General features: G+C 43.8%; 2 protein-coding genes across 2 annotated transcripts; one reads left to right on the forward strand and one right to left on the reverse strand.

Moving 5' to 3' along the window:
• The first annotated feature begins 232 nt into the window (after positions 1–232).
• On the forward strand, positions 233–39149 carry CCN4 (cellular communication network factor 4). The gene is made up of 5 exons (XM_074573676.1): positions 233–522; positions 32029–32308; positions 36080–36337; positions 38072–38265; positions 38768–39149. The coding sequence occupies exons 1-5, from the start codon at positions 475–477 to the stop codon at positions 39065–39067; spliced, it is 1080 nt and encodes a 359-aa protein (XP_074429777.1). The 5' UTR covers positions 233–474; the 3' UTR covers positions 39068–39149.
• A 9804-nt stretch (positions 39150–48953) lies between these two features.
• Positions 48954–91905, reverse strand: NDRG1 (N-myc downstream regulated 1). Its single transcript, XM_074577879.1, has 16 exons — positions 91814–91905; positions 75715–75793; positions 73101–73136; positions 65586–65691; positions 63778–63898; positions 61725–61787; positions 59975–60035; positions 59433–59519; positions 57821–57877; positions 56808–56911; positions 56362–56418; positions 55374–55425; positions 54569–54616; positions 52986–53021; positions 51546–51597; positions 48954–50818 (listed from the first exon to the last, which is right to left on the reverse strand). Exons 2-16 carry the CDS (start codon positions 75775–75777, stop codon positions 50553–50555), a joined length of 1209 nt encoding a protein of 402 aa, XP_074433980.1. The 5' UTR covers positions 75778–75793; positions 91814–91905; the 3' UTR covers positions 48954–50552.
• Between the last annotated feature and the right edge of the window lie 52274 nt (positions 91906–144179).

Consider the following 144179-nt stretch of genomic DNA (forward strand, 5'->3'; position numbering starts at 1 on the left):
CTTTGTGTACGTCAGGTCATTAATCATAATCAGTAAAACCCGATCAAAGGTTTCTTGGCGTACTAGCTAAGTTGTGAGAGTCTGGATGCCATGAGCAACATGAGGGGTGAGCCCTGAGCATTTCGGTGCAGTGCTAATATTGCAGCGCGATGGACCACGGCGCTGCAGCTTTCCCTTTAAGAGCCCTTTGGCTAACGGCGATACAGTAAAATGCAGGAGGTGGGACAACACCACACACAAAAATGAAGAAGTGAAGGCAGGAAAAGTTTCTCCAAAGGAAAAATGCAGGGCTTGTCCTTCACCCTGACGTCAGATCTGTCTTTAATAAAATCCCCAAAGAGCCAAGAGAAAAAGGCAGAGTGCCTAGGCTAGGTTGCCAGTTCAGGATTGCTCTGCATTCCCCAAAGTGGTGTTTTTGTTCAAAACGGCTCTAAATCTGGGTTCAATCAATGTATTTAATCCCGGCTTCCAGGGATGAGGTGGCTTTTGCCCTGGATTCTAGCAACAAGCAGCATTTTGCAGGTGAGTTTGGAAACTGTGGGAGAGACTCCTCTTCTGCAAACACACTTGGGTTTAATGGACGGTGGGCTGGGAGAGCCGAGTGCGGTGCGTGTGGGAAGGTGGGCACTGCTGAGCTGTGGGGAGGTGGGAGATGTGAGAGCGGGGAGTTAAAGGTGAGCTGTGGAGGAAAGGAAAGGAAAGGAAAGGAAAGGAAAGGAAAGGAAAGGAAAGGAAAGGAAAGGAAAGGAAAGGAAAGGAAAGGAAAGGAAAGGAAAGGAAAGGAAAGGAAAGGAAAGGAAAGGAAAGGAAAGGAAAGGAAAGGAAAGGAAAGGATGCAGAAGTGTATCTGAGTCGAGTCCATCTCTGCTCAGAATCCAGGTGGATCTGCACAGAAAACCGTAGTGTGGGGTTTGGGTGTTTTCTTTTCTTTTCTTTTCTTTTCTTTTCTTTTCTTTTCTTTTCTTTTCTTTTCTTTTCTTTTCTTTTCTTTTCTTTTCTTTTCTTTTCTTTTCTTTTCTTTTCTTTTCTTTTCTTTTCTTTTCTTTTCTTTTCTTTTCTTTTTTCTTTTCTTTTCTTTTCCTTTCTTTTCTTTTTTCCTTTTATTGCAACTATTTATATGGTAGAGCACAAGAAGGAGGAAAAGATGACCCATTCCTGCCCGAGGCAGCCGGGGTGAGACTGTTGGGGGAGCGGGTTGGAAGGGAATGGTCAGGTCTCAGACGGACGGCGGTGCCCGGGGGCGGGGGGCCGGGACAGAAGCGGGGCCGGGGCCGGGGCCGGTGCGGGGCCGGCTCCGTGCCGCAGGAGGGACCGGGAGCGGGAGCGGCGCCGGGAGCGGGGCGGGCGGTGCCGGCGGGCGCTCCCCGCAGGTGAGCCGCGCCGCTGCCGCCGAGGAGGAGGAGGAGAAGGGTTTCGTTTCCCCCTTTCCCGAACTCTGTAGCTGCCCGGTCCACGCAAGCAGCAGCTGCTCTCCTTCCCCTCCTCTTTGGAGAAACCTGTCTGGGAAAGCCGCTCAGTCCAGAAGGTGCGGATTGCTTTTCCTTCCCCGGTGCTGCTTGCGGCTAGGGTAAAACCCCCGGGGGAGGGAGCCGGTTGTTGGGAGCTGTTGTGTTTAGGAAGGTGACCATCCCGGCAGGGGGACGGTGCGTGCGGGGAGTGCCTGTCCCCAGCGGGAGAGCGACTGAGCGCTATCCCTCCTCCTCCTCCCCCATCCCCGAGGCAATGCTGGACTCGGGGAGCCCTGGGGACCCCAAAAGACAGATGCAAGGGACTGGCTTGGGCTGTCCGGCTTAAAGCTGGGACATTCCCAGAGCCAGCCACGTGTGAAGCTGTGTCTGAGCATCTCTTCTGCTCGGAGGGGGGTAACATCAACTGCTTTGCACAGGGGGGGATTTTGCTTTGCAGAGCTGCTGGCATCAGGGGTTGGCTTGTGTGTAGCGAGATAAAGTGGGGCTTTAAAGCAAGAAAGTAGCACCCGTGGTGTGGTACGCCAGATGCACCTGTGTGAAAGCAGATGGCAAAGCGATAAGTCCTGCGTGAACGTGGAGATGGGCTGATAATGGTGCCTCTTCTAGGAAAAAAAAAAAGACACAAAACAAAACACAAAACTAACAACAAACAAACAAAATGCACCTCTCGGCTGCTCTGAGGTGCGTTGATTCTTACCTCGGTTGATTTGTTTGAGCAAAAGTCACACAGAGGGAGCACCCCCCCAAACAGTGTTACTAGAGGAGATCTGTGTGAGCCTTGTAAATTTTCAAGTGGTTGTCCTGGGTGCCCTTGATATCAAAGATGTTTGAAAAAAAAGCTGCTATAGCTTGAAAGTATGTGTGAGTGCATGTAGACACACATGCCTGCTGTGGGGGTGAGTGAGTGCAATCCAAATATTGCTGGCAGCATGTTTGGTCTAAAGAGTTTCTAAAAAAGGGTTTGAAATAGTCTCAAAAATAGCCTGAAAAGAGTCCTTGGTCTCAATTGTTCCAGTTCAAGCTCTCCATTGAAGGGAGAAGGTGAAGCTGTGTCTCTCTGGAGCATTCCAGGGGCACTGTCACCTCCTGAGCACACCTGCGGAGTTGGACCTTAGAAGGTTGTGCTTAGAAACCATTGAGTAGGGGCGATTTCTCCCCAGTTGTGAACTGGCTTTCTGTGGGTCTTCTTCACACCTGAACTGGGATGTGATGGGGGGTTGGTAGGCTGATGAAAGGCAGCTTTCTGTCTGGCGCACATGGGGGAGTGGCGAAACGGATGAAAAGAGTGAATAGCATGCAGTGGTCAGAGGTGCTGGGGAGAGCAACTGGGAGGCAGAAGTAGTCTATGTAATGCTTAAAGGACTTTTGGGAGAAGACCAGACTTAGTTTGGTCTGCTTAAGGGGACGATGTCTGAAGGAGCAAGAGATATTCCCATTGGTGTGGGATATTGTGAATATTTAGCTCTTGTCACCAGCTCACGAGAGGTATCTTAGCTAAGTCAGGCGGGTCATAACAGATGAGTGCTGATAAAGCTATGACACTGCCCCACCTCATTGTCTCTTGTGTCACATCTTTGGTGGCATCACCACAACAGTAATAAAGGTCTTTCCAACACTGCAGAGGCACCCGTGGAGCGGCAGCACCAGGCAGGTCACTGTGCACAGGCAAAGCCCTGTAGTCTCCCTGGGGACTTGTCACTCTTCGCATATATGAAGAAATATGAACAGAAAAAGATGCTCCACTGGGAAAGAGGAGGGTTGACTATCTGTAACATAACTGGAATATATATACTTGTTCCAGGGAGGAAAGCAGAGGAGTTAATATGGGAAGGTCAGGCAGGTCTCAAAGGGTAATTCAGAAGGCAGGAATCAGGTTCTGCGGGAGCATCCCCTGTCCCCCAGTACTGTGTTAAGCTACAGGCAGTTACAGAGCTCTTAGAACAGTCTTATCAACAAGGTTTTGTATTGGGGCATAACTGCACGGGAGATGGGTTTGCAAAGAGAAAAATAGCTGAGCATAGTTGGAATTTCAGGCTTAAATTTTCAAACATTTCTTAAAATTTTGGTTTTTTCATAGATATAAGGGCAGAGACCATGGGAGCCCAAGTACCATCAACTAGGCTGAGATTCCTCAGTGCCTGAGTCATTTCTGCAGCAGGGACTTTAGGGCTGGATGCGTTGGCCCCTTTCAGTGCTGCACATTGAGGAATCAGAGCCAGGACCTCTAGCCTCTAGTCCTGATGATTCAACAGATATGAAACCCCTTGTTCAAATGGGACAAAATGTCCCAAACCAGGGTGATGACAAGAAAAGAAATTCTGCACTTTGTAGAAAATTAGTAAAGGAGATTATATAGGATGAAGAACAACATTGGAGGTTTCTAAAACATTTGAAGTGGAGGAATGGGTGGAGTGTGGATGAGGCAAATGCAAACCTGCAGACTTTTCCTTTGATGGTGCTTGTAAGCAAGACATCAAAAAGCAAATAGCATCAGCTGGTAGGCAGGTATTGACACTTTTATTTGATGTGATGGCAGTCACAGCACACAAACACCAGGCTTTTGGCTTTAGTGGGAGGGAGGAAGCAGAGAGATGTTTGAAGACAGTTTTATATAGTCACCATCTCCTTTATTAGAGTCGATTTCACTAGATAGTCACTGATAATGACTCAAGTTCAGGGCTGCCTCAGGCTGTGTGCAAAGTGGTTTGAGAACCATAATGTGCAGTTTTTCCTTCTCCTTTTTATAAGATTTTTTTGGCACCGATGTGAGGCCAAGAATTTCATTTGTAAAACATTTGGATTTGGTGGCAGGAAAAAAATATTACATTTCTTTGGGCTCTTGCAGGCGAAACCACATTCTGACCAAACTTGAACCGAAAAAAAAAAAAAAGAGAGAGAAAAAAAAGGCTATGGATTGATTTATTCATTTATCTATTTGCTTTGCTAGCAGCTCATATATAATCTAATTCTAAAGGTTCCAGACACCTTTATTCTTGCCTGCAAAAACCCTGTGGCTCTCCAGGGGAGGTGAGCTGAGGTTTGTCTATTGTAACAGAAGGCTACAGGCTTGCAACGTGGGTAAACGTCTAGATGTGGCACTTCAGGGCATGCTCTGAAGGGCAGAGATTGTAAGTTTTTTGGTTGGACTCGATGATCTTAAGGGTCCTTTCCAACCATGAAGATTCTGTGATTCTGTGATTCTGTAATGATGCTTAGATAATCTTAGGCAGCAAAGCTGATGTGTCTTGTCCCTCTAAATTTCTCACCATTCGCTGTTACTTAACAGCATCTGGTTATCAGAGACAGGGTCAATACGTTTGTCTTTAGAAGGGCTCATATCCCACACTTCTATAAATCACAGAATCACACAGAATGGTAGGGGTTGGAAGGGACCCATGGAGATCCTCTAGTCCAACCCCCCTGCCAGAGCAGGGTCACCTGCAGCAGGTTGCACAGGAATGCGTCCAGGTGGATTTTGAATGTCTCCAGAGTTGGAGACTCCACCACCTCTCTGGGCAGCCTGTTCCAGTGCTCTGCCACCCTCAAAGGAAAGAAGTTCCTCCTCATGTTTAGGTGGAACTTCCTATGTTCAAGTAGATGATGGTAGAAGTCAATTAAAACTACTCTGGTTATAGCAGCTGAAGATTCAGCTATGCAGATGGGCATCTTGTGGCTTGAAGCTGGTTGACATCATCCCTGCAGGTATGGCTGCATCATACGTGAGACTTTCCCAAAGATGATGTTTTATTTGGCAGTGCCCCCCTCACAAATCCACTTGCAGGATGAAATCACAGCCAAGGCAACACACTGAATGGTGCTTCAGGCGGACCAGAGTTTCAGACCCAAGCCTATTTCTGACGGAGTGAAGATGCCCACTAATTAGACACATGCACCCTTTGATAGCTGTCAGCTGCCAGTGTGCAACAGTCTCTTTGCCAGCATTAACCAGGACAGAGCCGGGGACAGGACTTGTCTTCCTCACCCCCCTCACAGTTGTGGCACTGCCTGTTTGTGTCGGCTTGGGCAGGTCCTGTCCCCGTTTCACACTGCAACAGTCCTGCCAGTGGGAATTCTCCAAGGACAGGTATTAGTTAAAAATGGTAGCTGTGAGTTCTAGCAAAAGCCTAAGATTTACATGGTTATGCTGAGCATCTGTCCTTTGAAAGAGTTGTGCATGTTTAGCTTCTCCCACCTTCCCCAGGTGCTAGTAAAAGGCACTGGCCAAAAATTTCAGAAGTCCTCTATACCCACGGGAGACACTTATTTCTTCCGAAGCTCTGGGCTCCCACGTTAGGATGTTAAGCGTTCCTTTAGCATCTTGCCAGTGCTCAGCTTACTGAGAACTACTCTTTTTGGACGGCCTCGGTGTCCCAGCGGGGTCTTGAGCATTCCTGTCTGGACAGGCCTGGCTCTCATGCACGAGTGGAAAAGAAGCTGTTCTAAAGAAAAAGAAATAGTATCATGTATGTGAACATTGGCAGCTGTGGCCTGGCAAAAGCTGAACGCCCACAGCTTCAGCTGAAGACACATTTGGGTATCAAGCCTGACAATGTCTCATGTTGTGGACCAGAAAGCAGGGTAAGATTTCCTCGCTCTTTCAGATTTAAGTTTGTCACCAGGAGGTGCAGGTAGGTGCCCGGGATTAAGATGTTCCCCCTGATTCCCTCTTTACTTTCTTATAATATAGCTCAACCATCCTCATTCTTAGGGTGCTTATGTTAAAAGTAGAATGTGCTGTTTCTATTAAATAGAAACTTTGACTGACAGCTGTCAGCGTGGCAGTGATGGGCCCAAACAAAGTCTACCCATTTGTTTTCTTTCTGTGTTCTGGTGTCCACAAAGAATTCAGACCCACTTTCTTGGAATGGGTTTATAGCACCCAATTTCCCCCTCACTCCCTCTTCCAAGTTTTGTCCCACCCAGGGTTTGCTGTGTCCTCCGGATGAGTTACCTTCAGCCCCCTCCCATTGCTGCAGCTTGGCAGGGGCACCACAGGGCTTTATTTTTACAGATGTGTCCTGGGTCAACAGACTCTGACTCTGCTGTTTTAGCAGCTCTGTGCGGATGTTCTCCAGTGCTGCTCTGGGTTTCCTAGCTGTGGGTGAAGATCACTGGTTTTCCTGCACCCTGCTGGTCTCCCAGCTCTGGGAGGTACCCCCACTGGTGCCTCTGTTATTTGTCACACCCATACTGAAACCTTATGTGTTTCCCTCTTGGCTGCTGCTTATTCTGGCATCCTGGGTGAAACTTCCGGAGTCTTCTTAATCCCTTGCGCCTTCTAATAGACTGCTGCTGGATTTTGACTTGTAATCCTTACATCTGGGCTAGGTGTGGGAAACTAGGGGGGAGAAAGGGCTTTTTTACCTCTGTGGGTGCCAACAGCTGGGTCTGCCTCTACAAGTAATTCTTCTTGTGGATGGGGAAGGAAAGGAGAGCCTTTAGGCTGAAACAGCTGTGGAAGAAGATAACACTTAAGCTAAGATTTGATGCACAACTTGAATAATGAATTTCTAATACTTGGGTTGGTAATGCATTCCAGGACTGTGTGGTCATCTGTGTGTTCCTCTTCTCTTTCTCAATAGCTCCCACATTGTTCTTAGTTGTTTTATTAGGCTGGGTCTGTCATTCTACTTAACCTATAAAGCAAATGAGAGATGAGCAAGTTGGAAGGCCAAGTTTCATGAACTCCAGGATGGCGTGTAATGAGCCCAAAAGGAAACCTGAGAGGTATTTGCAGAAATAATTCTGGGCTCATGCACCATCCATGGAGGGTTGTGAGTCACCTGGATCCTGATGTTGCTGGACATGTGTGCAGTTAGGTCTTTGCAGTCACAAAGCAACTCCAGCCCTTCAAAAAGACCTTTTCCTAAGAGCTTGCTTTGCAGATTCAGAAGGATTTATAAGAAAAAATGTCTTGTGCTTGGTGACAGGGCAGCATAGCCCCCATTCAGCTTTTTTATGGTAAGGGTGGTGAAACACTGGCCCAGGTTGCCCAGAGAGGTGGTAGGTTCCCTATCCCTGGAAACACTCAAGGTCAGGTTGGATGGAGTTCTGATCCTGATCTAGGTGAAGATGTCCCTGATCATTGCAGAGAGGTTGGACTAGATGGACTTTAAAGAGCCCTTCAAACCCAACCTAGTCTATGATTCTATGATTCTATAGCAAGACCACTTGGTCCAGCATTTCATTGGCACTCAGAAGAACAGCACGCACAATGCCTGTAATGCTTTGGCTGCTTTTATATCTTTTACTTAGAGCTGAAACAAAGTCCTGCCTAGCTTAAGGTAAACCTGACGTTTCCCTTCCTAGCATTGTGAAATCATCTCCAGTGAAAGGCTTCCAGGTGGATATGAAGCATTGGTTGTATTGTTACCTCTCTAGCATTCAACTGTCTAGCTGGACTGAATAGCTACCTTAGATGTAGAAACATTATGTGTAGTATCTGTATATAAGGGAAAGAGCACAGTAAAGTCAGTAGTAGTAAGCAACTTAGTAATTCTGTGCAATACCTAGCACAAAACTTGCTACCTGCCACCAGGAATAGTGCAACCCACACAGGCTGAACAGCTTTGAACAAAATTGCTTTGGATGACTCAGGGAGTTATTTTTTATATTTTTATTTTTATTTTTTTTGTATTAGAAGGTAGACATTTTTTAGCTGCGTATGAACAGATGCACTTTTCCCTTTCTAGAATTTATGAGTGCAACTCAGACTTTAATTTCTGAGGGATTTAAAAGTTTTGATTCCTTTCCATGCTCTACCAGCTTTCCAGACTACCATTCTGCTTTCTTTTTTGGTGTTTTCTTACTGAAGATTTTTGGGTAACAAGAGAGAGCAAGATGAGTGGGGGATTGTTTCTTTCTCCTGCTGAAGTTTCCTCATCTCCATATGCATATGCTTGGCCTGTGAAAGAAAGATTATTGAGAAAAAAAGGAAGCGTGGCTTTGTCGAAACACAGTTTGATGTCTGTTGGGGGCAACACTAATCACCTGACTCTGGTGAACTTGTCTTGCTCCATGAAGGGGACAACCTTCCTGCGCTGGGCAGACAACTAATGTGCCAGGGCTCTGCAGAGAGACTGGTAACTCCCCCAGAAAGCGACATCACTATCTTAAAGCATCTCTCGATTGTGCCCTAAATGCTTGTGTTGTCACTGCCATGCCTGATAAACAGTGTCCTTGGCATTCTCATATTCGTGGTGCAAGACGTCACTCTGCATCTGTGTTTTTTGGACTTGTGGATCCTCCTTTCTAGTTCTTGAAGTTCACCAAGACATTCCTGGGTGTGTGTGTATGATGACCAAGCAGGCTACAGCTCACATTTACGATCACCAGAGCTTATATCTGCTCTGACAAAGGGAACTTTCTGTGTCAGGACTGATAAGAAGGCAGAGACATCAAAATCCATATGGGGAGAATTAAGCGCTCCTCCAAATGCCTGGCACATGTACTTGTCTGCCTGCAGGCTACCAATTCCCTGGGTTTAGAGTAACAGCTGGGTCATTTTAGCTGTTTAGCAAGGAAGGACCAAACCACAAAAACTGCAGCCAGTGCTGAGAATCTGCAAGTGGATTACACTATGAAACTCTTCAGTTGCATTTTTATGAGGGAAAAAAAAAAGGGTGGAAAATTAATTAGGAAAATATCCAGGTTCCATTAACCACTTTGGCCATTCAGCAGGTGATTTGTTTATAAGCACTGCCGGCAACGTTTCCTGCTGGATCTTGTTCTTGGAGGCCTAGGTCATACTCACAGCATCTGTGTGTGGGCTGATATACATTGATGTAAGAGGATGAGGGCAAATTCAGCTGGCTGCTTTCTCTTTTTTTCTTCCACGTTTGACCCTAGGTATTGCAGTTATTGTAGTTGAATATATAATGACATCCCTGCTATTTAACACAGCAGTTCATTTACGGACATCATTCACCATTAATTTTCACTGCTTTACTAGAGTGCCAACTACACATTTTTAAAATTACATTTAATCAGACGTTTCTGTCAGGCACAGCTCTCCGTGAGCCTGGCAAAGGGGTCAGAGAAGCTGCAAGCTGACGTCTCTATGAGGTAGTGGGTTTCTGGAGGTCACTTGACTTATTTTTCCAGATTTTGCATCAAAACCCGTACTAAGCTTCCTCGGTGCACTGGGGTTCCCCAAAGAGGTGTCGTGATCGTGGTCATGCTGGCTGGTGAATTCCTCGCCCTCCCAAGCAGCCGAGGTGTGGGTGGGCTCCTGAGTTTGTGGTGGAACAACGCATTACGTGCCTGGTTTCAGCCTCAGATATGATGCTTCTCTTTCTTTTAGATTATATGCTTAATTCTATGTGATATATATATATATATAAATAATACACATATGCAGATACACCCCCCCCATTTTTATGGCTTGTGTCAGTTTTTCCATACATATCATATAGGCAGTCTGTTTGCACTCAAGGAGATCTTTGTACCATATTTTTGACTGTTTCCCTCCCCACATCCCAGAAATATTCAAATGCTTTCTGGAGTATCATCTGGGAGGCTGGATAATTTGATCAGAGGAAGAAATTGATATTATGGCAGCAAAGTTGAGATCCCTTTAAAACCTTTACATCCTTGATAATTGTACCATTTTATAGAGGAATAATTAAAGAATTGCATTTGTCTCATTCCGGTGGGTCTATGTGACCGTAAAGGTGTTGATCCTAGTTTTATTGTTCACCCTGTAACATACAGGGGAAGCTTTCTTAGAAAAACTGCCTCTACAGCGGGAGCTATGCGGAGATAAATATTTTGGCTTAACACCTCCCTCCCCGTACGCTTCCCAAATGTGGTTTTCCTGGCAGAAATCGTGTCTGTGGAGCAGCCTTGGCCCAGGGGGATGCTCGGAAGCAGCAGGGTGCTGTGCAGGGCTGCTGGGGAGCACCACAGCTTTGTCATTTGTGCACCAACACTGCCCTCGCGTGTCGGGGATTTGGGAGCCCAACCCTGTGCTCTGCGCACAAGCTCCCATGCCTGCTTGGCTTGCTGTGGGCTGCAGGCAGCCAACGCCAGTTATTCAGAGACAAGCAAAAATGTCAGCACCCATATAATTAGAAATTCATCTTCCTCCTCCTGGAGACTAAACACATGGCTGATGTCCTCCTCTATGTCTGGAAGCAGCAGTGTTAACTGTTGAAGGGCTGAGATGGTGGCACTTTCCAGTTTGGGGTTGGGTAGGACAGGGAAGTGGTAGCATTTGCATGGTGTGTTTTTTGGGAGGCATGGGGGTGCTGACAGGCATGAAGGCTAAGCAAATTTCTCCTTGTTACCTGTCAAAGCGCTTCAGTGCCAGGGTGCAGGACTCCCCATGTCACGTTGTGGTGGAGCTGCAGCAACACCCTGGCCTGAGCAGGGGGATTTGGTTTTGGTTTTGTGGTGTTTGTCTGGGTTTTTTTGGTTTTTTTTTTATTTTTTTATTTTATCACAGAATCATATAATGGTAGGGTTGGAAGGGACCTCTGGAGATCATCTAGTCCAACCCCCCTGCCAAAACAGGTTCACCTAGAGCAGGTTGCACAGGAACACGTCCAGGTGGGTTTTGAATGTCTCCAGAGTTGGAGACTCCACCACCTCTCTGGGCAGCCTGTTCCAGTTCTCTGCCACTCTCAAAGTAAAGTTTTTTCTCATATTTAGATGGAATTTCCTATGTTCCAGTTTGTGACCATTGCCCCTTGTCCTGTCATTGAGCACCACTGAAAAGAGTCTGGCCCCATTTCATGGTGTCAGGAGATCTCTGGATCAGAAAGGGGAATTTTGTCACCTGGTTAATTTAGACCTGGGCTCCAGGAGGTATCAATAGCTGCATGCAGGCAAGAGTGTATCAGTATGAAGGACCCATTGCATCACTTTGCACAGATACATCAAGTTATAAACTGCTGATCACCAACGATCTGCTGGATTTGAAAGTGTTGGAAAGGTGAGAGTGTCTTGTCTTTTTGCAGACATCAGGTGCATGTGATGATTGAAAGATAAAACACTAAGAAATTGACTTCGCTGAACTGACAGCATCCGAGAGTCAGCTCAGTGGAACGATTTCTTTTTTTGCATCCAGTAAGAACTAAACAACTTAGTTTATTAGCTGTGTGTAGGAGGAGGGATCATGGTATGGTTACAGAGTAGGAACAAGAAATCTAACTGCTATTTTTGGCTCTGCCACAGACATCCTGTCTGCCTTTGGGACATTCACTTCATCTCTTGGGCCCCAGATTAAAACAGGGTTATTCAGTAATTTCTTCCTTATGAAAGGTGCTGCTTTCCACCATGAGCAGTCCCTCCTAGAAGCAGACGGTGACATGCTCTGCTTGTTCATGCAAATCCTGTGTGTGCATTCCCATCTGGAGAGCTGATACCTCCAAGTATATCAGCCTTCACATTTAATGCTTGCACCAGTTATTCTATGTTCATTCTCCAGAATCTTTTTTACCAAAGCACTGAATTTCAGTTCTGTTTCCACTGACTTCAAGTGCAGGAGGATTCATTCTCCAGCACAATACATGATTTTCCTATACTAATAACTTCACTCCTTTTCTTTTTTCTTCATGAATTTGTGCCAGGAGGTATTCTAGTTTCCCCCCTTGTAGTTTCCGCTGCATTTAATTTGAAAGCAATGGGTTTGTCCCCAAAGCCTTGTAAAAGCCAAGGGTGAATCTCATGGCTTCTCTCTTTTTTCTTCCTTCCCCATTTGCAATGTGTCAGTTTTTGTTGGGGGTGGGGGGTGGGAGGCACAGATGCTTTTTGCAGCTTTCTGTTGTGTATTAAAACAGGATCTAAGCTTCAAGTGTGTCTGGAATAGTGTTTGTCGTGCAAAGCCCAGGCTGGATTGAGAGCTGGCTCTGACCTCCTCTGAGTCCCCTCCTTCCTATCACCTGAGTTTGCTCTTTTTGCTCTGTCTGGGACAGCTCTTCAGGAACATCCTGTTCCCCTTGTTGAGGGACTCATTACCACCCCTTCTCCTTTTTCATAGCACATGGGACAAGATGCTGTCTGTGGCCATGACTCTGCTGACTGCTGCCCTGCAGCAGTTCTTGCAAAAAAAGCAAGAAACCTTAGAAAAGTTGTTTGGATCATCCCATCTCTAAGCCTCACATGAGACACTTACATAGGTGGTGTTTTCTCCAAGCTCTCCTTGGTTGTCTCTCCCTGCAATCCTGCTGGCTCTTCATCCTTGGTGCTCTATTCAGCTACTGCTATGGGCAGCCAAAACTCTGTGTTGTTATCCTACCCTATCTACTCCACTCTGATGAGACCCCACCTAGAGTACTGCATCCAGCTTTCGAGTCCTCGGCACAAGAAGGACATGGACCTGTTGGAATAGGTCCAGAGGAGGGCCACAAAGATGCTCAGAGGGCTGGAGCACCTCTCCTATTAGTACAGGCTGAGAGAGTTGGGGTTGTTCAGCCTGGAGAAGAGAAAGCTCCACGCAGAACTTATAGCAGCGTTCCAGCATCTGAAGGGGGCCTACAAGTCAGCTGGAGAGGGACTTTTTACAAGGGCATGTAGTGATAGGACAAGAGGAAATGGCTTCAAACTGGAAGAGGGTAGATTTAGATTGCAGAGTACTGACCTAGGTGTCCATGCACTCACAGCCTCAGGTGGCCTCCCTTTGTTATGGGGCTCCAGAGCAGGAGAGAGGCAAATGCCTGCTTCAAAACTGTCTTGCAATGCAATGACCCTCAGCTTACACAAGGGCTTAACCAACTTTATCCAAGTCTTCCAAGCCAAATATTCTGGGCCAAGCCCTGCTGATTTTCAGGAAGGAAAAGAATTATGCTCCTAACCATGAGCTAGCAGCCAAAAGAAGGATCCTTCCCATGCCAGGCCCGTAGCATTTTAGATGTGGCACTCCATGGAAATCCAGACCAACACAGATAAGATGTACAGAAGTTGTCAGTGGCAAGGTAAGGAAACTTGACAACTGTGAGAGAACATCAAGTTGAATATTTTGAATCTGAATTCTAGGTTTTCTTTAAAGAACACTATCAAGTAGCCAAACTATTAAAAAGAAACTTCTCTTAAATTCAGAACTGCAGAGATCTCAGAGATCTGTGGATGGGAACTTCCTCATGGACCCCTGTTCAGTGACCCCTGTTCAGTGCTGAAGAAGCATGTTTTGGAGCAAAACCATTATTTTATTCCCTTCCCACTGATGTCAAATAAATTTATATGAGGTGTTTGAATAGCAGTCATTCCGAATGATCTTAATATTATGAAATTATGAGTTGCCCTGGTTTTTCAGCCTCTGCCTGTGGAAAGCCCCACTGCTTTTTTGTACCTTTTAATCTCATAATTTTTTGTGGTCATCTTATTTCCTTTTAATGCTATTAAAGTTTGTGATGTACACTCCCTACAGTTTTCCCTCATTTTTTGCCAAACTGCTATCTATATGGACTAGCTGATGCTGCTAAGATCTACTGCATGAAATAATAGATCAAAGTTTACCCTGAACTGGGCAATCACCTGAAAAAAAAAAACAGGATATGGATCTAAATCACTCTTAAAGATGAAAAATAAGACAAAAATGTAGTAGAATGAGTGTAAAACCCAGGCACCCTCTTCTGAAAAGCCACTAAAAAAGCAGGTGGTATCTATTCCCTTCTGGTTTGGAGAGTTAATGGTTGTGGGCTGTGTGAGTATGGGGTGTGAGACCCCGATCCCCAAGGGTCAGCCCGAAACTCCCCTCAACCACAGAGCAGTTCGTAGCAGGCTTGGAATTATTAGTTGTTGGCTAATAAAATGAGTGTATTTGAAAAAAAAAACAAAACCAAAAACAAAACCAGAAAAAACCACAGAAAACCATTTTGTTCCTTCTCATTTTGTATCAGTCTTTTTGTAATAGGTTTGCTTGCTTGCGTGTTTGTATTTTGTTTTTCACAATAAAAGAGGCCGAGTAGGAAGGGTACCCCAAACGCCATGCAAATAACAACACTCGGGTTTTTTGCTTGTGTTCTAATAAACCCAAATGCACCTCCTGCCTTTTTCTAGTGTTCTAATGAACTAGAGGGGTTTCGGACAATGAACATAGTCGCAGGTTTGCACAGTGTACCAACAGTTTCTGTAACAGGACCGGAAGGTAGTGGGGGGGAGCCCCTGTGTGTTACAATTAAAATGCTGAATTCAACTGTTTTCTTGGAAAGGTAATAGGAGCTCTCTGTAGGGTCAGGGTCAGGAATCCAAGACCAGATCCACATTGGTGTTCTAATATCTCTTTATTTTTTTCTACTTTGTGTCTGAACCCAAATTTAAACCAGTGAGACTTGGACCCTCCTCTGAGGCTGCGAGCTTGGCTGAAGAAATGCAGAAATAGGAAATCGAAATTATAACTTCTTTGGGTTCTTCAGCCAAGGAGAGTAGTGGAGAGTGGAGAAAAGTGGCCTGGAGACCAGGAGAAATGTAGGGGTGTGTGCTGAGAGATGGACAGTCATGGGAGGTTTGGTCCACAGCGATTTGGCTGCTTCTGGCTCAGCTCGAGCTTAGGGCCTGGCAATCATCCTCAAGCCAGTAAATTCCCATTGTGTCAGAGTTCCTTGAACCTTGAATAGGCTTTATTTCTTCCTGGTGGCCTGGAAAGTGGATGCTATTGCTGATAAGTGCCGTCTGGCTGCCAGCACACTGGAGCCTGCTCTCTCCCCTCTCTGTACTTCGTTGCTGTAGAACTTGCACAGTTGAAGTCATTCTTTTTTTGTGTTAAATCTCAACTAGTAATCTCCTTGGTAGATATGAGAAAGAAAAGGACAAGCTAAAAAATGCACTTCTGACTCCAGATTCCACTTTCCTGTTGATACAGCTGTGTGTTTCCTACTCGATGGCTCAGTAAACAGACAGTTTAACTCTTCAAATCTTGCAGTTGTGTTGCTTCAGCGTCACCAGTTTTTCTCCTTAATGAAAATTTCCCCTCTTGTCTCTGTCCAGAGCTGCCTTTTTGTTTTGTTTTTTTTTTTTTCTTCTTTTTCTTTTGCGCATCCCCACACATTTCACATCCTGTTGTGGTTTAACACTTTATTCAGAAAGAACAGGATTTCCTCTCGCTTTTGGTGAAAACACTTCCCTCCTTTGCAACTCCCACTTTCTGGTGTTGTGTTCATGAAGGTGAAAGTAATTAAACCTTCTAAGTTTAATTCACAGCAATTAAAATTCAATCAATAAATTCCCTGACAAGGGCATCATGAGAAGACTGATGTACTGATCCCTGTAAACAGAATTTTTGTCGCTTGAGATGAGAAAGGGTATACTGGACTTCAGCTTTGGATAAATTACATGTCAAGGGTATTTCAGCCCTTCATGCCAAAACAAAATCTTCTTCACATCTGTGTCTGTTTTCATTCTGGTGTTGTATGGCTATTTGATTGATGGCATCGGTGATATCACACCTGCTGGTGGTGACCTGGCCGTGCCTGGCTGTGACATCCTAAGCGAAACCTCCGTGCTGGTGGTGTGGTGTTGCAAGTATATCTAGGCTGAGGAAAATGCTGTCTGTAAGACAATCATTCCTCTTATGTGAACAAAATGAAGAAAACTTGTCTTTTTGCTCAAGTAGATGGGTTGAAGGTGCTCAGCTGTGGTGTCCCCCTGCATTCGAAGTCCTCCAGACACATCTGAATGCCATAGTCAGGAAAATTCATATGCTACAAGCTGAATATTGATTTTTCTGTGGGTGAGTGGATAGAAATTTCTTCTTCCCAGGCACATCACCAGCATAGCCACAGGCCTACAGACCTTTTAGCAGCTCTGGCTTTCCTCCTCTCCCTATCTGTACTGATATTTTCATACAGGAACTCTCTTGGGATCATCTCCTTTGGTGGCAGCCGCATGTTCCTCCATGGGCTGGGCAGCTCTAAACCTTCAGTGTTTGTCCATTATAGCAAAAGAATTGTTACCACCCCTGTTCTGCAGACACGGAGAGGCTAAAAGCTGAGTTCAAATAACAAAGTCATGCCCTAGTCCTTCAACCTAGGGTTTACCTTCTCTACCTTTAGCAGCCCTAAATTTAGGCATTTTATCCAGAGTAGTTATTAAGTCCCTTGTGTGACTCCTCTGCTGTCAGCAGAGAGGGACCCGGGGTTCACACCCAGCAGCTGCAAACGCAGCAAATTGCACGGAGAAGCTGAGGAAAGTGGGACCTAAAACCATAAGAATTATGCTTAATCTCACCAGTGCAAAAGATCCCACTGAACTAACGAGCGTCTTGCAAGTGTGGTAGCTGCTTATAACCAAATCTGCATTCTTCTCCAACACTGGACAGTGAGCCGGTGATTTGCTCAGGGACGTTTTTGGAGTCATTTTGCATACGCACTGGGTTGTCAGTAGTTTTTATTTGTTGACTAGCACTAAATTAACTTGATTGTGTAAATCAGCTGGCTTTCATTAACATAAATATTCTTTTAAGGTATTCATATTTCAGTCACGCTGTTCTGGTCACCATTTATCCTTTGCAGTGACAATGACAAGCGAACAAGATGCACCCATGTGCAATAACCATGTGGCTACGTGGTCTAGCTTAGAAAGGAGCTTCACTTGGAAGTTTGAATGGCTGTTCGAAGCAAGCTGATTACATTGGCTCCTTTTAGTAGTCTTATTTGGAACTATGTCTCATTGCATTGGCACCTCCAGGTCCCAATCAAAACTGATTCCCTCCCACTCTCCTCTCCAGCTATGTTCCTACATAAATAAAACTGAATATGTCCTGTGAGAGGGACTTTTTTTCTTTCTTGCCTTTTCTGGGGGAAAGCTGCCCAGCTATCCTCTCAGTCATGTAAGAACTGAGTAGCTTCTACATTCACTGAGAAGAAAAAAGTTCTTTTTGTGCCTATAATGGGATGAATTGACCCTCAAATGGCTGTATACTCCAAAACTTTGCCCTCCTGGTGGATTTGTCTTTGAAAGCAGCATTTTTTTTTTCTTTCTTAAGAAGGAAATGCAGATTGGTTTCTTTGTTTATTGGTTGAGCCTGTAGCTCAGGTGAAGTTAATGACAGCATTCAAAAAATTAATAATAGTAATATAAACACACTTCACGTTTTTCCCTAATGGTAAAACTTTATCTTATTAGATGCCCTCTTTGGAACTGCTTTATTATTTTTTCATTTGACTGAAAGCAGTGATGGCTTTGATTTCTAACGTGGTCCCCAGATAGGTTAGAGTCTCTTATGAAGAACTCATTTATCTCAGATTGGTGCCAGCTTTAAGGGATTATTTTCATACTAGGTGGCATTCAGTTCGTGGACTTCTGATGTCCTTTTCATCTCCCTTAGCCTCAGGTACTGTATGGCATTGCACACCTGACTACTGCTGAGACTGAGCTGAGCATTTGGGTGAGAATATGACTAGATCTCAGTTTCCCAGATGTCAAAGAAAGAGTCGATAGGCTATAAACTATTTGGGAAGGCTTGTCTCTTGTAACGGATCACAAAACTTCAGCACAGCAGAGTCCTGGATCTGGTACATCCGATGAGGAGTACACTGAGTGTACTTAATTTGCAGTCTCCTCCTTTCTGCTTAGAAAACCTGTAGTCCAATCTACTTCAGGGTCTCGACTATCATCTAGAAAAGTTAACAAATTCCAGATTTGTTTGATGGTTTCTTCCACCCTCATAGCTTTAGATCTCATGATCTCCAATATTATCTGTGTGAAGGGTCTTCATATACATGTTTTGGCAAGTAATGTCTCTGTTCCACATGTTGAGCTAGCAAATTCCGTCAGTTAGGCTGGACTTGTTCCAGGGGTTTGGGGCAGATAAACTCAGCAAAGCTTGGGAAAAGGAAGCCTCTAGCTAATCAACACACTCCTGCTAAATGATCTCACCATAAATTTGGCAAGGTCGTTTGTGCTGATCTCGCTTTAATTTCCAATATGAGCTTACAGCAATTCATCATTTCTCTAGCTTATGGGCCACCGCTTTTCTGGCTTGCACTCTACCAGGTGTGCATGGGTGCAGACCCACTTCCAGCCATGTTCTGTACATCTGAACTCATTCAGAGCTTGCAGATACATTTCTATTGAATTTACTGGTTTTATTTAGAAGTCTTTAGCCTTTTTTTTGTGTGTGTTTTCTTGGTATGAAGATTTTTGCTCTTTGAGTCAGAAGAAAAAATGCCCAGAAGTGTGTGCTTAGCGTTCTGCTGCTTGCTTCTCTTTTTAGACATCAGATAACACTGTTGCAAAGGACTTTAGATTTCCTTTTTGAGATTCTTTTCAGCACATCCTAAAACACAGTGACAAAAGTCTAATTAAATCTTTTGGGGAGGATTTTGAGAGACTGTTGTTTGACATCGGTACCTTGTGATATGGTTAAAAACTTGATATCAGCTTTAGGAAGAAAACAGATTAGGAAGATAATGTGTCCCCAGGGAATTCAATACTTCAGTTCCTTGAAGAAGCTATTTAAAGCAGCATCTGCTCCATGCTGGGTATTGTTTTATACTTTCCTTCAGATCCCTGAACCTGAAGTGCATTATTTGGATACGTGTCTATTTGTGTGAATCCGTTAGCACTCAGAGAAATGTAACAGGAATATTTTCTATGAAAAGAAATAGACAAACGGGATTTAGATATAATAGTGAAGACAGACAACTTGACTGTTGAAAGTAGCATAGGCCACAGCACCGTCCCCGTCCCACTGCTGATGTGATGAGATGCCAGTAGAGTTTGATGGGGAGGAAGTGGAAGGTGACCAGTTCCCTTTTCCTGTTTATGACAACATGGGCACGCTGGTTATTTGATGTTCATTGTTCCCCGCCCCCCCCTCCACCCTTAACCATTTCATATGACTTTAACTTGCACGGAGTTTTGTGGTTTGTCTCTTGACTATGTGAGTCTCTTTTGCCTCGGAACCCTCAGTGTGGTAACAACACTCATTCACTTCCCATATATCTTAGCCACCCTGTGGTCCTGTTTTTAGAGATTTACAGATCATAAAATCATAAAATCATACAATAGTTTGGGTTGGAAGGGACTTTTAAAGGTCATCTAGTCCAATCTCCCCTGCAACGAGCAAGGACATCTTCACCTAGATCAGGATCAGAGCTCCATCCAACCTGACCTTGAATGTTTCCAGGGATAGGGAACCTACCACCTCTCTGGGCAACCTGGGCCAGTGTTTCACCACCCTTAGCATAAAAAATTTCATCCTTATATCTAGCCTAAATCTTCTCTCTTTTAGTTTAAAGCCATTACCCCTCATCCTATCGCAACAGGCCCAGATAAAAAGTTTGTTGTCATCTTTCTTATAAGCCACCTTTAAGCACTGAAAGGCTGCTATAAGGTCTCCCCAGAGCCTTCTCTTCTCCAGGCTGAACAACCCCAACTCTCTCAGCCTGTCCTCACAGCAGAGGTGCTCCAGCCCTCGGATCATCTTTGTGGCCTCTTCTGGACCCACTCCAACAGGTCCATGTCCTCCTTTGCTGAGGGCTCCAGAGCCGGACGCAGTACCTCAGATTCCTGGCACTTGTTCAGAACATGAGTCCAACCTCTTGCTGTCTGGATGTATCCCATCATCTTCAACTCCTGTTTCCCTTCCTTAATTTAAATACTACTATTCCTAGCTCAGCAAGCTTTTAACACCATAAATACTTCCTTTACCCCCTTGAGTTTTCTGCTGTCAGACTTTGCACACTGCACGGTTGCTGATAAGGAGGGATGCAGCTCTTCCCATCTCTTCAGTCTTCCCTCTATCTGCCCAAATTAGTGTAATCAAACACACCCACCTAATAACTCCCAGATTTTTTCAAAACAGTCTTATTTTTACATACAGAGATTAAGGTTCCTTTATACTGCTGTAGCCTTATGAAAGAAAACTAAGCTCTTTGCATTTGCCATAACATTATCAGTAACTCCATGTCAGCTGTACCAGTCACAGGAACTTGTTTTCCACTGTCTGGTACATTGTGTGCTCATTTCTACCTTTATGTAGTGAGCACCTATGATTTAGTGGACTCTTGCACAGATGCTTCTGGGTATGGAAAATTCAGTGCAATAAGTATTGGTCCGTGATCTGTGGAAGTTTATCTCTTTATTCTCAGAGTATCTCATGATGCGTGATATCAGGTGAATTTTTTACAATAGAGATGTGAAAGTATCACAAAGCCTCCGAGTACAGTGATTTTATTATATGTGTTGAAGAAAGGTCAGTGGGGTTTCTGGAGGCTGTGAGGGAGGTTCTGCATCTCTCACTTAATCTCTAGTTCCTATTCTCCCTGGTTTGAATGGGACTTGATCTTGGTCAAGGGAGTTTTTATCCAGTGGTGAATGCTGCAACTTCTTCTTCTTCCCATTTTCCTCGTAACACTTTCTCCCCTTTTGGACCAAAAGATCTTCTCTAATATCCTCTCATCATTTGTGAACTCTATATACTGCAGCTCTGCTTTGGCACTTGGGTGGGAACAGGAATAAGTGTTGCAGTCCAGGAGAAAGAAAGAAGGGGTCATATTTGGTTGCATCCTCACTGCTGAAGCAGAGAAGCTGTCTCCATGCTCTCAGGCTATCTCTGTAGTGGGAAGAGAAAGAGCAGATGGAGCCAGAAGCATGGTAGAGCTAAGCTGGGCCATGCAGAGTGGTGGAGACCAAGGCACAAGACTTGCCCGTGAAAGCACAACACAGCAATCACATGGATGGGGTTTAGCATTGCTGGCACTTAGAACTGCAGTATTACCATTATTGTTTTCCACTGCTCAGTGTAAGATCCAGTCTGCTGATACCCCTCTTCCACCCTGGGTTGCAGTGGTTTCCTGATTTGGTTTTCTAGAAACAGACACTAGTCAGACTCTGGTTCAGCATTTGGATTCCATGATTTCTGTGGAGAAAAGCCACTTTCCTCACAGAAGTATGGCCAGACTATACCCAGATCAGATAACGAAGCTGTGGCAGATATTGATGAGGATGCCGTTGCTTCAAATGTAAAAGTGCTGCTTTACTGATCTCTCTGCGTACACAGAGATAACTCATTTCAGATGCTACAAGAGACTTTTGCCATGATTTTGCCTGCCAAAGGGTAAGATAACCCATATCATTTCAAGCTGGGTCCTAATGTTCGGCAATCATACTGAATTAGCTGCAGGTCCTCCTAGAGTGTACAAAGGTCCATCATCTTCTGTTATTCCTAAGGATATTGCTGACCTATAGGTCTTCCATCTGTAATCTCTGTATAACAGAACACATCAAATACTATAAGCTACAATTTCCAAAATATGCCATGCTTGGAGCAAAAATGTCCTTTCATGATGGGACACTGCCTGGAATTGCTGCTGTTTATTTAGGCAAGTTGTAGGCTCCATCTGTTTTTTACTTAACCACCGGGGTGTAGCAATGCCCTCTTACTGCTCATCTTTCATTGAGAGTCTTGAGGTGGCTTTGATAAAATGGTACAACACTATATTAAATGGCAGTTATGGGTTTTTTTTGATGAATCCACACATGCCATGTGTTCCGAAGGGGCCATTAAAGAAGCAGTAGCAGCAGCTTCTCTTTCCTTCTATTATCTTGAAACCTTCCAGCTACAAAACCAGGCTTCTGGTATGTTTCCTGTTATCACATAAAACTACAATTAGCTGCCAAATAGCATTCCGGCTGTGCTTATGATATGAGAGGGAATGGACCTGCAAAATAGAATTCTTTTGACATTATTAAATGCACCATTTAACAAAAAGATCAGCTTTTATTTCTCTGTGCTACAACCAGACTTTAGGTGGCACAGCACAAGACTGAATTGATGAAGGTCTTCTTGGTTGTTTGGGTTTATGGGTGTATTCCACACGTGGTTTTGGCAAGGTATGCGTTCACAGGCTGCAAGAAACGCTGGTTGTCAGTGCCCTCTGGAGGTCTTTAATCTAACAGTTGAGGAAGGAGAATGCAAAACCTTGGTGGGTGACCTGTCCCAGTGCTGCACCGCTCTCCTAGTGAAGAAGTTGCCTACCAGGTGTTCAGACTAAACCTCCCCTACTACATTTTGTAGCTGTTGTCCATTAGTCTACCCTCTGCTACCACTGAGAGGAGTGGACTGATACCAGATCAGCTGTTAGCCTCTTTGCAAGATTACCCAAGCCCAACTTCCATAGCATCTTGTCCGGGATCATGATCTTTAGGTCTCTGACCATCTAGGTTGCCCTTCTCTGGACTGATGATTCTTTGATATTCCTTTTAAAGTGAGGGCTCAAAACTATAGTCCAGGCACTGAATTAATCTATTAAGATCCCACCAAGACCAGATTCTTTCCTATATTTTGACTAAACAAACTATTAAACAGAGGCAAAATGAGAGCAAGTAACTAGCCCATAGTATGTATTTCAAGAAGGAAGACACTTTGACAGTTGGAAAATAAAGTGGTCAACTTGGAAAGCAGAGGAAATAGCTAGGGGGAGATAGCTAGGAAATATCTATTGGAATAGGTAGGGGGAAATAGCCGCATGCGCTGCGTCTTTTCCGTACAGCCGTACGGCTCATGGCGCCCCCAGTGCCGTACAGTGGCAACTTAACATGGCTGGAAAATTGCTGTTTAAAGGAAATAGGGATGCATAACTTCATCAGTTCATCAGCCACTCTAGGGAAGTACAGATAATGGGGGTTAGAACTAGATCATAGAATCATAGAATCATAGGGTTGGAAGGAACCCCTGGAGATCACCTAGTCCAACAGCCCTGCCAGAGCAGGGTCACCTACAGCAGGTTGCACAGGAATGCATCCAGGTGGGTTTTGAATATCTCCAGAGATGGAGACTCCACCACCTCTCTGGACAGCCTGTTCCAGTGCTCTGCCACCCTCAAAGGAAAGAAGTTCCTCCTCATGTTTAGGTGGAACTTCCTAGGCTCAAGTTTGTGCCCATTACCTCTTGTCCTGTCCCTGGGCAACACTGAAAAGAGCCTGGCCCCATCCTCCTGACACCCACCCTTTAAGTATTTATAAGCATTGATAAGATCCCCCCTCAAGCATCTTTTTTCCAGACTGAAGAGACCCAAGTCCCTCAGCCTTTCTTCATAAGAGAGGTGTTCCAGTCCCCTAATCGTCTTGGTAGTCCTTTGCTGCACCCTTTCCAGCAGTTCCCTGTCCTTCTTGAACCAGGGAGCCCAGAACTGGACACAGCACTCCAGGTGCGGCCTCACCAAGGCAGAGTAGAGGGGGAGGATGACCTCCCTCAACCTGCTGGCCACACTCTTCTTGATGCACCCCAGGCCTTTTTGACCACAAGGGCACATTGTTGGTTCATGGTCATCCTGCTGTCCACCAGGACTCCCAGGTCTCTTTCAGCTGAGCTGCTCTCCAGCAGGTCAGCCCCCAACCTGTACTGGTGCATGGGGTTATTCCTCCCCAGGTGCAGCACCCTCCACTTGCCCTTATTGAATTTCATAAGGTTTCTCTCTGCCCAACTCTCCAGCCTGTCCAGGTCTCTCTGGATGGCAGCACAGCCTTCCGGTGTGTCAGCCACCCCCCCCAGCTTTGTGTCATCAGCGAACTTGCTGAGGGTGCACTCTGTCCCCTCATCCAGGTCATTGATGAATATATTGAAGAGGGCTGGACCCAGTACTGACCCCTGGGGAACACCACTCATCACTGACCTCCAACTAGACTCTGTGCCCCTAATCACTACCCTCTGAACTCTGTCTTTCAACCAGTTATCTATCCACCCCACTGTCCATTCATCAAGCCTACTCTTCCTGAACTTCCCTATAAGGATGCTGTGGGAGACTGTGTCGAACGCCTTGCTTAAGTCAAAGATAATCTTTAAGGTCCCTTCTAACATGAACCATTCTATGATTCTATGATTCTATAATAGGTCAAGCAAACTGTTTCCGATTTGAGAATTTAAATAACAAATACATTTTTAAATGAAGAGGTTTTTTAAGTCAAAATATTCTGCATTGGAACAGAAACAGAAAATCGTTGATACTTGAAAATGCAGATTTCTGTTTTGAAAAACAAAATAACTTTTAAAAATGCCACAAAACCTGTGCTATTCTTGTCATGGGAAACAAACAAAAAAAAAAAGTGGAGCTTCTTAATTTTACTTTATTTTATTGCTCAGCTTGGGACAGAACGTCCCAGGAGAGTAAGAAGACAGAAGACATCTTCCCTTTGATTTCAAAGCCATGACTGAAACACGGGAGATAAGCAAATGCAAAACACAGCTAATTGCAAAGTAAAACCTCTGCCAAACCAGTCTGCTCTTGTCTGGGAGCTGGAACTGCGATACTGCTTTTGTTACCCAGCTCGTGGCTCAAACGTCAGCATCTCGTTCTGGACGGTTTTAGAATGGTTTGTTACTCCTTGTAACCATGGATAGTCCAAATGCTCATTTGTTCTACTCTCCATTTGCCTAAAATTGAAGTCTGTTAACTTGTTCTTTCTGGAGACTTTTCTCCCTTACTCCTCCAGATGTTCCCTGTTGCTTTTCAAACCCTAGTTTAAGCTAGTTTCGCTGGATGAGCTCATTAGCTGCCCAAACTGAATGTGTGCAGCACAAGAGACTGCAATGCTCTTAGAGCACAGAAACTATGCTGTTTAATATCCCAATTAGTGGATTCTGTGGTGGCAGTGTCAATTTGTTAATGATGTCCAAACATTTTTATATCAGCCTATTCTAAGCGAGTGCTGCTCTTACTGGGATAATACTTATGAAACATCAGGTTGTTTTCTAACACTCTGAGCACTCAGTGGAAAAATGTGAAGAAAATGTGAGGCCACCCTGAGTTTGCCAGTATAAGCAATATTTTGGCAAAGGCGTGCATGTATGTAATCTTCACTCTGTAATTGTCTAAACTGAGTTAGAAAAGACTCTTCCAAATATCTGCCTACATTCTTCCCACAGATATATTTCCCAAAATAATATTATGGGAAGTTGATTGTTTATCATTCACAGATCCACATAAATATTAATGGTTAACTCACTGTGGATATTTTATTTTCTTAGGCTGTTTAATGTTATGCTTCATGCAGAACGTTCCTTTCTGCTCGGTCTACAGCGCACAGTCAGAATAAATCCAGCTGGCACCTGACATCTATGAAACTGTCTTATATTTTCTGGGTTCAGAGTCCATTATTTTACAATATGTTCTGGAGATTTCATGTCTGGGATCAATTTTAATGAGGTATCTAGAAGCTTAAGCATGCTCTGGGGAAGCTAGGTCCTGAATAATCATATTTTCCTCTTACCTTTACGTGTCCTGTGGAATCTGATTTATAACTCTGTCCTGATGCTAGCTCACTTGTCACTAGTATTGCCTTCTGATAGTTTATGAGCATTCACGGGGACTTCCTCAAGAGTATAACAGTAAGGAAGTCCTGATGGTACTGTGATTACTGCTGATCTTGCTGTAAGAACTGTCTCTTTGTTGACCCGTCTGGTTTGGGTGTAATAATAATGCAAATATTCAGCAATATTCAGCTCAGAAGTTCCAACTGAGCAAGATCAAGAAATAAACTCCTACCCTGAGGGCCTGGTTTAAGCCCACTGATGTAAGCCAGGTCCTGGTATTCACTGCTAATGTGCCCATCTCTCTGACAGGCACTATGAGTTGTTGACCTCTGTCTGTTCTGGGATGAAACTAAGCAATATCTGTGCTTTCCCAGAGATGCAACTGAGGGATGGAAGAGTAAGTGGCTTTATTTAATAGATTATTTATATTTCATTTTGTCTTTTCGCTTTTACTTCTTTATTGAGCTCCAGCCACTTTGCTCCCCTGGGAACGGTGCTATGTCAGGTTATTATTAGGATGTTTGCAACTCTGTGAATCTGGATGTGAGTCTCCTGGGGTGCTTCTAAAAATTCTTTTAGTTTGTGAGAACATTTAAGGCAGTATCTGATGTTGGAGTTGGCTCTACAGGCGTTTCTGCTTGTGCTGTCTAAAGAGTTCAGCCAGTAGGTGGAACCAGGAGAAAGCAGATGTGTCGTCTGGCAGCCGGACAGGACAAACGCACAACCCATTCCTGGGAGATGCATCCTTAAGTGTCCACCTAAAGTTGGGGTTTTAACTTCATTGTTTAGGACAATCAAACTGCAAAACCCAAAGTTATTTTTAAACTGTAATGCTGTCAGTCCTTGGTGCATGAATTCCCACTGGTAAGGATGTTTGGGTCAGTCTGCAAATCAGATGATTTGATCACATAACAGTGAGGAGGTCATTTTAATAAACATTTCCTCACTGATAATCTGGATCACGTCACATCCCTCCATCGATGACATCTGGCATTTGCTCAGAAGGGCGGTATCAGAAATGTAAGCTAAAAATATTCCTTTAATATATTCTACTGGAGGAAATTAAAAGTCCACCCAACGGCATGTGCCCTGCAAAACACAGCTTGTGTCCTTTTAGAGCAAATTGCCCCCAAGAAGGAAACAGCAGGAGGTGATAAGGTACTATGGTCTGAGCAGACCTCTGCCTGCCAACTTCTCATAACCCCTTCCCCAGCTCTGCCAATAGCCAGAGGAATCGAATTTAGAAGTCGCTATCCTTTCTGAACTTTTTCCTATTAATAAAGTGGAGGGGAAGAACATGGATAACTTCTCCCTACCTTCACCCAGCTCATTGTGATGAGAAAAACACCTGAAATAAAAAAGGTTATAAGAGTAAGATCTTGCAGCACTGAAACAGTGAAATAAATACACATGAATGTATTTTTAACCCCCTGTAAAAACTGGAAGCAAAGAAATATATTGCAATGCACCTAAGGCTTTGCTGGTTGAAAGCGAAGCTGGAGGTTTCCTCATGCATTATGTAAAAGTGCCGCTATATATCTGCCTGCCTTGCAGTCTGGACTGTATACACTCATTTCAACACTGTAGTTTGGTCTTTCCAGTTTTCAAAACTAAAACAAACTTACAACTACAGTATTTTCCAACAAATAGAAAATATATTTTGCCAGTAGGTAGAACATGCTGCTAAAATGCTGCTATCCATTTCACATCTTTGAGACTTGGATAGTAAAACTCACGGCTATTAAAAATACTGAGTTTGTGGCCATGGCAAGCAGTGAGTCATTTTTTATTTTCTCCTTCTCTCGTCTTGAATGTGAACACGGAAATTATCTGGAAATTGTTGCTAGTGAAATATTATTCTCTGCAGATGCAAAAAGAAAGTAATTTTGGAGCTTGCCAAGCGTAAATCAGGAACGACTTTAATAGAGAGTTATCAGCCATGGCATGGTGAGAGAGGCTTCATCTTGATTTAATGAGAATGGGCTTGTACCTCCAAAGCAGCAAAATTAGAGCTCATGAATAACTTGTAGTGGAATATTTTCTCCTTAGCATCCAAGATAACAAATCTACAGACCCCAAGATTGAACAGTAATTATACAAAACAAGTTAATTACCAGTACTTGGAAAAAATAATTTCCTAGCAGGTGCATTCTTTTATCTTTCTGACATTTTGAAACAAACTTGTCAAATCCCCAGCACTGTGCTTTTTGGAGTTAAGTTTCTCTTCACTCTCATTTTGGATTTCTTACAAAACCATTGATCTCCTATACATTATATTGACCCTAAAGACATGGTTGCTAAGGGGGTCTGTTTGTTTATTTGTTTGGTTTGGTTTTTTCTAGTTAAGGATGGCCACTGATGAAGAACATTACAGTGTGATTTCCCGTTGATAGCACCTGTGGAAAGAGTTGGTTTTATTGTGGTACTTATAAAGTGTTATTCATGATGTCTTAACCATCATACCTATTAATAAGAAAGTGTCCATATCCCAGAATGTTGTGGGACATTGAAGGGCTGAATGTCTTTTCGAAAGAGATTTAGGTATTCCAGTGATGACAGCTGACCATGGAAAAGGAAAAGCCAAGAATTTTATAAATCTGTAGAATTGCTCCTCTCATAGTGAAGCTTTGAGGGACTTCGGAAGGGAAAGGAGGGGGGACTGGAAGCTATATAGGTCGTGCACTTGTTCTAGTGCCCAGTGGACGACAGTTTCCACTTGAAAGAAGAAAATTTTTTATGACAAGGCTGGGGAAACACTGGCAGAGGATGCCCAGAGAGGTGGTAGATGCCTCATCTCTGGAAATATTCAAGGTCAGGTTGGATGGGGCTCTAAGCAACCTGATCTAAGTGAAGATGTCCCTGCTTATTGCAGGGAGGTTGGACGAGATGGGCTTTAAAGAGTCCTTCCAACCCAAACTAGTCTATGATTCTATGATTCCAAAGGCTGGGTTTTGGTTGGGTGTTGATGGAGCCTAGGACATAATGCTGCTTTCGTCTCTCCATACCTTCTCTATTTGTAAAATACGGGAGTCATAATATTTTGATGCCTGCGCACACTGATCATTTGAAGATGGTCATCTAGCCCATACTAAATGTCCTTCCTATGGCTTACTTGGCCATATCACCGGACATTTCATCCGGCACATCCAAGAACTGCAACAGCTACAGTCACTATAAGGACACTGCAAAAGCTTCCTTGGTCAGCTCAGTCTTTAGACCTAGAGGAAAGGCTGTTAAATAATTTGCTCTGAATTCGTCTCTACCACGAGCCACCGAATGGCTTCCAGCTACCCAGTCCTTTACAAGAATTCAGCCTCAGTCCTTCACATATTAACTGAAAACAGGACTAACAGGGCTTATTGGTTCCTCTTTGCTACGTGTGTTGATCCACATACACCTTCATACCTACACAGGGTAGAAGCTGTTTGCTTGCTCGTGTTGACAATAGAAACAAGGGACTGTGAAGGGATTTACTTACAGGGTTGGGCCATGGCAATGGGCTCTTTAAATAGCAGTGTGACTTTTGTCTGTGTATCTGGATTTGATTATTGAGCAATTTTTTTAATGATCAGCAACAAAGTAAATAGGTTTATTGCACTTGAAGAGGCCTCTCTTCTCAAGTGACAGGTTATTGCACCTACTCAAATTATTGTGAGTGGAATGAAAAATACTACTATTAAAAGGCCAGGGCTTTTCATTGATCTGAATGTTCCTCTTTTAACAACTTTGGCAGCATCAAGGAGCCTTAAAGTGGGAGCAAATTATATTGGCATGTTTTAGTTTAAACATGAGTTTAAATGTGATTTTAAGCCAACTTTAAGGCCAACTGTTTGTAAAGGGGGCCTTAATGGAATTGGGAATTATGCCCAGAGCAAACACATTTCCTATTTGGCAGTGATTAGCAGTGTGTTAACAATTTAGTGTTCTAAATACAGGGTAACTAATTGCTAAGATACTTAAATACACCTTCAGATACAGCAATAGCGGGTTTAGAAATGTATTTTAGTAAGATTTGAGTAAGGAAGCTGTAGAAGATAGTACCAGGGCTTTGCAGAGGTATCCTGATGGATAGTTTATGGGCTGTGGGTTTGCAATTCTTGGGGATGCTTTTCCCCACAAAGCCTTGGGTTGGGGCATATTCTTCATGGAGACATGGTGGAAAGCCTTTTGTTTGAGGCATCTGAAACTGTAAAGAGGACAAAAGACTAAATAATACATAATACAGTACAAAGTATCCAGGAATGGATTGGATGGCCTTAGTAATTTCTGGACCTTGACTTTCTTTGTCTGAACTTTGCAGGGTTACACAGTTATTCTTTGCAGCCTTCACATCTTGTCACCAGAAAGGGCTTCTGGACCACATGTGCCCGAGCAGGGCACATACAGATAGCTGTTGATAGCCTGTAAATAACCCCATTTGTTTCTGTGCCTGAGCTACTGTGTCCTGCTTGACCCCCATGTGCAGCTCAGCTTTTCTGTGCAGTGAACCTCGTAGAAAAAGCACATCTTTGCTTTGTCACTGGGCTGATTTGCACCCTTCCTGCACCACGAGCATGGCTGGAGCTGTTAAATGTCATCCAGCGCTTGCTCAGCACGGACTGGAGAGTGCAGAAGGCAATGAACCTCTGCCTTCTGTGGGTTTTGCTATGAGCTAAGGTACCCCAGCACTCCATTATCTCAGTAATAGTGACCTGGGTATGTCTACTGGAGTACCATCACTGTGTTACATGAAATCCTTCTTCTCCCTTGATTTACCTTGGTCAGATTTTTTATCTGATTATGAGATTTTGAATTATCTTGCAGGATGGTAGTGGGTTGTTTGGTTTTTTTTTTCTTATTTCCCAAGGAAATGGAGATCAGGAAATGGAAACTTGGCAGTATCCTCCCCGTAAAAGTTTTTCTTCCTTGCTCACCATGCTGGCAAATATTTGTGCTCAGCTATTGGGAGAAACATTAACATTAGGAAGCTTCATTTACACTCATCCAACTACACTCATCCAACTTATAGGTCCCACAGTGACTCCATGTAAAACAAAAGCATGTGCCAAAAAGCGTAGGTGGAAAATCACTGCAGAAATATCCTAGTTTGACTGTGTGGGCCAGGGTAACATCATGGGAACTACAGTGTGAGACCTGGAGAGCCCATCACAGACAGATCTAAGAACCTCATGACTTCTTCAGGATTCACAGAGAACATTTCTGCTGAATATGGCAGTCTGGACACTGTGAAGGATAGATAAGGGTGTTTTTCAGAGTGCTTAGAGGAAATGCATGACTTCTGTATTTTGATTTTTTTTTATTATTTCTATTTTATTTTTTTTAATGTTATAGCCGTAGTGTAGTTTCATTGCTTAGGACTGGGACTCTGTCAGAGAGCTGAACTGTGTGTTTGTTGTGCTATAAGGGTAGAGCAAGTAAAATGTTTTTCAGGCAGAGGTGAGTGAACTTGTGCATCAAGACATTCACAGACAGTTAGGCAGATTTTGGTGTCAGATGTTACCGTTTCCTGTCTCTAACCTCACCTCTATTCAGGTCAAAGGGCTGGGACATTATAAAGTGGCAGTTGTTGTGATATTAGCGGAATTGCAAGGGATGAAATCACCAAGACATCCCCAGGAGGTCCGTGATGGAGTGCTAGGCCTGTGGGTTTCAGATCATCCTCACAACACAGAGATTCGCGACTGGGTGTCTGTGGGGGTGGTGGGCTCACAGGCCTGCTGGCAGTCCCCTCCTAGATTTATGGGACCCCGTGTTTTGGTTGCAAGACCCACACAAATGTGGATAAACCTGAGGATGACGAGGCCAAACAGGGCCACGCGTGCTTTCACACTGCAACATGATGACCTATATCTTGGTTGGTGACCTGAAGGGCAGCTGGTGCTGCCTGAGGAAGCCTCTGAGTAGCCAAGAGGCCCTACAGCCATCTCTTAGTGAACAGGCACAACAGCTATGGGGTGGCACAATCCTCTGCCAGAATCAAGTACCACAGGGTGACACAGACTGGAGACATGTCACATCTTCTTCTCATGAATCAGAGGGGTCTTGATGTATGTGCCATTGTTCCTCCACTGGGAGAGACTTCTGTTTAGAGAGGAGAGGTCTGGAAAAGGCTGAGTACCAACAGGCTGGGGCTATGAGGCTTGGGTGTTAGTCCAAGCTGCAGACCGTTTGCTCTCAGCTGGATATTTGAAGGGGTTTACAAGGGAGCAGTGACTGCCCCCTTTCCATGGCTCTCTGACATTTATTCTTTGGTTTCCTGTCAGTCTCTTTAGATCTGAGGGGATTTTTATTGAGGACTAATCACCACAGGTTTCTCAGCCCACTTTGCTCTGGAACGCTCTCCAAGCTCTGTTTCTCTGTTTTTAGGCCATCGCCCAGACCTCCACCACCATGACCCCCACCGTCCCTGCCGTGACAGAAGCCTACACGCGGACTCAGTACTGTAAGTGGCCATGCGAGTGTCCGAAGTCCCCACCTCGGTGCTCGGTAGGCATCAGCCTGGTCACAGACGGCTGCGACTGCTGCAAGATGTGTGCCAAACAGCGTGGAGAAAGTTGCACTGAGGCCGACACCTGTGATTTCCACAGGGGCTTGTACTGTGACTACAGTGGAGACAGACCTAGGTACGAAATAGGAGTATGTGCACGTAAGTGATGTACATATATTTTTGACTTAGATATACACTGGCAGCTCCCCTCGGTCTGAGCAGTGGCTGAGATTTATCTCATTAGATACTTGACTGTACACTCATCAGCTCCTCCGTCCATCCTCTTCCATTTCCTTATTGCTGTCTTCATTCTCAGGGCAGTTGGCTGGATGAGAAATGACATCTGAATTCTTGCTCTTTGAGTTGGCTGCAGCCAAGAGCAAGGAACAACCAGCATTTGAGGGTCTTCAGATTTGCAAGCAGATGATTCTGTATTTCCCCTAACAGGAGGAGGTGCTGTAGTGGTTTGGGAATGAAGAAAGGATATGCAGCTGGATTTAAAGACAAGCAATATGGGTGTCTACATGAAAACCATGACATTAAGGAGATGCTTTTGGCTTATTTCCACTAGCGGATCCCTAGGAATGATAGCACGTGGTATCCTGTCAAGGGGTCAAGGTCAGGGATGAGTCATCTCCTAGCAAAGTTTCTCAGTGACAAATTGAGGTCTGAGCCATAATTTTACAACAGTTTCAGTGACATTAGCTGCCATGAAGCAGAAGGATTTCTTCCTGCCTGTCATAACAAACTCTTGGTGGGATAATTCATGTGACTGGAATGTCTTCATTCAAGAAGAAGAGGACATAGAAATGAGGTAGTGTTTTGTGTGTCAAGGATATATTCACTTGTTCTGAGATCCAGAACATGAGGGGAGTCTGATCTGCTCATATATGTCATAAATAGTTGAAAATCATTACTCTAGGAATGATTAAAAGAGAAAGGATCATGAGTACAACCACATAGATAGCTGATCAGAAAAGATGCTGACTGTTGAGCAAGTTATTAGGACACGTTGGTTATGGCTTCAGATTCATAAACAGGGAAAAGCCATTTAGAGAGACAGTCTTCTAGGCTGGAACATAACCGCAAATGATGTACTATTAGAAAATGTAAAGCTGGAAGGCAACCTGGAGGACACCTGATTGCGAGATGAATAGGTAGAATAACCGATCCACAGGGAAGAGAAAAGATTGCAAACAGTGTGATTCAGTAAACTTAGAATATCAGCAGAAGCTTCACAAGGGACAAGTGTGAGGAGTAGAGAGGTTCAGGGTAGCTGGCAGTTTCTCACAGAAATGTTACTAGGGGCTGTTCCTCAGCGGTAGAGGGACGGGAAGTGTAGTAAAAAAAGAACTTGGCTTTGCATTAGCTCAGCCACAAAGAACAAGCATGTAGAAAGTGCAATCTAACCAGATTTTTGTAGGATATGGGCAAAATAACAGCAAGCGAAGGTATGTGCAAGGAGACGTAAAAACTGTGATTGTCAAGATTAGAAAGGATCCACGGGTAAGAAATGAGGCTATGAGATCATTCAAATGTGTTGTCTGGAGTGTGTGTGGAGCATTCATGGGAGGTCTGTAAGAACAGGTTAGACAAACATCTGTCAAGAATGACATCGTTACAGCTGGCCCTGCACTGGGAGATGAAAACAAGCTGGACGTTTTCTTAAAGCTACCTCAGCCTTCCTAGACCTCTTTAAAGACCTTCATGTTGCTACATGTTTATTTATTTAAATGCTTGCTTTCTTAGTTCGATTGTTGGTTTGTTTGTTTGTTTGTTTTTGTAGACCTCCCATACATCACAGGCATTCAGTATGCCCATGGCAACAGCACTGTGATGTGGGACTGATCCCAGCTTCCCCGGTCAGGTCTGGAAGGATTCCCAACCCAATGCACTTTTACATCCCTATTGTGATGACAATATATCCCCTATTCTGTGACATTTATGGTTGTATGGTAAGGGGCATTGTGGCCCTGAGGGACAGGAGAAGTAGATCTTTCCATGGTTAGGAAATGAAGCGGCTTGTCTCTGGCTGCCATAGAATCTGCGGTCTTCCTCTTGCTTTCAGCATCCAAGTAAAGGCACACAACAGCTTCTGCTGACATCTTCTTTCTCATGCACTGGGTGATATATAGACTGCATCACTCCACTCTGAGTACACCAGCTAGTGCCCTGACCACAAGAGCAAGACTCCTGTGCTGGGTGTTGGGGACTAACTGCTGTGAGGAATTTGCTTTGCAACTGGATGCCAAAAGCTATGTCTAGAGAGTGCAGTGCAGGCAGGACTACAGAAACAATATAATCTGTGGAAAATAAAGATCCTGAAAGAGTTAGGAACTGGTGTTGGTAAAGGGAAGGGGGTGAAACTGTGGGAAATTCCGGCTGTATCTAGACTGGCATGCTGAAGTGTGTCCCAGGACACCTGGATGTCACATAGGAGCCCGCTGGGAGTCACTACAGCTCTCACGTTGTTGTTGGCTGCAGAGACAGCAGGGTGCTGACCACAGGCCCAGGGGGGAGGCAGGTGTGCATGTGGGGCCAGGAACTGTGAACTGCTCCCAAATTGCCTGATTTAGACACAGATTCAGCATGGTTCTGCATGAAGGCATTCAACAGCCCCTTTGTCTATGTTTGGGGGTGTCCTCATGATGAACCTCTTGATGTATGAGACCTGCAGGAGGCTGAGTTAACACAGCCCAGGAGGAATATGCTGGTAGCAAAACACCAGGAAATACAGCATTTTCTTGGACCGTCATAATCCATGTACAGACCTAGAAGTTTAACCGAATTCTCAGCTCTGGCTCCAGCACTGAGTAACGTCTCTTCAATGCAAAGGCTGAAGCCATTTATCAAAATTGGAGACAAGCATGAACTGGAGATCTGGATCTGGGCTTCAAATTCCAACAAGTCTCATTTCTGTGAAGAAGAAGGGATTTGAGTTTGGTGTTTTCATTCAGCCCATTCTCAAAATAGGAAGCCTTTGCAATATTTTAATCCAGCATCTCAACGCGTGTTGGCCCTGACGCAGCCACATTGCAGCTCCATTTCCGACCAGACTTAAAAGTGGCGCAAACTGATGGCTGCGTGTGCACTGCCTCCGTGTGACCAAATGAGAAACTGAAGCTTGGAGTTTCCGTTAGAAGATTTCTGCCACTGATTCCAAATAATTGTCCATAACTCCGAAACAACAAAGTTGCTACCTTATGGGACTTGTGTCTGATTTCCTGAATCAATGTGATTCTTGTTCACAGCCAATCAAAAAGCTTGATTTATTTTTTTTTTTGTGATTTTGTTTAAAAATATACATCAAATACTAATTTTCATGGCTTTATAATGTGTTCCTTCGTTTTCCAAGAAAACTATTCAGGGATAAACTGGGTGGGATCTAGTTGCCTAAATATAGGAATCCAGTGCCATTTTAGGTGCTCCTTTGCTAGTTTTGTCTATCTTCCCGCTTCTGCTTCAGGAAGGTACAGATGTTGTGCTGAGCTGCGACATAATTGCAGCTCCACATATTCCTCTCACATTCCTGAAAACCTCAAATTTCACTCAGTATCTCTTTCAATTGCTTGTATTTCTGCTACTGCAAATAACTTTTACCAGCATGCCATGAAATGATTTTTTAAGTGAGCATTTGTGGATAAAACTTGTTTTATTTTCTAACTTCTTTTTTTTTTTCCATAAAGCATTGAAATTTTTTATTTTTTTTTTTTTTTTTTTGCTGTGATTCAGAATGAAAGCAGTTTCCTAGATGGCATGACCACATTTGGCTCAGCATCACGCTGAGCACATCGCCCCACAGCACTGCTGTGTCTCCACATTGGCTCCATTAGCGCGGGGAACAGCTTGGTAAAGAAACACATCAGCACCCTTTGTTGCCAATAGTATTTTAACAGTGCCCTGTGTGTTTTTCTTTTTCTTTCCTTTCAGAGATTGTCGGTGTAGGATGTGTCCTCAACGGAGTCAGGTATAACAATGGGGACACGTTTCAGCCCAACTGCAAATACAACTGCACGTGCATCAACGGGGCTGTGGGCTGTATTCCCATGTGCACAAACTCACGCCCTCCCCTCGTCTGGTGCCCAAACCCAAAGCTGATTAAGATGGCAGGGAAGTGCTGCGAGCAGTGGATTTGTGATGACTCCAAGAAAATCAGGAAGACATCTCCACGCCACATCTCCTCTGCAGGTATGGTGGGAGTGAGGTGGACCTCTCCTTTGCCATCGGGCATCTGAAGTGAGAGTCTCTACAACCAAAGTACCAGCTTGTACTGCCAGACCTGGCAGGCGCCTAGTCTTTGTGGGAACAAGGCACAGAGACTCCCGTACAGCATGTAGTGAAGGACAGGACATGCAAACGCCAGTGGCGTGCTTGAAGTCCCCAGCAGCAACATGAGATTCATCAAACACGCCTCTGTGACAAAGCCCCCTTTGAAGAACACATCCGCTGGCACTTTGAAGATGTCACAAGTCCTTTTTACTTAGCCTTTTTTTTTTTTTTATTTTTCAGTCTGGGCCCTCTGGAAAACAGAATGGGCTCAGTTTAATTTTTTCCTGGATTATACTGCTTTAGTAGTATGATTTTAAAGCCCCTGTATCTTAGTAGTCCCAAACTTACAAAACATCTTGAAAACAGTTGTGATGGTGGAAGTTTCACTGCCAATTTGCCTAAATTGTCTTTGTGTTAGTATAGCTTTTCAGTGATTCCGGACTGATTACATTATTGAACTACCTGTCTTATGTATCACATAAGGAATCTTCTTTCGTCACACTTGCATTCATGGTGGGGATCGTATAACATGGTCCCAAATGTTTAAGATGGGCTCACCTTGCCATATGTCTTAATTTTATCCTCATCACACCCTGTGTTTCAATGTAGTGACATTAGCCCCATTAGCCCCATTTTACAGACTGTCTCACAAAAGCAGAGCTGCAGGAGACAGAGGAAGCTGCTTGTCAATCAGGATTTTGGTTCCTTGATGGTAAGGTTTTTTCCCAGTCGTTGGTCTGCATTTTTGTCGCACAAAACAAAGCCTCAGTCTCCATTTTGTAGGTTAAACCCACCAGACTTCAGGGCTCACTTCTGGTAGCTTTGAACTGTGAGGTAGGTCCAAACTCAAAACATCTCCTGATGAAATTGGCCTTCGGTCTTCATGGCCTGTGTCCCAAAATGGGCATAACACAGCTTTCCTTGCCTGACTTTTCCTCTTATAAGGAGAAGTCTTGTAGAAGTGAGACTAGAATTTATTATATTTAATAATTAATGTAATAATAAATAGGATAGTGAGCAAGCTCAACGCAGCAGAGGTTTGACTGTGGGCTGTACTGTGAGTTGCAGACCAGTGGGGACTTTGGCCGAGGCTGTGAAGGAACCTGAACTGGGGTTGTCGGCTGCTTTCAAAACAGAGCCCACCCTTTCTTCAAGTGGCTGCTGAGCTCCCCGAGAGCTATTCAAGCTGCTCTTCCTCCCACTGAAAGGCTGTGGCTGCTTCCCAAGCCCCTCGGCCATCCAGCAAAGACTGTCAGCCACTTTCTGCTACAGAGAATCAATTGAATGGGCTCAGAAATAAACCTTCACGGTGAGATCAGATTCTCATCCCTTTTCTGCACTGGTTGGCGCAGGCCTCTGTAATTAAGTGTTTGTATTGTGGCAGCACCTGGGGGTCCCAGACAAGGACCCCCTTGTGCGATGCTGCACAAGAAACAAGCCCTGGCCCCGAGCGCTCACAGCACTGGAGGGTCTGACACAAGTAGGTCAGTGGCAAAGGGGGTGGGATGAGGCAGTTCACAGGAATGCTGAGCCACTTCGCTGTGATTTAATTATTTGGGTTAGTGGCCTGAATGCGTAATGAGCTGGGGAGAGGGCGTTTAATATGGAAAGCTGCCCTGGCTGAATAATGTGGGGTTAATCTGGTCTCTGCAGCGTACGAGGGAGAGGACGAAGCCTGGCAGAAGAACTGCATCGTTCACACCTCACCCTGGAGTCCCTGCTCAAAGACCTGCGGGCTGGGCATCTCCACCAGGATATCCAATGACAACGACCAGTGCCGGCTCCTGAAGGAAAGCCGCCTGTGCAACATGCGACCCTGCGAGGTGGATATAACCAAGCACATTAAGGTGGGGACTCAGTTTCTCAATGCACCCCTTGAGCTTTGCCTGGACACGGGGTCAGCCTTTGCTCGTCAGCATTCAGTCCTCTGAGGGCTGCACTTCCACATGGATTTACTGTGCTGCAGAGAGGTCCAAAACGTGTCCTCCCTGTACTACCACACACTGATATGAAAACCTTCCCCTGAGAGCTGTAATTCCAGCCAAAAGGTCCTTGCAAGGAAAGGCAAGCCAAGCCCACGGCACTCACTGTTAGTTTGGACAGACCTATGACTCAGCTAGTGGAAAAGCAATGCTTCACTGCTGATCAAGGCTATGAACTGTGTTTTGCAAGTATCCTGCTTGCAGCTTCTGGGTGCATATGTCTAAATGTGTAAAACTGCCACACCCTCTAGATCAGGGCTGTAAAATGCTTCAAAACCCTTTAAATATTGGGAAGGTGCTTTGCGTGTCCTACCTGTGTCAGCAATGAATATTAACCTGTCTCTTTTTCTGTTCCTCTCTGATCTAGCCTGGGAAGAAGTGCTTGGCTGTCTACAGGGCCAATGAACCAACGAACTACACCATCTCAGGATGTGTGAGCAAAAGTCCATACAGACCCAAATATTGCGGCGTCTGCACAGACAACAGGTGCTGCACACCCTACAAGTCCAAGACTATTGAAGTGAGGTTTCAGTGCCCAGATGGAACTGAGTTTTCCTGGAAAATCCTGTGGATCAATGCTTGTTTTTGCAACCTGAACTGCAAGAACCCAAATGACATCTTTGCCGACTTGGCGCATTACCACGATTACTCTGAAATCGCTAATTGAATTGGCTGAATGCTGGAATTGACCCATTGCTCTGATTTTACAGAGGTTTTAAAATAAAAGGAGAATCTTTCATCCACTGCCAATGTACAATTTGTTTTTTTCCTGAGTTAGGATGTCAAATCTCCTTGTTTTGCCACACTGTTTTCAGAGAGGCCTTGAACAAGCAGGGTTTTCAACTCAGATCTCTATCCATTAATGGCAGCCAGAAATTCCTCTATGCACAGATTCCAGACATAAATGACAGTCCTGTTGGGACTGCCATTTATTAGGCCAGCAGTTTAATTGCCCAAAGGACAGAACAGTACACTAATATGACAGCAAAAATATGGCTGTCAGTAGCTTAAACATGAGCCTCAGACATCATTACTGTCATTTCTTGAATAACGTGGTCTAAGCTGGAACATGAGCATTGGCGTATATGTTTTATTTTCAACATCAGACTTCAGTCTTTGATGCTGGTGACCCTCAAGACTAGACTCTGGTCTCTGTCACACTGAGATCTGTCCTAGAAATTCTCCCTCTGTCATTGTCAGTCAGATCCCACTCCATGGTGAAGTTCATGGGAAGAACCTAGGGTTTCTCCTTAAATCTCTGTGCAAGGAGTCTCTGTTTCACCTCACTAGGATGGGACAAAGATCCTCTGTGTCCTGCTCTCCTTGGGCTCACCCTGATCTCTTGCACCAGGGATATTTTTACAGTTTCTTTACCAGCTCTGATCTTCATCAGCCTGAATGCTCTGAATCCAAAATGACCACCCCAGAGCTCGTATTTTCAAAATAGATCTTCTTGCTCATGCGTTACATACTGCTTGTAGGTTAGCTCTGCAGACCTGAAGAAAGCGAGATGAAGGACAAGACCTCATAGGCCCGTTTATTCACATAGAAACGGTGTGGTCTGTGCTTGGGAACCAGCAGCTCCTCCTCCCTGTGGTGTTACCAGCACACAGGTCCTGCTTCCCACTGCCACCTTGCCAGTGACACATACCTTCCTTTTGCATGGCTGGGGTGGAGGAAAGGAGACACATGCTAATAGAGAAAGGAGATGTATGTTAGGCTTACTATTAGCTCTGTGGATGAGTGGGTGCAAAATGGGAGGACAACCCTTGGCATAGCTTCTGGTGCATCAGTTGCAACTGGGCTGCTGCTTAGGGTAAACATCAATGTAAACATTTTCTGCAGAAGTGGTTTCACATGTAAATGTCAGCTAAGAGAAGAAAAAAACCCTGCCATTACCTTTCCAACCAATAAATTTCTTATCGCTGAAGCATACTGGAGCCAGTTTTTCTTCAGTGAGTTGTTGGTACCATGGTATGTTTGCTGGTGCTTCACTTGGGAGAGCTGAGCAGTAGAAATGTGTTTCTGTATGGGGAACTGTAGTCTCTGCTTGCAAAATCCCTGGTGGCATAGCAGATCTGCTGAGTGACACAAGGACCGCAGACTGGATCAGCATGGGACTGAAATTCAGATGATGTAACTGTTTTAAATCAGTCACTTATTTTGCTTTAGTTCCAGTTGGCAAGTTGTCTGTCTTCATCTTGATAACCCAGAGGAAGCTAGATTAGTTCCCAGGAGACATAAATCTTTCTGGCTATGATAAATTAAAGCTTCTTGTGAGCAGGCTGAAAATAATGCAATCCCTATGTAAAAACATCTATGAGAAATGCTGTATATTTGAAAGACCATTAACTTCAGTAACATCTTTGTATACAAGTTTTTCACCTATACATTTTTGATAGAGCAAGGTCATTCCTTAATTCAAAGCTTTTACTATTTCTTTTTCGAAGCTTCCCTGAAATCCCCAGGGGCAGAAAAGAAGGGTGATCCCTGTCTGCATGTTCCAGTGTGGGTGCAACGCACCTCTCCTGTTTGTTCCTCTGGTGATGAGGGACCTGAGGACACTGGCGCTTTGCAAGATTCAGCCTCACGACTGTCTTTGGCCTGGATGATGTGACAGGAGAGGTCACATCTGACCTGTGCACCTCCACCCAAATGAGAGCTCAGCACTTCACTAAACTCCTTCACTTGGTAAAAAGAGGTCCAAGGGAACATATGAAGAAGTTGACCATGTTTTCCAAAAAGGAAGGTGGTTTATATTGAGGTGCTTGGTAGGGAATCCGTCGTAGGATCTCTTTCTTTATATGATCCCTTAAGCATGTCTTGGAATCCTGTGTTCGGGTTCTGGCCCATCTTAAAACACCATATATATGTGTGTGTGTATATATGTACTGTATATGCATATATACAAATATACACATACATACATGCATATATGTATATGTATGTATATGCACATATAAAATACTATATGCATGCATTTATAAAATGTTGTATATAATATTATATATAAAACCATATATGAACAGGTCCATAATATATATGTGTATATTTACATGTACATACTCCTACAGTGCAGTGTGTGGGTCATAAAATATAGTGTGTATATAGTGTGTGTTTATATGTATAGTCAATTTTTCACTGTCTTACATGTACACATAAGGCCACAAGAAAACAGGATCAGAAGACATACCCAAAAATTGTGGCACTTAATAGGCTTGCTTTGCTTTGCAATTAGCTAACGTTGTAACCACTGTAATCAAAAGCTGCCGTGGCTGAAACACAGTTTTCATTGCGAGATGAAAGAAGCTATTGTAAGCTAATGCATGACCACAGCTCCAGTGCGTGTCGATTTTTAGTGAGGTGAATGCCTGGAAACCACAGATCCCGCCCAACGCACCCAAGATGTTTCTGTTTCTAGCCTGGTTTCCTAAGGGACCAAGTCACACACAATTGTGCCGTCCATTTGTCTGTCTGTCTGTCAGTGCCTTTGCAGGAAATGTCAAAGTAGGCAGAAGAGTAAAGATCTCAGAAACATTGCAAGTCCTGAAATAAAAAATGAAATAAAATAGCAGGAGAGGGGAGAGGCCCACCACATTGATCCTACCAAGCCCATGCACATCTGCCAGGCAGCCAACGCATCTGCAGCATGACCCAACCACAACAGTAACATTAAGGGAGTTTGAACAGATGCACCAGTTGGAAACAAGCAGCCACAGAGGAGGGAGATCTGAAGGCATCACGGATGGGGAATAATTGTGGTTACACTGTTGTAAAGGAGTTTCTGGGGACTCTGGACACAAATCTATAGGATACAAAGACTTATTAGCTCTACTCCTTGTACAACTGCTTGTCTGTCTGGTGACACTGAAAGGGAAAGAGCAACGCTTGTAGCCAGTGGACTTGACTTGCAGTTTGTGGTGCATTAGAGATCCTTTGTTTTAACGGATGTTTACAAGAAGATTAGCCGTAAGACCAAGGCAATAGATTAGCCTTTAGGTTTGGTTCGCTGGCTCCCTGTGTGCTTGGGCAAATCATGTATCTTTGCAAAAGTACTTTTATGCTTACTGTTTAAATACATTAAGGAGCTAGATCTTCAAAGGCTTTCGTGGATACAGCCCTTTGCTTCGCTTTTCCTCAATTCTTTGGAGCAAAAACAACAAAGCCCTACTGTTCATTGACTCTGTTGAGAGTGAAAACTCCTCCAGCAGGAACTGATGCTCACTGTACGTTTGTATAGTGCCCTGTACAATGGGCCCAGGTCTCTGCTGGGACCTGAAAGTGGTACCATCATCCAAGAAACCAACAATAATACCATTGAGGAGATACCAGGCTCCGAGCTGGTGCTAGAACCCTCTGATGCAACAGTCCAGGGAAATGCTTGAGAAAGGATTGGAGGGACAATTTTGCAATCCAGGCTAAGCCGAGAGAGTTTGACACACGTCCTGCTCATGCCAATTATCTTGTTGGTTTTGCAGGCTGGAACAAGGATTGCAAATGGGATTTTGAGGGTAGGCTCATGCTGATATGAACGGCAAGACTCCAGCTAGCTCCAGTGACCATATCCCTTTGCCTTCTGTAGGGGCTTTACCAGAGGTCAGTAGAGTGGCTAAAGCTGCCCTGTTTGGGAGCCCCAGAAAGCAGGATAGCCACCCACTGCAGGATGAAAAGAAGCAGGAATGTGACTTATAAAGATGCCTTTACATTCAGCATGCATGCAAGTGGAAACAGGGTGTAGTGCCATTGCTTTATTTTTGACGTGCTCACTAGGATTGTGCTGTGTATGCGTAATATTCCAGGAAGACCACAATATTCAGACACACTGTGTCATCTTGGAAATTAAACCCAGAGATTTCTTTTTTCTCCTAGTTTTTTGAAGGAATTTTAAGACAAGCAGTTTATTAAACCGATGGAGACAGAGTGCTCTCATTAACCACAGGGACATATCCATGCACATACCTTTTCAAACTGTGACTTTCCAATTTAAGCAGCTCTATAGAGTTATTTCTGTAAGCTTCATATGCTGAAATATATGAAAAATTAATGGGAAAACCAGATTGGTTTGGCAGTGTCAGTCTGAGTCATAGCAACTATGTTACACGTATTACTTGTTCGTACAGCATCATGGTGAGGTTTTATAGGTGGCATGCTGCTGCTACGCTTTGAAGATATTAAATAACCTCATAAGTGGTAAATGATTAATGAATCTGTGACTGACACCTCATTTAGAAACTTAGGCAAGCAAAAGAAGGTGAAATATGTTTGCCACTGACATTTCTTTTCCTTTTCCAATCTCCTCGCCTGGCCAATGTCCAAGTATGTGTTTGAAATGTGTGACAAAGCCCTGAACTGAAGGACACATGAAAATAAAAATAAAGAGCCAGCAATGTGGTAAAAAAGGATGCTATGGGAGCATTTCCTTAAGTGTGAATATTTTGGCAGCTTTGGAAATTCATGTGTTCCCCAACTCACATGTCCTTGTTTGCTGGTCTGTTTCTGGCTCTAGGGTTTGATTATTTTTTTTCCCCAGCACTCTTACTGGACTTGGGAATAGCCTGTTTAGAAGCCTTTGAGCAAAGTGGAGTGTGTTACTCAACCTGCATAAGCATGTCTTTATCAGCTCCCTTGAGAGGTTGCAGAGTAACCTGTTTGCAGCAGCCACAGAGACAGAAATTGTTCAAACAAGGTTATTAAAGACATGGAGAAAAACATTTAAATTAAAGAATAATTATTCCATATCCCTGCATTTACAGATCCTCACAGCTAACCCCAGTAAGGATTCTACCATTTAATTATAGGAAAAAATACAACACAGAGTTTTCCCCCAAATCAAGTTTTCCTTCCAGTCTGGAGTAGGTTACCTGCCTCAGTAGGAATTTAAACACTTAGAGTGGCCTCCTGTCCTGCTCAGGGGTGGGTCTGTGCTGGGCTTGCTTATGGCTACCAGGAAAGCACCCTCTTCCCAGCCTTTTCCTTCAGTGTGGGTTTTTCTTTTGCTGGGAAGGGAAGTCCTCTGCATTTTTAAGCACATTCCAGCAGCTGTGTCCTCTGGCGATAGCTTCAGCAAGGGTAGCACGTTTTCTTGCTGCCTCTACAGGCACCAAAAGTCCCATTTGGCCTCTGTGTCTTCTACTTGCACATGTGGGCTTGCACATAAAGGGCTTCCTGGCAGCTCTCTCAGCCACCACATTTGGACTAGTCTGGGAAACCCACCATCTCCTAAATACTTTGCACTTTCCAAATGAAGTGCTGGCCCTGTGGCAACTGTGCCAGGCTCTGCCCCTGTGAGATCTACCCTGCATGAGCAGCATGGAAGGACTCACCATGGAAGGATCAAAGTTCAACATTGGCAGCTGGCGATAAAGAACTGATTTTCTTTGATTTGGTCACTGGTTATTATTAAAACACAGTGCAATCAATCAATAAATAACAATTTCCTAGCTAGGGAGATGCAAGTGTAGGCCTGAGGTAAGGCAAAGGGGTCAGACTGCATGCATCCCACCAGTGTGTGAGGGGCTGGGGGGCACCTTTTTGTGGGGCAGGCTCGCCAAGCCCTACGAGCAAGTTGGCCGTGCCCCACAGCAGTGATGGGTCCACCACATGGGGCAAAATCACAGCCTGGCAACCAGACCTTCTCTGCCCATCTTGCTGGGAGCAGGGTGCTGACCTTCATGGGGACCTGCACACACACAGAGAATCATAGAATGGTTTGTATTGGAAGGGACCTTAAAGGTCATCTTGTTCCAACCGCCCTGCCATGGGGGTTTCAGGGACACCTCCCACTAGACCAGGTTGCTCAAAGCCCCATCCAACCTGGCCTTGAACACCTCCAGGGATGGAGCATCCACAACTTCTCTGGGAAACATATTCCAGTGCCTCACTACCCTCAGAGTGAAAAATTTCTTCCAAATATCTAATCCAAATCTACTGTCTTTCAGTTTGAAGCCATTACCCCTTGTCCTATCACTACATGCCCTTGTAAAACATCCCTCTCCATCTTTCTTGTAGGCCCCCTTCAGATACTGGAAAGCTGCTATAAGGTCTTCCTGGAGCCTTCTCTTCTCCAGGCTCCACAACCCCAACTCTCTCAGCCTGGATTCATAGCAGAGGTGCTCCACCCTTCTCATCATCTTTGTGGCCCTCCTCTAGACCAGCTCCAACAGGTCCATGCCCTTCTTATGTTGGTGGCCCCAGAGCTTGTACACATGCACACACGCACAGAGCCAAGAGCTACAAAGTCCAGGTCATCTGAGTGCCACTGCTCATGTAGGCTTCGCCTGGAGCCGCCCTAGCCCTTCCTGAGTGCAGCCACCCTGCAAACAGACCTTCCCTCCCCCAGTCCCCTTCCCGCACTGACCCTGACCTGAATACCATAATCCACTTCAGCCATAAGCAATTGCAGAGAGTGGCGGGTCACACAAGGATATTTTTTCTGCTGCGGGTCACAGCTCAGTGTGGTGGTGCTGCTTGGGAAGGAAAAGCTGCCTGCTATCCCCTTTCCCAACCCCTGGGCTCTTCTAGAGATGCACACTCATGTCTACATCCAGTGCCTGGGGTATATCCCACAGCCACCAGTGCCAAAAACATGCAAGATGGGGGGCTGTCTCTTTAATTACATCCAAATAACAACTCTTCTCCAGCCCCAGGAGGTGCTGGGTGAGAAAACGATCCCCACGCTGAGTTGCAGGGAACAGACATTGAACTGTTTGGCGGTTGTAATCAGAAGCCTTTTTTTTTTCTTTCTTTCCTTTTTTTTCCCCCAAGCACTGGTCAGCAGCTGTGTTGTTTATAAAATGAATAGAGCCCTTAATGAAGCAATAGATAGAAACAGTGAGAGGCTGTGTCTGTCTGTTACAAAGGGCTGAGGGGGAAGGGTTGATCTCCTAAAATACCCTGACATCCTTTCTCTCAGTTATTTAAACATTAGGCGTAGCGGTGATCAGCTATCAACATAAAGCCTATATTTGGCTCAGTGGAAACACTAAATCCACACATCAAAACAGCTGTTCGTATACACAGACCGGGAGAGTCTTTGAGTTACAGTGAATGTGAAATGGTGCAAAATGGTGCAAAAAAAAGCAGACAGCATGTGGGAAGGGGGAGGACCAAGTTGCAAGCAGCACTTGGGAGACACTGCTCAATGTGTTGTGTTGGTAGAAACAACAGACGGCGTTACCGGCACATTGAGGATTGCAACAAATACTCTGCCCAAGATGCAAAAACAGACAGGAAGAGGATTCTAGCACTGGAGAGAAAAAATAAGCAGCTTTGCTATAAACTGTTTTCTCTCCAGCTCAGTCCATCTCTTGCAACACATGACATTAATCATAAACCCCCAAAACACATCTAGGCTAAAGTTTCCAGCTGTTTAGTCTCTAGAGACTTCTAAAGAGGGAAGCAGCATCCTTCAGCACAACAGTCCTGCTGCGACGGCATGATATTGGCACATCCTCTCCCATTCCTCCTCTGCAAGGACAGGGAGGGGAAAGCCATCTTGAAGTTTAGCCAGATTTTGTACAGTAGATGTTGAGGCGCAGGCTGAGGTGGGAAAGACTCAGATTTCAGCAACGACATCCTTTCTGCTAGCGGTTTTGAAAAGCACCGCTACAGCGAAGGTTTGGTATTGAGATATGTTAGTGCAATCAGGAAGTTTCTTGGTCCCTGAGAGCCCGTTCTCTCCTCTTCCACTTTTTATAACCCCAAAATCACTGTGAGGAGTGAACTGTTTCCTTTCTGGAAACCTCCTGTTACCCAATCGCAGTCTCCTCTATGCCACAGGACGTCCTTTTTCCATGGTGGCCATTCATCCTTTGAGAAAAAGGTGAAACCCCAGCTCATATTTTCTGGTTTAATGACACTACAGTATCCAGGCTAACTCTGTCTTTAAGAATAATGCAGAACTCAGCATTTGCAACCTCTAGGAAGGTTTTTTTTATAAAAATTTCTAATAAATCTGCAAGCCACTTGCAACTGTTCAGTTACAGAACAAGTTTAAGGTGCCAGGAGACCAGCACTTCAAGAAAAGAGGTGTCATAACTCCTTGTAAAAGGTAAGACACCACTCTGCTGTGCTGTCCTCCAGCTTTTCTGTACAGGTACACGCTGTTCCTTGCCAAATGAATACTTTTTGTTGCAAAGCTGACATTTATAGTGGTCCTAGCAACTCCTCGCTGCTCCAAAGTGCTCGCAGATGCCTTTGTGCTGCAAGGAGGCTTGGATGCGTTCCTCCCCGTTAAACAAAAATAAACTGCCTGGGCTTGACAGGCACACCATGGTGTCCTTGTGGAAGGAATGATTAGCCATTCCCAGAAAAGCTCAGCGAAGAACCTAACTTTGCCCTTCTTTTGTAAGATGAGTTGGCACAGGTTCGTCCCGTTTTCACTGGTGCTGGCACAGGCAGGGGTTGACCAAATCAAGCTTTTTACTGGTATCAGTCCAATCACAACTGCTGAATCATCACATCTAGCAAAGCCTTGGCTCAGACATGCCAAATATTTGCTTTTGCCTCTTCCTATCACAGGATTTTTTGAGATACGTGAGAAAGGAGCAGCTCAAAATAGTTTCAGCACAGCCACACACCCACCTGTCCCTGAAAACCCCAGCACGGTAGATCAGTCACTAGGTAAGAGCACCACCTCCTCCCGAAGGTCCCAAGGCAGAAAGCACAGCAAAACCATTTTGGTGACCAGGCTCTGTTATTTTCTACCGACTCCCCATGCTGAACACACAAAGGGAGCCTCCAAACCCACAGAGGGATGCTTCCCCGGGAAGGGCAGGTATTGCTCAAGTTACAAAAAGCTGCAATTTTTTAACAGGAAACCACCGAGACAAATAGAAGCTTAATGTGAAAAAGGACAACTGTACTTCTGCTTTAAGGACAGCAACAAAACAATGTTTTAATTCTTTCCTGAACCTTTACATTCCCGTCTGTCTTGTATTTGGGGAGTCTTTTCAAAACTTATTTGTGAAAGGTTAAGCTTTACTCTACTTTTCTGAAGTTAGAGTCTTGCAAGAGGTCCAAAAAGAACAGCTTTTAGAAACTCAGAGTGGCATCTGCAATTTCAGTCAAGAGGCCCAAATTCCTCCAAACATCAGTGGGAACATGTCACACATTAGTGGATTTACAGATCAGATTGAGAATAGAAAGGATGCAATGAGCATGGCACCAACTCCAGTGAGGAAGTCAGTAGACAGATCCCAGATCTATGCATTACACGGTACTCGATCTCTGGAGAAAAAGAAAACTTCAAACAGCAAATGAACATTACTCCATACCAAGCCCTCAATTTTGTTATGCATTTGTTAGGGCCAAATTATCCTTTAGTACTTTGAATAGCCAGTCACACCTAGTACTGTAGTGTGTTGTGTTTTCTCAGTATAAATAGTAGGCTGGAGTGGGAAAAAAAAAAAAAAAAAAGCTCTGAGCACAAAAGTAGGGAAGGGCAGAGATATGCGCAAAAGAAAAAAGATTTCATTCATACAAAGGGGTGTCAAGAACACACCCCCACTGAGAAAGACTATTGTACTCCTGGTAAAACATTAAGACACCAGACATTGCAAAGTTACAAATTTATTTGTTTTGAAATAAATACAAATACTTCATTAAGAAACTTTTCTTGATAGACTTTACACAATAGCTTTATTCTTTCTGGAAATTGTCTTTTCTTCCCACAAACTGTTACAGATATTCTACACAAGAGCTGAAGTTAGTCAATATAAAGTAATCTAGACCGTGTTCTTCTGAACAAGCAATCCCAAAGTATTAACATTTGCTATTTAACTGCTCGGCATTTGAGTTTTCTTGTTTGTGTGAGGACTGCAATGCAGCAGGTACGCACTGGAGCTTGGGAAATCCTGTCCCACTACCTATGCAAGGACAACCTTCAGAACACCCGACTGCGAGAATCTGACCGTCAAAAAGGTATCAACCCACTAACATCAATGAAAGTAACCCGTAGTGTCAGGAAGCTACGTGAAGATGCAGAACCAGCAGACCATTACATTTATGCAGCCATTGAACACTGTATTTCACAGATACAGTGCTGCCGCACCACCACTTTGTGGAATACGCTTCTCAGCACCAGTGAGATCTCATCAGAGTTTCAAATCTAGTAATTAGTGGCAGTTCAATGTACAGTATCTAATTACATGCCATCCCACAGTTATTCATCTCTCCTGACAAAGAACAGCTGGATCTGGCTTCGCTTACAGAATTCCAAATTTATCACAATTGTGCTGGACACAAAAACTTGAGCTGCAAAGATAAGAAGCTGTCTGAAGGAAAAATCAAGCTGTTGCTGCTTCGCTGGCATGTACAGCTACCCTACTTGTTACAACTACACCAACTTTTGCAGTATGGTAAACCCTTTAGCCCAAGACCCCAAAGAGGAAATGCTACCTTGCTTATTAAATTTAAATCCTGTCCTCATTTGACTAAGCGGGTTTTAGGGTCTAGGAGGGAGGGGAGGGGAAGGAAAGGAAGACTGGAACTAAATCTCAAAAAAGTGAAATAGAAAAGCTTAAAGATTTAGTTCATCTCAAAGTCACATTAAAATCGCCTATTTTAGTAGTATATTATTGTACATAGGAAAACAGGCTTGAATACTAATGAATTAGAAGGCCTATAAATGCACGATACATTAACTTCTCTATCATTTGAAGTCAAGCTATATACAATGAATTCAACTCCAGCTTCAACATGAGGCCATAACACATTTGTTTTGTTTCCTTCTTTAAAAGCCAACTATAATAGTGATTTTTTTTCTCCCCCTCTTTGAAACTCATCTCAAATTGTGCCAGTATACTGAAAGAGAATAAGAGATACAGGGGCATGTAACAGCTTTGATTTTAAAGGAGGATCTTAAGCAAGTCTGGTTTGATTCTGAAGTGTTTACAACCACATCAGCTTTTGGCAAGTATCCTTTAGAATTTGGCATCCATTGAAGGAGGGCACAATAGCAGCAACTGTCTGAGTTACAAGAATAACGACAGAGCAAATGAGATGCTTCTTTTCTTTGGTCCCTGTCAGACCCTGGTGAACAGAGTTCATCCTAGAGAATAGCTTGAGATTAATACCAGTTATGTTTTTTGTGATACACAGGGGGCATCCATTACTTTTTCACACTGTGACCAGTTTAAACCTCCCACGGCCATCTAACAGGACACTTCCATGGACTTAGGGCTTGATTGTTCAGCATTGCTTGCCGAGTTCGGCGTCAGCTCAATGCGTGTGTCTGTGTGGGAGCGGTTCCTGGCACCGTCCCCGGTGTGGGATCGGCTCCTTGTTCCCTCTCCGGTGTGAGACCGGCTCCTCGTGCCTTCCCCGGTGTGAGACCGGCTCCTCTGTCCTTCCAAAGAGGTTACGCTGGAGCCAGAAGCGGTGCGGGACCTCATCAGCCTGGTCATGCTAGCAGAGGGGACTGGAAGAAGAGTCGTTCATTAACTCCTTGCTTCGTTGGCTTGGAAGACAGCCCTTGCCTTCCTCTCCAGCCCTCACCACCCCCGGAGAAGCCTTCAGGGTTGAATATATACTTTTCGTGGTAGCTTCAAGTGTAGAAGAGTACCACTGCTCCAGGAATACAGTTAAGGAGCCCAAAATTGGTGGCCGGGGTTGGGGGATTCAAGACAGAGCTTTATGGCACATTGCTGTGGCTGCAACAAACCAGAGGAAAACTAAAGAGACTCATCAGATCTCCCATTACTTTCGGATGTTTAACCTTTGCGGCCAGCCCAGGCTAGCAATGCATCCACACAACAGCAGTTGTCAGAAGCGCATACAGGAAGGACAAAAAACTACAAATTAAAGAAGTCTCTGAACTACAACTTAAATGTCATGCGCAGCATATGAATCATCTCCTGTGATGCAATTAGGGGACACCATTACAAACATCCACCTTAAAAATATCAAGATAGTAAAGCAGGTATTTGTGGGTATAAGCTGTCTACAAAGCTGTCTAGTATTTTATAACATAATTTGGTCTGAAAACCCTTCACTCAGACACCACAGGTTGTTTTTTTTTTTCCCCTTAAAAATGCATATCCAACAGGGAAAAGATCACACATCTGGGATCATAAGACTCTCTTGGTGCTTTGATGCCCAACAAACTTTGGTAGCCAGGTGACCCATTCCATAGAACTGATACTTACTGTATCCCATTCCCTGAACAAAGTATTTGAAAGCTTCTGCGAGCTTGGCAGGCTGCAAAAGAAAGAGAGTATTATTATATGCAGTGCCCAGTGAGATAGTTGCATTACAATGTTATAGATGCCATAGATGCCCTCTTGTAACAGGGACATCTTAAATATTTTCTGGGTTCTACTGAGTGTCTGAAAATTTCATTAACACGAGAGGATTCCACCATTCCCCTCCCCAGTCTGCTCCCCTGCGCCGTTATTTTTGAGTCTGCTCCCCTGCCCCATTATTTTACCAAACGGATAGATGCATTTGAGAATGAGATTTCCAGACTAAAATTGATCTAAGCCTAGACAAAACTTTTCGTGCAGTTACTGAGGCAGGTGAGCCCATGTAAAACTACTGGCCTCACTAAATACACGAGGCAGTTCATACAGGGTCAGTAACTGAGCAATTCCTAATCAGCAGAGAACAAATCTAGCTAGTCAGAGCTGAAAGTGATGTTTATAAGGCAAAAAATCTCAGCAGGAATACACACAAGCACAACTGCCTGCGACTGACATTCTTGCAATGAAACACTCAGTATTTCTCTCAGCTGCCGACACAGTGGCCAAATAAGCCTCACAATCTCAATTACTGCACATGCCAATATTGCCTATATTTTTTCTATAATTCTACCTGAATCAGTGCAAAGAATGGACTCCGTATAACAGAAGCAATGCACATACTCCTGTGTGGCTTTAAAAAAGCCTTTTCCCCCCTCCCCACCGTTAGAGCACCCACACTGCCTGTACAGGGACTTCTCAGCTGCAGGTAATTACAAATCAATTTTTTTCCTTAAGTTTATGAACACATTATATTGCTTAGAAATATGTTTAGAAAACATCGCGTTCTACAGTTGACTTACAGGTCAGCTCTTTAAGTGAAGCAACACTAGAGCATAGGTAAAGTTTAACTTTCCCAGCCTGCTTTTATTAGCAGCCTTGGAATTTATGCCTAAATACATTTCTGAAACTCCAGTCCATTCTCAGTCAAGCCGAGTCAGTGTATGCAAGAACACAGCGTTGTTATTTCCTGCCTCCCACTTTCCTGATCTATACTATAAATAGCCCCAATAAATATGTTTTTAAAACACTAGTGCTCAAGCCCTAATCCGTGTTAGCTTAGTAGATAGGCATAAAATAATACCTCCGCATTCCCACCTCAGACCTTGACTCGCTTAAGACTTAATTAGTGGAAATAATATCCCCGCCCAATCTTAATTTTGCACTTCATTGGTCTTTCAAGAAAAAAGAAAGCTCAGATGACCGATTGACATCATTATTCATGAAATCATAACCATCCTTTTGGCTGACATTTGGGAACAGCAAGTACCCTACAGGAAAACACCCATTTATTGCCGTCTGACACGCTGCAGAACAGGATTAGTAGGATTTCTGTCAGCCAAATCCTACCTGGGAAACTTGAGGGAGCCCACCGCAGTCAGCCATCTGAAACGGGGATGAGAACACCCAGTTAGCGTCACGCCAGAGGAACTCATTTATGCTCAGGATATATTAAAATGACCTTTTTAGCTATCTGGCAGAAAAACATTTCCTTTTGTTGTGCGAGTAACATACGTGGAGATGAAGGCACCAAAGCAAGCAGATAAACGTTTATAAAAGCTACGACTGCACCCCAGAAAACCTCAAAGTGTCTTGACCCTGAGGCAAAGCATCAGCTGGAGCCACAAATAAATGTTTTTTGCTAGGCAGTGATTACCAGTTTCTTAGAAACTAGCCTATTAGTCCTGGTTACAAGCTCAGCTCTGAATTACTTGGTACTGACCTGAATGACAAACAGGGGAGAGAGAACAAACACCTAAGCCTCAGCGGTGAGAGGGAAAAACGATTTGCTGAGATTGCGGATGGCAAGCATCAGCCTGACTCGCCAAGGGAAGCAGGGAAAGCCAAATTACAAAAGCTATCTTGAGTGCATGCAATATTTTTGGAGCACTTCATTTTTCCTGCCACTCCACCCCTCAAAGCCAACCCAACAAAAACAGTCCTGTTCCAAGGAACACCACAAGCTGAAAACAGTTGAGTTGTGAATTACAGGAAACCCCGAATCCTATCTAGGATTACTTAGCAGCAAAACAGCCCTGCAGCAGGGTCTGGCATCAGGCGTATCCCTGGCCTGAGCAAAGGCTGGCCACTGATAGAGGATTTGAGATAGTGTCAGATTTTTTCTTAGGGTGAGCCTGCCCTCTCCATGCGGTAGGTCAGCAGTGTAACTCCTCAACATCAGGAGGAAAAAGCATTTAAAAATAATTGTATATTACCATTTTCACTGATCGGCTCAATAAAGAGAGATACAGTAAAAGTTCTCAGCAGAAACATGAACGAACTTGTTTCACTGTTTGCATGCTATTACACTCGTTGCATTTTAGTTCACCAGTAATGAGCTGAAGATTGCACCCATGCTCTGAATGCCAAGTATCCACCACAGCCTTTGCACAATGTTTTGCTGTTTGGAAGTATATTTTATCAAGTTTTTGGAAAATAAGAGAGTCCTGGATCGTGTCCACATAAAAGGCAGGATGACAAACCCACGGCTGATAGATCGGACGTCTGTTCATCTGACCCTACTGCTGAGGGACAGGCGAGCCGCGGAACAGTACGGGCTGGTTTGCACTTCCACTCTGCCGATGGCTTTTTTTCAAACCTTTCAAAATACCTCAAGATCAACTTTGCCAGCTCTAGTCAAATTCATTATGGGTATGTGAAATACTGAGCCTTTCAAGTCTCACCCTTAGTATTTTAAAATGGAGGAACTGAGAAATTCCCTGTTGTTAACCTTGACAAGAAGCCCCTAGTCTCATTTATCCCACTAAGATACTCTTACCCTGAAGGAACTGCCTTTCCACATCAGAACTGGATTCTCACTGCGTTATCTGTACTGCAGCACATCACTCTGGTTCTGCTTTTTTTTAGTTAATCTAACTGATTTTAAATGAGGGGAATGTTTATTTTCAAAAAAACCCATCTTACGTTATTACCTTCAGAAGTGTGGTCCTTGTTGGGTCCAGCTTTGAGTTGCATTCAACCTGTATTAAAGAACAGCAGCATAAGGCATTATACACAAGATTTTAATTATGAACTGCTGGATGAAAACAGATTAAGTATCTTGTTTTCTGCCTTAATCCAGACTAAATTGGGTATTTTAGGTTCTGTATAAAGACTCTATGTATACATATATATATCTCTTTGAACTCAAGTAGGTCAGTTCACATTTCTGACTGTATTCTTTTCCACGTACATGAGAATTTCAGATTTTTTTTATCTGTTTCTGGGACTCCAGTGGCAACAAGTGTTGTTTATCTTGCGATGTGGGGTCATCTGGTAGCGTCCCAAGTGGTGAGGAGCCATATGGCCACCGGCCAGCAGGCTGGGCATGCCCGTTAAGGCACAACATTTGAAGTCACCCAGTCATCTGGGGCGCGTTATAATGGTCAAAAAGAAGCTCTTCGCTTCCATAGTGACCCAGGGCAGAGCTCCAACACCACAGAACAAGCTAAAATACCAGCCGCAGATTCCTCTCTAAAGGAAAATATTTGCGGTTCACTGGAACTGCTGTGGCGATTGTTCCTAAGGCAGTAGCTATTAAATAATGGTGCACAGAAAGAGGGGACAAACAGCGAGGAACTAATGGCAGCTCTCCCGCGGTCTGGAAGAGGAGAGCCAGCTGGGCTGGATCGATGGCCAGCGAAGTTGCTGCCCGGGCGTGAGCTCTGCCGGCCTCGAGCAGCTTCTTGGCTCGCCTGCCCGTCAGCACGGGGGCAAAGCACGGCTCAATATACGCACCACGGCATCCACCGCCGGGGAACTGTCACCAACCACCAGGAGGACGGGGCATCTGCAGGGAAGCACACAAAAGCAATATTATCCCTGTGATCCGTCCCGGACTTGCCCTAAGCTGCATTTTGTTTTGCCAGAAGGATGAGACAGTTAAGTGTGTGAAAATGATTTGTTTTGTATTCCAGACACATTAAATACATATCAAATCCACTGTATTAACTGCAGATCTACCAACATGCTCTGACACCTTGCCTGAAAACCCGTCTTTTTCCCCACCTTGTAGCAATCATCCATTCCGAGTGCTCTTATTCCTTGTTTTATAAGAAATTGCATGCAGGCACCATCACCAAAGTCTCACCCCCACCCCTCTGCCCCCTGAGCTCCAACTTTTGGACGTCTTATCCAATTTCAACCAGACTGGCAAAAGAGCAGAGTCTCAAAGTCTCCTGTGTGTAAACATCAGAAGCTGAGCAGAGAAGGACTTGACAACTGTTTCGTTGCACAAGTTGTGGCATAAGTGAAAAGCCCTTAGCAGAAGATCTGACAGATAGTCATTCTCATACCCGCTCTGTCTTCCGGAAGGTTTGGTTTTGTGGGGTTTTTTTTAATCAGTTTTGTTTATGCTATCTTGGTTGCATAGGCATGGCCTAAGTGCATTCAGAGCTGCAGTTTCCATTAACTAGGACGTATTTCCAGGTGAAGGTACATCTACTTTTCAAGTAATTACTCTGTAAGACCAAGTTTACAGATACACAGTGACAGGAACTACTTAGCTTTCCATTTCAGCTAATACAACTCTAAAGTTTGAAGAGGGGAAGTCTTTCTAATGGTGGCCCCTGACTTGCAGTAACGTCTTACCTCCTACATGAAGTTACAAGGTCTTTTTCTAGCACATAAGCGCATTCAGCTACAGCTCTGCAATGCACCCACCCACAGGTCCCACCTCTTTGCTCACATCATTTACAGGTGAACTGGTGGGAAATAAAATACTTACTGAAGGGTGACAACATTTATTCCAGGAACAGGGCGCTCAATCTCTAGGTCTCGTCGACTGAAAAAAAATGGAGATGACAAAGGCTCTTGATACACTGAAATTTTACAGATACTTTGATATTCTTCTAGTTTAGAAAAAGCACAAGCACTCACATATGTTAATTTAATCTGATACATATTGTAGCCTCCACAACTGATGGAGAACCACTCTTAAGTGACTTAAGTATCAAAGTTTTAGTTCAGTCCCATTGCACCGTCTTTTCTCCCCACAAGTGCACAAGGTCCTTCTCCCATAAGAAAAACCACCTGTGATCCCTAAAGGCCCTGTCAAGCAGAACTTTATCCTGGGAGAACACAAGTAACTCCATCACACAAGTAATACTGGCTCTAAGAGCTGGACAGCCTCTTAAAACAGTTTCCAGTTAGAAATCAGGTAAATGTATTTACCTGTTGTAAGAGTTGACAAAGAGATGAAGGTTGGTTTGATTCATATCATTAATAATATGCTGACGGTAAGTATGGATCAGGTCATGGTTGCTGTGAATCTCTTCCTACAGTGGAGACAGAATCGTTCAGAATAGGGGCTATTTTCTGAAAGGATCTGAAGACATGGCACAGCAGTCGTGTATCAGACTCATCTCTACACAGCAGGAGTGCACCTTTAGGGAAGGGACAACTTCTAGCACCCAGTGGCGTCACCCAGAATTAACTTGTGGCTACTGATGGCAGTACCACATTTTTTGCTTTAAAACTTTGGTATGTTGTAATGTCAAGATCTCGTGATTGCAAAACATGTAGTTGTAGTGCAGATGGTTACAGTCAGACAAGTGTGAGGTTTTAAAACATAAAAAGATTCAGGGTGAGAAGCTCAATAAATGTTTCCAGGGTAAAGCAGATGTTGAAAGCTTACAAACATATGTAATGTGCAACTCAATTTCACAATAGTAAATAACTAAGCTCCAAGGACTTCAATTGCTAACATTTTCAAACAGTTTGGTTCTAAAGTCTTTATAGATTAGTTCCTGGCTCTGCTGGAATGGAGTTTTCCATTGCATTTACTAACAGTTTCAAGCACAGCAAAGTAGCCTCAGAAAACAGTACAGCACTGTATAGGTTTGCACTGACGAGCACCATTAGTGCTTTCCCAGAATTACAACTACATTATGGTATAAAAAAATCTGTGGGGTATTCCTGCTCGGAACATGACGCTCTACAAGTGTTGGCTGTCTAAACAGGGAGCTTCCCATACTACAGTTGTCATGACTGAGATGCACTCGAGTTGTTGGGACACAGCAAGCCCCATGGCAGCACACCACCTCCACAATACTGGGAACACAAGTATGAATCCTGTCTCACAGTTTAACTTTGTTGTTGAAGTGAAAGCTTCTCCCTTCCTCCCAGCCCCAGGAGATAAATACAGATTACTGAATACATCAGAGGAATCTTTTGAACATCCTTACCTTTCCAAAAAGATGTGAAATGACCATGTCTGGTAAAGCATTTGTCCAACCTGAAATCTGAAGAGCAAGATTATCTAAATACCTCATATTAAAACAAACCTTGAACAACTGAAACCTTTCAATTACCCATAAGTAGACCAATGGATGTTTCTCTGCTGTCCTTGTACGCACAATATCCTAGACTGGTATTTTTTCCTCCCAGTCCAACTATAACACCATTAAGTGTAATCCGAGTCGTTCTCATAGGATGTCTTTACTAATACAGCTATACAGGGAACACACTACAGGTGGCATAAGTACACATGGCATCACTCCCTGCAAGAATGCCAAGCAAACCAGGCAGATGGGTGTCATTTAACCTCACTGCCCTATCTCCTCCCTAACGACCCACACTGACCATACTTTGCACCTGGCACCTAAAGCTCATGTCCCAGAGCATGTGCCCTTGCTTTGGAAGGACAGAAGGATACAGGGCACCCACTGTACTCCTACGGTCAGCAATACTTTAGAGAGTACACCACAGATATGGAAGAATTTAATTTCAGTGAGACACTGGGTGAAATAATCAAAATGGGTAAACTGGTACATCTCAATGTAAAGCAGTTGCTAAGTATACTTCCAGATCAAACTTAAACTGGTATGAAAAATTATTTTTAAAAAAATGAGTAACTAAGCCTTGAAAGAATGTTATATCCCTGCTCTGGAAAGTTTTTCCTAGTATTATAAGGTTGTCATTACATTTAATATCACCCTAGACACTTACAACAGATTGATTCTATGTGTGGATAAAGGATGACACACTGATTTTTGTACTTCTTGGAGTGTTTATAACAACTACCATTCACTTAAACATGACCCTGAATGATACAAAGTGCCTTCCATCAGTTTACCGTGAAAAATGTTTTAACAGGCTAAATCTGAGTGACATGTAATGTAACATTTACACTTATTTATAAGTACTGGTTCCAGCAAGATTTTTGAAACTAGTTCTCAGTGCCTGACTTCCCACATTGCAATCTTTCTTAGAGATACAAAAGAATACAGTTAACAGAAGGTTCTTTGTACGTGACCATTTTCACTTTAAAGTCTGGTTGTATGGACAATCTGTCCACAGTTGCTGTAGCTAATGCCCTTTTCTGAGTCTTTTTGGCATCAGGACTCAGCTAGATGATTGAAACCTGGAAGATATTGTTCTGAACATTTTTCCGTGCTCTTGTTCATATTTTGGACTGCGCTGGTAAACAAAGCTATGGACAAGAAAGAACTGAATGTTACATTCCTTCAAGTAAACTTCAAGCATAAAGTTGTTTCCAAAACTACCCTATGTTCAGTTTAAACCATGTTTTCTCCAGCAGCAACCAGCTCTTTGGTCCATTATGTCAGTTGTCCATACTCAGTAGCTCCATTATACCATGGGTTTCTGTTTCCTCAAAGTACTTATTTTTATCACTAGCCCTGCAGGAGGTATGTTTGCAAGTGGAAGAATAAACCCCAAAGGAATTAGTCCGGGATGTTCAATGTCTGCAGCCATGCCTTACACACAAGTTTGCCCAGCTCCTCATGTTCGACAGGCTCACGGTATGATTTATTTTTCTAACTTAAAAATGTTTACCTTAGTTGCTGCCCAGTCCATCCAACCTTCAGCACAAGGGTTTACATTAATAAGAACTAATCCTTCCACCATCTCTGCATGGTTTAACTGCAACAGAAAAGATTTAAGATTCATCACATATCCTTTGCAACTTGACAGTCAGCATAAAATTGAAATTAGCAAATTATCTCCTGGGGAGGAAGGCGGTAGATCTAGTTTTATATTGCAGAAAAGAAGCGTATGTATGGAAAAAAAATTTTCATTAAAGCAATTCAACTGAGCAGCTGGAGAACATTAAGATTTAACTTCTCCACCCTCAGTTTAAATAGAGAACTCCCATTAAAAAAAACTTCTGCAAATTAACCGGGTAGAGCCCAGGCCTTAAAATGGAAAATCTAGGTCTTCTGGATGAGCTATCCCGCGGATTCTGGTATTTCGCTTAAAAGCCTGACTGCTTACTTAAATGGGCACAGCAGAGCAGGAATTCTCTGCGCATGCCACGGGAGCGATAACGCGTCAGGGAAATCAGGTCTGAGGCTTTAGGGAAGCTCCACAAAACTTACAGCGAATCTGGTTAAGATGTAGGCACCGGCTCCAGTTCCCATTCCTATAACGGTCTTCAGCCTGCACAGCAATAAAACGGAAGAGACAAATGAGTAAGACAGCACTGAAAATAAATAACCCCTCAGCAGCAGCCTTCCTCTTTCATGCGCCGGTGTGTATCTACAGAAGGGTGGGTGGCAGCTCGGGCAAACCCTGGACTCTCAGCAATGCCACCAGCCCCAGTGAGGAGCCTGATGTAGCAGCTGGTTTGGTTTTGGCAGATTTGCAGGACACTGGTCCTCACGCATCGCAGGGCAGCAGCAGTTCTCACTTATCTTTAAGCAAATACACTGAGTGACCATAGCATTGTTCTGATCCTGGAAGGAAATGCTTAGTCTCTGCCAGAAAAACTTATAAGATATAGTCCTGAAATCTGCAGCCTAAATACAAAGCTGCCCCCTCCCGAGGCTCCCCTGCCCTCCCCAGTACAGCTATCCAACTGGGACGCTGATTCCTCTCTAACAGGGGGCTGGCAGGGAAACCTCTCGTGCTATCCAGCCATTGGGGTGAATAAGTTTAAACTTCATAACCAAACAGGGCAGAGACAAACCAAATATTTGCATTAACTGAAATTGGTGTTAAAGCATCTCCTTCAAGGTCTTAGAAAATACAGGGAAGGGAAGAGTAGACAAAACCACTCAGAAAAACAGGTTATACAATGCTTTTAGGAAAATTCTTGAGGATAGTTTTCATTCTTATTAGCAATATTAAATCAAGGCTTTGTAAGCATCCTCCAGTTTAATTGATTTTCAAGGTACTGACATCACTTTAGCATTTTTTTTCAGTGCAAGAGCAGAACTGACAACCTGTGCCTTATGTTTGGCATTTAAAAAAACACATCTCTTAAGAAGGCAGTGAGGTAAACTGGTCCAAGGTACTGTAATAGTTGGTTACAACTGAACAATGTCTAAATTGGGGTGCTGGTCTGAGAGCAAACCCCCCGCCAACAGTCCAGCCTGTCTGTTCTCCAAGGCTGCCGAACCCTGAATGCCAGATTTTCTCTGCTTGGTCTGAAAACCCCTCGGAGGTGCCTTCCCGCACTCTTCATTGCGTATCAGGAGCACCAGCTCTGCCAAGAAGGTACCTTTCTCAGCCACAGCTCCTGCCAAAGCTAAGCTTTAAGGGAGGACACACACCTAAACTTGTTGCGGGTAAACAACAGAGGAACACTGCCACCAGGTCCTTCAACATCAGCAACCTGGCATCTGCACTTGGTAGTAGAAGAGGCTTAAGGAGGTTGGACTGGCCCCCTAAGACACTCAAGCCACAGAAATAAAACAGTGTCTTCAGATGGGACCGTGTTGTTTTTTTTTTTCTGCTAACCACACAGGAAAACGTGGGTTGTTACAGTGGGAAGAACAGATTGTCTGTGCCCTGCCCCTGTGAGGGCGACGCATAGAAAATACTGGAGGAAGCCCCTAAATTAGGCACATGGGATTTCACTCAAAAGTTGCTTCCTGTTTAAAAATAAACAGGCATTTCAAAAAAGGTCAAAAAAATAAGATCTTTCAGAAACAAAGGCAAAAGTGATCCATCTATAACAGAGGAATTAGAAAAACCAACCACAACTGTAATTCTAGGAAACAAAATGCCAGACAGCCAGACCGAAGCTTCATGGGCAGCACAGGTGAATACCTGCTCTGCCCTGCTCTTTTGGTGTGCCATGTAGAGATAAGAACAAGGAAAATAAGCAAATTATTCTACACTCACCCAAACTGTTTCAGTATTCCGGGAAGCATTTCGGCCAGCTGATCCATGGAGGGATACACATACCTACAACAAATATGTGTTTGCGGAGTTACTACACCACTTTCAGTAGAGTAGGCTGCTATATTTAGAGACACAGTGGTCACTGTAGATTTAATACCAAAATGTGCTCATTATGAGATCATTGACAGTATGAGCTGAATTCAAATCAGGAGCAAGCACAAGTAAGTAATTTAGCAGAAATATGAGCATAATCTATATGGTACTTTATGTGAGTTACAGGATGATAGATGTCTTGTCCGGCTGAGAGCAAAACAGACCATAATGAATCCCTTCCAAGAAAAGTTAACACTAAAACTTATGAGAAAGCTTGAACTTGAGAGGTAAGTTTCCAACCACATTCACCACATTTGTATTCCTGGTCCACCACAAAAAAGTTTCCCCGTGTCACAGAATCACAGACTACAATGAGATCCAGATCTTTGGCAAATAAGGTGCATGCATGTTTTCAGAGACACACAAATTACCATAGCATAAATAGGGATAGCTTTCTATAAATATTGATGGAGAAAATGAAGGTATAGGAAGGGCTACGAAGCTGCTGAGGAATTTCAGTAAAAATAGCTGTCAGTTAATGCTCCTGGTCTTCTGCAGAGCAGAAACAAAATTTTGAGGGAAGGAAATTCTGAACAAAATCTCAACTGAGCAACACGTGGAAAAAAATCCACCCAAAGTAGCTGGAAAACATCTGCCTAGGACACATCCAAATCTCTGCTTCCCATCAGGACTACACCTAATGATTCTCTAGTTTAGTCTCCAAAATAAAACCAAACAAAAAAAACCCCAAACAATGCAAAGCTACTTTAAGTTATTTTCTTAGATTTTCTTGTTGGGAAACTAAACCTTGTCATGACAAAAGCTAGTGTCACCGCAACAGCTATGACTTTTAACTTGAGCATGCTGGTCTCCCAGCTGGAGGGATAATACAGCTTCTTGTGCTGCCCTCATGATGTTATTAGGCAGCGGTCTTTACTAGCATAGGTCATGATGGCTGCCCTATCAGCCCTATCAGCTGACAACTCAGAAGTGTTAATGCTTGTTCAGGACATGTGGGTTAAGACACTTAAAAGCTCATGATTCAAACAAATACAAAGGGGAGGTGACTGAAATAGCTTTGTAGGCTACTCTGGTAGATAACTGGGCCATTGCAGTTAACGCTAGCTGAGAACCTGGCCCATCGTGACCTCCTCAGCATCAGACCAGCTTAAAAATTAAGAAGGGAAATAGACTGGCTCATGCAATAAGGGTACATATAAGCTCCTTAATACCTGGTTACTGAACAACTGTTCCTTGCCTTGTACCCTCCCCTTGGCATGTTGGCTGCTCACTTCCTCGACCAAGCTGATTTCTATCCAAGGGGCATCTTAAGGCAAACCTGTCTCTTTTGAACTAAATGGGACAAGCATTTTGGCAAAGACAGTGCTCCTGGCACACGAGGTTTCCAAGAGTTACAGCATCATACATGATACACAGTCAGGAGTATGCAGCTATCTATGATGCTCTGTGGGGGGACATCACTTTGTTACCGTCCAACAACTTGTATTTTCCAGGTAGGTTATCAAGTCTACTTATCAACACCTACCATGCTGCCATTTCATAAAACACACGGATTTAGTAAGGATGTTATATAGTGGTTAACGCCAACCTTGTTTATAGTAACAATTTAGTTTTGTATTTGTATTCAGGATGTCATTACAAACCAAGGCAACCCAATATTTAAACAGACAGATGTAGACATCTGTCAAGGAACTGCTTTACAGGCAGTCTAGTTATCAGAGATAAAACACAAAATTACAGCCCCAAAGTCTACTGTGAACTGGCACAACACAACAGAGCTCCCAGAGCTCCAGCAACTTAGAAACAGAGTGTCAGGATTTAAGTTCAAAAGCCAACTACTGTGTTTGCTGCAAGTGCTTTTTAATTAACTGTAGATCAAGACTCTTTTTCCAGAAGGAGGATAACTCTGAAAGCACGGGCTGTTGCCCTGACCACTCACCCAGTTTGGAAAGACGGTGCTCCATCCTGCTGACCAGGTGCATCCACATGGCAGACCGCAAAGTGCTGGGTGATTTCCTGCATATCCTCAAAGTTGAAGAGAGGATTGAAGCAAGTTTTATCTTGAGAAGGAAAAGAAAATATCAAGTAATTATGCTGAGGGGAAATAGTAAGTTTGCAGCTATAATAAATTCATTTATTAACCCATCCTACCGGTTAATGAACAGATGGTTCAATCAGGTGAGCCTGGCAAAAGTGGCAGTCCTTTATTTCTGAGGAGGAAAGACCAGTAAAGCCCTGCTACAAAGCAACCTGTGCCAACTTGCTTTAATTCCTTTAAGCAAAAACCCTGAACAGCTCCTTCCTCATGGTCAGCTAAGGTTTATTCATGTTATTTTGGTACCTGCCAGAAGTATTTGCTTGGTACACCAAAAATCTCAAAAAATTATTCTTTATGCAAAGTTAAAATACCAATAAAATGCAGCCAGGAGTATTCATCCCAGGTTTTGGCTTAAATTAAATTATCCATTTACTTGTCCAGTCATTTGTCTTTGTATTGCGTCAAAACAGATGGAGGGAAAAAGTATCCAAGGCTGAGATCGTGACTTGTGCTTTTGCCCAAATATTACAAGATCAACATTACATGATCAGCTGCTGCAGGCAGCTCAAGACAAAAGCATCCTTCTGGCATACGCAATGCTGTAGGCTCCCAACTTTGAGGTGATTTGATTTCTGATTTTTAAGCAGTATTACTGTGGGGAGAGGGTTAGCATATTTTCCTCCTGGAGTGGAAAGCAAGAATTCCGTAGCACCGTCTTTGAGATGCCTAGAAAACAGTTCAATAGTCTGTGTGTGTTTCTGAACGTCCTCACACTACAACATACAAGAAAATGCATTGCAGAATATAGAATATTTTTAGCTAGAATCATCTTTAGGAAAATATGCACTTTTGGGAAAAGGTTCCTCCCCTTTAAAAGGAAGAAAAAGTTTATTCACCACAAAGATAGACTTTGTAACTCTAGAAAGAAAAAAGTCTTATTCAAAGATGGGATCATAGATTAAGCTCTGCCCTGATCCACCGAAAATCCAAAATAAAGTAAGGCACTTCCATAAAAAAGAGGCAAGAAAACAGATTTTTTTCTTATGAGTAATATCTGCCCCCCAGCAACAGCCAGACTTTAAAGATCTGCAGGTACTTTTAAGTGTAAATACTGATAACTGATTAAGAAACAGTAAATTGTGTGAAGCAAACAGTACTGGTGGAAAGAACAAAATAGAGCAGATCTGGATATTAGGTCACTATATTCTTGGACATGACAGATAAGATAAAAGGCACTTATCAAACTTATTTTCTTCATACTGGCTAAGGACACAATGCCAGCACTCATTTCGTCATCCTGGTTTGACACGTAATTCATATAAACCCACGGCAGCATAGGACTGGTTATCAGATGGGAACCTAAGACAAAGCACCAGCAATGTTGTTCTCAATCCGGCTGGCAACATACCTTCAGCTATCCCCTACAGATGTTTTTACTGCATTTATACATGGTCAGTATGAGCTACCAGAGATCTTTTGCTCTGTTAAGTGAAATATTCCAATTATTTACTTCACGAGGATAAAAAAGTCTGAGAATTAAACTTGCTGTAAGAGAGGAATTAGGTACCTTTTAACAGGTTGCAATGCACATAAAGAAGTAAGGATCTGGGAAAGGTTTCCTAACCATTGCTGCTTCCACACCTTTGATTACGGCAGTAGTGCTAAGGAAGCAGGCCATACCCGTGCTATTAAATAACAAGCCTACTCACGATTCAGCCCGATGTCATGGTAGGTGAGGATAGCTGGCCGGTTCCCTCTGGGAGTCCCGCACATGGTGACATGGACCGAGCCATGCACCGTCTCCACATCTTGCTCCTGGCAGAGAACAGCAGGAATCTGTTAGGGGCTTGTCCAAGTCCTGCCCTGAAGACCCGCTGCAGCAGACCTCTGTCTGACACCAGCACAGCTCCTGCCCCAGCCCCGGGGGGCTCCACACCCCGCTCTTCCCCACGGCGGGGGCTCCCACTGACGTTTTACGTTCGGCTGTCACCCACTCCACCCCACACACACCTACAGAAGCATTTAAGCTGACAGCTCTAACCAGGTGCTGAGGGAATAGTTAAATAGATTTTAACCTCATTAAAAGGCAACATAGAGAAAAAAAAAAACAAAAAAACCAACCGAAAGCAGTTTGGTACAACGACACCTAAAATAACAACAGTTTACAACTATGACTGTCAACATTTGCAAAAGTGCAAGTTGCCAAAATAAAATACTTCTGTTTTCCAGGAAAAGGACTTTAACTGAGCAAATAACTACTATTCCCAAAAGAAAGCAGTGTTAAGTAGCCTGTATTTGCCATAAAGACTTATCACACTGTGGGGCCTTGTGATTACAGTAGCCTTTCCCAATAAACACAACCGCCAGATGTATTAACTTTCTGGCTTGCTCGGTATAGACCTGAGCACAAACCCAACTGTCCGAAGTTTGCTATAGAGCAGCATATCCACAACTTTATTGTAGTGATTATCAGAGAAACAACATTAAGAAGCATACTGCTATTATTTGACATAACAGGATTATGTACTATTTAATGAACTTAAAGCTAAGGACACCTTTATTATCAAATCAAAGACCCCCTGAGTATCGTCTTTTATTTATTGGATGTCTGTGTAAGTTAGATATGACTTGGGCCATACTAACATCCACAACATATAGAACAGTTTTGTTTTTTTTCTTTTGCACTTGAACTTCAGATGGGTACAAACAATTTGTTATTTTGCCAACATGTATAAAGGGAATCACAAAGCAACAGTTATTTATGACACTTATTTACAGTATTATTACACTCGCATAACAGTCAAGGCAGTATGTAGTTAATAGCCAGTCCTAGCAATTCATCAGAATACTTTATTTACTGTACAGGACACAGATATCCACGTCATTCAGCACTGTCTGCTCCTGCAGGGCTTGCCTGACTTGCTCCACGCAGTAATGCCCGGAGGTAAAGTCCAAGTTAAATCCAAATCTATCACAAATTATGCTATAGAAATAGAGCGCATACAGCCTCTGCGAAAACCCTTACAGAGCAAAACCCAGAAGCTCTTCAGAGAGCTATGTAATTTGATACACGAAATACACCCCAAGTTTTGGGGAAAGTAAGGATGCTAGGCAACACCATTCCACATTCCACCTATTTTCCTTGCAATTGCATATTTACATCAGTTTCAAGTTATAATTAGAGCCACGCATCAAAAGTCCCCCCTGACTCGTGGTCTGGGCAAGCTGAACATCACTGCTATCTGAACTATACTCCATCAAAACACTCATGTCCAGCTGTTATGCCTCCTCAGAGATTCATTCCTCTGCATACTCACTGCATTATTTAGCAGGTAAGCTGTATCTTCCATATCCAGCACCATCTTTAGGCAAAACAGGCTGATAAATCCAGCAAGTCAGACAGAGGACAGTAGCTGGTTTCTACTTTGTCCAAGTAAGAAACTGGGTTATATAGAGAAGCTGCTATCCTGCGTAGGCTTATGACTCCCATAATGCCCAGCTAGAAAAACCAAAACAGACTAATTCAAGAGGACGTCATTCTTAAATAGGATTTGGGTCAGGTTTGACCAGAAGTACGTTCTCAACAGAGCTCAGACATCAAAGATGAACTAAGTCTCTGCTATGCAACGTACAAAGTGCCAAATTTGAAACCTGGGAATTAGTACAGCCTTTCCGGTTGCTGTTTCCGTCAGGTTTTGATAAGTTTAGCTTCATTTCGGGTTTTGTTACCTCAAATGCTAAACACCCCAAACTTATTCTAAATGAAATCAGCAAGTTCTTTCCTAAAAGCCAGGACTAAAGTTTCTAGTGAGAACACAAAAGACTTTGAAAAATTAGTGTAAGTCAAAATAATTCTCCTTCACAACAAGCCCGAGAACTTTAAATGCTTGAAATCTAGTATTTTCCAATAGATAAGCAACATTAGCCTAAAGTATTCCCACATTAGTCATATTAATGTTACCATACGTTTCATTTTTGGCAGAAAATAGGGTACTTTAGGTATATTCATTATACTATAATCCAGAAGAGATTGGCAGTAGCAATAGATAGTGATTAATAATCAGCAATTAATATTTTCTACTTTCCTTCTGTACTTAGATAATTTTCAATACAAAGCATTAAAATCAACAGTTGCAACCTTAACACCACTAATGAGAGCAAGTAGTACTGTGTAACACACCCCATGCTGAGTGCAGAATATTGAAATTATTTCCTCCTCAGTTAGAGGCTAATAGGCATTTCCTATCATCAGATTTTTATTGCTAGATCCTTCCAGTAACAGCACTGAAAACCTAGAACATGTTTTATTAGGAGGGACCACCTTTTGAGATTTGGGATCTTCCTCCTTTGTGCATGAAAGAAAAAAGTCCGTCCCTGCCAGATAACGCCAGACCCTTGAACCTGCACATCCCACTGACCTCAACAGCTAATTCTTCTTGAACTAGAAGTCTGAGTCTAGTTCAAACTCAGTGTCAACTAAAAATAGTTCAGAGATGACAGGCGACCATACTACTAATTACTAATTACTAAATCACAGTCAGTTTAACAATTGGTTTAATTCCTCATTATCTTCACAGTAAGACTCCCTGAATTCAAGAGAGTTGTGCTATTTTCCATTAGCAGGAATCCTTAACGGCAAATACCCAAAAGATTCTCCTAAAAACCACTCAATTCAAACCAGTTTCTTCGGTGACATCAAACCAACAACTCCACATCCCTATTGATCCTATTAGAGATGAAGAGCTTTGTCTACGTGATGTAGGGATGGATGTTTTCAAAATGCCGAGCACTGAAAACAGATGGCAGCACATCCCAGTCAACGTCAAATTATAGTAAGAGGCTCTTCACCAACTGATTTGTATTAAAACACTATCTTGGAAAAAAACCCAAGGTACACTAATCCGATAGAAGGATAAAGACAAACACACCATCTGTTCACATCTCTCACTTTAACAGAGGTGCAGTCTTATCTTAGTGCCCTAAAACCACACAGGAAAATACTTTTGATACATGCAATTTAAGACAGGCTATATTAGTTTGAAGGAGCCGATCCATTCTAAAGCAGATTTTTGGTGGTCAAGTGACTTTTTTTTTAAATTTTGTCATGAGTTTAGAAGGGGAGGCAATTTCTAAGTTGATAATACAGGATAACTCATTTATTCCTTCTCCTCTCTATCCTGGCTGGAAGGAAGACATGGATTAAGAAACATGTTTATGAACAGGTGGTTGTTTTCTGTACTATGGGATATGCAACTAAAATGATTTAGGTATCTAAAATGGAAAACCATACACACTGCACATTTTGCTAAAAATGCCATATTTTATATTTTAAGTAAAATATTGTATTCTATCAAGATTATTTTATAGCTTTCAAATATACTTAATCCTCGATTACCATCTCATGCTTTTATTTTAACTTATAATATTATGCCTGTTAAATACATCTCCCTCTCGTGCCTCAGAACTGGAGGAAAAGCTTCACAGCTTTCAAAGAGGATTTAAATTGCTAGGAGACAGTATATTTTATGCTCATATTACCTACGAAATTTAATATATTAATACCTGCATCTGCTGTTTCTCACTTCTTTTTTTCAATATCTTGAAGATCAAAAATATCTGAGTTTTTAACGTGGTATTGCAATGTTGGATTTCAAATCCCCCCTTGCCCTGAAGTTATTTAGCATTTTCCCCCTATGTTTTTCTACTCTAAAATAGTTATTCCAATTGATCTTACGTTATTCTAAAACCCCAGTACCCACCATTCCAGATATTTTTCTCCTTTTTTTTTCTTTTTTTTTTGTTAAGACTTCTTTTTTACATTAGCTGCACTAAGAAAAATTTCCCCAATTCACGTTGTGAGTTGGGTACATTAATAAGTTTTTAGATGTAACTGCAGGTGATTCTGCTAAAGTGGAAGCCAGCAACCAAAGCTTTGGTGCAGGAACCACAGCAGATTATTGTGACAGTTCTGCCCAGGGATTCTTCCTAGTCTGATTATCACCGAGTCACACTGCTCTGCAAAAGCACAAAACTACATCCACCCCCATACCTTTCCTTCAGAGACCTAAAAGGATAAGGAAATCATAGAATCACAGAATGTGTTGGGTTGGAAGGGACCATTAAAGGTCATCTAGTCCAACCCCCCTGCAGTAAGCAGGGACATCTTCAACTAGATCAGGTTGCTCAGAGCCTCATCAAGCCTGACCTTGAATGTCTCCGGGGATGGGGCCTCCACCACCTCTCTGGGCAACCTCTTCCAGTGTCTCTCCACCCTCATTGTAAAGAACTTCTTCCTAATGTCTAATCTAAACGTGCCCTGCTCTAGTTTAAATCCATTGCCCCTCGTCCTATTGCTACATGCCCTTGCAAACGGCCCCTTCCCAGCTTTCTTATAGGCCCCCTTCAGGTACTGGAAGGCCACTATAAGGTCTCCCCAGAGCCTTCTTTTTTCCAGGCTGAACAACCCCAACTCTCTCAGCTTATCTTCACAGGAGAGGTGCTCCAGCCCTCTGATCATCTTCGTGGCCCTTCTCTGGACCCGCTCCAACAGGTCCATTCAAAGCCCCTAACCCCATCCACCGATGAGAAACCCATCCCGCCCTGAGGACCAGATGATCTGTCTCCCGTTGCAATGTGGCTCCTTCCCTCTCCCCTTGCAGGCAGGAGGAGGAGGAGGAGGGAAAGCAGAAATGGTCCTTGTATTAGACGGCCACAAGCCACGAATTGCAGGAGCCAAACTCATCTCTGCCACCTACAGCTACCGCACAGTTCAGGAAGTTTTGCTTAGTTCTTGAGAAAGCAGTCTCCCGAGGGACTGCTCACTCCTGGAACACCAAGCGAAGAGAATTATATACAGTGACGAGGAGCCAGGTCTCCATCGTCTCCAGAGCTACCAAAGCTAGAGAATAGGCAAATACATCAAACTGGAAATACAATTAAAATGTGTCTGGCATTAAGCCAACATAAAGCAGCACAGGGCACACACTGTCCTGCACCAGTTTATCGTTAGTTGTGCTAATACAGGTTTGGTCAGGAACACTGCCCTTCTTGGGAGGCGGGGGACCTTCACTTAAGTTTTCACGTAGATGCCACAGACAGACATACAGACAGACTAGAGGTAGTTCAGAGCTGTCAGTTCTTCCATCTCTTGTCTTGGCCATCCCCTGGTAGCTCCATGAAAGCTCTCCTCCAGAGAATAACCACGTACACGTCCTGCAATATGTGCTTTCAGAAGGGTGATACTGCACTATACAGTGGCTTACTTAAAATGGAAAAGTATGTTTAACTCAAGTCTGCCTAAAAGAGCATGTGAAACAAGAATCTATCCCTTTCCAAATCTGAATAATTAGATGTAATTTATTCCTGGAGCCAACACACCTCACAGGCAGTCACTACTTTTTCACTAGTGGCAGAAACATAGTTATCAACTGAACACTGCATAATTTGTCCTCAAAAGGACAGAGCAAGTTGCAAGTGATATATGGTGGACACCAACATCCATGCACAGGCACTAAATAAGGAGCTCCATCCTGCCGAGCGCTGATCACCTCCTCCTCTGGCCAGGTCCATCCTCCTCCCAAGGGTACCTTGAGGATGGGTTGCTCATTAAGAGCACACGTGAGTTTCAGCGTCAGTCACAAGTGACCTGGGTCCTCCGGGGCCACACATTAACTTCTCTAATGAACTAAGTAATCAAGGCTCTCTTAACAGCTTCAAACCATGTTTGTCATGAATTAACCACAGGAGAACTTAAAGACACATAGGTAGGGTACTTGTGGTTTTAAGGACCAAAGCTGAGACCCCTTTGCAGTGGCAGTTCTTAACAGATTGAGACTGTTCTTCCACATTTTTCCTTCCTGAACTAGAACAACCAAAGATTAAACTCGAAGAAAGAAAGATCATTAAAAAGGCAAGGGCTGGCAGAACAGGGCTAAATGACAAGAACCACTGGTCTGGATTAGTGACAGTTAATCCAAAACATGGGAAAAAAAAACCAAAAAGGCTTAGAGAATTTGATCTTGCAAGTTAAAAAATCTATATATACACATGGTTTACAAACCAAGCAAACTTATTCCAAGAATAGAAACAAAATATGGGTCACTTCTGGATTCTTAATCAAAATACTGCAGGACTGCTGTTAGCAGACTTAATCTGGGATTCGGATGTATTTAGAACAAGTGATCAATCTGGACCCAACAGAAAGCTTCTCCCATTCTGCGCACGGTCCTGCAGGAAGCCGCATGGTGACAACTTTAACACGCATTTATCAAGATTTCAGGCAGTAGGCTTCATCATTAGAAAGGATGAGGGGAAAGATGCAGGATTAATGCAAACTACAGTTTTACTATAGAAGTAAGAGCCATTGAAAGATGGTAAAGATGTTTGAGATAACTGTCTCCCTTCACTTCCAGTTTGTGCTGGATTTTTAACCCATTTGCATGGCATTGAATAAAAATACAGACAGGTGCAAATAAAGTGCAACATGCTAGGAAGTACAAAGTCATTTCCTCCAAGCACCTCCATCTGCACATTCAAGAGACTAGAACAATTTAATAGCTTTCCTTATTCCTGCACAACCTACTTCTCTCCCTACACCCTTTGATAAAAATAAGACACCGGGCAAACCTCTTTTCCCAACACATAGTCCGTGCCCTCAGTGATGGGAATTCACCATTTGACCTAGTTGTGTGCTTTAGGAACTCTTCTGGCCGTAAATAAACATACAGAAACTACCATCACTCTTGTTACGGGCAAAATTGATCGCTTAGCGCCTTCCACCGCTCCGTGGGCTTCAGGAATCTTTGGAAACTTTCAACGGAATAATGGGATACATTGAGAGGGACATTTCCTCTGAGGAAATGCATGCACAGTGCTAATGGAAGCAAATTAATTGGGGAAAGCATGTGTGCACAAGGGAGGGGAATACTTTGCTTTCACTACCACAGCTGAGAGAATCTCATTCTCTCAGCAAGAATAGAGCCGCTTGCAACCCAGCCACCTCTTTTGGATGAAACTTTCTCAGCTTCAGTCTGAAAAGACCTCCTGCAGTCCCCTTCCCATCGCTATGTCAGAGCCCCATTCAGACCCCTCTCCCACAGTAACAGAACTGCTGGCGAGCAGTCGGTCATTTCTGATCACATCTTGCTGTTTTCTCAAGTATCAATTCAGTTTCCCCTTATATAAAAAAAAAATAAAAAAAGAAAGATAAGAATAGCTTTACTTGCCTGCACATCGAAGTCTGGAAGGAGGCGTGTGATAGCCTGTAAAGAGAATTTAAAGCATTAAAACAGGTAGATACAGAAGTCTGTGCTGCGACATGTGTGCTCTAACCCACAGGTTCTGCAGCCAAGAGCTCTGTCCTGTCCCTTCATTTAATGAAAGCTCTCTTGCTGAACACCAAAATTCACCCCAGAGCTTTTACCCACTAATCTTTTTGGAGAACATGAAAGCAATAAAATGCTAGATTATAGACCAGCAAAATAAAGCGCAATAAAAAAAAATAAAGCTCAAAAACTGGTGCGTCTTCAATTATTGTTAAATCACTGGACAAGTCGGAGCAGTAAAGCACCGAACTCTTCTCCATTGCTTATTGTCGCCATGGGACAGCCAACAGCCCACACTGGTCCTACCTCAGAGGGAAAGCCATTGTTCAAGCATGGACTGAGCACTTACAACTCAGTTACACAGTTGTTACTGGGATTTAGTTACACCATGTGGAAGGTGGGAAGGGTTTTACCCTAGCCAAAATTAAGCCTTGTTATGTTTAGGAGGTCGGCTGGACACAGAGACTGCACACTAGGAAGCTTTTTTTTTACCAAGAGAGTGGTCAAACACTAGAAGAGGCTTCCTACAGAGGTGGTCGATATCCCAAGCCTGTCAGTGTTTAGAAGACGTTTGGACAATGCCCATAATAACCTGCTTTAACTTTGGGTCAGCCATGAAGTGGTCGGGCAGCTGGACTAGATGATCATTGCAGGTCCCTTCCAACTGAGATATTCTATTCTATTCTATTCTATTCTATTCTATTCTATTCTATTCTATTCTATTCTATTCTATTCATTTCCCAACCTCTGGCAGCTATCACTATGACTGACAAGCTCCTACACCTGTTGAGGATCTCCACCAGCAAAGGAGTTAGGTGACATCCACCCATTTCCAATAGCCTAACAGGCTTATAACTTTAAAGGAAGAAGTGTCTTAAAGTCACCTCCTTCTTTTAAAGGAAGGAGTCCTTTAAGTCCAAGGAAGAAGTCCAGCTCATATTTCCATTGTGAGGCTGAAAACAGAGGGATGAGCAGCCATACCAACACTTGTTACGCTGCAGAGGATGACAGAGAAGCCAAAGCTTGAAAAAGAAATACAGAGATAAAAAGCAGAGCTTAGGACCCTGGCAGGGAGGTCACACAGTCCCAGAAGCCCAGGTAAATTAAGGATGGAAGACGTCAGAAGGAGTGCAGCTGCTGTCTTGAGCAATATCATCTCGGATGCCAGACCTCAAAGCATTGCAGTCCAACCCATAATTACGCAGTAAAAAGCTGACTGAGCTTGTGGAAGTCATTTTGCACAGCCTTAGCTTTAGATAATCTGTTCTTTTCTATTACTATACTGTTGGTCTCATAACCTTTTAAACATAGGTAGTTTCATACACTATCAGTGTTCCAGTGGGGTCTAGAGTTGAAAGGAATATGCAGATATGGCATCTGTTTAGAGAGGATATGAAATAAAGCTCTGTCATTGTTAATCGATGTTTTAAGATATTTCTGAACTTTGAAGCAAAGGCATTTTAGTACTCATAGGACTTCTGCTTAGAATCTGCTTTGCTCTGCTACTACTGAACAATATTGGAATTAAAAGGGAATTTAGTTTCTGAAAAGTTTGAGTGCTGCTTTCACCGGTATCCAAACAAGCTCTGCTTTCATGCAATGTCCTTGGCAAAGGAGCTGTGTTTAAAGTTGGTCTAACCATTTCACTGCAGTCGCAAGTGGAAATGATTTTCTGAAGTGTTTACGCAAAAGAGGGAATAAAAAAGAAAGTAGCAGACAGAAATGAACAGTTCCAGTGTAAAAAAAAAAAAAAAAGAAAAAAAAACCAACACGTTTATATGCATCATTGTCAAGAATTAGTATCATTGGGAACAAAAATAAAATCTTAGTTTTAATTCAAGAAAAAAAAAATGCTGAGAGGTTCCTTCACGCATTACAGTGAATTATTTGCTGTACATGTACACATACCAAAGCACAGAGTATTGCTACCATCGAACAGAGTCAAACAGCCACTGAACCCAGACACCATGGGCAGATTTTTGGAGAAAAATGGTGCAAGAACAAATTGAAAGTACAACAGGGTTACAGAAGGACACAAGTACAGCCGGAGAGGATTACATGATGCACAGTCGCATCAGATGTGGATGGACTCAGACGTGCCCGGAGGAAAAGGAAAGGCTCCCTCTGTGCCTCCTTAAAAGGCAGCAAATGGAAGAAAGTTTGTATCTCTACATTGAGAAGTCTATAGGTATAGATGGACCTACAGGAAATTGTCCAATTGACACCATCCAGAATAGCTGGAGACACACAGAGTTGTCGTTATTCATAAAACAAAAAATGTCACCACCAGATTAGCACTAGAGAAAAATAAAACCCAAAGTCCCGGAAAGAGAAAATAATTAAGGTTCAGTTTTGCATTACCAAAAAAACACCCTTTTATTCCATCTCCAGCTCCAGCTCCTCTTACTTATTTCTTCTATATGATATGTTAGAATTAATCCAAGAACACACGTGCAGTTCCAAAGGCAGCCCTGAAATAAAACACATAAGCACTAAAAAGCTCTAAAATAATTACCTCCTCCTTCTCCACCAGAGGTTTCACCTCCGCGAGGTGAGCATCCTGGAACTCTGTTGACATGGTCAGTAGCTGGTATCTGCAAAGATGAAAAAGATTTGTTCTGAGCTTGCATCTAAGATTAAATACAGGAACAAATAGAGATCCTGCTCCACCCAACCCCCCCAGCAGTGACCCACCATCTCAGGTTATAGTTTAAAAGACCTTTGCAAGAAGGTTGTGAACCTCTTGTAAAATGCCTCCCTCGTTTATTTATATACACACTCCTGCACAATATGAGATTAAAGAAATGTTAAGGCTGCAAGATCAAACAAAAGTTTGGCAGCTGCAAAATGGAGAAGGAAACGGGGCAGGACCAGCGGAGCGAGCCATGGACACTGTCATTTCACAGGTGAAAGGCGGCATAGCCCAATCTGAACACGCACCTTCTGAAATTAGCGTGAACACTTGTCTCTGAAATTTCTTTATTTTTCTTCTTTTTTTTTTAATTTTTTTTTTCCTTTTGACGCAGGCTGCCTCTCCTTCCCCCGGATCTTTACTGTAAGCAAACTGAACTGGACGATAGCGATAGGACGAGGGACAATGGTTTTAAACTAGAGCAGGGCAGGTTTAGATTAGACATTAGGAAGAAGTTCTTTACAATGAGGGTGGTGAGACACTGGAACAGGTTGCCCAGAGAGGTGGTGGAGGCCCCATCCCTGGAGACATTCAAGGCCAGGCTTGATGAGGCTCTGAGCAACCTGATCTAGTTGAAGATGTCCCTGCTTACTGCAGGGGGGTTGGACTAGATGACCTTTAATGGTCCCTTCCAACCCAACACATTCTATGACTCTGTGGTTCTGTGGACACTCATTAGCACCATTTTACTCTCAGGCCGATGTGCTCCCTTCTTTGGGACTGAAACACCTTCCTTGACCTGAACAAACAAACAGTACCAAGTAAAACCAAGTACTTCTGTAAGCGGACACCAACAAATTGTATGCAATAACGCTGTTTTCAAAATGGTCAATGTAAGGAACAACACTGCTGTATCCTGCTCTAGGAAAGGACCAGCATCACGATACCCAGCCCTCGCCTGCGGGAAGCTTAACCGGGAACATGGATGCGGCCAACCCTGAAGGACTGCAAAGCCGAGGAAATTGTTTTTCACATTTCATTTATGCGGAGCCAAAGATGTCCAATGTATTTTGCCCAAGGAAATCTAAGGGGCACTCCCAGCCCCAGCACAGTCACACCGCCCCAAGTGCACACACCCCAGGTTCCTGCCCCCATTTCCAAATTGGCTGGACACCTGTTAAATCTTAAAATTAAACTGGTGTTAGAAAAATCTTTACCAAGGATTGCATTTAACTTAAATGTTGCAGAAATTGTATGCCGAAGCACCCTCTTACAACCCCAGAAGAGGTGACTGCCGGGGCAGGCTGTGCTGCTGGGGCAGCGCGTCTGCTGCATTTGGACCAACAGGCGTCTCAGTTCAGCGACCCTATCAGTCCAAACTGGCAGTTAAAAAGAAGAACAACAGCATGTTTTCATTCCCTCGACAAAGATAAGGTGCCAGAGACAGAGGGCTGTTCTCTGCTAAGCTCTAATGAATGACCAGAAACAGTTCTCAAAAGAGATACTGAAACTGTTTCAACGGCAAGATGACAAATACAAAAGTCAAAGTATGTTTGTTACATATCCTCTGGCCTGACGGAGGAATGCTTGTCATGTGGGTTTTGGGCATCTTTGGACAAAATTGGAAATTTATTAACTACCCAACTAGAAAACAAATCAATTATTTACTTTTTAAGAAAAGTTTAGAGCTGTCTCAAGTGAAGCATGTGAGTAAGTGTACTCGTAAAGTAAGCCAAAAGGCTGAAACACCTTTAGGAATTATTGACTAAGCGTAACAATTTTCCTGAAGATACGCATAAAGACTACAGAACAAAATTTAAATTGGTTCTTTACACCATGATTTCCCACCTCCTGACTTAAATCTGATTTAAGCCAATCATCACCATCTACATAAACGACCTGGTGCTCAAGAAAGGCCGTGAAGCCCACAGGAGTGTTCAGCAGCCGGCAGCGGCCGCAGCATCCTTTTTAATCTCTCCACTGGGTTAATTCAATACACTTTTTCCTGGGCAAAGATGCTCTAGTGGGAAAGCTTGCAAGACGGTTGGATCTTGCAGGAAGCTATCTGCTTGCAGGCACACACTGATTAAGAAAATTAATGCTGAAAAAACACTGGTGTCCATGCACGTGCAAACAGCTTCAGATTTTAGGAGCCCTTCCTGCCAGCTATGCAATTGGGTGGATTTTTGGTAAAGAATTAGGCTGGGGATTTTAAACGTAGAGAAATGCTTCATGAATATTTAACCCCACCACTTGAGGCACGGGGACAGGAATAAATTGACCCCATTGCCAGTAATTTGTAATCCAAATTTACAACAAGGCACCAGAGATACTTAAGCTGTCAGAAGAGTCAAGAGAAGAGTTAACTCCCCAGCAATCACTCTGATTCACCCTTTTTCTCCAGGTTTTCCAGGAAGTTTTGCCTGTTACAGATTTTAATCATAAAGAACAAGCAAAAAACAAGTTTGCCAAAATTCTAAGCAACTGCAAGTGACAGTTTAGAAAGTGTGTTACATATTTTCGTAATTACAGCCATCTATGTAATCATTCTACACAGTGAGTGATTTTGCACGGCAGAGAGGGAAAATAAATGCTGCTGAAATATACTGAGGTCGAAAATATTTACATGCAATTGCACCTAACTCAAATGGCTTTTTTTTTTTTTTGCAATTCAGCAAATTCTGTTAAGACAGAAATAGCACCTTAATGTTGCACCTAATTCTGCAATAAGGACTAGAAGTGCAAGAGATTTTTCCATGTTTTTCCTATAGGGGAGGAAAATAAGAAGCCAGGTCCCCTGCAGTTTTCCAGTAAGAAGCGGCTCGAGGAACAAAGCCACAGCTAGTGTTTGTGGAAGAAAGTTGTTTACACGGGGTAGTTTCAGATTTTCAGGGACTCAGAGCATCGACTACAAATGACCAAAAAAAACTGTGCCAAAAAGAACAAGATGGATGCCTTTTATAGCCTTACAAAACAATCCTGTTTTCATAATAGTTCAAAGTTGTTGCTCTATGTTTCCGAAAGAACCAGCACTAGGAAGTGCTGACCAGCAGATTACACGACTGCCATAAAGTCTGCGGAACAAAAGCCCAACATGTACCAAGTTCTCGCTTTTGGAAAGATACCAGATCTTGCAGCCACATCATGTTTTCAGAGCAGGCATTTCCAAGCTCTGGGTTTTCCTTCACTGCACCGGGAATACCTGAAACATTCCTACCAAGAAACAACCTTGTGATAAGGCGGCACAACAACATGCTGTTTGTTCACGAGAGCTGGCAAACAAAGCCCCGCTATCTGACAGCACTGTAAAAAAACATCTTATTTTCCAAAGAGAAAGATGCTGGGGAAGTGGTTTTGTACCACCCATATTCAGCACAAATTTTCTAATCTCTAAATCGGTGCTTTGTGCTCCCCCCCGCCCCGTTATGTGACAGGGTAGCTCAAAGCTAATGTAACTGCACAGCTCTCCTAACTAGATAACCATACAAGCATTCCTTTATACACATTTCAAAGCACTTGCCTTGCAGAAGTCTTCAAAAGACAAAGTTCATTTATATCTGCAAGCAGTAGTGTAAAGTTGCCAACTTGGAGAAAAACAACTTTTTTTCACTCCACTTGGCCAATTCAGCCTGCTCAGAGGTCCCAAGTTCTCCTCTCCGGGACAAGCCACCTCCACCCAGTGGACACCCACCGCCGTGCACCCAGATATCGGTTTAATTACTGCGCAGAGGATTGAGTTTTAAAACAGTCATACCTTTAATTAAAAAAAAAAAAAAAAAAAAGGTTTAAGGCACCTTTGCAGCTGGCAAAGTGCGTTAAAATTGGTCACATATCTGCCTTTGCCAACTAGGAGGAAAGGCATCGAACCAGCCGCTAGGAAGGAAGGGCAGGGGGGGCGTGGGGAAGGGTGAAGTCATCTGTGCAGTACTGCGTTCACTAATTTAATTCAAAGAGGCTTTTCTGTACCCATTCCAGCCCAAACCCACTGTTCCAAAACCACCGGAGCGAGTGTCGTAACCAAGGCTAGTAGCTCAGGAATCATTTCACTGAGCCTGATTATTTTGCTCTTAAAGGTTCAGAGCATCGTTGCTGGAGGGACGGTCATCGCTGGGGCCTTTGCAGGGGATACAGGACAGACGGGCAGCCTGGCTTTGCACAACAGTGAGAAAAGCAGCTGAGCAGCCACACATCGGGCCTCGAACACCATCCTCGAACACCAGCAATGTTGCAATCATTAGGTAATCAAAGCACCAAACATTAGGTAACCCTCATGAATGTGACTGAGTTAATTCCAAGCACAGAAGCGAAACGAGTTCAAAGATCCCTTGTTTCAAACTTTATTCTGCTGAAGACGCACATCCGGCTGTCCGAGTTTGTGCCACAGGGTGCATCATGATGTGTGATGGTCTCACGTCCATGAAGGGCTGGGGGAACCGCTACCAGCACTGCAGGGTTTACCTCTGCTCACACACCCAACTGTTTTTTATTTACATGCTATCATGGAAAACAAAGAACAGGAAAAGAGTCCTGCCTGAGCCTTTCATAAAGAAGGCAATTTCCTCAAAACAGCTTTTTTAAACACTGACAGCAGAGATTATTCTCCATTTGAGTAACGATATGCAGAAGGGTAACCTCACCAGAGCAGCCTGATGGCATTTCCATCTTTCCAGGCTGAGCAAGCAGGAGGGACGGCAATCTTTTTACACATGGGATTAAATGCTCATGAGTGTCTAACGGCAAAGAGAGAAGGGAGAAGGCCATGGGCACTGGTGGCCACAGCTCCCAAGCACTGGTGTTGCTGTCTTTGGAGAGAGAGGGACCACGTGAGACTCGGTCTCCAGGGCCACATGTGGGAGATGTTTCCAAGCCAGCCACATCACTCTGCTCTTTATCCCTTGAAAGCCACAAGTGTCTTCAGAGCTTGGTCACCAAAGCAGGTAGGAAGGACAGGAGTGCCAATTTGAGGCTTTGAGCATCTGCAGCAGCTCAAAGCACTACTAAAGAAGCACGGATGAGGCAAGGATGGTGTAAACTAGTCTGACTGGTCCTGAAATAAAAAATGATGGTTACTGTAAACTGAAAAGCAGCTTGAAAAAACTTGTCTCCCCTAAACAGAGACAAGTGGACATCGGTTAAAGCACCCATGTATGGTTATGTCCACAATGCACGCTCTCATTAAGCGCAGTTTACATTTCAGATGTTTTATAATAAACTTGACAATCTAATCTTCCTGTTTGTGATTCATTTAAAAATTATTAATTTTGCAAGCATCCAAACCAGTTCATGCATAAGCATCTGCCCACACCATGCCCTGTTTAAGCCACTCATTGTTACAGGCACTGGTGTCACGAGGTCCTTTGTGTACTGAGTTACTGATTTTCTCTGACATAGTTCCACACAATAAATCAAGGAAGAGGTTCTAATAGAAGTTCCTCCCCTTTAAAAAAAAAACAACAGATGAGTTTTGACAGTTAATTAGCATCTGAATAAACAGTTTGAGCAGCAAGTGTCAAAAGCTGAAGACACTCAACTGCCTGGGACTCTCTGTGTTTCCTTAGACTCTGGTTACACATGACTATCTCAAATTGCAACTAAAAATTAATAACCTGACACAAAGGAAGCTTGGAAGCGTAACCCTTAAATAACTTAGTTTCAAATGAGAAAAGGTCAGGAATCAAAGCATTAAATTAAATAATACCAGGGAAGTGAAACAACTATGCTGCTTGGTGGACTCCGTTCACAGACGTCCCGTGAATTGCCATCCCGCAGCCCTCTGCAAGCAGAGAACACTGCCGATACCCAATTTAAATATTTTTGTTTGTTTCTAACCAATTTGTGTTTATTTCCTTTCAACGCCCTTTGTGAGCTGCTCCACCAGCATGCTTTATTGAAGGCTCTAGTTGAAAATAAGAACTCAGGCTGCCATCCGGAAAAAAAAAAAAAAAAAAAAAAAGTGGGTTTTTAGGAGTATAATGTAGTGTAACAGTGATTTTCAAAGCCAAAAAAACAAGAAGGGCTTGAAGTTTTAGCCATTTTTAAATTTGGACTTTCGCTACATGCTAATCAATCTGATTAGGAAACCAAAATGTTTCAGCCAAGAACTTGAGCCCTGTGCCAAGTAAGAGCCGGGGGAAGCCACACAGCGAGGGCTGCGAGGAGGGAGCCAGCGGCTGATCCCACCGGCCTCCCACGAACAACACCCAGGAGCGGGTCCGCAGCCTCTCCCGCAGCTGCGCTTGCCTGTGCCTGTGGCGTTACCCACGCAGTCAGAAAGACAAGACCTCCAGGCTCATCTCCAGTCCTTTTCACTTGCGTGAGCAGCCCCAGTGCCTGTTCAGCTGCAATCACTCTGGGATCGGACACAGCCTTTAAACTGCTGGTTCCTGCGACCAGGGACTGGTTACTCTTCACAGGCATGAGACGCTCTGGCAGCTGCACGTTGGTAGTAGCATCAAAACAAAGCGGGCTGGGAGCAACCCTTCTGTCTACTCCGCAGATGTTGAGCAAGAAAACTGTTGCAAGGTGGCTTGCACAATCCTCTCGCCGTGGGATGCACTGAGGAATGTTCCTTGGAAAGCTCGGGGTCCTCCCACACTTCACAGGAGTAGAAATTGGCTGTGGGAAGCATTGGTGTGCTAGCCAAAGGACATGTTTGCTGTCCCTACCTCCCCTATGCAGGACACCCCTGCTGTCCCCCCCCAGTATAATGAGCAGCTATTTTATTCCTAGATGGGAGGGAAATGGAGAGTTTGCAGTGCCTTAGGGTTTTTTTTCCCTGTTGTAGCAATCCCTAATGGTACCTACATTGTAATATCACAACTCCATGAGGATTAGGGCTTGTAATCCTAACAAAGTTTTCTGAAATTCAGGTTTCTTTAGCATCTGGCACCTGAAACTGCTTCTGGCCATACCTCCGTGAAAAGTGGTTATCTCCAATAATGTGAAGTTTCTTCACAGAATCACAGAATCTTCAGAGTTGGAAGGGACCTCTAGAGATCATCTAGTCCAACTCCCCTGCTAAAGCAGGATTGCCTAGAGCACATTACTCAGGACTGTGTCCAGGCGGGTCTTGAAAGTCTCCAGAGAAGGGGACTCCACAACCTCCCTGGGCAGCCTGTTCCAGTGCTCTGTCACCCTCACTGTAAAGAAGGTTTTCCGTGTATTTGAACGGAACTTCCTATGTTCCAACTTGTGCCCATTGCCCCTCGTCCTGTCACTGGGAACCAATGAAAAGAGTCTGGCTCCATCCTCCTTAAACCCACCCTTTAGATTCTTGTAAACATTAATAAGGTCTCCCCTCAACCTTCTCTTCTCCAGGCCAAAGAGTCCCAGCTCTCTCAGCCTTTCCTCGTAAGGGAGGTGCTCCAATCCCTCAGTCATCTTTGTTGCCCTTCGCTGGACCCGCTCCAGCAGTTCCCTGTCCCTCTTGAACCGGGGAGCCCAAAACTGGACACAGTATTCCAGTTGTGGCCTCACCAGTGCAGAGCAGAGGGGGAGAATGACCTCCCTTGACTTACTGGCCACACTCTTCCTTATGCAGCCCAGGATTCCATTGGCCTTTTTGGCAACAAGGGCACATTGTTGGCTCATGGATAATTTACTGTCTACCAGGACCCCCAGATCCTTCTCCTCAGAACTACTTCCCAGCAGGTCCACCCCTAACCTATACTGGTGCTTAGCATTCTTCCTCCCCAGGTGGAGGACCGTGCACTTGCTTTTGTTGAACCTCATTAGCTTCTTCTCTGCCCAGCTCTCCAGCCTGTCCAGGTCACGCTGGATGGCAGCACGGCCCTCTGGAGTGTCGGCCACCCCTCCCAGCTTGGTATCATCAGTGAACTTGCTGAGGATACACTCTGTTCCATCATCCAGGTCATTAATGAATATACTGAACAAAATTGGACCGAGTATTGACCCCCGGGGGACACCACTGGTTACAGGCCTCCAACTAGACTCTATGCCACTGATCACAACCCTCTGAGTTCTGTCACACAGCCAGCTCTCGATCCACCTCACTGTCACCTCATCTAGCCCATACTTCCTCAGCTTCCTAATGAGGATGTTATGGGAGACAGTGTCAAAAGCCTTGCTAAAGTCAAGGTAGATGACATCTACGGCTCTCCCCTCATCCAGCCAACGAGTTATAACATCATAGAAAGCTATCAGATTGGTCAAGCATGATTTACCCTTGGTAAATCCATGTTGACCACTTTCAATAACTTCCTGTTCCTCAATGTGTTTGGAGATGACATCCAGAATGAGTCGCTCCATTACCTTCCCAGGGACAGAGGTGGGACTAACCGGCCTGTAGTTCCCTGGCTCCTCCTTCTTGCCTTTTTTAAAGATTGGAGTGATGTCAGCCTTCCTCCAGTCCCCAGGCACCTCTCCTGTTCCCCATGACCTTGCAAAGACGATGGAGAGTGGTCTAGCAATAACATCTACCAGCTCTCTCAGCACTCGCGGGTGCATCCCATCAGGGCCCATGGACTTATGAATGTCCAGATTGGCCAAGTGGTCTCTGACCCGGTCCTCCTCAACTGAGGAAAAATCCTCCTCTCTCCAGACCTTCCCCCTTGCCTCCAGGGTATGGGATTCATGAGATACAGCTTTAGCAGTGAAGACCGAAGAAAAGAAGGCATTCAGTAACCCTGCCTTCTCTGTGTCTTCCACCACTAGGGCACCCATCTCATTCGTTAGTGGGCCTACATTTTCCCTAGTCTTCCTTTTTTCTATTGATATACTGAAAGAATCTCTTCTTATTGTCTTTAACTGCAGTGGCCAAGCTGAGTTCTGATTTAGCTTTGGCCCTTCTAATTTTCCCCCTACATAGCTTTGTTATATCTTGATAAGCCTCATAAGTTGCCAATCCCTTTTTCCAGGGAATGTAAGCTTTCCTTTTTTTCCTGAGGTCCAGCCAGAGCTCTCTATTTAGCCAGGCTGGTCTTCAAAGAGATTAAAAATACTAGTGACTCCCAGGACTCTCTGGCTATGAAGCGGGCTGTCATCACAAACTCCCTCCTCCACCAGCCACCACTTGCTGCTGATCTGGCTGCAAACAGTCCTCGCAGAGCGCAGGGGTAGGGGAACCCGTGGCTTTCGTAAGAAATCCTACATCCCAGTGGCAGACCAGGTTTGCTTGGAAACACATGATGCCCATTTGTACTGGTGTCAATATTGTCCTTTAGCTTTAAATGACTCCAGGCTGTGGGTGGCAGCACCACAGGGTAGAAAGAGCAAAGAGCAATCAGCTGCCTTCCCAGGCTTCATCTTCTTACCAAGCCGGCCTGTCTCCTTCCACTGCCCTAGCACCCCCCCAGCATCCTCCCAGCATCCTTCTCTGCATCCGTCCCCCTCCTCCTCCAGCTGGCTGCAAACATAAAGGTTTTAAGCAAAGATTAAAGGCGATGATACACCGGTACAGATCCTGACACCTGCCTCGCACCTGGGTATCAGGCTGGGCTTTGGGGGCAGATTAAATAACGAATACTGCAAAGATGCATTAAGCATTTCATAACATGGAAGAGACGGCTTCTGCCACAAAGATTGCAGTCTAAACAGACAAGAAACAAGCTATTGTTCCTGCAGCTCACCAGTGTCAGGCCATGCTCCCCACCCCCTCCTATTCTCAGTCTGCCATGCTTTAATAGTTCATAGCTTCTGCCCAGCTGCAACTGCTTCAAAAAGTGGGTGGTTCTGTGCAAGTTAGAGGCAAAACCATACTGAGATTATTCCAGAAGGGACCGGCTCGTAGTATACTCAGAGATGAGGAATGTTATCTGTCCCTCTAGGTTGCACCCTTGCAAGTACATAGTGGTTTCTTTTTATATGTTTTGAATTTTTAAGTTGACGTTGCAAAGATGCGCACTTAAGTTACAAAACATCACAGATAAGGTTGATGAAGTATCTTAAATTACATTATTCATTAGGTCATACTATATGGGTTACAGCTTCTGAGTACATATACAACTTGTTCTGCCACCTATTAAAATTGTTTTCTCATTGCTGTTACAAGTTCTCTTTATAACACTTGCCAAAATGTCTGGGCTGAAGTTTTCCATGACAAGTGTCAGAGGGTTTTTGTTTGTTTTTGAGGAGGAAAGTATAATTTATGGATATTATTTTGTTCCTGTGAGCTCCCAGTCCCCTTTTCTAGGATGAACTTTAGCATTCTAGATCTTAGTCTTAACTCAAACTTTGCACAAATGGTCATTGTATTAAGGGGACATCTTTCATTCTTCCCAATAAAGTCTTGTTATAAAATTATCCAAATTTAAGCATTTGCACATGCTGAACTACTCGGGACTAGACTTGTGTAACAGTCTTCCATTGCCTGCAAGCCTCGGCACCTAGAGATACATGACGATCTTCCCAAGAACTGAGCACGCTCCTGCCTGCATCACACAGATGGGACTGGTGAGGGAGCATCTAAGTCAGCACCATCCAGTTCCAGAATACTCCTCGCTTCTCAAAATAAGGCCTTTCAAAGTCTTTCAAAGTGGGCAAAAAGCAATTCTTCTTCCTCAGCTGACTTTTTTCAAAACTTTACCCATCCATGCTGCAGGTTAGCATCTGTTACATCAGGCAGAGAACTTACAGTTATCACTTTCCAGGTTTCATTTACAAGGCAGGTTGGAGTTATGTGTGCCCAAGTTTTTATGTAAGATTAGTATTTTATACACAACTTCATAAAATTCAGTATGTTTCACGTGGGAAAAAAAATACGCAATGCTCTAAAATTGAATCATGTAGGGAAAAGAAGAGTATTTTGAATTTGCCATAATATGAAGGTTCATCATAAAACTCTGCAGTGCATCTCTTTCATAGAATAGCCACATAAACCCCTATGCCGCAACTTTGTCCAAGGACACAAAGGCATCTTAAAATTTAGCTGGGATATGTTACATACAATACATCGAAAGAGCGTTTAGAGCACCTTCTAGAACTACAGCAGTAGGAAAATGACATCATTAGTTTGACAAGGTGCACATGAGCTTCCTGAAGGAAGCAACCCAAAAACCCACAGCAAGAGCAATCCTTCCTTCCTCTAGCAGTGCATTTCCCATCTGGATGTCTGCTCACTGCGTTCAGAAATAAAGTTTCCTTTAAAAGCTGTGTTCTACTTTACTGTGCTGATTACTTTTCCATGTCGCCTTATGCCTACCAATAAACACACATGTATATAAATAAAATGTATTACCACTCTTTTGCTTTGAACACCAGTGTCCCCACTTACAGAATCTTCGTCAGGGGCATTACAGATTAAGATCCTTATCACTTACTTTTTACTTCCTAAAAAATCATCATTTCTTAAAGAAGTCAAGTTGGAAAAGTGGTGAAATGGCAACGGCACACACACACAGAAAAACAAGAGAGGGTTGAAAGCACAGGGCAAGATTTGTTTTACAGTCAGGTTTTCATGCAGCACTAGGTCTTAAGGTTTGCCCTTTCCACTAATTTTCACATCATCCACACAGTACTAGCAGACCGGCCTTGCACATGCATGGTAGAAAATAAGCTAAAATAGCTATACTTTTGAAGCTATACTTAGTTCAGACAGGAAGCAGACAGTTAAAGGCTTGGAAAAGTAGTGAATATCCAGTTTTAAAAACAGGGCTTGAAAAGGAAGATCTGCACTGACCAACTTCCAGCTATAAAGAGAAAAAAAAAAAACTGACTGACAGATGAAAAAGATACATTAAAATTGTGACAATTAACTGAAAGGAAGCAGTGCAAAACCCAGAAGAAACATAGGAAACGTGATCAGCCACACAAAATAAGAGCAGTAGAATTGACATACATCCTGCTTTGTACAAACAGATACAGCTGTGGAAAATTTCATCAGCACAGGCAGTCCAGCTGTGCATCAGCAAGCGGAGCACCTCTGCGTGGAGAACATCCCCTTTGACAACAAACCGCTGGGCATTATCCAAAGACAACACTCTCATGCCAGTTGGGAAACAAAACAGGCCTGATCCTGCAGCAGCCCTTAGCTAAATGTAAAACTAAACTCATCTCCCTCATCGCCCAACACGAGAGCTTGCGTGTTTGAGTCTGAAACTTGGATAATTGCAGGCTTTCCTCTCTGAGCACTTGCTGTGCTGGATTAAATGGTAAATAATGGCACTCATTCTCATGGACGCTCAGTACTGAATTTAATTGTGTCATAATAACACTTTAACGATACATGATCACACACTCAGGAGGACCTATGAATGGTTCCTTACTGCTGCTCCAACTCTGCGGCCAAAGGGAATTAACAATAGGGATTACCTCCTGCTGACTGGCCTCGCTGAAGTTACCCAGGGCTCTGGAAGTGACACAGATAGGGAAAAAAAAAATCACCACCATTGGAGAGAAACACCAAGTTCAATAGCCATTATATTCATGGCCATTGATTTCCGAGAGGCCTAACCCAGATTTTAGTCATCCGTAGCAACACACACCACCAAACCTGGAAATGGGATTGCCTTACTCTCAGCCTTTTAAACAGTTTCAGAGTATTTCCCACGACGTTCCAGTACGAGAAAGTAATTTAATCGCAATGTTTGGGACAGAGCTTTTGACAGATGGCAGAGGAGTAACTATTGCTTCCTTGACCTGCTGGCAGCTGGAGATCCACACCTCACTCCCCACTCCTCGCTCCAGGGAAGCTCTTCACCGAAAAAGGCCGCAGGGGCAGCACCACCACACATTAGGTAAACTTACAAATTTACACCTAAAAGCTGAAGCTAAAGGGCAGTCTACGTACAATGCCATCTATTTAGCGAAACACTGACAGGACAAAAATGGGCTCTTAGAATCATAGAATCATAGAATCATAGAATCATAGGGTTGGAAGGGACCTCTGGAGATCATCTAGTCCAACCCCCTGCCAGAGCAGGGTCACCCATCTAGTCCAATCATCTTCTGAACTTCTGCTTGAGATTTCTAGGTGCTGTGACACAATGTGGAAGTTGGATGTAAACAAACTGTCATCTGGAAGTCACACTTCCTCTCAAGGACCAGCGTTTCAACCCTATTAATATCAAGCAGTTGCATCTCCTGGGTTTCAGAAGGTTTTCCTTGCAAGTGGTCAAACCAGAGCAACTAGAGAAAGTCACTCTTGCTGCACACTGCTGGGACTGAACTGATCCAGGCTGCTGGTTTCCCAGGCCGTACTCTCCCCTGACAGCAAACTGGCTTTTGTGACCTTAGGCTTCCAGCTGTACACATGATGTAAACATTGCTGATCCACCACAATTAGAATCTGTATTATTTTTGAGAGTTTCACAGTTTTCTGGTTGTCTTCATTCAGAATGAAGACCTTCAAGACAGTTTCACCCCTTCTGCATCTTTTCGTTCACTCTTTGTCTATTTTGAGACAATAGAAGCAGGAAATGTCTCATTACATATATGCTCCACGTTTTGTGCAACAGATTCTCAGGCTCTAATGAGGTTAAGTGAAAAAACAGTATTTTCTATGGGAAGTTAGAAGTTTGCCAAAATGCCTTAAGCTGGTCATGAGAAGATGGATGTTGCACTTCAGTCAAACAAATTAATCACTTAGGTTTAAAAATCTGAATGAAAGAATTTTTCTTACCACCGTTCACTGCTAATCCCACCTGAACTACACAAGCAAGTTTCTCAACTGCCTTACAACTGTTTCTAAGGACCAGGCTCCCATGCCAAAGTGTCTCCCAAGGTGCACTGTGATCTCCCCATGTAACTGACATAGTGCAAAAAGGAATAATCAAAGGGCAGAGTATCTCCCACTGGAGTAAAGAAAATGCCACTGCGCATTCATACAGTCTACCCAGATGATCTGTCACGGCTTTAGCATCCCCTTTTATTTTGGTAAGAACAAAAAAGCCATTGTGCAAGGGAGAAACAGAAAAACTTAGACTCTGTTTTTGGTGCCGCGGACACTGGTTCCCAAAGACAGGCAGGCACATGTGGCAGCCCTCTCTCAGCAGTGGGTGACACTCCTTTGGCTATTGCCAAATTCTGTGGACACCTGACAGTTTGACATCTCTATCCTGCTGTCACCTTGGGTGAAATGGCCCATGAATGTAGGGAATCAGTACACAAAACCTTTTTCCTAAGGGGAACAAATATAAGCCCCAGCTTGTCAAGGCCTTCTAGTCCAGCCACTTTTGCAGAGTGCCCGTTCTCAGGGGGCAGGGTTCACCTCTCAGTTCACTGACTGTAGAAATTTTGGTTCAAAGCTGAAATCCATCCCACTCAAGCATCTGCTAAATTGCAGTGCAAGGAACTCAGATTCAGAAGCTGCGGTCTCCAGTTCCCCAAACTGTTATGCCATGGCATCTGTTCAGTTTATATCAAAAAATATTCGGTACAGAAACCATACACACCCTAAGTAGTCTCTCATTACTACATTAAAACCTGTTTCCACTGCATCTGTATTTTCCATGTCAAAACACACACCAGTTGCCCCTGAACACACTCATGCATTATTCTTCTTCAAGGGCACAGAGCTTATTAGTACTCTGGGAACTGTATAGACCTTTAAGGAACACTTTATTTTTGCTGCACCTACTCCTGAGTTTTACCATTTCATCCACAGTCATTAAATTCTTGCTGCGCAGAGGACATCATACAGCATTAGCTGCCTGCTGTTTACTCAAGTACTTGTGATAAAAACACAGTCATTCTATGTCAAACTACGTTAGACTCTGGTTAAAAGAGCACAAAATTAAAAAAAAAAAATGTTCCCAAGAGCCAAGTTCAAAGTGACCAGCCTAATGCCACTGGCTGAAGTTTTGACGTAAGTTATGGCTGTAACAGCCAACACTAAAACCAGCAAGGCAGGCTTCTCACGTGTTTACCTGAAGCATTTGATAGCTCCTGTTTACAGGCTATTTCCATTGCTTGCCCTCAACAGTGAGGTTTTCAGCAGCTGTATATCTTTGGCAGACGGGGACACACACAAAAAAAAGTTGACAAAAAGCCAGAGGAAGTCAAAACAGTGGAACACCTTGCAGAGAATCTGGACAGAAAGCTTCATGTGGTCTTTGACCTCTTCCATGCCACTACAACTTACAAATACAGTTCCTATTTAAACAGACAACTGAGGAGAAAAAGGCCCAAATAACACAATTGGTAAATACTTCTATCTGAAGCCTAAAGGGAACCCTATTCTGGGGATGGGGTGCAAAATCAGGCAGTGTGGTCTTTATAAAACAGCATGTAAGACAATGAGCAATGACAGTTTGAACATGTTTCATAGGAAAACCATAACACAGTGGAAAGCGTTAACCGAAACATCCTCCCTAGCAGAAGTGAAATCACTTATTTCATCAGACCCAGTATGTGGCTCTGCCTCCACTGCAAACACTACCATGAAGTGCTCTGAACCTGAGCAGTGCCTGGAAGCACGGACAGCAAACTGCGCCTATTATCATATATGGAGACAATGACCCCACTGAAACAACTGACTGGTAAGGGCTGGACACCAGTCAAGTCTGTCCTCTGCCCCAAATTCAAACACAGAGCAGCAAGAGCAGACAGGCACAAGCAACAAGCGCCAGTAGTTAACTTCCGTAGGAAAAGTATGTGCCGTCATTTTGCAGCTGTTTTCCAGCCCAGCCCAGCCCAGTCCACTGCTGCCAGGGGAGCCTGGACTGTGGCAGCAGCATCCAACAGCTGCCTCCACAACTGAGAATGTCCGGGGTACAGCTCGAGGCACCCCATCCACCGCTCCCTCCCACCAGCACACAGCCACCAGCCCACTAAAAGCCACCCGCTCCTCTATCAGCATCCAGGAAAACCCTGCTTGGAAGGGGGAAGGGGGGAGGGATTTATTGATTAGGAAAAAAAAAAAAAGGGAAGGTGATGCAAGGATGCACTCTCAAAGGGGCTGCAAGGCCCGCGGGGCTGGATGGACGGACGGGTGGATATGTAGGTAGATGGATAGGTAGGCAGATGGATGGACAGGTAGTTAGGTGGATGGTTGGATAGGCAGATGGACGAAGGGACCACCCCTTACCTGCTGTGCTACCGCTCTCCCCGTGCCGCTGCTGCCGCCGCCGCGCTCCGACCGCCGCCCGCCCGCCGCCGCGGGGCGGATTTATAGCCCGCGCCCCGCCCGCCGGGCGGCGCTGCCCGCCGCCGCCGCCGCCGCCGCCTCCCCGACGGGAGCACGGGGCGGGCCGCCACCCGTTCCGCGGCTCCGCCCGTCCGTCCCCGCGCCCCGGGGCTCCCCCCCACGTCGCCCGCAGATGTTTGCGGCGGCTACGTCCCGGCTGCCCGGTCTTCACAGGGTCCCTAAATATCAGCGGGGAACCCCGGCGCACACCCGCGAGCCCGGGTCCCGCTTTCGTCCAGGCGCGCAGCCCAGCCGGGAGGAGGCTCGCCTCTGACATCCCTTTGCCGGGCAAGCTTTGGCAGCAGTGAACGGCTGAGACCTGCTTCCCGAAGCGTTACTGTGCCGGGAGGAAGAGGTTTCACACAATTTGGTGAGGAGAGACGAGTGCGTGCGAGGGTTTGCCCAAGGACCGAACGTTTATCAGTCTTGGGAGAGACTGAGCAAAGGACAACAGCAGCAGGGTCCTGGCACGTATGGTCAAAAAAGTGCGGATGTATGTGCCACAATATAAAAATAAGTCTGTTTACCAGACCCAGAATTGCAAAATCTATGCTCATAGATTAGCATGACCACTAGGAAGGAACTCTGATTGCAGTTGAAAGAAAATAATGCCTTCACATATTTCTGATGAAGTTCAGAGGGTGCAGCGGGTGCTGCAAGTGCTGTGTGAGTTTCCCAGCAAACAGCTCTTTGGCAAGAAGCGCAGCTAATCGTTTATTCCAAAAAGAGGCCCTAGCCTGCTGAGTAAAGAATATCTCTATATACACAGTTCTGCATGTAGCCACCCGCTAAGGGGCGGGTTAAACTGTGACAGCCTGAGCTGCTTTTTCTGTGACTTTTCTGTAAAGTGCACTTGCCCCGTGTCTGTGATTTCACTTAACAACCTCACTTTTACGGCAGGTTACTGTGACCCAAACTGATGAAATCCCCAGCATGTTATCATTCTCCCTCAGGCAGTGGCCTGAAACTCTGAAACTCTGTTCAACTCTCTGCCTCTGTTTTCTCAGCTATACAATAAGCTTATTAAGTCCAGTCCATAAAAGCTTGCTGCTGTTCAAATGCATATTAGCTTCTCTCCTGCTAACCCAGCTTCTGGTTCCTTTTCCACCACAAAACGGTGGGAGACCATGTTGTACAGCAATAACTCTGAAATATTACTAAGTGTAGAATAAAGGAAATTTCTTATCATGTTTTCTTACCTTTGATTAGCAAAGAGGTCTGCAAGAATGAAAAGGTCTGCAAGAATGAAAAGTATTTCTAAAACAACAAAAGAGAATCATTTGTCATTCTAAGACAGCACTGCTCTGTGTGTGCTTTCTTTGGTTTCTTCATCATAAAAGGTCTAACCTTTTTCATACTCATTTTAAACTGTGAGGCCAGGAAACGAATGAAACCATCACAAATAATTTAATTTGCAACTGAGCCTATTTTGAAGACATATCTTCAAACTTACGTCATCCAATCACTGGCTTGCTATGTTTGTTATGGAAGATCTGTCTAGCTCAGTGGCTCCTAAAGTTATGGAACAAGTGCAAATGCTAGAACAAGAAGATGGGCTTGACTAATTTTCCAAGGGATTAATCCTTCCTTCATCTGACCATGAAATAAAATCCTAGCTCAGAAACATTCAGTCCCTCGGAAAACAGATCTGGGTCAGTGTCTGAACTGTGTGGTTTGGCCCATCCTCAAGCAGTTTTTCAGTCTGCTGTGCTTGGCTGCTTTTTGGGGAAGGGGCTGAAAGTTCCAGGGATTCAAGTAGAATGAACTGTTCCCTGTGCACTAAATGCAGACTTTTGCAGTAAAAACAAGTACTGAGGCTGGAATGAACTGGAGAACTGGAATGAAGTGTTTTCTTTTGCTTTGACCTTGGCAGTTTGTTTGTTATTTAGATCACAGGTAGGGTTGGACCCTAAAAATTGTTGGAGATGGGCAGGTAGAAGCCCCCAGGAGTCAGTAGCTGCTAGCCCACGTGAGTAGGAAAGCCTGAGAATGTGTGCATCCAAACTGAGCCTTCACTGGCTCAAGCACCATTCCCAGCTATTTTGCTAGTTATGACTGAGAATAACATGGTGATTTACAGGGTCTTCTGAGGGTGGATTGCAAAAGAAAATGAAGTCACTCCAAAAATCCAAGTTAGGAAGTATTTCACTATGTGAAGATGTAATAGCAAAAGTTTTTACTCAGAGAGCCAGATCCTGCCACGTGCCAGAAGGGAGCACAGCTGAAAGCTTGGGGAACATCATTCCCCGCTGCTTGAAAAAGTCTACTTAGAAGACAGGTAGGGAAAACAGGAATTTCAAGGCTTAATTTGCCAGAGGGGCACTGCTGACAATGCAACAGCCACAACCTCAGTGAGTTTTCACCCCGTGCTGGGCTGCACGACTGCTCGCGCCGTGTTCCCACAGCAGCTGAGTGGCTCATGTACCAGTACCTGTACGTGTACGGACTTGTGTGCTTTAGGAACCACTGTGCTAGGGAGACGAGAAAAGCTGCCACCCACATGGGTCCATTGAAAACCTGACTACTCCAGCTATAAATATGTTTTTATTTAATAAATTAGCTTTATGCAGCTGGCATGTGCTTGTCCTTTTCAGAAGAGCATTTCTATGGGGGGTTGGTGCCCAGCCCTAGATGTCCATTCCTATACGAGCGAACGGGCTGTTCAAACGAGCCGGAAAGCACCAACCCTCTCCAGTGCTGTCTATGGCTTTCACTTGGGACCGCAGCATAGGTCTCCAGCATTTTTAAAACTGAAGTAAACAAGTCCTTGATGTACTGTTTTATTTTGTTTTACCAAACTGGGTTATCATAGGTGTACGCACACACTAAGACACGTTTGCACAAAGAAGGGAAATGGCATGTTTCCATGCTAGAGAAAGACTAATCATATGTGCTGAGCAGAAACCTGCCTATGTGTTCCAATACCTGGCAATAACAATATTTCAGCATTTAAATAGCACTTTAAAGCCATTAACTAATCAATGCTTACAAGGCTCCAGGGGAAAGCGGGTGGTGCAAATGAAGAACCACCAGACTAGAGACCTGATCCAAAGTCCACTGAAGGGTAGCAATTCCATCTATTTCAATGCTATGGAAACAGATTTTAATTATGAGACTGTCCTTCTTTCCTTTGACGTTATATTTTTTGCCATGCCAGCATTAACTCAGGAAATTTCAGTGGTTGTACTGCAGCAGCAAAGAAGGAAAAAGACTTGAATAAAGTAAGAGCACAGCATTATTTTTTGCAAATAATATTGTGCATTTCCTTTGAAAGATCTCTGCACACTGTTTACATTTAAACAGTGGTAATATTATTAGTCACTGCAAAAGTAACTGGGTGTTCCCTTGTTCTTGCTAACAATGCATCAGGGATAATTTTGGATTAAGCTACATGTTTTATGAAAAATATACTTGGTGTTTGCTGGTTCATGTCAAAAGAATTCCCTGTGTGACCCATCAAATATCACACCCCATCCACCGGGAATTTTATTCTACTACAGCCTTTTGTTGTTGCCTTTGGATCCCTTGATGATGCTGACATGTAGCCATACAGATCAGTTGTCTTTCCAAAAAATTATCCAATGCAGCTTTGAACTAAGGGCACTGACCTCAATAAAAAATATAAATAAATAACACCACAGACTGCAGATTCACATGCCCTTGTCAGAGATTTGCCTGATGTTATTCATATCCCCACAGAAGTACTTATTTCCAGTTTGGAAACTGCTTTTGGCAGGTTTATCTGGTTCAGCAAAAGCATAGATGCGGGGTGAGTCATTTAGTTGGTCTTGCAATATGAACTTCCTGCCATTTGCAAAGGAAGTAGATTTTTTTTAATGTATTTTAGAAGACCAGGGTTTATCTGTAAGTTCATTCAACAAATGGAGGGGATTGGGGGTTCGGTTTTGTTTTGCTTTGAATAGCTATGTCCTTTCAAAAGGTTTTTGGTGTAGAGTTTCATCAGAGGGAAAATTTTTGCAGGAAGTTCTGTTAATTGGGGTGGAATCTGTGAGCTAAAATCACAGCAGGACTCAGCTGCTGAGTGACAGGGCTGCCCCGTCCCGCGTTCGGCACTCGCGCTTTCAGTCCAATGCATGCGGACAACTAAGTGCCTAAGAACTGGGTTTCTGAGAAGTCAACATGATGAGTGGTAAATATTAAAGCTAGCCAAGAGAAAAAGCCAAGAGTGGCAAGGTCTAAAATAGATTTTATGTTTATTTCCACATAAGGTTTTCAAGTGAGTTCTCTCTGAGAGATGAATACCTATGGTCAGTGAGTGCTTTCGCCAGTACTGCCTCACAGTCCGTAACCCACAGATAATGCAGGCATCTGAGGGACTTGGTTTCAGATACTATACTTACTCAGTTATGTTTGAGCACAGGTCTTCTGCTTACCAGGAAAAAGTCTTAACCACAGTCTACTGGGTGGTTATATACCCATTGCACAATATTTTGCCGGCAATTTCTCCTGTTGGAGCTAATGTATTCTGTAAAAATAAAGAAAATTCATCAAGCCAGACAGGAAAAAGGAAAAATTTGGTTCTGCAGCTCACAGATGTCATTGTGAAGGTGGGAAGATGGTTTCATATCCCTGCTACGGTTGGAAGGGGAATTGTGACTTGACGCATACTTCCACTCCTCCTCCAAACAGAAAAGGCTCAAATTGCAATATCTGGGTTAAAACCTGTCTCTCGCACCAAGAACTCAAGAAGAGGGCCTTCATTTTCAAAGCTGTCTTTTGTGCAAAGATTAAGCCAGCAGGGGATCTCTGAAACTTGCATGAGATAAAACAAAGAGGAAGAAATCCCAACTGGTGTTTCGGTTAGGATCTAGAGCAACTCTGATGATACAAAACAGGGAGGGGTGGCTGACACACCGGAAGGCTGTGCTGCCATCCAGAGAGACCTGGACAGGCTGGAGAGTTGGGCAGAGAGAAACCTTATGAAATTCAACAAGGGCAAGTGCAGGGTGCTGCACCTGGGGAGGAATAACCCCATGTACCAGTACAGGTTGGGGGCTGACCTGCTGGAGAGCAGCTCAGCTGAAAGAGACCTGGGAGTCCTGGTGGACAACAGGATGCCCATGAGCCAGCAATGTGCCCTTGTGGCCAAGAAGGCCAATGGCATCCTGGGGTGCATCAAGAAGAGTGTGGCCAGCAGGTGGAGGGAGGTCATCCTCCCCCTCTACTCTGCCTTGGTGAGGCCACACCTGGAGTGCTGTGTCCAGTTGTGGGCTCCCCGGTTCAAGAAGGACAGGGAACTACTGGAGAGGGTGCAGCAAAGGGCTACCAAGATGATTAGGGGACTGGAACACCTCTCTTATGAAGAAAGGCTGAGGGACTTGGGTCTCTTCAGTCTGGAAAAAAGACGGCTGAGGGGGGATCTTATCAATGCTTATAAATACTTAAAGGGTGGGTGTCAGGAGGACGGGGCCAGCCTTTTTTTCAGTGGTGCCCGGGGACAGGACAAGAGGTAATGGGCACAAACTTGAACATAGGAAGTTCCACCTAAACATGAGGAGGAACTTCTTTCCTTTGAGGGTGGCAGAGCACTGGAACAGGCTGCCCAGAGAGGTGATGGAGTCACCATCTCTGGAGACATTCAAAACCCTCCTGGATGTGTTCCTGTGCAACTTGCTGTAGGTGACCCTGCTCTGGCAGGGGGGTTGGACTAGATGATCTCCAGAGGTCCCTTCCAACCCCTACTATTCTGTGATTCGGTGAACTCCTTTTCCCAGGACGATAGTGGTTTCACATACATCAAATGGTAAAGAAAACTGCTGACTGATTTACTGGCAGCCCAACAAGGTTTTTAAAGGTCTCAGTAGTATCTGCATTTTGGACTAAAGAGATTCAGGTGAGTTCAGCTTGCACAATCACCACAGTCAAAGCATAATGCATTGCTGCTAATAATCTGTCCTGATGTAGTCTCAGGTTGTCTGCTCAGATGAGTTCTTTGTGTTTCTCTTCTTTGTCACCTGCTTGCCATTGGTCAGAAGAAGCAGTACACCATGGTGCACCATGGCCATGAAGATCCCTGTACTTGCTGGTAGCCCCAGCAGGACGTGCGTGGTGACTGGCTGCTTATCTGCCCTCTTGTTTGCCCAATGGTCTAAACAGAAATCTATTTGGGGCTGCTGGGAGATGAAATAATTGGTTTTATGGGTACCTGATAGCCCCTTGCACGAGTTTATATATCCCTTATGGAGGAATATTGCTCTCCTCAGACCTGTCCACCCGTTAAACACATGTACACACCTGTATGTACAGTTGTATAGAGCTTGTTTCTTTAGGGATCAACACTAAATATACAGATAAACACAATAAGTTCCCTTACAGATATAGCTTTACTGACCTGGCATGAGATATTATTCTTTTTTTATTCATGTTGATCCTTTTCGTGGTCAACTATGAGCAGGCAAGGAAGTAGAAAGGCCTGTTTTAACTGTGAACTAAAAGCAGTACCGTAACCCTCCACAGCAGTCAGAGACAGGAGAAATGAAACGCTGAAAGGATGTAAATTAGGAGGGATTTTCCTCAACTCTCTCAGAGGTAGGTGGCCTTCTCCATCCCATTCCCAACAAGAAACTTTGCGTTTATCAGAAAGGGTTTGCTCTGGCTAAAGGAACCCGGTTAGAAAGTACTGTCTTCGGCATGGAGAACTACCCTTCAACATTTCTTCTTCTTGAACTTTTCTCTCCCAAATGACCTATAAGAAGACAAGCTACACAGGTCAGCAATTCACTTTCTGAAGCATTGGATGAGTAGAGAATTTAACAGAGCCCAACTGATGCTCGCAGTGGGTCATCTGCAACTTCTTGCAAACAATCAGTCTGCCTGGACAATGCCTTGGGGTGCCAGGACTCTCCATCCCCATGCACTAGGTGGGGAGAATCTGCCCATCAATGGCAACTGCTGTCCTCTGCTGCAAATTCAATGACAGGTTTAAAGAAGTACTTTTAAGCTGTAAACATCTTTTCACAAAAGCTGCTTTCACATACTAGAAAATGAGGATTCTATATACTTGAGCATTATGAAGAAAACCCCGCTCACATCCACCCTAGAGGCACAGCATTAGCAACAGTCAAACAGAACTCATTTGGGGGCTGCACAAGCAACTTCAAGGAGACTTTAAGTCATTTACGTAAAACAGACTTTGCAACAACTTGTTCTGTATCAGAAAGGTGTGACCAGGGAAGTGCTGGGTATGAGTGCGTGCTCTGAGAAATTAGGCCATTTGAAGCAACAGATGACAGGATTTGGAAGCCACCAGAAAATCTCCTGATTCCAAGCACTTTGGTGTGGGTCACGTCAGCCGACATGCCTGCAACTCCTGTACTGACCAGGGGAGAAGGCACCAAATGCAATGTGACATCTTTTGGATTCTATGTGATCATTATTTGTCTGAGAAAAATTGCTCCAAAACTTAAGTACAAGTGCTCCACTCTCTCCCTTTTGTCCCCATCTTTAGTTATTGTATTTTTAAAGAATTTCCTCTACTAGCTAGAAATCTGGAAAGTAATTTCCTTCCCCTCACCTTTTCTTCCCACTCAGTCTGGCTGAGGCACAAGTACATGTGTGTGTACCAGAATCCTTCCCATTCCCTTCTTCACAGCCTCTCTGAAGGAGCATCCAACCCACATCTCAGCTGAACTTTTGAACCCACCGAGATGGAGATAGCTTGAATTCAAGCCAAACAGGCTGGTGAGTGCCTATAGGTTTGAGGAGCAACTAAGAAAGTACAAGTCAGAACTCTGTCCTCACTTGGGTCTGATAAGGAAGAGCTGGTAAAAGTCCTGATCGTTGTCTAATCTTCCAAATCTTCCAAATGTAGTAACGTCATGTGCCCTCTGCTTGAAAACGCACTTAGAAGTATAGTTCTTTTGTCCTGAGCACACATTTACATAGCAATAACACAGCCAAGCAATTAACTAAAAGAAAGTCTGGTTCTGCAAGACCCTAAATGACATGTTTCACTTGCAATCAGTTGGATGGCTACAGCTGTTTTCTAAAGTTTTTGGTTATAAATGCTGTTCTTACAGCTTTGAACTCACAGTCAAAGAAGGACAAAGTGATTTTGCTGGTTGGCGCCGTGTACTCAGAGCTGACCACACCAACACTCTTACAGAAGTTTTAAAGAAGAGGGTGCCACAGAGGAGGTAGGACACAAACAGCTATTTTTGATTGCAGTCTGGTTAAGGGATTGCTTTAGGCATCATTTGACAAGGACCGGGTGTGTTGCCCTAAGACAAAATAACAGAGGAGATAGGGACAGGAGAAGAGAGCAATAGGTAAACTGATTGTAGCTCTTGCAGCAAAACTGGACGTTTTCTTCTACCAGCCATTTCAAAACAGTTGCTCAGAATCCAACAGCCAGCACTAAATCGGCAATTCATTCATTTAATAGCTTTAAAGGCTGTTCCCTATTAAACAAGACACGGTAAATCTGTTTCAGATTAGCAAATCAAATGAGTCACAAAAAAATCCCACTTTGGTGTTAAGTTTTGGCCTGTATGAGCTGCGTCTCAAACAGATGCTGTGTCCATACTGCTAAATATAAAAGGGCCAAAACCCAGTCTCTGGCCCGGACACTAAGTGGCGTGGCCCAGCTCAGGCTTCATGTCTTAGGACCAGCCCTCTGCGGCAGACTGACCCCACACACGTTGTCTGGCACTCGGCCCTGGTGCTCTTCTGTGCTACAAGTGGTGTCCCCGTGGTCCTAAAGCATGATCGTTATTTTTTTTTTATGTGTTTTTGAGTTCAAAGGCTCTGAAATAATCTAAGGGTGGTGTTGCAACCCACGAGACTGATGTTTTTATGGCACAAAGCCTGAAGGGACGTGTTGCATACCCCAGGGTATGCAGGGGCCATGTGAGTGTGCAGGAGGATGTAAACCCTGATGGGACAACCCTGGGGGACTGCGTAGGCTGGAACGTGGTCTTTTCAATACCGCCTGATGACAGGTCTTGGGAAGAGGCCAGACCAAAGCCAAACAGCAATTAGTGTGGGCAGTCATGGGTCTGGATGTCAAGCTCACTCCCTGTTCCCTTTTAGCCGGGACACATCCAGAGGAACTGAACAGGCTCCTCTGGAGGTTTTATCATCACATGCATCCAACTGGAGTTAGATACTGAAGAGAAGACACCCCCCTGAAAACATCTGAAGCGCTGAGTGCTCCTTGAAAACTTCTCACTGGCGAAGAACTGCAGCAGGTAAAGCACTGCTTCTGCTGGCAGCCTCTGAGTAAGTGGAAAACACTGGGAAATTTCATCAGCGTTTCACGCCCTATCTGCCTGAAATTGGGTGCCAAAAGGAAGATAGTAGACTTATTCCTCATAGCAGCTGAAATTTTTGATGTGTTAAACAGCTTTCAGTTGAATCAAGAGCAACTCTAAAAGTTTTTAAAAGAAATATACAGGCACTCCTCTAAACAGGCACTACATCATTACTGTTTTTTTATCAGAAAGAAAAAGCAAAAGGAAAGTGAAGGAGTTTTCAAGATACCACAAAAGAGAGTAGAGAGAGAGCAACTGCAATCCAAATCACACCTCTGAGAAAGTTTTTGTCAGCTTAAGGTGAAAAGGAGAGAGGCTTTTTGGTCTAGGAATCATCCAGCTAGTGAAATTGGCAGACATGAGTGATTACTAGGTTGATGTCTATCATCTGCAAAATATCATGTCTATTAGTGGAGGTTCCTGACAATGGGAAAAGGGCTGCTGATGAAAAGACTGTCTATGTGAATGAAGAGAGAGTGGTGAATATAATGTACATTGTCTGGTGACATTTTTGACACCATCACCCACAGTATTCTTATTTTCAAGTTGAGAGTGTATGGCATGCATGAGTGTGGCTTGAAGAATGGCTGTACTGCCAGGATTAATGTGTGTAAAAATCAATGGCTTAATATCCAGCTGAAGGCCCGTAAGAAGTGGAGTGCCACAGTGGTCTGCTATTGTTCAATGTCTTCATCAAAGATTTGGATCATTGGACAAGGGGAGTTCATTCTGAAGCAAAGTCAAGATGGTGGTCAGTGAAGGAAAATGATTGATATACCAAGTGACAAAGCTTTAACCCAGAAAGACTTTGTGAAACACGAGAATTGTGCCAACAAGAACTTCATGAAATTCAGCAGGGAGAAATGCAGAGTTCTGTGCCTGGGGTGGAATAACCCCATACATCAGCACAGGCTGGGAAACGGACGGCTGAGACTAGATGAAAGGGAATCTGAGGCTTGTGGTCGATGCCAGAATGAGTAAGAGGCAATAGTTTGCGGTCATTACAGGTAGTGCAAATGGCACATTGAGTTGCATCAGGAAAAGTGTGCCCAGCAGATCCAGGGAAATTATTACCCCTTTACTCATCCATGGTGAGACCAGTTTTGGACCTACCAGGATGTCAAGAACCTTAAAGCTCAGAAAAGAGCTGCATAGATAGTTAGGGTGTCAGGGTATATGACCTTCAAGGAGACGGCAAGGTAGGTGGGATTGTTTAGTCTTGGCAAGAGGAGACTCAGCAGTGGTCTAATAACAGCCTACATCTATTTGAAAGGAAACTGCAGGGATGATGAAGCCAAACCCTTTTCATTAGTGGCAGAGAATATAACGGGGCAACAGCTACAAGTTGTGGTTTAGGAGGTTGAGATTAAGTGGAAGTTTAAGACATTAACATAAAACTAAGGAACCAAAAATAAGTTCTGCTCAGTGGAAGCAGCAGGCCCAAAGGAAAGCCAACACAGGATGGCATAGGGTAGATCACAGCAACATTGGGATTACCGCCATAAAACAGAGTGAACAACGAAGGGTGCCAAGAAGACTGCTTTAAAAGCTGTACTCTGGAGGCTTCATCTAACTAGCCAAAATAACCAGTTGCTGGTCTGACATGTGCTAGTGCAGCATGTCCCCTGGATATGGGGTGCAGGCTTAGAGTTTTAAAAACCCAAGGCAGAAATTAGAGAAGGACAAGGTCTGAGTTACTATAATATTTCAATATCAGTAAATGGAGTTATCCCATGCCCAAAGGGCAGATGGACTTAGTGCTTTTCTAAAAAAGGATTAAAGCTACATCTTGCAAGTACAAATAGAGTTTGGTAGTAAGAAAGAGGAATGATCTAGGTTTAGCTCTGAGTGTGGAAAATTCCAGGATTTTGTCTACAGGAGACTAACACATATGACATTTAATGCCATTGCTAGGTTGAACAAACTAAACCCTACCAAAAAAATTCAGACAATAATTTTCAGAATTAAAAATCAAAGGCAGTTTTGGAGGAACAATGGACATTGCTGACCCACGTCTTAATGCTCAGAACAAGTATCTAACAGAGCAAACACCCGAGGTTCAGTGGGAGCAGGTCAACCTCACTTAAAACTTGTAAACGTCATATTTTGTTTTGAACAAGTAGGTGGTCAACATTGTCAGAGCTACAGCTAAGGGTGGACTTTAAATTGGAAAACACTGATAAAGGTTATTGGTCGGGTGTGGCTGCATAGACTATTTCCAGCTCCAGTTGTCACCGGAAAGGGAAGAGCTCACTGGTGAGTAGAACTTGATTCAGAGGCACCAGACTGGGGAGCACCAGTTGGAGCAGGAGGGAATTCAGGTGAAAATGCTGAGAAGGACAAGGACGTCACAACCATTGAAGACTCTCAGGGCTATCCTGGGGGGTATCCAATGAACAGAGATAGCAAAAAGTCCCAAAGCTTTCCACTGTTAGGAAGAGTACAGGCCAAGCAGAGTAAGAAAGAACAACCAAACCCACTGTTAACAGTAGCACTGGAAAAAATGCATCTTAAATGCCTAGTTGTGTTTATTAGATAAGATGCATAAATCCTTCTAGTTTCTATCCTGAGACAACCTTGGTAGAAAAAAATGTTACTCAGTCATATCACCTTTCTCTTTACTACATAGTGTACTACATAGCTGGTGATGCCCAGCCGTGATCACAGCTCTATGGGCATGAGCTCCCACCATTTGTAGTGAAATAAACGTGCACACATGCTGCTGCTGCTTCCCATACCCTCAGTCCAGTGAGCTGATCGCCAATGATATCAAATTGAAAAAGCAGATTTTCAGAAAGGCTGGGCAGCGAGGCTGTGTTTAGCCCCGTAACCTCATTGAACCCTGTGTCTGCCAGCATAACTAAGGATTTAATTCAGCTTTTCATCACCGGACACTGAGATACATCTATGGATGCAAGGCCACAGTTGTTTAATAGAGTGTAGCAAAGCTTTACAAATGTGGCTAGTTATTATTCATTAGTATTGGTATTACATTGCTGGGTAGAGCTAAGGTTAGGAACCCTACTTTGCTAGAGTTTACTAAAAATTAATCTGGAGAGACAGCTTGTGGGAAAAATGCTCATCATTGAAATGGTGGGACATCTCCTATCATCTTCTAGGTAGGGGACCAAGGCCAGAGTTTAAGTTTTGAATACTTCAAGGTTATTAGTCATTACAAGTATTGGAGCTAGCACAAATATTAGTATTGTGGGATGAGTAGATTTTGAGTGCGCGTAGATACACTTTGTAGAAAGGCCTGAATGTAGTAATCCACCTATGCATGGTTTGTGGTACTGGGCAGCCTTGCAAAAAGGGAGAACCTAACCACCGGAAAACAGCGCCCGGTGTCATGAAGCTTTCACTGGGTTACCTCAACTTTGGTGATGAACACGTCTGAGCCACAAGATCAGAGATTTGAGCCAGGGTGATTAGTACTGACTTCACCCTGGGAGAACAGTATGAACAAAACTTTTTGAGATCTGAGGCCCTGTATCTGAAAAGACTGCCTGTACAACACTTTGCGTCCCTTCAGTTCAGAAAGACCCTGAGCAAACTGATAAGGGATGACATGAAGAACATTTCTTACTGAATGTAAGATTTCCTGTTTAGCGTGCTTTCCCTGCTGGAATGCATTTATTGCTTTGTTTGTCCCACCATCATACGTTGTTTTCATCTCAGAAGCAGCTCTTTAAAAATTATCAAAATTCAAAAGAAGACAAAAAATCTATTGAATTTTTTTTTGGTCAACTTCAAAGCCATCTTGTTAGAAACTTAAGTAAATCCTGAAAAAATTTCTTAACTCAGAAAGGAAGCCTTAACCATGACTAGCTATCATACTGTGAGAAGCATAAAACTCTGTTTGCAGCAGTATTTAAAACTGTGAATTACAGTAAATTGGGGAAAATGCTTTAAAAAAATAGTATCATGTAGCATGGACAAAATCAAAAACCTTTAACTAGATTCTTTGTGTACAAAACCATTGGCATATCTGATTCTTCCTGCTGGGTTATTACTGTCATTAGTTCCAAGACACAAAAGCCCACAGGAGCCAAATTTAATCTCATGTTCTCTCTGCAGCACTTGACGCAGGTTGGGAGAAAGGACAGATCTTGTCCTGCTGGCCAGCTGTGGAGCTGCTTTACAGCAGTTTATTTTCAGTGGTGAAAGTTCTTTTCCTAGGTCCTTTCTGTCTGACACTATTACAAACCCAAGACAAAGGCCAAAAGCAGACTTGAGCTGTCTGAGACCCGTTATTTATTGATCTTTCATCATGTCAGTGTTTTTAGCTTAACCCCAGTCTTGGTCAAGCAGAAAGTTCCAGATGCAGACCCTCAAGACAGACCTCAGCCCTTCATTCTGTGGGTGTGGTACTTTTCCAGGAAGGATCCCAAAACCTCCCAGTTCTGATCCACCATCTCTTCATGAGGTCAGGTGAGACCTTATGGAACAACAAACTTATAGAATCATAGAATTGTTTAGGTTGGAAGGGACCTTAAAGATCATCTAGTTCCAACCCCCTGCCATGGGCAGGGACACCTCCCACTAGACCAGGCTGCTCAAAGCCCCATCCAGCCTGGTCTTGAACACTTCCAGGCATGGGGCAGCAACAGCTTCTCTGGGCAACCTGTTCCAGTGCCTCACCACCCTCAGAGTGAAAAAACTTGTGTGCTAATGGATCAGGGGATGGGTGAATCTGGTGGATTCTCCCCTCAAAAGAGGAGATTTGTAACATCACCTCCTGGAGAACAACCTCACTGTAAGGTCACATCCTTTCTGGATGGGAGAATCCACATCCTTGGCTTGGACCCTCCTTCATACAGATTTGCAGGAGCAGCTTATCAGAGCTGCTGGTCTAGGGAAGGTGCTGCAGAAAATGGATCCTCACCTCTATCCAAGTGGTTTCAAAGTAGTGCCTGGCTGTTGGGGGCCAGTCACTGTCCGTGTTGGAGAGTAACCGTGTTGCCTGGATGATGACACAGAGCCAGCAGCACGCTAAAAGCCCAAGGGGAAAAAAAACCCCAAACAACGTGACTCATGATAACTACAGGTACCAAAATTATCCTGGTTTCAGCAGCTGCCAGTGCCTTTTCTGAGAAGTTTGGCAAAACAGAACTTTCTTCACAAAAGGGGGAACTTTTTTCCTTTTTTTTTTTTTTTCCCAGCAGCTGCAGCGTACTGAAATAGACATTTTTAGAGCCACATCATCTGCATGCCCATTGCCAACATCCAGCAGCTATGTACTCAAGACTTTTCCTGGCGAAGTATCAAACCTCCCTGGAATAATTTTAAGGGGCCTCAGTTAGCGTGTTCCCTGGTGCTGCAGAAACACTGAGCCAGGGCACAGAGGTGTGATACTGAGTCTGTGGATCTGGTAAATATTTAAGGTTAGGATTAGCCACTATTTTAAAACACCTTTTTTCTGATAAACATTTGCTCATGCTGTGACACCCAGAGTCCTTGCTGCAGCTAAAGAACAATAATGATTCATTGTTGTCACTGATATGTGTTTCTGTTCAAATACTCAAACTTAAATCAGTTCCTTAATATAGGAGGTTTGCCCATATAAGTGGAAAAGGAACGACATATCTATTGTAGCCTGAATGATAGACCAAAGACCTGAGGTGATTACAGTTAGGAGGAAGAACTAAACGTTGTGTCAGGTATTTTGTTCAATCCATTTTTATTTTGGATGGGGACAGATCACTGTTTTCCTGATCATAAGAGGGAGGGACATAGTAACAGGAAGCAAAAAAAGAAAGAATAAAGGGGGGAAAAGGTGGTAAATGGATCCGGTAGCTGACAGAAAAATCAGTTTATTGTTGTTCAGACCATTTCTCACTTAAAGGATAAATGCAAGAGATAGCTGCTGTTTTTGAGAAAGTTTAACAGCATTTAAGGTGGTTTTAAGTCTAGGAAACTCCACTGAGGAAGCAGGTAGCCAAGATGACAAAGGCTTTGGGCTCAAGATGGGCATGTATTGCTGTACAAAGTAAACACAAACCGAGTAACTCTGGAAGCTGAACGTGTCTTTTTCTGTTTATCGCTTTGTGCTCAATACACTGATGGTGTAAATATTTGGAGGAGAAAAACGGCATAAACGTCACAGGAGCATGTGGAGAAGGGAGGTGCAGACATCCTGGAAAACAGGGGATGTGACCCTGCAAGAGACTGGAAGAAAGGTTTTGAGACAACTTCCTATAGAAAGAGGATTAGAGAAGCTCAGGCAGGTTTTTTTCACTATTCAAACAGCACAAGACTTCAAAAAAGATGCACCTAAAGCACTGCACTGCTGCATAAAAAGAGTTTAAAAAAAGATACGAGATGAAAATAATACTGGAAGTACTGACTTACTGTATACCTTTGAAAAAACAGGCTACTAGCCTCAAGGCTTTGAGTAAGAGTCAAGGCTTTACTCTATTGACAGGAAACCAGAGTTGGAAAGAAATTCTCAGCATTTTCCAAATTTTTTCTTTTCCCCTTAAAGTGAGAAGGCTGCCAAGCAGCTTCCAGTGGAAAGAGAACCTGTACTTTCATATAAAATTATAAAAAATTAGAACTGAAGGCAACCTGAAATGGGAATCTGCTTCCCTGTTTGGAAAAGGATCAAGTAAATCTAGCCATCCCTTATCAACTTTTTTTGAACGTGTTTTAAAATCCTCCGGCAACAGAGTTTGGGCGTTCTCTAGGTGATGCCTACTGAGATATATTACTTTAAGAAATTATTTTCTATTTTTTCTTCCTGTTAGTTCTTTCTTATCATAGACTGAGGGCACTTGGAGAACAAATTTTCCTTCTAATATGTAACACTCTTGATAACATTTCCATGTACAGGAAGGCTAGCAGTTTGGGGGCTTTCCTTCTCTATGTGTTTCTGTGGCATTTCTACTAGTTCTCTCCCCCTTTCAGTAGTTTGAAAAGCAAAACAAGCTTTATTTTTAAAACATTTCCTCATAAATCTTGTTTCCTAAAGTGCTTGTGAGGTTCATAGTTCTTCACTCAAGTGTCTCTGTTTTCTTTACATCTTTTTTAATGTGCCATATCCAAATCTGGCACTGAAAACTGTAATTAAGAAGTGCTGAAGGGTCTCTCTATAGATTTGTTACTCAAATGGGGCTAAATGAATGACAAAATTCACCTCCTCTCTTCGATTTTTGCTTGCTAATAGGTCCCAGGGTGACATTTGCTTAGTTGCCCAAGTATCGTACTTTTTCATAGTCAGTTTGTAGATTCTGTTCTGTGCTATTGCTCCCTTGTGAACTTCTCTTCTTCTTTGGTCTATGATTTCCCCTTTCTATGATTTTAATGAATTAATTAATTTAGGCTGTTTCTTCTGTTAAATGAGATCATTTTTCGTGTTGAACCTGCCTGCACACGTGTGTGCCAGTTGCTCGTGTAAGTTGGAATTCTGTTTACAGGGATATAAATTGCTAGCTGTAAGGGGCTATTTGATGTGCCATCCCTGTTGGGTAGCAATTGTTGCGCCCTGCTCTGAGTCACACCACTGAATTTCGTGGTTACTTTCTAGTAGTTTTGTCTAGAACATGTATCCTTGCTTTCCTTATGAGAATGTTATAGCGAAGTCTTACACAAAGCTTTATTACAAATGCAAATAATTATGTCAGTGACTTCCCTGTCATCAGCTGAATGAGTGCAGTGGATTGACATTGGCTGGGCGCCAGATGACCACCAAGCTGCTCTTTCACTCTCCCTTCTTAGCAGGACAGGGGAAGAAAATGAGATGAAAAGCTTGTGAGTTGAGATAAGAACAGGAAAGTTACTCACCAATTACTGTCATGGGCAAAACAGACTTGACTTGGGGAAGATTAATTCATTGCCAATTAGCAACAGAGTAGGACAGTGAGAAATAAAAGCAAAACTAAAAACACCATCCCTCCATTCTCCTTTCTTCCCAGGCTCAACCTCACTCCTGAATTCCCTACCTCCTCCCTCTCGAGCAGCACAGGGGAATGGGGGTTGCGGTCAGTTCATCACAGGTTGTCTGTGCCCCTCCTTCCTCCTCACACATCTCCCCTGCTCCAGCGTGGGGTCCCTCCCATGGGACACATTCCTTCATGAACTGCTTCAGCATAGGTCTATGCCATGGGCTGCAGTCCTTCAGGAACAGACTGCTCTAGCATGGGTCCCTCATAGGCCATAGGTCCTGTCAGCAAACCTGCTCCCATGTGGGCTCTTCATGGGCTGCAGCTGCCTTCAGGACATGTTTACCTCCTCCAAAGTGGGGTTCTCCATGGGCTGCAGGCGGATATCTGCTCCACCATTAACCTCCATGGGCTGCAGGGGGACAGCCTGCCTCACCATGGTCTTCACCATGGGCTGCAGGGGAATCTCTGCTCTGACACCTGGAGCACCTCCTTCCCCTCCTTCTTCACTGACCTTGGTGTCTGCAAAGTTGTCTCTCTCACATATTCTCATTCCTCTCTCCCAGCTGCTGTTGTGCAGCAGTTTTTTCCCCTTAAATATGTTATCACAGAGGCGCTACCACCGTCAGTGACTGGCTCAGCCTTGGCCAGCAGTGGAGCTGGCTCACACTGGCTGTATTGGATATGGGGAACGCTTCCAGCAGCTTCTCGCAGAAGACACCCCTGCAGCTTTGGTATCCCCCTGCTACCAAAACCTTGCCTTGTGAACCCTGTACAATGAGTTACCATGTCAGAGAAGAAACTAAATTCCTTTAACATGCTTTACTCTTGACAAAACCGTGCTGGCCATTCCTCAGCACCACATTATCTTCCAAGTGCTCACAGTCCGTTTCATAATTTGTTCCAGTAGCTTTCCAAGTTCAGTTGAATTCCTTGGATTTGTTTCTCTTATTTGTTTCCACCTCCTTAAAGGCAGATAGGACACTCACCCTCCATAAGTCCTCAGGGCTCACCTCACTGCCGTCAACTTTTAAAAGTTGTCTCTTTTAATGACTTTTCTAGCAAAAGAAGGTAAACAAGAACACACTTGGTGGCATGTTTGCTGGTTCCAGTTGCACACCCCTCTGTTCCTGTCTCTTCCTAAGGTTTTTATTTGGCTGGTGTTTATGAATTGTGTCTTTCTTCAATGTAGATGATGCCTGTTCCACATTTGAATTCTGTACAAGGAGCCAGAGTTTTTGGCTCAATCCTGATCGACTTTTGATAACACAGCTTCTGCTTTAACAATCTGCCATTTGTCATAACCATGCAGTTAGCAACAAAAGGTCTCTGTTAAATGTTTAATGCCAGGCACAGTCCCAGCAATCAGGGCTGGTAGACTGAGGAGACTATGCAGCATATGAGGTAGGAACAAGCCAGAGAAAAAAAAAAAAACAGAGAAAAAATGTGGAGTTGTTGTCTAAGTTCTGTATAAATACAGCTGGTTGTTTTATTATCTTTAAAAGTGGAGGATTTCTCTTTGGCAATAGAAATCAGAAACCTAACGAGTGTAAGTATTCCACTTAGTACAATAAAAATTGCAAATCACAAATATCTTTTGCTTTACTCTCCATAAATATGTTTGGTTTAAAAAAAAATCAGCAATACCCTAGAATAATTCCATGTAAGAAGAATCAATTATAACAGACCTATTGGTTAGAATTAACTCTTGTTAATTTGCAGCAACATTTGTAACACCAGTGACTTTTATTCCTACAGCATTGTTGCTTACAGAGCAGAATAAAACTACACTGCAGCCCGGGTTCATCTGCTATCCTTCTTCATACATGTTGGCCTTAGAAAAGTTTCATAAAGACCATATAATGAAAATCCGTTTACAGACAGGGGTTTTTGTTTGGTTGGGATTTTTATTTGGGAGGGATGGAGGCACTTGGTACGTATTGCTATCTCAATCTGGAAAAAAAATCATCACAGTTTCTCCAAAGGATATCATAAAAAAGTGGAAAAATGCTCAGGGTGTTTTGAGTTGATCTGAAGGAAGCCTTTTAAGGTTGCAGCCTAACAAGTGTGGTACTGATAACTTGTAAGTAATGGAAAATAAAATCCTCAAATCAAAGCTAAGGTGAAGAGAAAGGTCTTCACATTTAAATTCTTAAAAACAAAATGCCAGGGAAGTGTGGAAGCACTTAGCATAAAATCTCATTTCAGGGGAATTAGCAGTGTAAATAGTGCCTAGTACATAACAGCATTTTGTGTTTGTATCACTAAATTGTGCAACCAAGGAAGGATTCAGCAACTGATGGTCACCTATACTGTCCAAGAAAAAGCAAAATCCCCCTTAGGATGGTGTTATTCCTTAAACAAGTCTTGTTTAAATTAATTCTCTTCCCAAAGGGATGAGATTTGGGTGACCTTTTCAGGGCATCATATTAAAGTGTGCTTTGTTTATTGAGTACATTTGAAACAGCTTGGACCAAAATGCATTTTTGCTTAATAAAATGTATCTGGACCCGTTCCATTACCCTCCCACTTGCTGAAGCCCACAGGACTAAATGGGTGTAACAAAAAGAAGAATTTGGCCATTGAGCTGCATCTCCAGTGACTCATACTGGATCACATAAAACTCTCTCCCTGTTAGGGAGTGTAACAGAGGGCTGCTGCTAATGTTGAACTCTCCTGCTACCACACAGCGTGCAGGAGGCTTCAGGGGAAGGAACCTTTCCAGTGGATTCACAGAATCACAGGTAATGGTGGAGGCTGGAAGGGACCTGTGGAGGTCATCTGGTCCAATGCTGCTGCTCAAGCAGGGCCACCTAGAGACAGTTGCCCAGGACCATGTATAGGTGGTTTTTTGATGTCTCCAAGGTTGGAGACTCCACCACCTCCCCAGACAGTCTGTGCCAGGGCTGTCACCCTCACAGTAAAAAAGTGTTTCCTGATGTTCAGTTGAATTCTCTTGTCTTTCGGTTTGTACCCATTGCCTCTGGTCCTGTCAGATCCACCAGAGAGCTGAGGGGAGGATAAGAAGTGTGCTGGCTTGGAGACAAGAAAGGCTGTGTTGTATTGCCAGCTGACTTCTCTTCCAAGCCCAGTATTCAGACTTCATACTTCTGGATTTTTCCCTATGGCAGAGTCCTTACTTATGGGGCTGGAGAGCCTGTGGGAGTTTTGGTCAGAGGGTCTCCAGTGCCATGACGCCAGCTTGGTGTGAAGCTGGTTGGTTGTTCAGATCCCCATCTTTGCAGGTGCTCTCCACAATGCAGCGACATACAGCATTTGTGCCATGGGCATTTGTGCCAGGGTCCCTCAGTGAGGTTGCATCTCTGAGCCTGCTCTTCCCACACAAGCCTGACCGTACGCTCCATCAGACGAGCTATTCTCCTATGGGCTCTGAGGAGGCAGAGGGAGGTCTAAGGTGAAATCTATCCATATGATTGCCTGTCTAGTTTTTTGTAACACTCTCATCTCCATACTTCCTTTTTAGATCCTCTCACCTGGGATGTGTGGAAGCATAGTCCTTCTCCATTCACAGAAGGCGAGAAAACCGTATGGCTCCGTGCGTTTTATTTTAGGATATGAGTGTTACATTACATATCAGGATTGCCTAATCCAACACATCAGCCAACCAAATTGGCCAAACCTGTTACTGGAGGGTTTTCTTATTTTGCTCAACCGGGGAGCTAAATGCTTTCTCTGCCTGGAAAAATTATCAAGAAATATTATTTTGGAGAAAACATTTTGGAGGCATCATCCCAAATGGGGATTAGACTTGTTTTAACTAGGGTAATCTGGAACTGGAAAGCTACACAGACATCTGAGAGTGCCTGGTGACATGTGGAAGCGTAAAGGTGAGACTGACTCATATAAGTGCACTCAGGGACGTTTTACAACAGTAATTCACAATGTATCTGATCTAAAACAAAGCAGGATTTGCTTGCCCTCAGGGATCACTGTGTACATACGGAGGAAACAAAGGGCTTACATCTTTCAACACAAAATATTTCAGTATAAATAGCTCACAGAAATGCAGCTAATCTCTAAGGCCTTCTGTCATCCAGCTGCAGAAGAGGGAGGAAAAGAAAAGCTTTTGGTGAAGGGCATCTTCAACATGCATTTCTGAGCTGAAAAGCCCCATGCCTGATGCTTGGTTTCTATAGCTAAAAACCATCAGAGGTGATTACTTTGAGCAGGAGAACCTCTTTGAAAAAACAAGGACTATATCATCTCTCTCCCTGAGAGTGAGGACTGTAGAATAGGCTCTATACAGCGAGATCTCCCGCCTGTGCTCTGGGGTTATGTCTACCCTGTTAAATAAAAAACATCCAGGGAAGAAACTGAGGCAATGCATTCCTGACCACCCAAACTACAAACCCACTTCTCTCTTGGGATTTCTTTTGGAGCAATCCAACCGGCTCTGCCCAAGACAAAACCCTGACAAGGTGTGGGTGACACCGCCCCCAGGTAGCCTTCCCCTCTGGCAGAGAGGGTGAGACCAAACCAGGCGCCTTGCATTGCATTTATCATCATCCCTGCTGTCTTCGAAGCCCCAGGCTCTTGTGCTTTCCCCTGGGGATGTTCATATTATGAAATCACCGTCATATTATAAAATCACTGTCATATTATAAAATCACCACCCTAGTGGACCTTGTGATAGGGGCCAAGAATCACTTCCTAGAGTGGGTAAGTGTTTAGTGGTGTAAATGGAGCCCCAGGGGATGACATGGCTGGTTGTCTGATGCCCACTGTAGATTTTAAGGGCAGAAAGAGGAATCCTATCAACTAGCTTGTCTATCTAGTATCAGTCACAGCAGGCTGTCTAAGAGGGATGCAAGGAAAAAGGTTGGCTAAAAGTCAACCAAGGGCAGGCAGGTAGCGTGGGCTTTGTATGTACACACCTTTGAGGTTCACAACCTTATTAAAACAGCATAAAATTTCTATTCAAATATAAATTCAAAATTATGGAAAGCATCTAAGGACAAATTTAGGAGTTCGTTATGTGCTAGGTTAACAAGGTCTACACATCTGGCATTAGCTCCTGAGGTTATTCAAACCAGGTGACCACAAAATCTCAGAGGACTGACCTTCTGAAATCCAAATGTTTGTTAGAAAATTAATGGAAATCGGGGGCAGATTTCCAAAGGCACAGGGGAGAAGATGGAACACATTAGATTTTATTTTTTTTTTTGGTTATTTGCTAGATACACATGCAGAGCACATGTTCATGTTTTTCTCAGCCTTGCTTCAAGACAGTTCAATTGGCAACATGTTAGTTTGGGAAGGAAAAGCAGCTGAGAGAGGGTTTAAAAATCCCTTTTCCCATGGATACTTTAGCTGGTGGTGTACCTACTGAGTAGGTAAGTAGTGCAATGGCACTGTGGCCCAGAGGCCTCAGCATTTGTTGGTGTAAAGACAAGGTGGGGACACCACTGGCAGTCGGGTGGGTCAGTGGTCTCAGTGCTTTCCTTCCATCGGGACTGTCACTGCTCCATGCAACGCAAGGAGGCCAAGGCCGCTCCTGAGGCGGGCAGTAAATGGAAGGAGATGTTGTTCTCGTTCAGCTCCTGTAGCAATCCAGCAGCGTGACAGTTGCGGTGACAGTTGCAAGCTAACCGAATTGCTCAGGAGAGTTATGAAATTATGAAAGACGGTTTCTGCCAGCTTAGTTTGTCTCTTTTTGATATGCACACATCCTGCTGCTACAAAAAGGATAAGGAGCAGGTTCCTTCATTCAGCCACACTGGGAAGAGGTTGGCATCCCTTCTGCTGGGCTCTCTGTGAAGGAGCCAGTCATTCCTGACAATGGTTAACTGCTGCGACAGGTGGTGGGCAGGGGTGCCTACGTGTAAGGAAAGGCCAGGAGCGGCTCGTTAGTCTGTTTAATATTTCAGCTCCACAGGGACAAAGACTGCTCTGTGCACAGCAGAAATATTGTGGAAAGTAACTGACTGTAATCACCCACTGAGATATGCTCTACTTTTAGTTGAATCCCAGTGTTTTCCCCATCAAAAACATGATGCTCCATGGTAGGACCAGTGTCTAAAAACTCCGATGTTGAACCCAAGGCAGTAAAAGTACATTTCATCATGCAGTGAGAAGCAACCCTGCAACAAAACAAGCCTCTCAGAGGACCTGTGGCCAGATGTTGGCCAGACCTCAGGAATGCCAAGCCTTAGGCTTTACGTGCAAAGTCCTCACAGTGAAATCCAGAGATAAGACTCCCTGAACAGTACATAAACATGATTTATACATGCAGAACAAGGACTGTCTACCCAACAGGAAACATGAGGTGCATGGGTTTGCTGCGCTGCTGTCCTACTCTGGGTTTATATGCCTGAAGCAGAAGAAAAATGGAGTTATCACTATCTGCTGGCGATGAAGAACCTTCTCCTGAGAGCCAGATGACTGCTTTGTATGGGCTGTCCTTCTGGACCCAGGCATCTTCTGCTCTTGTCTGTACCATCACTTAGCTTCAAGAGGAGTACTGGAGCAGTGACCCATTCACAAGGGTCTGTCACTTATTTTAGGATGCTTTCCAGACAGGTAGGGAATGTGCAATAGAAAAGGTGTTTCCATATAAAAAGTCCCTCCCATTATTCATGATATATTTGTGTTGCTGGTGCAAACAAGAATTGTGCAGAAGAGTTGTGAACTGTAGAAGACAGTTTCTGCCCATGTATCCAATCCTTTCACTGTGGCCCAGGCTGAACTTCGGGTGTCCCTCTACCTACCTAGTTTCTCCCTTCACTGTGGCAATTATCAGTGCTCACAGTTCACAGCTTGGAGCACTAGGCTCTAGGGAGCTATGGTGGTTGAGTGAAGTGAGGGAATATAGGATTTCTAGGCTTTGGCTGGTGGTTTTGCACCTTTTTGAGCTCTTCTTGCTGGACTGCTCTTCCTCCCCTGCTATTTTGGCTGTCAGTGACTGCCAACCACCATGCAGGCAGGGCAATTTATGGGAGCACTCTTCAGTCAGCTGCTGATGAAAATCATCTCAGATGAACAAGCTGAGCAACGAAAGTAATCCATCTGGTTTTCCATGAGGAAAATAAACAACAGTCTCAGAAGTGGTTCATCCAATAGATTGGCAGTGACAAGCAGCTGGAAGGGGTAACTACTGATACAACCACATCCCAGAAGGATGTCTAAGTAGGTGGACATCTCTGTTTTGGTCCCTATCAATCTTTGCTCTGCCTACAAGGGAGTGTTTCCTGGAGAACTAAAACCTAAAGGAGATCCTTTCCTGCTTATGCTGTAGTTATCCAAGCACACTTCACAAAGAGGTCTGTTTCAGTTGAGATCCACTCTACAGATCATACGTCCAGGGCAAACCTCTCTTCCAGAGAGCTTTGCACTCTGTGTTGGTCTTAATCGTCTCCTAACTGCTCTCATGCTGTTACACTCACTAAGGAAACTGATCCCTAAACATCCCAGCTCCTGGTCAGTTGACAGAGCATTTCTTTTCATTTCCCATTTAAATACGCACATATGTTCTTCTCCTTGGAGTCTGCACAAAGCCCTGCATTGTGCGCTGCACCAGCTACTAAAAGTAGCACAGTTGGCCTAAACTTGCCTTTTTCAAAGATTTCCCCCGCCTCTTTTGAGCAAAACAAAGCCTTTTGTATCCTTGTGGCCAAAATGATTCAGGAAGGGGAACCACAAGGCATAAAGAGCCCCCAGCTCCTCTCCCATTGCAATTTGGAGTCCATTTCCCAGCCCAGTGTGAACACAGGGGACCAGCCCATGGTAATCTCCTGTATAATTTGCCTTTCAGAGCATTCCTGAGGAAAGATCTGAGAGCAGAGAGAACGTTCATGCCATTTTCTCTGCCAGTCTCCAGAGCTGGTAGCACTGTAGGTTTCCTTTCCCTGTCTGTGATAAAGGATTCCAGTAACATCAGCATTGGGTTTTGGTTTTGCCTCTGAACCTCCAACATCTCCATGATTTTCATAATGACTTTTGGAAAGGAGAAAGGTGAATGTACCAGAATTAGAAACATACCTTTTTAATTCAAGATATGAGTTACTGCTTTTCTCTGGAAACGAAAGAACAGAGGACTGGGAGGAAGACGGCAGCACAAGAGGAGAAAACTACATTAAAAATAAGGTGTAGGGAAAAGAAGATCAAAGAGTCGGGGTTAACTCAAGACTGTACCAAACACATACACAAACAGATGTGTGTAGTAGCAATGTTTTGCTTCCTGAATCAGCCTGACCACAGAATTTGTTCAGTGACTGATGCTTGCGAAATAGCAGGCGAGCACAGAGGCTGTAAATAACCAGTCCCCTATCAGCACTGCAGTGGTATCAACCACAACACACGTGCTGCCTTGGGAAAACCCAAGACCAGCAGCGGCAATCAGTGAAGGTCGAACATGAACATATAAGGAAAGCTTTTATCACAATATTGACTATGAAAGCACATGGAGTTTCAGCTGTGGCCATTTAGTTGGCTGGCACCTTGTCTTGAAGCCAGTCCTTCCAACCTGGCCTGGATCCCAACCAAACTCAAAGGTGGTTCCCTTTGCTTTGGGGATTTTCAGAGAACAGAGAACCTCTAGCAGAGAGCTCCCTGCTCCTCTGTGGCATGGGAGGATATGCTCCACCGATCGTGGTGGTCCGCACATGGGGGTACGTAAAAAGACGACAACATAGTCATGAGTAGTTGTCGCCATGGAAGCAAGCAAAGCTACAGTGTGTGACAAAAACTCCTCAAGGGATGAGAAAGGTTGTCCTTATTTGGGTCCTGTCAAGAGACAGTTCTACAAAATATGATGTAAATTCTGTCCCTGTTCTCCATCTGTGAATGCTTGTAACCGTGGTGTTGCATGATGAGGTATGGAAGGGACTAAGCAACGAGTTCCCTACGGGCAAGTTATATGGAGGTTAAAGTGAGGCAAAGCCTAAGGGTTTAATTTTGCTGGATGTATGAGGCATGGCCATGTGCCAGTGCATCTAAAAAAATAAAATACTGATGATTTCGCTGCAGAGAGCCAGCAGCAAGTGCCCCAGACACAGAGGAGCTGCGGGGGCAGATGAAGGAGCTCCCTGCCACTGCTGTTGCAGCCACCCACGTGTCCCCTGCCTGCCCTGGGTGGCTTTGCCGGGGCAGAGCCCCTCTGGCACGGGGCTGTGGTGTGCTGGGAGGCAGCACCAGGAGTTTGGGAGAGAGGTGACAGGCAGGAGCCAGAGCAGACCCTGAGGAAGGGAGGCCCCGTCACAATGATGGTCTGGGTTAAAGCTCTCCCCTCCTCAGGGGCAGCAGCCGGGTTTGGTGCTGAGCTCCTGGAAGTGTCCCAGGGGCAGGAGTTCTCCAGCATTCAATGGCTGTTAATGACTGGGTGATAAATGTGGGATAAAATTACCTATGTCTACAGAAAGTGGTATTAGCTAGTCCGGGTTGTTAATGAGGCTGGAAAAAGTATAATTTACAGACAAAGCTGAATCACCAATTGTTTTCACTAGAGTCTTGTGCTGCATACTTCATAAAGTAAATATAGTTAAACACAAGTTATAGTTGTCTGTTTTTTGATCCATTCTATATTTGGCCTATAAACAGGAATAATGTGACTGAAAGCCTAATTTGCCCCATATATCTATTAAAGTCATATTCCATAACTTGGAGAAAACAAACTTACTGTAACACAATGACTAAAATACTCCTTTCAAAACCCTTTACTGTGACTGTACATAATTCAGTTGGGAAAATGCATTATTCACCCATTGTGCGGCCAGATAACCTTGGGCACAGGATTATAAAGGAACTGTTAGTCCTTTCTGAACAAGTATGCATGGTAACTGGAAACGCTGTAACCTTATAAAACAGCCTAATAAAACTATAGCTGTGTAATTTACCCTAATTATCCAGTGACAAACCCTCTGGCCCGTTGGTTAGGTTGCTTTTTGCATCTGAGCTTTCATTCGGTTCAAGCTGAGTGCAGTGTAGACATTCGTTTTCGGTGAATCAGTGACAGAACCGTAAGTCATCCAAGACGACTGACTCAGAGTCCCATGATAGTGGGACGGTTTTAAATATGTAGTAACACCGTTTCACTGAAATCAACGTTTTGGAAAAAGGCAGATCAATTCCTCAGAGATGCTCCACACATCAATCACGGTAATGCAGAGTCGAGTCTAATTCACCAGACAGCACATCAGCTAGTTATCTGAATCACTTTCATTGGCAGGTCAGCTATAAAGATCTTTAAATCAATTAAACAATTTCACTCTAGGCCCTTTGCTTGAAATAGCTTTAAAACACAAGGTACAATTCCTGCTAGACAATCCTGAGAGAAAGTAAACATGCTATGAATGATTAGCTAACTTGACCTCAGCTTTCAAGTGTAACAATGTCTTTTATATGGAAAGTTGGTAAACGCCAATGAAAACTGATGTGTGACTGCAATTAACTGCTGATTACTGTCGCTGTTTTGCCACCCACATTCTTTAAGAGGCCACTAGAAAAATGTTCTCTTTTCAAAGCTCATTTAGCAATGCTATCACATGAGGTGCACAGGTCATAGTTTTCGCAGTGGCACAGCACACTAAACTTCCATGCTCGGCAGTATTTTGTGCACAGGCCTGTTTTTTTCCACTTGGATGGCAACACACCAGATTTAGAGTTACTCCTGATTTACTCCAGAGAGAGGACATTCGTCCCCTTTGCCACCAACTGTTTTAGAGCATGAAATATTGTTTGCTGCTGCCAAGGATGAAACCTGGGTGAAGAAGCTCAGCTAGGCAAAGAAGCGCAGGTAAAGAAGGAAGACAGTTTTGGCAACCTAAAATCAGAGTCTGCATGGCATACTACTGGTCAGTGTCCTACCAATGGAGCGTCACAGAAGAGCCCTAGAGCAGTAGGACTCTGGTGTTGGGAAGCAAAGGGTGGGACAGGGGGAAAAAGAAGGTAAGCATGAGCTGAGCAAGGGTGGAAATGCAGGAAAGACTTTGGCATGGTCAATGAACTTAACTGGAGCAAAAGCTTCAAGCACAGAAACGGGAGGGTGGTGAAAAAGAAGGAAACCTTTAGACTTTGTCCATCGGTATTATTTGAGGATGCGTGCCATTTCTCTGTGTACCTGGGAGTGCACCGCTGGAAATATTTTACATGTGCAGGAATCTGGGCAGCTGACACTGGTGGGCAACACAGGGACATGTTTTCTGTCCTGGCAGAGTGGGGTTGATATGTGGACTTCGGAAGGGCTGAGAGCAAGTGGACTCATGGACAGTGATTTCAGAATGGATGGAGATGTGGCACACAAATAACACTTGGACCAAATAAATGTTCAAAATATTTAGTCTTGCTGAAGCAAGCTGAAGCAGCAAGACTGCTGTGTAAGCAAAGGGACAAGCAATAAGGTCTCGTGAGCAGATGCAGTTTGTTCAGTGTTTGTGTGTAAGACAGACACAAATAAACTAGATATGAAGGCAGGAGCTTGTAAGACATGGGCTATTTGTGCCCTTCTTAAAGAGCAGCTTCAGGGGTGACTGTGAGCACAAGGCACCCTATTCCATGTGGAGGCCCCATGAGCATCTGGCCATCGTACTGGCCACAGGACTGTCAGCGGAGCCTGTGCCTCAGCAAACTTAGCAGCCTCCAGGCTGTCTGAAACCTTATCAAGACTTTCCCTCCTTGCGTGGATGAGTCTAAAGACCCCAGTGAAGGTGGCATCTAACTCCTGGTGTGGAAGTGCTTCAGCATTTACACACTGGATGGCTGCAGAGTGTCCCCATTGAAGGCACCTGGCATATACAGAGAAACAGCCAGACTCAGATGGACACACACAGCTGAGACCATAACTCATAGGAGCTGGTCTGAGAAGGTCCAAACATACAATGCTGAAGTCAAATACCAGGGGGCAGGAGGTAGAGTCTTTACCAGCAGAAAGAAAATGTTTAATGACACAGTCCAGGGTTTTAATTTTAGTGATGTGAAGATCTATATAGACAGAAAACAATCAAAGGCTTTTTTCCCCCTCGCTTTTTTATGAATGAAGAGTCTGAAACTTTCCACTGCGGAAGACTGAAAAGAGAAGTGATGGTTTAGCAAAACGGAGCTAAGGCAGAAGGGAGGTGAGTATGTTATTTATCACACTGAAAACACTACCGTTACTGAGACAAAAACAGCTTGGCAATTCACATCTTGCATGGTTGGCAACAGGATCTGTAGCACAAATAATAAATTGGTTGTTCACCTTTAATCACTCATGAAGACCGGGCACAGCTGCTCTTTACCATATACAGGCGCTCTCAATGCCAAAATGGAGAAATATTAACTCACATCCTGCACGGCCAAAAAGATGCCAATGAGACATCTTTTAGTGTAATGTGCTTGTTGCTCAGCTGTTTCCAAACACTTAACAATGAATAATTAATTAAAGGGAAGCACTGTTGTTTGGTAGAGCTGGTGATTTGGAGACAGCAGATCTAAAGTCTTTCCCCAGACCTGCCATTGCCTTTTTCTGTCTTTTCTTGGCTAGCAATTTAGTCTTTATGAGTTTCAGCTTGTCTATCTGTAAACAGAAATAACATCTGCACACTAATATATTAAAAGAAAACTTCACTTTTCCTTCCATTCGCGAGCTGTCCATAAGCAGCCTAGTTCTGTATGTGAATCAGCACTGGTCAATACATTTCTTTACATGTGCTGGTTACAAACACAGTGTTTATTATCTGAAACTAGAACGCTGATAACCAGAACTATTCTGCCTCACTTGTCCGGCTTTTTCTGTAGGTAAAGAATATAAAGATAATCTCTCGTGGGTCGGGGGGTGGGGACTGGGACTCGAGGGGTGGGGAAAGAAAATTTATAATTGAAAAGAAGGATGTGCTTAACATGGAGTAAACCTAATCCTTTCATTGACATGTTATTTAAAAATTGCATTGTCACCAGCACGTTTGCAGTGGGGTAGCATTGCTGAATGAGAACCAAGTTAGAATCTGACTCCAGGGCTGCACGCAGAGCAGTTCCTCACTAGCTCGCTCCATTCGCAGTTCAGTCCTAATGTCGCTTAGCATGTGACAGGCAGAAAGAAAATCATAAATGGTCTGTGCCCATTTTGAAGAGTAATGATTAAAATCCCAACAGAGCCAAATCCTGACGCCTTCTGCACAGCAGCGGGGGAATGAATAGGGGCAAATAGACTCCATTCCTTCCTCCACACCAGCTGGAGACTTTCCAAATCTGGTGCTTAACAGAGTGGTAAGCAGAACATCAATTAAATAGGACATGGGCACAGTTCGTACACCATGACCCGGAGAGGTCAAGCTCCCAGCTCTATGATGAAGCTGAATTATTGTGGTGCATCTTACAGGCAGTTTTCCATTGCCACCTCACTACGCAAAAAAAGGGGCAAGCTCTGCCTATACTTTTCTGCCTATTTCTGTGTTTGCATTTCGTAGTGCTAGTCAAATTTAAGGGCAATTCATGCTGTGGCCTTGGGAATAGTGGGAGTTGCAAGTAGTAGAAAACAGACTCTGTGTTTATTTTGTATCTCTGGGTTAATAAATCAAATCCACTGTCTTCCTTCCATAGGGAGGGGAAAATTTCATCATATCATATTGCAGTCTCTTATGTTGTCACATTTTTGATCTTTAATTAAGAAGTCTTTAAAAGAAGCTAGTACTTATACCAGAAGTTTAGCAGTCTGAGCACTGTACCTGTTCTGTTTTACTGCACTTCATACAAAATGCATCTGCAAACTCCTACAGATGTTGCTCAGGCTGTAGGGTTTTGATCAGAAGTGTCTTTTAGTAAACCACCAAAATATCCAGGGTTCTGGTTATTTATCACAAACACGTAGAAGATTCATTTCACCTCATTTTAAGCTGAGTGCCTTAAATATGTGCATCATTACAGTAAACTTGAGAGACTGGAAAATATTTCAACCTCCATTATGTACCTAAGGAAACCGAGTCAAGAACAGCCTAGCAACAATATTCAAAAATATCACTTAGCTCCCCAAAAGACAGAAATTGTGTGTTAAATGCAAGGAGAGATCCACAAAACAGGCCCTAAATAACTCTGATACTTGGGAGCCCAGAATTTCCATGAAATTACCTTCAAACTTTACATGCAGCAGCTGTCCCTGCAGAGCTGCCTCTGTGGACCGTGGTGCTGAGGGTGTCTGCAGCAGGCAGCGAGCACCGAAGCCTTCACAGCACAACTGCTCCTACACCGACACTGCTGAGCCCCCCGCTGCGACAGCCACCAAGCTGGACGCATATGACCCCACATCTGTCCCAACATCCCAGTGTCAGGGTAGGTGGAGAGGGAATGGTGGGCACCTCTGCTTTTCTAGCCCAGGAGGACTCCAGTGTCCACGGTGTCGGGGGCATTCTCATGGGACGGGACATTAAGGCTGGGTGCAGAAGAAACAAAGAATGGGAGAAAAACAGTCTCTCCCCTCCCCTTGAGGACGTACTGGCTGAAATGCAAGATTCATGGAACAACCGTGAGTGTGAGAGAAAGGGAGATGCTCAAGCCAGTGAGGTCCCCTATGCCTCAGCAGTTTTCTGGTTCCTTTTTGGATTGTTTATGCATTTTTTTTAAAGGAGTTATTGGACAAAAAGAAGAGATAGCAGGCACGTAGGACGCATAGATAGTGATTTCCAGGGAAAACCTCATGTTAACCTAGAGTAAAAGCCGCAGGGGGGGTTGAGGGGAAAGAGAAATCTCAGTAGAATTTTGTCATTAAAAGCATCAAAACACCCAGTTTATGTTCAACCACAAAATATAGTGTGGCAAGAAGATTATTTCCCAGAGAAAGTCATGCCTCTGAAGGCCTTTTGTATACTCACGGTAGGACTTTACCCCACCCTGTGTAGGAAGGCTTCAAGCTTTCCTTAGGTGGCTGGTGGCAGTGTCCCAAGTCAACTGGAGGCCTTCAAGTTCAAAACAAAACAGAACAATCCCTTCCTAGGGAGTTTCTTCCCGTCAAGCATTTTTGTGAGGAGTCCAGCCTCTCCCGAGAGATCTGGCAGTGAAAATCCAGAGAGCGAATGTTTAAGAGCTTCCTTCGCCCTTCTCAATTGCCTTGACTGCTCTGGCGAGGAGGCTGCTTTTATTGTGTCCAAGATGACTTGTTGTGGAGGGCAACAAATCCCCTGGCCATGGGGCTATAATTCCCAGGCCTCTTTGGGCTGGCAAAAAGAAGCTTTCACATATTTCAAGGCTGTCAGCTGAAGCCAGGACTTTTTCTCTGACCATGGATGGCCAGCCCGGGACTGATTCTTTTTTGATTTCTTGCTTGTTGCCTCCAGTTGAGCCCCCTCGTCTTACAGAGCAGGCTTGCAGAGCTGTATGCACCCCAAGGAGTTCTCACACAACACTACACTGCGCTAAAGCATCCTCTGAGACAGGGAAACACAATGAAGCACAGAGTGGAGGGTTCAATGACGGCCACCTCAACAGCCTTAGCAATTCAGGAACGAGGAGTTGGCCAACATCTCTAGAAGATAGCTTGGCTGACTATGTGCATAGGGAAGGAAGGTTTCTCTTCTCTTTCAAGTAGGAGGATTGACATCCCTTCTCCCTTCCCCAGAGTCATTTCGCTTCCCAGGACACTGCAGGGGAAGGAAACCAGCCCTGCCAAGGGCAGCCAGCTTGCCCCAGTGCCGGCTCCAGGGCAGGGACATGGCAGCACTGGTTTTTGCTTTGGCTCCTCTGTCTAGTTGGAAGATGATAGCCATGCTGACCAAGGGGAAACATTGCCAGCTGCAGCTCTGAAACTGCTGGGACTGCCATAAAACTGAAATACCCAGTGCTTCCAAATTTGCTGTATATCACAAACACAGCCTTCTTCTACCACCGATTTTTGCTATTTCTGTTACACCAGGTTTTTGTCTCTGTTTGACTGCTTTAACCGCTTGCTGCCCATAGCAACAGCAATAGGCATGGGTGAAATCCCAACCCCAGCTCCCTCTGATGGCAGGAGAAAAAGATCCCTCATGACACTTGTAGATCTTAGAGGATTTCATATGGATTTTAAGGATGTTCATCCCTTATGTCTCTCTTGCAGTGGGATACACAGAGCTGTATAGCGTCAACCCAAACGCTCCACAGACACACAAAAATGTGCAAAACCAGAGACCTGTCTTGACAGAGCCCTGCTCACCTGCCAGCCCACCTGCTTCTGCTGGGGGTGCCCTGCTTCCACAACTCATCTGCCATCCCACTGGTTTTCCAGCGTTTTGGAATACCACTTACCCTTTTACCAGCATTGTCCTTTACCAGTTTGTGTAAAGCAGGCAACAAAAATCAACTGTTTTAACCTCATTGGTCTGACTGCTTATGAGGTCGAAAGTGTTGAACAGTTATAGTTAAATGAAATTGAAAACTTAGATTTGAAAGATAGAAAGATAGAAAACAAGATGATAAAGGCATCATTTTTTCCATACATATTTGTTCCTCGCAATTATATATATATATATCTATTCTATGTGTGCAGGCAAGTATTTTATATATGCATGTGAATAAACACATATAAATATAACCATGTATGATTTGCACTGTATATTTGCAACAGCAAAATCTATTTCTTGAACATGAAGCATTGCTGGCATTCTGCGTTGATGTGGATCTGGTTATTGCAGTGACGTTTAGGTGGATATTTCTGCCGCTGCAGGTTCTTTGAAGAGCCGAAACAAAAGCGAAGTCTCCGCTTGCACGTTTTAGTTTCATGGCCCATTAGCTAAGGGTTTGCGGTGCCCCGTTTAGATCTTAACATTGAATTTTATGTACACACTTTTGCATCTGCAGACATTTTGCAATCAGGTCTGTATACCAAAAGGCATAGAGCTGAAGCTCTTACAGAACCAGTGGACCTTAGCCAAACCACAAGCATGTCTACAGTGTAATATCTCATCTATCTGCCATGCTCTGATATTGGTATTAGACAATCGTCTCCCTGTCATGATTAGAACATAGAAGAAAAGGGGAAATACGAAGAATCTCTTAAATTGTTTGAAGAAAAGTACTCTGGATTGCCTTTTAAGATATTTTTGTTTTGCTTACAGATCTATTTTGTTTTATTTAAAAGTTCTGTTCTCTCTGACACAGAGATGTTTATTTAACCAGGTTGATGCTTTCTTTTTCTGAATTTATAATTATATTAGAAGATTTAATGCAAACCACATTTTTTTTTATTCAGGCAGTGCTATATCCAAAGTTTATTTCTTGGCTTCAGATATAGCTCTCTTTAATCTATGGGTCAGATTTTCAACAGCTATTTTATATTGATTTACACCTGCTGACTGGCAGGGCCATCGCATCTAACAAGCTGAGGCCTAAACTAATTGCCAGGGTCTCATTAGACAACTGCATAGACAATCCAGTCCTGATGCACATGTTTGCACAGGTTTTGAAAGCGAGGGCAGGGAAAATAAAACTGTGATTCCTTTCAATTAAGATAATATTGTGGTTCCTAACAGTTATTATATACTGATCCAGATGCTACAGTTTTTTCTCCTGTTACTAATAGCTGATTTCAGTGCTACAATAGAATTACCTAAAGCAGAACCTCACTCGTTAGGGATGATTAAGGTGACCAGCGCTGCATATGACACAGACAGTCCCTGCCCAAAATGCTTATGATCTCAACAAGACAGTCACAGAGCAGACAGTGAAGAACATGACGAAGGAGCTGGCTTAAGGGACAAATATCTATAAATTATTATAATAACTATTATAATAATTTTCTATGATTACACAATAGACCATTACCTGTTTGACGATACAGCAAGCATTGGTTTGTTCTCTGGTCAAAAAATAAGTTAGTGACAAAAGAGTATCCTAGCTGTCTTTCCTGGCTTGTAATGCCAACGGTATCTATTCAGCGGCTGACTCTAATAAATCTGGCTTTTTTTGAAAAAAAGCAGGAGGGGAGGGCAGCAGCTTGTTGGGTGACCTCAATACGCTGAGCTGCAAGGCCAGTTTTTTAGACTCCCCTTTTATAAACACTGCAATTATCTGCTGTACATAATTCCAGTTACAATTCTGATTGGAAAATGGAGCTGCTTAGGGGAGCTTACAAGACAACATCTGTTCAACAACAGACATCTGTGCCAGAACAGCAAACCAGGGCTGCCCGAGGCGGGGTGCTCGAGTGAGATGCATGCACAGACCCACATCTGTATATGCTGCCACAGACCAATATTTGTTCTTCCAGCAAAAACTGTAATCCAGACCAAGTTCACTCGCACTCTCTCCCCATCTCAAAAGGCATCCCAACTTCAGTCATTAAGGAATGCTTTAAAAAAAACCTTATAAAAGAAACCTCCTTGACTGATGTCCAGCAATTCCTTAAACAAAATGACTTCCACAGACAGCCAACCCCTACCCAGTACAGCCAAGCAGCAACAGGCTTTTACAACTAGTTTGCAAGTATTTTTTGCTGAATCTTTGGACTTATTTCATCCCTTTTTGCTAGTAGCTGAGTAGTGAATTAGTCCTGAGCTTCTCTGTCTGTATTTTGAACCTTCTTGCTCAGTGACCAGTGCCAACCTGGAATCATAGAATCGTAGAATCGTCTAGGTTGAAAGGGACCCTCAAGATCATCAAGCCCAACTGCTAACCTAACACTGCCAAAACCACCACTAAACCATGTCTCTAAGCACCACATCTTTTAAATACCTTCAGGGATGGTGATTCCACCACTTCCCTGGGCAGCCTGTTACAATGCTTGATAACCCTTTCAGTGAAGGAATTTTTCATAATATCCAATCTAATCCTCCCTTGGAACAACTTGAGGCCATTTCCTCTTGTCCTATCACTTGTTACCTCGGAGAAGAGACTGAGTCCCACCTCTCTACGCCCTCCTTTCAGGTAGTTGTAGAGAGTGATAAGGTCTCCCCTGAACGTCCTTTTCTCCAGGCTGAACAACCCCAGCTCCCTCAGCTGCTCCTCATCAGACTTGTTCTCTAGATCCCGCACCAGCTTCGTTGCCCTTCTCTGGACCCGCTCCATCACCTCAATGTCTTTCTTGTAGTGAGGAGCTTCCTCCTCTAACACGCCTCCATCCTACTCTGCCAGCCTGCACCTCCCTGGGTACCAACACCAAGCCCACTAGTTACACATGGGTCTATTTGCCCCCATTTAAGAGAAGAAGTTGGAGCAAGTGGCCCTTCTGACCTATTGTTGCTCCAGCCTAAGCTCTTGTGTTGTGTGTTGGGTTACTTGGTGAATTATAGACAACTCCTACTGAGTTTTATCATACTTTTGCTTGTTCCTCAGGTTTATCCCAACAGGAGTTTCCAATTCCTGTCTCTTCTTGCCTCTGCCAGGGTAAAGCACTGGTTAACAGCTGTGGATGGAGTCCGCATCTAATGACTCATATGTGCCAGCAAACTGGCCAGTTCTGCCTGTAAAAGGTTATTGCAAACCATTGTAGTATGTGGCCTAAGTAAAATGAAAAATATTCTCTTCTCCCAGTCTTCCCTCCTCCATCCCCTCACTACTGACAGAGCCAAATTATGGCATGACTATTTCTCCTTATTCGAGCAAAAGTCACAAGATCTGCTCCTAAGCAAACAAAAACTTTTAAATGAGTAATCCAAGAAAATAGGTAAGCAAGCAGAAAACCAAAGATAAACACTTTTGAATAGAGATGTTATAAAATCGCCAAAATTGTTATTTATATGAAAAGACATTGCTTTAAGGACTCTCATCACATGGGATCAATGAGTTTCTTTTTCAAGGCTGGTTGAGAGATGCAGTCTAGAGCACACTATAATGTGCAACAGAGTAATACCTGACATAGTGAATAATATGAGGAAGCTTGATCATGTGCACTGTAAAGAAAAATTGCTGAGCTGCCTGAAGAATCTGTCCTGCCCCACACCCTCTGCATAGAAACACTCAGTGATGGGTGGCTCTAAAAGTCACGAGTCATGTCATGGCACATACCTGACCCACCCGCCCTGCCTCAGGTACTCTGCTGGCTGGCAGTGAACGGGAAATTTAAAATATTGGAGAGACTTGAAATTTGAAAGTGCATCACTTGGCTCACCCCTGCATTAACTGCTCAGATAAACTCCTCCTGAAGGCAATGTGCCAAATTTGGACAAATATCTGCTTATGCTGTTTGAGGAACTCTGTGAAACCAGAAAATGGGGAATGGGGAAGGAAGAAAAGATTCTCTTTCTGTTCATTTTAGTCCTCTTCCCTGTCTATTTGATGATCCTCCAACTGGGTAAGACCAGGACTGTGAGACCAGCCTTTGTCCCAACATCCATGTTGTCTACATGCTGCTGTTTCATTTTAGTGGCTCTCCTGAAAAGGTCTGTTTGCTGCCATTTCTCCATCCTGTTTACCATGTGCGCCACAACCAGCCTTAAGCAGGAGCAGATCCCGTTATACCGGGCTATGTGTAAACACCTACAAACATCAATTTGGGACTGGAAGAATTTGAAATCTCTGCCAACCTGAATGCAAGGTTATCTGCTGCCAACAAATTATGAATTTCAAATGATGGTCATCTCGTTTGCAAATACCAGACATCCAAAAGTGGGCAGATCCCCTTTCCTTGTACCTAACCAACCGTGCCAGTACTACTGTCTCCAAATTTTGGGACAGGATCCTCTGCAAAGGCAAGTGCAGAAGTGTCCGAGAAGACAGGGTCTCTCTGAATCTTAAGTCTGCCAAGAGACTGTAGAAGATTATTTGTGGACCTGAGCTTCTTCAGATGAGTTAGATGTCAGCCAGCAGATTCACTGTACTGTTTGGTTGGACCATTGCCCAGTTGCCTGCAAGAAACTGGTTATTATATTGTCCCTAACTCAGCCCTAAGAGTTTGGAGTGGAAGTGATTAGACATGTGAGCCGTGGTTTGTGAGATGTACTTGCTGTCTGCCAAGGGACGTGCAGACAATCACGTAAAGCAGAAATGCACACTCGCGCAGCACTGCTGTTACCAAAGAGATGAAACTCCTATTGCAGCAGCCGTGACTCAGAGCAGCATTTACATATCCTTGATCGAGAAAAAAAAATAAAAAAGGGACCGGGAGCTGAAGAAGGGCGGGATGATTAGGGAAGAGCCAAGAAGAAGAAAGGCATATTCAGAAGTGGGTGAGGCTTTCCTCCCCTGGGACGTGCTGCTTTGCACCTGGAAATGTCTGCCCGGGCACAGCCCCGGCACAGCCCACTCTCCTCCCCACCTGCGATATTCCCGTGCAGGCTGATACAGGCAAGCAGAGGCTGTGGGATCTGCCTTTACGTTGTCTGGGTGAGGTGTGCCTTTTGGGATCTGTATTTCAGCAGGAGGGAATTATGCACATAATGGCAGTTATCTACATACCTATTTTTACACCATTAAGCTCAAAGATGTATATTTAATTTCCCCTTACTCTGGTTCCCAGGAGTTGGACATTATAAGGCTGTTGACTTTTGAGATTTTCTGTTAAAGGCATAATTGCTGAAACCCCATGAGGTTTGAAATAAGATACTGTATTATTTTCACACGCCCACATACACACAAAGCAATTTTACTAACTGAAATTAAGATTATTCCCCTTAATTAACAGAGACCATAAAAAGATGGTTGCTACTTAAAGTGTAAACTGAGACAGGGGTGAAAATAGCCCCTTTTGGAGGCACAAATAAATATTGCAGTACTTTTAAAGGCAGCTCATTTGTTTAACAATTAGATCAGGATAAAAGGGAGCACCACACTTTCACATCAGTGGAAATTCTTTTCTCCCTTACTGTGGCGACGGACACATATGTCCAGCTACAGAAACATGTAACCAAAGATGCTTACGTTGAAAGAATTCATGAGGTGCAATGAAGCATGTTTTGTTTCTGTTCCTAACAAAGGGAGCGAATCCCACTTTCAGCTGGGGGAATCTCATCACCAGTGATGCCTTTCGAAGGAAGGGTCGGGCCCTGCCCTGACGGAGGAGGGAAGGGGTAGGCCGCCATCTCAGAAAGGCTTTAACTAAAGCAATCTTCTGAAGAAGGACAGGCATCTGAGAAGTTTCTTTACACCACTGCTGTCTTAACACCAGGTCTGGATGCAGGTGTCTGCCCCAGTGTGTCCCCACGTGTGGTCTAGTATGGCCCAAGATGAAGCAACTTGTATGTCCCAGGATGAAGCACCTGTGACCTGGCCAAGCTCCAGTGGTGCCTGGTGGGACAGGGTTTGCTGGGCAGCCAGGAAGGCTGAAGGACACCCGTAGAAAACCCAAATAGTTCAGCCTGCCTCTGTGTGTCCTTCTGGCCTGGTTACTAGGGCTACTTGCTAAATCACCTTGTAGCCAAGGAAAAGGGGGCTTGTGAAGTGCCTCAGGCCCATGGTCACTGTCAGAAACCCCACAGGTCCAACAAAAGAATCTCCAGCATTGTTGCCAACCTCCATGCTGCAGCAGGTTTCATTCCTGCAGAATAAGCAGCGGTTTGCACATGCTGGCAAGGTTTTCTGGGTCAGGACTGAGTGCTCTGTAATAAAGGTACTATGTGAGGGTTTCAATGAGTCCACCTCATCTTTTCAGATCTTCTCCAGATACACCAGGAGACCACAGCCCTTACAAAAGCATTCCTGTGATATAAATTGGCATCCTACGGCTGCTGCGGTGTGAGGGCCATAGGGTCAGGCAGCTTTCAGAACACTCTCAGCAAAATAATGTGTAGAACAAATGTGAGAAAATGATTGATTAAGCTATTCTAGAGAGATTAACATGGTAGTAACTGAAAACTGGCAACCATGAGGCCTCACAGCCCTCCTGAAAGATACTGAAAATTTTTGGTTATGGTTTTCTTTGTGCAGATGGCTTTCTCAAGATCTTCTTACACATCCATGCTGGAGCAGACAACAGAAGTTTTATTATTCCCACAGTCTCCTTTTTGCTGTAGGTCCTGGGCACATGTTCTTTTGCCTCTCAAATTAAGTAGGTTATCTTTATTTCCTAATGTTCATGCAACCTTTGCTGTAAGGGAATGTTGCAACCGGATATTGATTTGCTTAAAAGAAATAGGACAGGTCATTTCCATTCTTCATGAGCCTTATCTTCCCTTTCACTCTGGCAGAGATGGAGGATGGAGGAGCTCCTCTTTCTCTGTCCCACGACACTCCATGTTTCCTCTCATCCTCCTCTTGCAGCAAGTCTTTTGCTCCACTGCGGTCATCTTTCTTATTTTGGGGTTTTTTTTGATGGTGTCTTCCCTTTCTGTGTGTGGTGGACCTATCCCTGTCTGTTCTCTTTCTGTTCCTTTCCTTCCTTCCCTTTTTGAGGCCTTTGAGAATAATTTTGGATGAAGACTTCCACAAGAAACTCAAAGCTAACTTAAAATCACAAGAAAAACAAACAAAAAGTCTTAAGATTCAAACCTCAAGGTTCAGACTCATTTAAGGCATGGAAACAATATGGAAAATTGCAGCCCAATGCCCTGAAATTTAGCAGCATTCCCAGTAATTGGAAAGAAGGTTTTAGAGCTGAAATCCAGAAGTGGTCCTATTTTGGCCTATCAGTGTTCCCATGAAGTTTGACGGAAATGCCTGCTCTCCTGGGTCTGATCACCCAGAACACAAGCTGCCTAATTTTACTTGTGAAGCTGAAGCAGAAAATGTGACAGTTCATTTCGGCACCTTATCGCTCTCACCCTGTATTTACCGTTTGCTTCGATTTTTTTCATATAGAACACTCCTTTCCATCAGACTTTGCTGTTTGTCATGTAGATACTTATTAACCAGGCAAAGCTAATCATTTGGACATCAGTGGCTTGGTTTCTTATCTTGAACATATATTGTGATCACATTTCACACGCTTATACAAATGCACACACAGAGCAGAAAAGCAGATCCTGCTAAGTGTGGAAAAAATACTTCCATTTACAGACAGCATGCCTGCAGACCTCCCTGCTAATGCACATTTTCACCACAAATTCACCACAATTCCTCTCCACAAGAGGAGAAACCGCTCTGGGGCTGCTTCATTTTGAAATGCACAGATCCTACCAAAGACTCCTCCAGAGCCACAGACCAGTAACTGTCAGTCTAAAAGGCAGCTGTGGTTTGTTAGTAAATGTCTGTGTCCGTGCAAAATACACATTGTAAAAATAGGGCTGTGCACATGGAGTTTTGTCAGCAGATGCTGTATGCGGTAAACGCAATTGCATGCTGGTGGTCCTCAAGTATTTCCCATCCTCCATTAAAATGATCAAATCTTACATCCTGCGCCAAGATTGTGGGCTTCTCCCTTACAATGTCCCATACTCCACCATGCATTGCAGTGCTGTACCCTGTTCCCATCCTTCTATCCAAAGTGCCACACTAATGGATCCTGTAATCACGTTGTCGGCCACCCCAGGCAGTCATACCTGACTAATCAGGTAGACAGTCACATGCAGGGTGTCATCTCTTCAAGCTGTGAGGACACCAGGGCAGTGTGCTGCAGGTGAGACCTACCCCTTCCAGCCAAGCCCATCGCATATGAGACAATCCTTCACATATGTGCCTTGCCACATGGCTGTGTCCCACGTGCTGCAGTGGGTCCTTCAGCACCTTCCATCAAACCCTTCTGCATGGAAACCGAGGCAAAGAAAAATTGCTCATTACAAGGGACAGCCCCAGAAAAAGGGGAAGGGTATGAGGGCTGGTGGCTCAGAAGAATAGATGGAGAAGGTGTCGGAGAGGTACGCCAAGCAGAGCACCCCAGACAACTTTCACTGATGATGGAAGGTGTCCAGAGATGCTCTGCTCAAAGACATGAGTGGAAGCAGACCTGTGGCTGCTGCAAACACAGCTGCCCTCCTGATGGCATGGATGGCCAGCTCAGCCAGGGCTGGCAGGAGGCTGCTGAATAGATTGTGAGTAAACAGGACAATTCAGCCTCTCTCTCTAATTGTCTACTATGCTCCTATTGCCGAATTGTCACGAAGAGTGGCAGTGCTTTGGCTGCCCGTGCGCTCGGGAGAAGGCAGATGGTGCTCGAAGTGATGGCAAGACCTGTCAGGGCATTGCAAACCTGCTGTCACATGGAAATCTTCCCACTGAAGGAGGGGAGGTCTGGTTGTGCTCCTGCTCTCTTATTCCATTGTCCCTTCAGTGCTGGTTCCTGAAAAGGGATCACATGTGTGTGGAGGTATTATTAGTAGTAAAGATAACTGCATTTTTTCCAGTGAAAGAGTTCCATAAAACCTCCTTTTTTTCCCTCCCTCTCCACATGTCTTTGACTAAAAATTTTCAGTGGTTTTGTCTTAAATAGCAAAACGCTTCATTTTCAATTCCCAAAGAGTAATTTTCATGACATTATTAAAACAAATATAATAGGAAACACAGACGAATTTTGGGGCCGGATCTGCTTGTCAGGATTATGTTGTCTCTGTCCTACAGTAGCCCATTTATGATCAGCCTGAGGATATCTCTGAAGATTGAAACTGGTGGTCCACTTAAGCTCTTTCACAGATGATTATGGCAGTGCTGCTGAAAGCAGGAGAGCAAGGTCTAAGCTAACAAAACTCATTTGAGCGAAGCAAAGCATAAAGAGCAATGTGATACAGAGACTGCTGTTTATTACCAGCACTGTTCAGGCAAGTCAAGCAAACAGGTTGGATTTACGTGATGGATGCAATGAAGAGAGTGGATCCCATTGATCTGTAAACCAGAGCTGCGTGGACAGGGCTGGCTGCTTCTGGCAGGTTGTGTCTGTACGGTCCTTGGACAATTACCCACCTTCCTACAACCTTCAGAGCATCAAAAGGGGGGTGTAAATTAGTATAAAATACATTGTCTATGCAGAACTGATAATAATACAAAGAATACAAATGTTGACCTCAGGTTTCAGACACCATGGGGAAAAAATACTAGTGTCAATGGGAGATGCAGTGTCTGATCAATATTGTTTCAATCACTGTACCAGGGGAGTAAAAACAAATCCATAATATTTGTTTACTGCACAGTTAGTCAGGCACTAAATACTAACCATTTTCAACCTGAAAAGGCACATCATCTGTGACTGCAAAAACTCACAGCTGCAACTTTAAGGCTCGTGCTTTTGAAATGCTCAGTAATTCCAAGAGAAAAGCAGAAAGACTAGCCATCACACATGGACTTGGTTCATGTAGCCAGTGATGACACAGCTCATGTTGACTAAAACATTTGATCAAATCTCCTCCCAGATTGCGTCAGCTATAAAAATATATATAAATGAGCTCCTGTTGCGTGTATATCTTGCCTCTCCATGGAGAGTTTTGTGATGTTGCTATTTTAGTTCACATCATGATTCTTTCCCACTCCAGATCAACACAGCCACATCAGAAAATCTTTGTATTTTAGATCTGCCTTAACCTGGAAGTGCTGGAGAGCGTGAGGTTGTTTCCTGATGTGCTGGGATGCAAGCCGCGTCTGGGCTGGCCTTAGCTTAAGTGGGCTGGCCCTTCACTTCAACCTTTCACTTGCCAAAAGTCAGGGTTTTGGAGGCTGGGTGTAGCTCTCAGCTAATATATTGAAATGTCATGTAAATTTGTGCTGACGGTTTCCGATGGTATCGTGCTGTGCCATACGGATCCAGGATGCTGCTGGCTGTGGCCTGGCTGGGTGATGTTCAGCATGTCTCCAATGTAGATTTCCTCCTGCACAGAGGCTGCTGGGCTGGGAGCAGATGAGGGATCCCTGAGCAAGTGATTTGCCTGTTGTTGGCTTGTGTTTGGAGGATCAGATGTTCGTGTCTCCCTTAAAAATAAACAAGAATACCCAAAGAAATATCTGACTCCTGTCAATTTCTCTCCATATCAAAAACGAAAATTGCAAGGCTCAAACAGCCACTAAAGAATGTGCACAATGGGACAAGAAGCATTATGAACTCTTTGCTTTTATGTTTTTTAAAGATCAAAATGGTTGAACTTACCTTAATCATCAGAATGTAGCTGGAAGAAGGACTGCAGCAAGACAGACAACGTCCAGCATTGACCAGAAGACCAACTCCTGTGCAGCGATCTCATAACTTGGAAGTGCTCCCTCATATCTATTTGTTGCATGAAGCATTAATATGTAATTCTGTTTCTTTTGGATTTTGCTCCTCATACTGTTTATAATGAAGATTAAGGAAAGAATATTGTTTTAGCCAGACCACGAGGAATCCCAGATGCTTATTTTTGTCATAGTCCTCCCTACAGGTTTGCAATTATTTTTGTTGGCAAAATGTGATTTAAATTTTCCTTTTAATGAAAGAAGGAAAAAGCCTATTGCACTGCATATTTTTCTTTGGAAAGTGCCAAAAGTCCATTATTCTATTCTATTCTATTCTATTCTATTCTATTCTATTCTATTCTATTCTATTCTATTCTATTCTATTCTATTCTATTCTACCTTCCTGCTACGTGCCGAGTGTTGATGGTGAAGAAGTGTAGTAGCATATCAGATTTCAGGAAAAAAGTGAACTTCCGGTGCCTTAGGCACTTTTTACTCTTTCAACGTACAAAACTGTCCTCTGATACATCATTTCTCAAAACAGTATAAAAAAGTTTTGGACATGCCTTTGAAAAATTTCAGCTTTTGCCTCATGTTTTTCCATGCATCAATTAGATTATTAATGGAAAGAAACTGATGTTTTATGAAAAAACTGTGCCTTGCATAGGATGTAGAGCCTTCTCAAACAAAAACCAAGGTCTATTCCTTTGCCTCCTGTGAAGTGACAGGTTCATTTTAAATACAGGAGCAGCACTCGTGGATAGCAGCCAAGGAAGTGGCCCTTATCCGAGCTGAGATGTGGTGATGACTGTGTTACCGGCCCATATTTGGGTGTGTTTGCTGTGGTTTGCTGTGCATTGGCAATGCAAAACATTGCTTCCTGTGGAGGATGGGAGCTTGCACAGTCTGTGAAGTCCCTGATTTTCTCCCTGGTGAACTGATGACATTGTCACTCTGGCAAACCTCACCTCTCCTCCAGCTGTTCGGCATTTTAGCCACATTATACAATGTCACCTTCTACCTCAGATGAGCTCATCTGCCTTCAGCAACCACTGAAGACCTTCACAACAGACTTGGGGTTCTGGAAAACGGAGATCTTGGATGTTAAACTAAGTACTGTTAACACTGGAACAGAGCCTGAGAGTCCTGACACCCTGAACGAACTTCCCAAAAGGATTTGCTCTGTAGACTATAGAAGATAAAATAGCTGAATAGCGGACCGAAGACTACGAAACCAATGAATCACAATGTCAAGCTCTCTCTTTTAATGTTAATTAGTTATTGCATGTGCAGTGTTACTGATTAAACATAATTAGTGCAGTTGTACAAGGGAATATCCTGTAGAGTACTAATTAAAATACTCTCTGGGCAGGGGTGAACTTTTCTGAAGAAAACAGGAACACAAGACTAGATCACACTAATCAGTGGGCTTCTGGTTAAAAAGCAATGACAGTTTGGATGTGATTAATTTCAGCAGTGTTTGACGAGCTTCTTAGGCTGGCATTGCGTCTAAGCAAGCCAAAGTGGGGGGAGAGAGAGAGAGAGAGAGACACTTCAAGGTGATGATTCATGGTTGGATTTTTTTAAGGAAAGCAAACAGAGCAAAGAAATTAGGGGGCGGGAAAAGTAAGAGAGAGTGGGAAAAAGTGGAATGGACATCAGGAAAGGCACAGACCCAAACCCTTGGAAGCTGTAATGTTCCAAAAATGTCGCGGGGCAAAGTAGTAGGATCCACCATGGAGAGGCCAGGGACCGTGGTCAGGCAAGTCCCAATGCAACCTGCCAATGTATGGCTGTCTCCTGCATGGCCAAACCCCACAGCTGAGAAAAACAAAGAGCTGACCACTTTGTGGGTCTTGATGGGGCTTAGGTTTGAAATTACACTGAGCCCCTTCTGAGCAGAAGTTTAAATGGGATGCCAGATACAACCTGGAAAGCATGAAGTGCCAGAAGTTCTAGGTGTCTTCAGACACAGAAAAATTATTTTGAGTGTCTCTTGGCACTTGAACTGTGGTTTTCTCTTGAGTTTATAATCATTAAATTGAAAGGACATCTAAGCTTTAAGAAATATCAGTAGCGACCCTAAACTGTCGTTGCACAATCCTGAGGGCAAGCTTTTACTGTAGATGAAATAAACAGCTTTTGCTAACTATAAATCCTCCCTTTACAAAACAATACCAAGAATGACTGTTTGTGGCAGCCCTCTGGTCAGGTGAATCTATTTAATGAATAACAGCTATAAATATACACTCAGCAAAATTTCAGCTAAAGGCAAAGGGCTTAGCCCTTCCCAGGGCAGAGGCAGTGGGGGAGTTGTAATGTTGACAAATGACACAGGACCAGATGTTTTTCCCATATACTGCTGAGACAGCTGAGCTGCAGTGCAGAGTTGGGAGAAGCAAAAGTAGTTGGGCATTGTCTTTTTTGGACCTCATCTGTGTGATTTAAAAGTGGAATTCATCTCTGAGAAGAGGCAGGTCCTTCATTTGCAGGCAATGCAGAAGCACCAATGCAAGACAATCCATCCCGTCCTTAAAGGAGTGTCTAAAAGGGGTTGAATTGTCCTCCCATGTGTTTACTTTCTCCACTAATTACAGAAGAAGAGTACAAGATTAGCTTGCATTAGATATCACACATTTAAGTATGCAAATTAGGTAATCCCATCCTTGAGAGTGAACTACAGGGAGAGATAATCTGAACCCCTTTTATGAGAGCAGATATGGTGAGATCTAGCAGCTAGCTAGTAAGAGGTATGTGGAAAGCCTTTGCTACTCTGTCTTAAAAAATCTGAGCATCCCACAAGCTGAGAACAGAGTGGAGTCCACCAGGTCCCGCTCTGCATGTCCATGGTGAAGAACCACACTGTGCCAACCAAAGTGTGCCATCCTTCAGCATTTTTGCCTAAACTGGGAGAGCCAGATCCTGGCCTGTGGCTAAGACTATGAGGCATGAGCTCAGTACAAATTAAAAATCAGGATCCAATTAGCCACAGGCTCCATGTGTCTCATGAAGAAACCAAGCACCTCTTTCATAAAATTTGAAAACTAAAGAAAAGCCCTAGTGATTGTGCTAATACTTGTTTGTGCCTGTATTACTGCTGCCAAGAGAAAAACAGAACCTGCCTGAATGAGGCTGCCAGAAGTTGGACTGTTTTTTCTTTGTACAGCAGGGAGGTGCGTGGATTTTTTGTGTCTCTGCATGGGAACGTAACTTTACTCTCAAAAAAACCCAAGCCTATTTCAGTGGCTTTTCTAAGCACAATAGTACCCACCACTCAGGAAAAAAGTAGATGAGCTTCTGCCTATTGACCATGGGATAAAAATCTCCACCTGATTGCTGTGGAGGTCCATCAGCTTACACCTACATGTGCATCCAAGTACCAACCTCATGCGCCCACCTGAGCTCATGGCTGCTGCAGGGCCAGGTGTCACATGGGACCTATGTGTGAAGGGCTGCTAGGAATTTGGTGCAGTGCCTCTTTGGAGGTGCCTGTTAAGGAAATCTCCTGCAACAGTCACATCAAGATAAGCGGCTAGGTTTAGGCTGCTGAGAGTCCTTCAGAAGCATTTTTCCGTCTCTCATTTTTGCAGGGAGTGCAGAATTCCCTTCCCCTCCCACTCTCTATGGTATTTGCAAGGATACTTGAGATGAAGGTTTTTGTTAGATGCCACCCCTGTAAAAAGTGCACGCAACACAACTTATAAAGTCAATAAAGTTTAAAAAAGAGAAAAAAATAGTAAGTCTTCACCTGGACAAAACCAGAGTAAGACATTCCTGTGTCTTATCTCAGGTTGTAAACAAACAAGAACTTTCTTAGCTTAATACTTTTAACAAGAACAAATTTGAACAAGAAAGAATGGCAGTTTGGTAATTTGTGATGTGTGATGTTTTAGAAACAGTCTCCAAACAATTGCTATCAAAACCCAATTATTTTTTGACAATAGTTTAAGTCTTTTGAGTACATTTTATTTTAATAGCTAATTTGTTTCATTTAAAGTATATCAAACACAGGACATTCTAGTCCACTAGCAAAAATGAGTAAAGTTAAAGCATAGTAAGAATTCAAATGTCCAAATTCAAATTTAAGATAGACATGAACTGAAATCTCAGATCTATATGTAATGGAATTATTTTGACTCCTTATTTCAACAGAGAAATTTCTACATCAGAGCAAATAATCTGAAATTTTAATTCCTTAATCTGAATACACTTGAAAACCCATCATACCCCAAACACTTAGATTGAAGAAAATTTGCTAGACTTTGAAACTGGAAGTTCATTCCCAAAGCAGAACTTCATAAATGAGTGCCATCCCTCCCTGTGGTTGTTGCTTAGGTGTCCAGTTTATATAAAAATAAATTGAGAGTTTGCTGTTGATCCTATCTATCTAATCCCATCTCATCCAATCCCACCCTATCCAATAAAGGACCTGTGGTCTAGAAAGAGATAAGGCTCCAAAATCAACCAAAAGTACTTTCTGCTTTTGGGATGCTTAAACTCATTAGACTTTTCAGGCATGATTTCTTGGTGACTAGCACCAAGTCACCTCGTCTTGGCACCCTAGAAAGCACCAGCTGAGGTGACATATCTGCTTTGGATCAGGTGTTATGCCTGAGGCCATATCCTCCAGCCTTCCCCTTCTGGCTATCTATACTTCTAGATCTCCTCCTCCTGTAGCAGAGGTACCTATCCAAAGATGTCTAGGCTGAGTCAGTCAGTGTTTATGTCCTTTAATCCATCAGCATCCAGGAGCTCAGCAGAGTCTTCCCTGCGAGACCCAGTCCATTAGGCACTCCCAGAGCACATACAATGCATCAAGTGTCCCACCAAATACACTTGGGGCGAGCCCGCTTGGTGGGGCTGGTCTGTACATGTTAATCAGGACACTGAATAATCCCTTCTGTTGGGAGTGCTGTGACCACTCTGGAGTTAGACATGGTCCTGGCACTCTGTCCTTTGACACTAAGGCTCTGTCTTGATGTATTATCCCATTTTGTCCTGGCATTTGCTGGTTTGAACCGTCCAAGGTCAAACCTCAATTGGAACGTGTGACCCCCCATTTCCCAGGCAAATGCTTTAACAATTGAGTGTTATGTAAACGATGGACACCAGGAACACCAGTAATCACTTTTAAAAAGGAGTGGCCATGCTTTGATTTTGAGAGGGACCTGATTTTTACAGGTTGGTGAAGCCTGGCCTGGCACAAAAAATGGAGCAAGACCCTCAGGGGACTGAGCTGGTGCCCAAGATAGTTTTAAGACTGAGTTAATGACGAGCAATAGGTACGTGATTGCTTGGGCAGGGCAGCTGAGCACATATGCAGAAGCTGATCGGCAGACTGATTAACTGGGTGGTGCTCAAGGATTATCAAACATCTACAGTTACCAAAGTCCTCCTTTATATGTCTTGATCCTTCTTTGCCAAAGGGTCACGCAAAAATTTTAGGTACAGTGTTTTGAGTGTATCATTGAAGCAGTCAAAGACTAAAAGGAGAGTATAGCAGAGATTAAGGCTAGAACTGACTGACCAGGACATGTAAAAATATTTCATTTGGGTGTCTGAAAGCTGCACAAAAATACAGGGAATAAAAAATTTTCACTGGAAAATTAAGATTACCCAAGGCTCCAATAAATGCCTGACAAGATTAGATTTGATTTTTCTTTCCTGACGTTAAGCTGTTCTTTGTTCTGGCAAATTTATTTAACCATATTAACCTCTTCAGAGATACATTTTATGCACAGTTTCCATGCACTGCGGCTAAGCTCAGGTCATGAATGGATACCTCCTTGTTTGACCAGTGAATGACCTCCCAGTCCACCCCAAATAAGTATGAAGTTTCCATCTCTGCGGCAAAGCATTTACTATTATTAGTGCCTTAGAAATATTGCTTTTGTTGTATATTTATGTAGGGGTACAGGCAGAAGGGTGTGAGCCGGTATGCGTGTGTGTACACATGTGTGTGCATGCAAGAGAACTCTGTTAAAATTAGTTGCCTTGGCTCACAAAACCTTCTGGATGTGTTTACATTCCTGGGGCAAATTCCTTAATATAGCTGCAGTTAAACTCTTCCAAAGCCTTTACATGCATGGCTTTGGTATGCTACCCACCTTCCCTGCTCAGGGCATCGCCGAGAACATTTAGTGCCTGCGGAGAATAAACGTGTCCCTGAAACAAACACAGCAGCAACGTGTTAATACGCTCTGCTAATGCTACTTAATCCTGAGGATAATGTATTGGATTTTCTGCATATAATCTTAATATAGCATGGGATAGGGAAATTGTTTTGTTTGGGGAGTGGAGAGGTGAGCAGGAGGAGGAGGAGGAGGAGGGAAGGGAGTGGAAAGTGTTTAAATAGCTTCAGTAATGAACTCGGGGCCAATGGGGGACTCCCACTCACATGAGAAATTATGCTGAGTGTTTGAATTGGGCAAGATTTGGCCCAATGTGTCAAATAATCTGTAGTGTTATGGGCTGGGCAGTGCTCATTCAAGGTAGAGGTAAGAAGCGGTTGTACTCCTACAGGAGAGCGGGTGGGGGGTTCCTTCCCCAGCCCTTGAGGCCATATCAGTGACATTCCCAGTGACCTTTCAAGGCCAAAAGTATTAGCTGAAATATAAAGGGTTGAAAAATAGCAACCAGCCTTGCTCATGCATCGTCAATTTTCTCCTAGCAACCTGAGCTGACCCTCTTCCATACAGGTTTGCAAATCAGGACACATCAGTCCCATAAGACCATGCTGTCCTATAGATAACTGAAATGGGGACCTCCATCTGCATGGCTGGCGTGTGCAGCACAGGGCAAAGACGCTTATGGGTTCTCCTGTCTCTGCTGTATGAGAGAAAAAGAAAGGTCTGGAAAAGATGAGAGAGAAGTGGATCTACAGCTCCAAACACAGTGGCTCGATGAAAATGCAGGAGACAGATGCTTTTGGGCAGAATGCTGCGCTGGAAATGCAAACATAGGTCTGCATCCCTTCTTTTCTGACTCCTTTTACTTTGATATGTAGAATCAGCTCCAAGGAATACCTTGTTCCATCACCACTGTGATGGAGCATGTCCGCCATTTGGCCAAATCTCTCAGGTAAACCCAGTAGCAATACTCTACAACCTCTCAACAGAATATACGTATACATCTCTTTGCTTTTCCAAAGTAAAGACCCCCTCGAAAGAGTCAGTTATGCAAGAGACATTTTAAATGCAGTAGCAAGGTACTGCTGCAAATTATCTTACTCATCCTTCCAGGCTTCCTGGTGTTGGAGGCTACTCGTTGGAAAGATGGTGAGTCACTGGAGTTTATGCAACAAGTACTTTACATAACATCTTGCTGATTTTTTTAATGCGAGGTAAAGAAATGAAGAAACCATTTCAGCATTATGGAACTATATATTTGGTTTGGGGATAAAAGGTCACTTATATCTGAAGTTTCTTTTATTTTGAGCATTTGTTGGTTATTTGTTGGTTATTTTTGTACTGGCAGAGCCTAAAACCTGCCACACTGCCGAGGGCTCCACATGTGGACTGCAGGGAGGGCCCTACAGTATCTCTCCACTACTTTCTTGTTGCTCCACAACCATTTGCATTGTTGCAAATCCACAGTCCATCTTCACAAGCAGCTGCAGCCACTGAGGCTTTCACATATGGTTACAGCTCTGAGCTGTTTCCAGCAGTTCCCCATGCCTTCTTGACCCAGCCTGGTGCTTCCTCCACTGCATCATGATGAAAATGGAGAGAAAATTGAACATTATCTGTTTATGGTGAGTGCAGTTTGGAACTGCACCATGGGGGGAGTGCTGGGTTTTAGAAAAAAACATCGCACAAAGGAAACAAACAACCAGGGTGCATCAATGGTGAAAACCAACAGATTTGATGGAGCCAAATATACCCCATATGTACCTATGGGAGGAAAGCTTCTCTTTCTCAGGGTGCTGGTTTGTAGTCATATCTCAAAGGACCTATGCAAAAGGAATAGGAGTTGACTATGATCATGAAAGAACCTGTGAAGGAGACAATGCTAACTACAGACTTGAGCCTCCTCCTTTTGTGACCAATGTCTGCTGATTTCACCTTGCACATCTCCAAAATTAGAGCTGCCATCTTGATACCAACAAGGAGAACAAACTGCTGTTTCTGCTATTGTTCATGAGGCACTGTTTACTAGCACACTCGGACTCACTTTCTTGCATGTGTTTATTCAGAGCAGTCACGTGCTTGAGCAAAGATC

The sequence above is a fragment of the Larus michahellis genome, chromosome 2 (assembly GCF_964199755.1).
Source record: "Larus michahellis chromosome 2, bLarMic1.1, whole genome shotgun sequence".
NCBI classification, from domain to species: Eukaryota; Metazoa; Chordata; class Aves; order Charadriiformes; family Laridae; genus Larus; species Larus michahellis.

Excerpts from the sequence above, each read along its gene's own strand:
- NDRG1 (XM_074577879.1), bottom strand. The coding sequence starts at position 75,777 with ATGTCAACAGAGTTCCAGGATGCTCACCTCGCGGAGGTGAAACCTCTG. Across the intron at positions 73,137-75,714 it reads CTCTGGTGGAGAAGGAGGAG|GCTATCACACGCCTCCTTCC; the intron begins GTAATTATTTTA and ends TTCTCTTTACAG. Across the intron at positions 50,819-51,545 it reads TGTTCAGGGAATGGGATACA|TCCCCTCTGCTAGCATGACC; the intron begins GTAAGTATCAGT and ends CTCTTCTTCCAG.
- CCN4 (XM_074573676.1), top strand. The coding sequence starts at position 475 with ATGAGGTGGCTTTTGCCCTGGATTCTAGCAACAAGCAGCATTTTGCAG. Across the intron at positions 523-32,028 it reads CAACAAGCAGCATTTTGCAG|GCCATCGCCCAGACCTCCAC; the intron begins GTGAGTTTGGAA and ends CTCTGTTTTTAG. Across the intron at positions 32,309-36,079 it reads CGAAATAGGAGTATGTGCAC|AGATTGTCGGTGTAGGATGT; the intron begins GTAAGTGATGTA and ends CTTTCCTTTCAG.